The 134743-nt window shown below is 35.3% G+C and overlaps 19 protein-coding genes, 1 long non-coding RNA gene and 1 other non-coding gene across 30 annotated transcripts; 11 read left to right on the forward strand and 10 right to left on the reverse strand.

Annotated features, from left to right (window-relative positions):
* The first annotated feature begins 5728 nt into the window (after nt 1–5728).
* Nucleotides 5729–6578, forward strand: LOC120253194 (transcription repressor OFP14). The gene has a single exon (XM_039261519.1). It carries the CDS (start codon nt 5793–5795, stop codon nt 6480–6482), a length of 690 nt encoding a protein of 229 aa, XP_039117453.1. The 5' UTR covers nt 5729–5792; the 3' UTR covers nt 6483–6578.
* Nucleotides 6579–7568: 990 nt separating this feature from the next.
* Nucleotides 7569–18523, reverse strand: LOC120253230 (regulator of telomere elongation helicase 1 homolog). Of its 4 annotated transcripts, none has more exons than XM_039261557.1 (25): nt 18361–18523; nt 17916–18175; nt 17676–17815; nt 17394–17475; nt 17144–17294; nt 16735–16897; nt 16311–16487; nt 16017–16141; nt 15890–15935; nt 15570–15711; nt 15313–15467; nt 15137–15228; nt 14873–14980; nt 14642–14710; nt 14296–14382; nt 12649–12708; nt 12321–12436; nt 11761–11818; nt 11578–11683; nt 10295–10369; nt 10086–10141; nt 9357–9986; nt 8929–9074; nt 8022–8104; nt 7569–7854 (listed from the first exon to the last, which is right to left on the reverse strand). In XM_039261557.1, the coding sequence occupies exons 1-24, from the start codon at nt 18460–18462 to the stop codon at nt 8023–8025; spliced, it is 3228 nt and encodes a 1075-aa protein (XP_039117491.1). In that variant the 5' UTR covers nt 18463–18523; the 3' UTR covers nt 7569–7854; nt 8022. The 4 variants fall into 4 exon arrangements, 3 of the variants coding, with proteins under 3 accessions (XP_039117491.1, XP_039117490.1, XP_039117492.1); XM_039261556.1 differs by having other exon boundaries at nt 10295–10378; XR_005534217.1 differs by lacking the exon at nt 7569–7854 and having other exon boundaries at nt 8929–9081; nt 10295–10378.
* A 1082-nt stretch (nt 18524–19605) lies between these two features.
* Nucleotides 19606–22711, forward strand: LOC120253149 (potassium channel KAT3). 2 transcript variants are annotated; one of them, XM_039261452.1, is made up of 13 exons: nt 19606–19780; nt 19892–20107; nt 20223–20384; nt 20480–20537; nt 20620–20937; nt 21047–21286; nt 21354–21452; nt 21530–21562; nt 21668–21853; nt 21954–22031; nt 22114–22189; nt 22284–22418; nt 22490–22711. In XM_039261452.1, the coding sequence occupies exons 1-13, from the start codon at nt 19617–19619 to the stop codon at nt 22591–22593; spliced, it is 1869 nt and encodes a 622-aa protein (XP_039117386.1). In that variant the 5' UTR covers nt 19606–19616; the 3' UTR covers nt 22594–22711. The 2 variants fall into 2 exon arrangements, 1 of the variants encoding a protein (XP_039117386.1); XR_005534209.1 differs by lacking the exons at nt 22284–22418; nt 22490–22711 and having other exon boundaries at nt 21937–22031; nt 22114–22181.
* LOC120253150 (trihelix transcription factor ASIL1) lies at nt 22684–25730 on the reverse strand. Of its 2 annotated transcripts, XR_005534210.1 has the most exons (3): nt 24498–25730; nt 23854–23927; nt 22684–22979 (listed from the first exon to the last, which is right to left on the reverse strand). XR_005534210.1 is itself a non-coding variant. In XM_039261453.1 (2 exons), the coding sequence occupies exon 1, from the start codon at nt 25585–25587 to the stop codon at nt 24499–24501; it is 1089 nt and encodes a 362-aa protein (XP_039117387.1). In that variant the 5' UTR covers nt 25588–25726; the 3' UTR covers nt 22684–22979; nt 24498. The 2 variants fall into 2 exon arrangements, 1 of the variants encoding a protein (XP_039117387.1); XM_039261453.1 differs by lacking the exon at nt 23854–23927 and having other exon boundaries at nt 24498–25726.
* Nucleotides 25731–26263: 533 nt separating this feature from the next.
* Nucleotides 26264–26337, reverse strand: TRNAR-UCG. Its single transcript has one exon. It is a non-coding gene; the product is annotated as a tRNA-Arg (tRNA).
* LOC120253231 (probable E3 ubiquitin-protein ligase RZFP34) lies at nt 26329–32749 on the reverse strand. 5 transcript variants are annotated; one of them, XM_039261561.1, is made up of 12 exons: nt 32588–32746; nt 30672–30933; nt 30291–30378; nt 29903–29965; nt 29782–29814; nt 28858–28935; nt 28672–28715; nt 28494–28534; nt 27277–27359; nt 27066–27157; nt 26858–26969; nt 26329–26758 (listed from the first exon to the last, which is right to left on the reverse strand). In XM_039261561.1, the coding sequence occupies exons 2-12, from the start codon at nt 30869–30871 to the stop codon at nt 26654–26656; spliced, it is 939 nt and encodes a 312-aa protein (XP_039117495.1). In that variant the 5' UTR covers nt 30872–30933; nt 32588–32746; the 3' UTR covers nt 26329–26653. The 5 variants fall into 5 exon arrangements, 4 of the variants coding, with proteins under 4 accessions (XP_039117495.1, XP_039117494.1, XP_039117493.1 ...); XM_039261560.1 differs by having other exon boundaries at nt 32532–32746; XM_039261559.1 differs by having other exon boundaries at nt 30672–31618; nt 32532–32745.
* Nucleotides 32750–33880: 1131 nt separating this feature from the next.
* On the forward strand, nt 33881–36824 carry LOC120253035 (protein SYS1 homolog). The gene is made up of 3 exons (XM_039261278.1): nt 33881–34314; nt 34774–35000; nt 36400–36824. Exons 1-3 carry the CDS (start codon nt 34091–34093, stop codon nt 36405–36407), a joined length of 459 nt encoding a protein of 152 aa, XP_039117212.1. The 5' UTR covers nt 33881–34090; the 3' UTR covers nt 36408–36824.
* Nucleotides 36825–37796: 972 nt separating this feature from the next.
* On the forward strand, nt 37797–40886 carry LOC120253207 (probable sulfate transporter 3.5). The gene is made up of 12 exons (XM_039261533.1): nt 37797–38109; nt 38193–38400; nt 38506–38677; nt 38794–38859; nt 38963–39076; nt 39169–39285; nt 39400–39526; nt 39646–39932; nt 40052–40242; nt 40339–40421; nt 40563–40639; nt 40722–40886. Exons 1-12 carry the CDS (start codon nt 37797–37799, stop codon nt 40884–40886), a joined length of 1920 nt encoding a protein of 639 aa, XP_039117467.1.
* Nucleotides 40887–42070: 1184 nt separating this feature from the next.
* LOC120253192 (UDP-galactose/UDP-glucose transporter 3-like) lies at nt 42071–45298 on the forward strand. Its single transcript, XM_039261514.1, has 7 exons — nt 42071–42258; nt 42353–42450; nt 42551–42684; nt 42830–42860; nt 44085–44188; nt 44363–44484; nt 44582–45298. The coding sequence occupies exons 1-7, from the start codon at nt 42158–42160 to the stop codon at nt 44994–44996; spliced, it is 1005 nt and encodes a 334-aa protein (XP_039117448.1). The 5' UTR covers nt 42071–42157; the 3' UTR covers nt 44997–45298.
* Nucleotides 45299–45754: 456 nt separating this feature from the next.
* Nucleotides 45755–51982, forward strand: LOC120253089 (protein MLN51 homolog). Its single transcript, XM_039261362.1, has 12 exons — nt 45755–46541; nt 47829–47922; nt 48067–48278; nt 48480–49315; nt 49577–49685; nt 50170–50289; nt 50639–50691; nt 50854–50902; nt 51024–51088; nt 51170–51248; nt 51545–51636; nt 51729–51982. The coding sequence occupies exons 1-9, from the start codon at nt 46000–46002 to the stop codon at nt 51049–51051; spliced, it is 2043 nt and encodes a 680-aa protein (XP_039117296.1). The 5' UTR covers nt 45755–45999; the 3' UTR covers nt 51052–51088; nt 51170–51248; nt 51545–51636; nt 51729–51982.
* Nucleotides 51983–52970: 988 nt separating this feature from the next.
* On the forward strand, nt 52971–58345 carry LOC120253090 (fe-S cluster assembly factor HCF101, chloroplastic). The gene is made up of 15 exons (XM_039261363.1): nt 52971–53160; nt 53233–53358; nt 53452–53594; nt 53673–53723; nt 54106–54261; nt 54465–54608; nt 54685–54827; nt 55208–55277; nt 55373–55468; nt 55808–55897; nt 55984–56037; nt 56391–56514; nt 57157–57281; nt 57886–58008; nt 58120–58345. Exons 1-15 carry the CDS (start codon nt 53094–53096, stop codon nt 58201–58203), a joined length of 1596 nt encoding a protein of 531 aa, XP_039117297.1. The 5' UTR covers nt 52971–53093; the 3' UTR covers nt 58204–58345.
* On the reverse strand, nt 58303–60115 carry LOC120253091 (myricetin 3-O-glucosyl 1,2-rhamnoside 6'-O-caffeoyltransferase AT2-like). The gene is made up of 3 exons (XM_039261364.1): nt 59464–60115; nt 58886–59330; nt 58303–58801 (listed from the first exon to the last, which is right to left on the reverse strand). Exons 1-3 carry the CDS (start codon nt 59902–59904, stop codon nt 58398–58400), a joined length of 1290 nt encoding a protein of 429 aa, XP_039117298.1. The 5' UTR covers nt 59905–60115; the 3' UTR covers nt 58303–58397.
* A 566-nt stretch (nt 60116–60681) lies between these two features.
* On the reverse strand, nt 60682–61573 carry LOC120253208 (acyl transferase 7-like). The gene is made up of 2 exons (XM_039261534.1): nt 61534–61573; nt 60682–61472 (listed from the first exon to the last, which is right to left on the reverse strand). Exons 1-2 carry the CDS (start codon nt 61571–61573, stop codon nt 60682–60684), a joined length of 831 nt encoding a protein of 276 aa, XP_039117468.1.
* Nucleotides 61574–62067: 494 nt separating this feature from the next.
* On the reverse strand, nt 62068–65577 carry LOC120253209 (bifunctional abietadiene synthase, chloroplastic-like). The gene is made up of 12 exons (XM_039261535.1): nt 65494–65577; nt 64873–65363; nt 64531–64748; nt 64317–64437; nt 64121–64233; nt 63820–64049; nt 63608–63720; nt 63406–63504; nt 63095–63310; nt 62881–63019; nt 62514–62771; nt 62068–62439 (listed from the first exon to the last, which is right to left on the reverse strand). The coding sequence occupies exons 1-12, from the start codon at nt 65575–65577 to the stop codon at nt 62131–62133; spliced, it is 2391 nt and encodes a 796-aa protein (XP_039117469.1). The 3' UTR covers nt 62068–62130.
* Nucleotides 65578–69567: 3990 nt separating this feature from the next.
* LOC120253210 lies at nt 69568–71238 on the forward strand. Its single transcript, XM_039261536.1, has 3 exons — nt 69568–70024; nt 70854–70966; nt 71068–71238. The coding sequence occupies exons 1-3, from the start codon at nt 69568–69570 to the stop codon at nt 71080–71082; spliced, it is 585 nt and encodes a 194-aa protein (XP_039117470.1). The 3' UTR covers nt 71083–71238.
* A 2064-nt stretch (nt 71239–73302) lies between these two features.
* On the reverse strand, nt 73303–74667 carry LOC120253211. The gene is made up of 4 exons (XM_039261537.1): nt 74146–74667; nt 73839–74064; nt 73683–73752; nt 73303–73471 (listed from the first exon to the last, which is right to left on the reverse strand). The coding sequence occupies exons 1-4, from the start codon at nt 74665–74667 to the stop codon at nt 73303–73305; spliced, it is 987 nt and encodes a 328-aa protein (XP_039117471.1).
* Nucleotides 74668–82306: 7639 nt separating this feature from the next.
* On the reverse strand, nt 82307–84415 carry LOC120253212 (myricetin 3-O-glucosyl 1,2-rhamnoside 6'-O-caffeoyltransferase AT2-like; the record flags this gene model as incomplete). Its single annotated transcript, XM_039261538.1, has 3 exons — nt 82307–83367; nt 83622–83842; nt 84222–84415. Coding segments are annotated over 3 exons (1314 nt in total), but the record flags the coding sequence as incomplete, so codon positions are not given.
* Nucleotides 84416–85571: 1156 nt separating this feature from the next.
* On the forward strand, nt 85572–90352 carry LOC120253134. Its single transcript, XR_005534208.1, has 3 exons — nt 85572–86142; nt 86663–86762; nt 89926–90352. It is a non-coding gene; the product is annotated as an uncharacterized LOC120253134 (long non-coding RNA).
* A 1800-nt stretch (nt 90353–92152) lies between these two features.
* On the reverse strand, nt 92153–93819 carry LOC120253235 (myricetin 3-O-glucosyl 1,2-rhamnoside 6'-O-caffeoyltransferase AT2-like). Its single transcript, XM_039261566.1, has 2 exons — nt 93257–93819; nt 92153–93141 (listed from the first exon to the last, which is right to left on the reverse strand). Exons 1-2 carry the CDS (start codon nt 93644–93646, stop codon nt 92284–92286), a joined length of 1248 nt encoding a protein of 415 aa, XP_039117500.1. The 5' UTR covers nt 93647–93819; the 3' UTR covers nt 92153–92283.
* A 13842-nt stretch (nt 93820–107661) lies between these two features.
* On the forward strand, nt 107662–112226 carry LOC120253213 (ent-copalyl diphosphate synthase AN2, chloroplastic-like). The gene is made up of 4 exons (XM_039261539.1): nt 107662–107745; nt 107876–108172; nt 110484–110955; nt 111996–112226. The coding sequence occupies exons 1-4, from the start codon at nt 107662–107664 to the stop codon at nt 112031–112033; spliced, it is 891 nt and encodes a 296-aa protein (XP_039117473.1). The 3' UTR covers nt 112034–112226.
* A 350-nt stretch (nt 112227–112576) lies between these two features.
* LOC120253215 (bifunctional abietadiene synthase, chloroplastic-like) lies at nt 112577–115278 on the forward strand. Its single transcript, XM_039261540.1, has 11 exons — nt 112577–112632; nt 112770–112895; nt 112986–113203; nt 113297–113417; nt 113501–113613; nt 113685–113914; nt 114014–114126; nt 114226–114324; nt 114440–114655; nt 114731–114869; nt 114979–115278. The coding sequence occupies exons 1-11, from the start codon at nt 112577–112579 to the stop codon at nt 115276–115278; spliced, it is 1731 nt and encodes a 576-aa protein (XP_039117474.1).
* The last annotated feature ends 19465 nt before the right edge of the window (nt 115279–134743 follow it).

Here is a 134743-nt window from a genome sequence, read left to right on the forward strand (position 1 = left end):
TTTATTATTACTTTTTGTTTTAATAAATTTGTGGTTTATCTACATTATTTTAAAAAAAAAATAATGTTGTTATTACACTCATCATAAAATCATTCTCAAAAGGGCTTTTAAATTTCTGGTATTCCTTGAATGAAAAAATGCATGATTCATTTACTTATTTCAAAGAGAAAAAAAGAAAAACTTATTAGAACTTCGTGATCAATATCTTTATTTGTGGCATGAACCACAAGGGTAGGTCCGAGCTTAATAAGGTATTCATAATGTGAACGTGGTTGAGCATTAATATGCAGAAAAAATTTATAGGAGAATACCTCTGGCAACTCTTTAAATTATAAGACAAGATGGACTTTGTGTTTTATGATTCATTACACATAATCAAAGGCTATATTTTCTTTTAAAGTGCTCATATAAATATTAATCAAGAATAATTATTTCTTAATTCTATTTTCATTTTTGTTTAATGCAGCAGTGCTAGTTTATAATACACACATACAAATTAACTCGCTTCTAAAAAATAAACATTAAAATAAAAAAATATTGCAAGCGTTTGGAGAGAGCGAAATTGAAACTTTCACTGCCCTCAAGGCATCTCACAAACCTAGTCAAGTTATGGTTTTGACTTGGTAAATCAATATTTTGCTAATCATAAAGATCAGCCAAACAAGACTTGGTTCAGTCAAAGCACTTATATACATTATAATTCTTGAATAAACTAGTAATATATATATATATATTTCATTCTTAAACCAAACTAGCTGAGAAAATGAGTTCCATTAGCGTCTATGCTTTATTCCTGGTTACTTAATTTATTCTTATGAGGGTTCATGCAATTAACTCACGGCCAAGTGACAACCAAGTACAACAAACTCTACAGCGAATTTTGATGGCAAGAGTATTGATCAAGGGATTGCTTATATATATATTCTTATGCTTCTCGAACTATTAGTCACACTTATATATATATATATATAATTTGGTCAAAGGAACTACAAGAAGCTAGTTAACTAGACTCAAAGGTTTAAAAAAAAATCTGGCCTTCTCAGCAACCTCATCCAACCATCTCGGGAGATCCAAGCCCCGGTGGAAGTGGAACACACTAATATTCATCATTTGCTCTCCCCTCTTAATTATAGCACAACCTATCAGACCCAGTTCTTCGGCATTGTATCTCATATTTTGTAGATTATATCTAAGGATAAGTATGTAAACTGTATATGTAATGCATTTGTTGCACATTTGATTACTGATATAATCATTCTTTTCTTTCAATATATATATATGAACCTCGACTTAATTATGCTCATCATTCCTTGTAGTTTCAGTTCATTTTGTGTTTCTTCTAATTTTGAAGAACTAGTAAATTAATAATAAGGTTTGAGAAATATGATGGAAAAATATTGGCGTAATTGTCAAAGGTTTATTGTCCAACAACATTAGCCTCACTACGAAATAGCGTTGGTGGGAGACATTCAAAAGGTTCGAAATTCAAGTCATGTTACATACAGTGATGGTAATGGGTCTCTAGCTGTGAGTTCGGACTTGTAACCCAAACCCACATCATCAGGTGAGGAGAGGCAAGAATTAAACGTTTAATTCCCAGTTTGCATACACGCTTTTGTCAATATTTATCGCATTTGACAGAAAAAAAAAATGTTGGCACAATCTAGTGGGGATTAAATTTGAATTGTTTCATATGTTAATTACAATTTCATAGGATTGGATCACTTTTAATATTTTTAATTAATATATATTTTCATCAATATGGCTGAAAACATATATATATATATATATATATATATATATATATATATATATATATATATATGTTATTAGTCTTACTAGGCAAATTCTCTTGCTTCGCTTTGGTTTTTTTTTTCTTTACAATTTTGATGGTTGTAAGACAATATTATAAATAACCATAATTTGAAATAAAATAGTTTAATTAATGAAATTATAACATCATGCAAAGAGTTTTTAAGAGAAAATAAATAAAGCAAATGCAAATGAAGTAATACCTAGCAAAAAATTATTAAAAAATAAAAATAGAATAGAAATGAAAAGGTAAAAAATTAATTACACAATAATAGGTATCACAACCTCTTATATACCTTATTATAAAAATTAAATCAAAGATCATATTTTAAAAATACATCTAGTTTCTGGAGTTTCAATATCTTTCATCATTTAATTATATTCTGTATTTTGATATCTTTAATTTTTTCTAATTTACTTAGATATAATCCAAGATAAATGGCGGGTTTCAATTATGACTTGCAAATTGACCAAAAAAATTTATGATTTGATAACTCCCTAGCATACATCTATCAGAAAACAAATATTTTTCAATCACTATAATTGGTTATGAAAGGTTTTATGGAGTATTTAATACAAAATTAATGAAAGCAATTAAACTTTTATATTAATAATTTCATAATTAATGCAAACAAATATTTAAGTGCAATAATATTTAAAAAAAATCATAATTACTCCTTGAAATGCTCTCAAGTCAGATTATGCATAGATTATTTGTTAGAAAAGTAGAGAATCCACAAGGAAAATTAAGAGAGCAATAAGATAATGCAAACACACAAGATTTACGATGTTTGGCAATATGCCAACGTCCTCGGAAGCGGAGCAGCTGTATTCCTCTTATTAATTCGTCTCACTCTATATAGACAAAAAAATCAGTGTTATATGAATTTATAGGTAAAACCTAAGCTTATTTGGATACAAACCCAATCTAAATCCTAAACCTATCCGGATACAATTTACAAGATTACTAAATCATAATCTTAACCAAATACAAATTAACTTTGTATCATATATATCGCAGGCCGTTACCCCCACAACCCAAAGGACAGATGATGTCGCTCCACTCCACTCTATTCTCGCATTTACTCGTTTACTTATGTATATGATCCATACACAACATCATTCATGATTTGGTGCCTCATAGTTTTTATAACCTTGCAAAATTTGTTTTGGTGAATGGTGATTTATTTGCTTTTATATAAAAATAATAATAATAAATGTATTTTTAAAATATATTATATGAAGTTTATGGCTTGAACTATTGGATCAACCTAGTTCATGACTGAACCTTGTGCAAATCTTATAATAACATACAAAAATTAAAGTTTGTACTTGTATATGATGGTTTGGACACTAACCTATGGATCCATTTAATTTTGAGCCCATAATTATGGTTGAAGCATGTACATAGCATGTCTCTTTCTTGTGAAGATTAACAAATCTTTTTCAACGCTTACTACATCAATTACCATGGAATTTAATTTACAATTTGTTTTATAGCAAACATTATCTAAATGAACACCGAATTTTATCTCTGATGACTGCTACTTTGTGTTTGTTTTCAGTTGTTTCTTTGTCTGTCTCATTTATTTGTGTTTTATTTTGGATTTTCTTGTTTTGGGTTTGTTTGTCTATTTTTTTTAAATAAATTTATGATTTGTTTATTTTATTTTAAAAAAAACATCGATGTAAGTTATAACTAATTTATCTTAGTATATTAAATCTTAAACAGGAGAAGTATTCTGTGAATAACCCAATCTAATTAACGGAATAGTTTCATGAGTATATAATATTTCATTATATGGCAACCTTAACCTATTGTATTAAATAAAATGACATTTAAATTATAAGTAATTTGTTTAAAAATATTATAATATAATTATTTTAATAAATATTCAATTGGGGAGGTTGTCACACATAAGGCGACAAGCGGCGCCCCATAAAAAAATATCAAATAACAGATATTTATGATGATGCACTAGTTATAGTAGTTTAACAATTCTATTGAATATTACATATGGTTTTTTATGACAAAAGCTATATAAGCCGCTCTACAAGGTATGAAAATTTCAAAAAAAAAATTCTATAAAATTATTGTGAGAAGAAAGTTATGATTAGAAAACTAAGTGATAGATTAGCAACATTATATGAATCTGTTGGGGTCTTATACAGACCAGTTTAATGTTTAATTAGATTAGGAATTGGTCAATTAGTTACTGAGACTAAACACAATTTTTGTTTTAATTAGCCAAGACCTTCATTTAATTTGTTCCTTTCTAACATTTCATTTGTCCAAATGTTTGTCTCACATATTGGTTCACACATCACATGAACTCTTACGTTCATTCACATTCATTCAAAATATTCATCAGCAATAAATTAAAATTTTAAAAGAATTATAGAATTAAATTGTCTCAGCCAATTAAGGCCGCTCCATATCACTTCCATCCAAACAAAGCGAAACAAGTTGGCTAAGTCAACCAGATAAAGTCCAAGAGCAAAGCCGCACATCAACAACACTAATATATACTTTAACCAAGTCAAACAAACACAGCTTTGAACTAACAGAGCCCTCTGATTTTCAGTTACTATATATACATCCACAAACATTCATCACTTCCATCTCAAGCTAATTATTAGAATACAAGCTCTTCTTCAATTGCTACTATACATAAATATATATATCTCTATATAATTATGATGAGTTCATCCATGAGAGTTCATGTTTTGGTATTCCTAACTTTCTTCTTCTTGTCTGGGCTGATGCAAATGGCTCATGGGCAATCAACAACAACTTGTTGGAAGGTTGATAACAAGTCAATTACTGATCAAGGGATAGCTTATGTTCTAATGCTTGTGGCTTTGCTTGTCACTTATATTCTTCATTAGAGTTGAGTCATGTTAATTTAAATTCTCAAGTACCAATTGCATGAACTAGCTAGCTTGTGCACTTTGTCAATTCATTCATTAATTGTTGTATCTCATGAGACGTTTATATATATATAGCTAATTAAGAAATTGAGATTGTGATCTTGCAAGTGAGGTACTGTTGAAAATTAATGGTTTGTAGTTGAACCACAAAGATCAAGTGAAGCAAGAAAAAAGCAAAAACAAATGTCTTCACAGAAAGTATCCCTGTGAATTAATTTGATTACCAAGATGATGGAGAAAGTATGGGTCATATATTCATGTGCTTGATAATGTGCTAAAATTCATAACTTATTATAGATCCAAAGACTAATTAATGAGAACCTATTGACCTAATCAGGCATTTGCCATGCAATGCAAGTTAGGAAATTGTCAAACATTTGCTGCGTTTACTTAAAGTTAAAGGCACACTTCATATGGACCTCAACAAGTCATGATCTTTGTCTTTAAGCTTTTCAGAAAAAGGAATTAGGTCATCATAAAAAGATATTGTAATACATGAGTTTGATTCACTGCAAATTAATGCAATAACTCTCACTGAAGAATCAACTTGAAGAAACTGAATCTGTTCGCTTTAAATACAAAATTATATTAATCAAATTACAATTAAATAGATTAGCTGGAAAAGTACCCAAAAAAAAAAAAAAATTCAGATATCCATAAATACAATTTATATATGACATTACTCCAGGGATATCTCCACACATCACACATGCATTGCAAACACCCCTAATAAAGTTATATATAAACCCTCCACCATTAATCCCTTGCCAATGCAACATATCTCCACATTAAATCACCATTAATTATATATCTCTCTCTCCATAAAATTTTATAATATAAATAATATATACACACAGAGAGAGAGAGAGAGAGAGAGAAGAAGATTTCTCTTTCCTTTTCTACCCTTCTCATCTCCTTCATTTCTCAAACTCCTTTCTTTCTCTCTTTCTCTCTTTCACTATAAAACAAATATATTCAACTCCCTCTTGTACACACTGACACAACCTCTCCCATCTTTCTTTCTGAAAAGCAAAAAAGAAGAAGAGATCATGGGAAGGAACAAGAGTCTTAAAAAGTCCATAAGGATCTATTTCTCCAAACTAAAGAAACCAATTCCCAACTCCAGCGGAGCCAGCAAACTCCTCTCCGTTTGTAAGTACCCAAAGACGCCGTCTTTCGCCGTGGACCGTGACCTCTCCGAAGAACGAGATCAGGCGGCCACTCTCTCAGACATAGATCGTTTCCTCTACGAGAATTTTCACTCACTCTACGCCGGTGGAGGAGCATCGGAGTCCAGCTCCGAGTCACCGAGATTCACTGACCCGTTGCCGGACTCCATACGCTCCTCTGGCAGGTTCTTCGTGTTCCCCGGCGCTTCAAACTCGTTGGTGGAGGAGGCGAGGCTGAGCGCGGCGTCGTCGTTGTCGGAGCAGGGGCCGGTAGTGCCCGGTGGTGGGGTGGCGGTGATGACGTTCTCTAAGGACCCTTACGATGACTTCCGGAGATCCATGCAAGACATGGTGAACGCTCGACACGTGGACCCGGATCAACCGTTGGATTGGGACTTCATGGAGGAGCTGTTGTTCTGCTTCTTGGAGCTCAATGATCGAACGGTGCATAAGTACATACTTAGAGCCTTCACTGATCTGACGGTTAGTTTTCGCCGGAAGGCTCCGGCTAGCCGGCGTGAGGTTCCGGCAGCAAGAAGGAGGACGGTTAGAGAGAGGGAGGGGATGTGACGTCACTTTCCAGGCTGGATTGTGTTACTTTATTTGTTTTTTGTTTTTTTTTGAAAAAATGCTTTATTTGTATATATATATATATATATAACATATATTTAGAAGAAGAAATAGTATGAAACTTGATGCGATATATGAAAATAACGACAAAATTAACGTGAATCTCGCATGAATAAAATATAATATATATAATTTTCATTATTAATTAATATATTATTTGTGTTGGAAAATTTTTCATGAATGAGCGAGCCGAAACAGCACTCATTAATTGTTCTGGCGTTTTTATAGCTATTTGATTAAATCAAAAGGATAGAAGAGTCTAGGGGTGGTATGTGTGATATACTAATAAGATAATAAAGTTGATAAAATTAATTGGAAAGAAGTTTCTTGAGATGTGGAGTCACATGCAGAGCACTTGCCTCAAGAGAAGTTCATAATGGGCTTCGGTTTCAGAGGTTGGGATCTGTTTACCGGAATCATTGACAATAACAATGAAGTTCATAAGTTCAATTTGGAACAAGATAATTTTTTCATAGTTTGAATCCACTGTGTAATATTATAATAATAAAGCTTTTTTGCCTCTGAACAATGTCCCACACTAAGGTCCAATCCAGTGGTGAGGATAATCATAATTTGTTTCATAAGATTAAATAGGACAACAGGATCTGTTTAATGCATGTAAGCAATAAGCCTTGTCCAAAAAGTGAATGTTTTCTTAGTATAGATGTAGAACACGAATATTTTTTAAAAAAATCATATATATATATATTTATTTATATATATATTTATATATCTGCTGATCTAAATCAATCCAATGAAAAAACAAATGAGTCATGAAACTTGCCTTCTGTTGGCAGATAAAACAATTGCCTCTAAATTCTGTATTTTTTTATGACGCCAGATAAACAATAATTGCATGTATGAACTCTTAAGATCTCACACACATACATACACACGTATATAAATGTTAACATGAATCAATCGATGAAAAAGCAAATGAGTCATGAAACTTGCCTTATGCTGGCAAGTAAAATAATTGCCTTTAAATTCTGCATTTTCAATGACACCAGATAAATATTGACTACATGTATGAACTCTTGAGATATCATTCCTTGATATTAAACTTGCCCATGACCATGCCTTGAATTTTGGGCAAAAAATGAAATTGACACAGAATGGGACTCCTGCAGTTGGGTCACAGGATCATCTGCACAAGAACAAGCTTATTCGAATGATAAGAATAAAAAATACAATGTACACCAAACAAGGAAAATAAGAAAATGGCTCTATCTTCAACTCCTTTATGCTTTGCTGTGCTGAATATAATGAACAGGATGATATAGTAGGTTATATCACCGACAACCTCATTGATCTGTCATGACAGGATAATAACTCAAATTGGTAAGTTGAGATATCCAATAAGTTCAAGAAAAAAGAGTCACAGAAGCAGAGATTGTATATACAAAGAACAAAAAAACGTTCTGCAGAACAGTAAAATTCAATGGATAACATGCTATGCTAAAGGCAGTAGTTCCTTACTTCATTTGGCATCTGCTGCACAATTGGATCTGATATGTTGTTCATATAAAGGACGATATTTAGGTGGGACGAAGTCCTTGAACCTGTCACAACCACTATGATGTTAACATATTTAATAGTGCCCTAAACCAGTCTTGAAACAATAATTATAAGAAATTTAGATTGAGAATCAAGTTTTTATAATTGAATAAGTAAATGATTGCCCAAGCCCTCAGTCCACAAAAACCAGAAGTCTTGCAAGATACCAACGTTTACGATCAGAGGGAAAAGGCAACTAATGATCGGATATGAAAAAGAAAAGAACAGAAGAAAAAAAATGAATAATGATGGAGAGAAAAATAAAATAAAATAATATAAGAAAAAGAAGACACTGTTGTATTTTCCCATATGGTTGTACAATTTATAAACTTGATCACCCAACAAGGCAGTTTTCCCTCTTATTTTCTTTCTTTCACCAACAGTTACCTAATCTCCATATACAGCCTAAAGCAGAACTTAGAGGTAAACAGAAGAGGGGACGCAATCAACTAGGCTGCACATTATTTAGACCAAAATTATTGGCAGACCTGGTTGCGCCCAAATATTCTGACAATGATTTTGGTCAATTAAACATGTACAACTTTAGGTTTCACTATCAATACTCTTGTGCTAGTTTAGATTTCTCTTTTTTTTTTTTTTTAATAGAAATGTGAACAAGCTCACATATTCGAACTCTCGACCTTTTATTTGGGAGGGGAATGAAATATTAACTCTAATATTGTAGCGATGGTGCACATGTTCAATTGCATTTTAAAATTTTTTTACAAAATGTCAACGTCAGAGAAAAGAACTCATAGGTGATACTAATTTGCTTGGCTAACAAAGAAAATTGTTTTACAGGCATATAGCATGCATGAAAGAAGCATACCTTTCAAGAAGAAAAAACCTCCCAGGGGCAGAGAACAATCTAGCAATCGACTCCAATACCGGCATAACCTTCATGGTCTTGGATTTCAATGCCTTCATTAAATCTACAAACTCCGTGTATTCCTCAACAGAAAGTTTTTGTTGAACCTGTAAACTTGTGAGAGACCAAAGATACATTCTCAATAAAGACTGGTCACAAGGCAATCCCAAATCAAATATAACCAGGCAATGCTAGTAAGGAACATTCGGTTAAACCTATCCTTTATTGTTCCTGTATTATCAGTAACAAGTGGGAGGATATTATTGACTTCCTCAGAGGATGAATTCCTCCCATAGTAATCATCTAAGCTTATAATTAAAATCAATAGCCATAATTCTAGCATTCAGCATAACAAAAAACTTAATAATTAACTCAGGTTAAAATATCACCTGCACTAGGAAAGCAGCACCTCTGGCGTCCTCGCGGCCACAAGGTGCTGAAGTACATGACTCCTTATTGCTCTTGTCTGAAGAATGCTTCCCAACTATTTCAACATTGGATATCCCTGAAGAACCAGCTTGAGCATGTAGTGTTTTTCGTTCCTTGTCATAAGTTCCGACTTCTGCAGGTCGACATGATGGAAGTTTTAAGATTGGTTTACTGTGGATACTTGCGCTGCCTACGCAAGAATTCTGAGGCAGACTGCTTAGGTTAGTTTTGTATAAGCTCTTCAAAGATGCATCATCTTCATATCTGGTTGCATCAACCCCAGTTTCAGATAGCTTAGCCTTTTTAAAAGAAACAGGTGCAGCGTCACCACTACGAAGCTGACATGGTAAATCATTGCTCAAAGCAACCATCTCACTATCCTGCTTACAAAGGTATTTCACATGGCCAACTTCTGGTCGGTTCTCATTGAAAGCCTGTTCTTTTGTTTGGCCTGACATCAAATCTTTCTTACAAGAAAGATGTGAGCGATTAGCGGGAACAAACTTATCTGTCTGACAATGAGTGCTGCCCCTACTCAGAGCAAGTACAGATGACAACGGCTTTCTTGAGGAATGATCAACTGTTGATGTCTGCAAATAACCAAAAGGAGAACGTGACTTCTAAAACACAAATAACAAAAATTATATCCAAGAACAATGGAGGGACTATGCATGTTCATGATATTGTACCAAAGAATGGGGGAGTTTTGGTAAGAGCAGTTTGTCAAGAGGTAGTGTAACCTTATCTGCAACGTAAATAATTAGAAAACCTCGATCGCAAAAAAATGTAAATTTGCTTAGATGAAATTTGTAAGTGAAGATAATAGGGTAGTTGACAATTTGTAAGTAACAATCATAGGGTAGTTGACATTAAAAAAAATGTAAGAACAAAGATATACCTTGAACTTCGGTTTGCAACTTTGGTTGATCCGATACACATATTAGATCATCATCTGAAGACTCAGTTATTTCCACTGCATTGACTGAAGTGACATAAGGAAAGAATAGGAAAAATGGGTTGACAGGTAAGAATTATTTTCTTCATAAATAATATATTAGGTGTATATTTTTACATATAGGCTTCACATGGACAAGTGAAATGCCTAACATGCCCATTTTTGTTTTCTCATTGTTTACTACAAAATTTTTAAAGGTTGTACATACATACCCAAAAGGGTCATTTAACATACCTTCTGTTTTTATTCTTACCCTATTAGCTCAATCTTAACCATGAGATATATATATATAAGTAAAAAAATGTATCTAAATAAATTATTTACAGAGATATATATAATTTTCACCTTTCAAGGGAATATCAAAATGTTCCTTGTTAAAAAGAAATTCAATAAATTGTTAGAGTTAGTCTGAAAGTCAATAATGAAGCTGAAATATGAATGTCTTATGAAAAGCAAGTCCTTCAAATTTATAAAGAGGAGATGTGAAACCAATAAATTGTAAACTTGAATCTTTAATATCAACATGCGCCAAACCTAACAAATAGACTCTTCTAATATATCTGATGATTCTAAAATTAAACATCATTAAAGTATTTATTAAAATGGCTAAGGTAACTAATGGTAACCAAATTGTCCAAAATGTTGTCTGACAACTCAAATACTAGCCTGAGAAGAGCTATATGGAACTTGATGCAGGTGGGTCATAGATTAATAATTTATTCAGCCCATCACTGCATAGATGGCTGTTCTCACGTCACCTACCCTCCATTTAACTTTTTGACAGAATTGTGGCTAGTAGAAATGCTTCATTTCTAATAGCACAGAGGCCATCAAGCTCGAAAACAAAACAACAGTGACAGGCTGCACTATCCTTTTTCATGATCACATAATTCTGGAATTCAGCAATCTAAATTTCTAAAGAAAAAAAGACTCAGAGCTATATGGAATTCAACAAGTATGCTGAATTTTTAGGGCATACTAATGGCATCTAAATTATTACTAGTTTGTAAGAAATCAAGCCAACTCAGATGATAAATACAAACCTTTCTCTGGCTATAATTTACAGTATTTCTATCTAGACTATAGGCATGGAAAACAATAATAGCCTTCAAAATGATTAAGTAGTGAACTAAAGAAACCACTATAAATAAGCAAAAACAACAATCAGATAGATATGGAATTGAAGTGCAAGAACTTCAGCAGTTGAATAATAAAAATGTTCTTACAAGCGCTTATTCTATCAGTTGTTTTTGGTTTCACAAGACTGGAAGAGACTTTATCTCGAAAGAATTTAGTCAACCCAAAAGCTACATCACCAAACTTGTTGTAGCACTGAATGAGAAAAACGAAACTATTAAAAGAGCAAAGCATATTAGAAATGAAAACTTATGAAAGAGATAAGACATTACTTGAACATAGGGTCGTAGCCAATATGACATTTGGCATTGATGACTTTGTCGTGTGAACCTAATGAAAAAATTCAAAAGATAAAAGCAGCATACCTTAAGCAGAGGAGAAAATATTGGTAATACAAGACGAATAAATTAAGGTCTTTATGGATAATATATATATACACATACGAAGAGAACCATCCACCCTCACATTGATTAAACCATAGGTGCTGCCATAAGACAGTCAACACTGAGCACATAATATGAATAAAAAAGGACAAAGAAAGAAAACAGTAATCCGGATGACACAGCCACCACTATGTTCAAGTTATAAACAACAGCAATAGCAAGTTGGATGCTTTTTGTTCCATACATAGTGATTTTTTTTATTATTATTTAAAAAAAGGGGACACACCACATGCTTTAATAGTTCAAGAATTTCTACTGACTCAATTTTCCCAGAATCAATTTTACTGTCATTATAAAAAAAAAAGGCGTCCGATGTTAAGAGAACAAAATCATGTGACTTTCTCAAGTTGACCATTGATAATATCTTAAGCAATATGCTAAATACAAACCTCTCATCACAGAAAATTATTGCACCATAATCATGACGGTGTCTAATAACCCGCCCGACAGCCTGATTCACAGCCCTTGTAGCTTGCTGGACATACCACTCCTCACCAGTCAGCACCTGGTGAAACCATTAAAATTACTTAGTACAATAAACATCTCATCTTCAACAAAATAAATACTCTCAATTTCACGATTTTCTATGAGTTAAAAGTAACAGCAAATTAATTTTGATCTTATATGTTTCTCTTGGGAGATTCAGTAAAAAATAAAACATTGCAGAATTTTGTCACTCCTCTCACAGTGACTCAAATTTGTATCTTATATATTTACCTTAGAATGTCCTTTCTGGGATAGGGCATGCTGATCCAAGTAATCACGTTTGAGACGAATCTGCAAGATAATAAGCACATTTAAAGGTCAAAAGTATATGCCAAAGAAATATATCTAGCACTGTGAATTACATCGCAAAATCAGAAAGTACAAAAGAATATCTTATGAGCAGTGGCGAACAAGCAACATAAATAGGATGCTTAGTGATTGTATTCTTGACTAAATGGTTTCTGTGAAAGAAATGACAATGTTTATGCGTTTTATTCTATCTTCCAGCATGATATTCTTCGGATGAAGAAAGGATGCTGTCACCTAAATTTGGGTTTGATGAAAAAAACATGGTTTATATTTAGAAAGAATAAAATGTTAGGATTTTTGACATAATTATACCATGTATTTTTATAGCAGAAACTTAATGAACATAAGCAAGACTGATGTTTCAAAAACAACCATGAGTTAACATCATATTCACCATGTACTTACCATCTATAAGAAAGTAAACTCACAAGTTATTATTATACAAGACTGAATGAGAAGGGGTGAAGCATCTGGCAGAGTTTGTTATTCTTATTCTAATAAAATAATTTGTCAATACTGAACTGTACCACAGAAGGCAGTATAGAAAACATTACGCACCAGATCAGGCAAAGACCTTGAAAGCATGAGAAAAGAGGATCACTCGTTTGGAAAAAATAGTCTTTCTAAAGTTGTATTAAAGTACAGACTTGAGATTGTCAAAACTAATAAGAGGCCTCTGCATGCATATGAACAAAGATAACAACAAAAGAGAAATAAATCACGAACTTAAAAGAGGGTCAAAAAGTTTTGGGCTTAACACGTTCACATACTACAAAATATCCTTTAAAAACCTAGTATTTAAAAACTAAGGAAGAGACAGATATAGGCTCACAACAGATAAGACTATCTTGACGCATTTACAACAAACACAATTGGCTTTCTGAATTATCATAAAGTTGTCAGTCTTGAAGTCGTAGGTTTCTCTAAGAATAAAGTACTAGACTTGAATGTGTACTCAGCATGTATTAGGCTGCAATCTCCATCTACTGGAGATTTCAAGATATTTATACATGAAACCGACGTGAGAAGCAAGTCATACAAATCTTATCATTATTTTGCATTTTAAGATCACTTATCCGGTATTGCCAATTATTGTACGGTCACTTATCCAAGATAGCAAGATTCTTAAAAATCTTTAGAGAGCAATTAGATCAATATCATCAGTAGAATTTTTCTGTTAACCAGAAACTACATGATGATGAATTACAATCAAATTGAAAATCAACTGAATAGCATGTGTACACGAATCTTACGAAATATTACACCAGTCACGTCACTGGCATTTCTCTTTTGAAACAAGCACTCAATTTACTCTCCCTGCTTACTCTGTCATGAGTACCTCTTCGCCAGGAAGCCTATAGTGGGCTCAACTTAATGAAAAAGTGGATAAACCATGTTCATCTGAACAAAGTAGGAACAAAAGACATGTCGCAGGTTCACTCATCTCTCATGTTTCGACAACGTTTCAAACTAACATTCAACAAACTAGAGCTGCTTTATTCTGCCTATTTCAACAGCTCAAATAATTTCAGGCATGAATTACACAGCGATGGAATAAGGGAAACAAACCTTGGGATCAGTCTTCATAGAAAATGGCATGCCAGTAATGACCACCGCTCTCCCAGCATGGTCAGCAAAATCCAAACCTTCACTTACCTGAAAAACCAAACAATGTTAAACTTGTGAGGTAATGACAGCTAGTGCAAAAACATTTTAAACATGTTAGGTAATGACACCTATTACAGAAACAAACTTCAAAGAAAAAGGTCATGCCAACACTCACCTCATTAAAATTGCATCTTTTACTAAATTTCCAAATATAAAAGAAAATTGAAGTTTAAGAAACTTGGCATTATGGATAACCATCCATGTAGCCATACTGTTCACAAAAGCCTCTTGTTGACTAAGAACTAACCTTGCCACGACAAACAGCAAAAAAGATTGCCCCAGAATTGGAACGATCACGCAGCTTTGCTTCAAAATCCTGAATGACAAGAGAAATTGTGTACAAAGTCAACAGACAAAATAACATGATCAACCTAAACACATATGTAGTACCAAAGAAACAGCCTTGTTATAGTATCAACTCCCAGATCACATAAAATCAGAACTAGGATAAAGATTTGAATCTGTTAACTGTCAGTACCTCAATAGCATGTTGAAAAAGTGCTGATTGCTTAGGCTCTATGACAGGTTTTTTATTCTTGCAAATCCTTTCCCAGATTGTTTTGAAATCTGTTGAGCTGGCATGATTCTGAAAAGGAACATGTGCAGTTGTTCATGTGATAAAAAATCATCATGTATCAAGCTTTGGCCCCAAACTAATTACAGCGACAGAAATAGATAAGTTGACCAGAAGAAAATGTCAAAAAGATAACAGCCTACTTGGTTATATAAAAAATTTGCATACCATATTTTTCCAGCAATCAAGGCACTGATCCATAAGATAGTATGACGGGAAGAAAACAAGTAATCCATCAGGTACAATTCGAGCAAAATTAACTGCAGAATCATAGGGAAAGTTTTCAAATTCCAGAAAGTAGATGTCATTCAGATTTCAATGTTTGCCTCATTATTCACACCTACCAATAGCATTCCCAAGTTCTTGTTTGTAATCCAGAGAGTCACGATTCCTGTAAGACGAATTAAATGTATAGCTAGAAGGTCCGCTAGGCACAACTCCTACCCATATTTGACTGGGAGATATGACATGAGGGTTCTCCAACCTGACTGGAAATTCTCTGAGTCCAACATACCAAAGAACTAAGAAATGGAATAACTGTCTCGAGCAACACTTAATGTGGCATGACATGAGATGGAGGTTGCAAGATGAGCGTGCTTACAGGTTTAGTTCCAGTGCAAATGTGTCCAAGGGAGATAAAGTGCCAGATGTCAATATGATAGAACGCACACCCATTCTTACAAACTCTTCCATAGCAAGACCAGGGTTAAAACACCACCAATTAAGTGTTCTAGACATTTTACCTGCATAAAATATGTATCGTTAGCAGACACACAGACAATTACTTGAGCATAAAACAATCATTTTCTCAAGCAGAGAAATAAGATTGCAATTTTTAACAAAAACTTCACCGAAGGAGTATAAACTACAGAAAAACAAATGCATTGATAGTCAAAACTATAGATAATTATGTCTCACTACCTTTTGAGGAATCACTGATACTTGGCAGGCTTTCCTGTACATGAAACTTTGAATAACAACACTTTGGGATCAGTGCAAATTCAGATTTGCAAACAAGAGAAGCATGTAAAAAGAATAAATGACTTACTCGATAGTACTTTGCATGACTTTTTCCACCATCTCTAAAGATAATATTAAGAATATCTCTAATGCTCTCTAATCTGCACACTGTGCCCTTTGTTTCTTTTGCTGTTACATTTTCTCCAGTATTTCCTAGTTCATCAAATTAGCAGAAACTAAATCCATCCCTTTATGGAAGGTAACAGAACTCCATTAAATGGGGAAGAATAGGAATTAATTTTCTAAGCAAGTATATACAAAATATAATATATAGTAGAAAATGTCCTGGAGAAGAATGGAGCTTCTGATGCTGATGATGTACCTTCCTCAAGAAGTGTAGTAGCATCATCAATTGTAAGAATAAGCATACTAGCTGTTTCATATGTGATGTTCAGCTCTTCTAGGAACTCATATATATAATGCCCAGGACGTGTAAAACCCAACTCTTTAGATGTAATAGGAACTTCATAGATCCTCTTCTCAAGCTTCAGCAGAAGGGCTGCCAGAATATCATCACTCATGAAGAATAAATAAATAAACAAACAAAGGCATGACAAAATATAATCATGAGATAAGGCTTCAAAAATTTAGGTTAAGGAATGGAATGTGTCTTTTATTTATTTATTTATTTTTATTTTTATTTTTATTTTGGGTGCTCAAACAGAACAAAAGACAAACAATCACAAGAAAATGATTTATTCACATACAGATTTCCTTTAGGAAGGCAATAAAAAGATATTGAGTACCTTTAAGAATAGCATAATTATCTGGATCAGATTCTTTATCAGCTGATTGGTAAATTTCCCTTTTTCTAATACAAAGGTCAACACATTGTTTTGCTTCAGAAATGCAAGCTGTCAGATAACCAGTGGGCAATTCGAACGATGCAGCATCCGCACAGATACTCTCCTGCATATGTCATCACAAGGCCACATCCTTGAAAGGATCAAATATAAATGTTTATGTAAAACCAGGCGAGCTTGTAGTGACAATATGTTAACCGTTAACAAGGATAATGCAGACTGTTAGAATCAAAAGTAAAAGCTGAAAAGAAAATGCCCAAGTGAAAAGGATGTTTCTCCGATACTCATCACCAAAATGTTTCAGAGATATGTCAATATGAAGTCTAAGCAGGAATTGTTTCATGGCCATTACCAGGTTGTGTGCTTCATCAAATATTAGCACAGTGTTACGCCAGTCAATGCCTGTAAGAGACCTCCGGTTTCCAGGATCAATAAGATAATTGTATGGCGCAAACAAAATATCAACCATCTTGTGAAGGTCTCGTGATACATAATACGGGCATCTGCAAGGAAAATTAATTTGCTCTTATGACAGAAATAATAATTCATTACAGCTAAGGGTAAACAATTATGCAAAAGGAAAGGTGCTCCTGGAAACATACACTCTCTTTGTCCTTCCAATATTGACCAAATCTTCAATGTCAAAAGGCTCATTTCCAAGCTCCGGATGGTTCTTCATGTAGTCTACATAAATATGGTACATAAGCAGCAAAAAGGAAATGTTCTAAAGAGGCGGTTTCTTAAGATATTGGGAATCCTAGAAGAAAAATATACTACAGCTGAATAGATAGATTCAAATAACTAAACATCCTTGCTTAAAGTTGTAAATATTACTGACTGCATATATTTTAAAAAAAAAAGTAACATCAGTCTGAAGGAATTACCAGAGACACGATTATGATGTTGGCATCTACGTTTCTTGCACAGGTAATGGCACGCATTATTTTGTGCCCTGCCTCTTAACAAATGCACTTCATCATGAATGCACATTTGCTCCCGAGAACCTAAAACTGCCATTTTGGGCCTAGAATTGACAATCATTAAGAAAAATAACCAAAAAAAAAATATGAAGCAGGCTAGTTCACTTTCCAACAACCACGAACAATGGGGGCAATGACAAGAACCTGTAATTGCTTGCTTTCAGCTCCCGGATGACTTGCTTCAGCTGGCTGTGAGTGCGAGATGTATAAACAATGACAGGAAGGTGTGATCTTGGCCTTTCCATCGATTGGCTTCCAGAACGCTGGCTCTCTGAAGAACAACCCTTCTCTTCACTCACTGTAGTTGAGAACTCACCCAAACTTCTCCTCCAAGCCAATGAGGCGCACAATAAGCACAGGGTTTTCCCCGTTCCGGTAGGACTCTCCAATAAAGCATTGCAATTCTAACCAAATTCCAAAAAAACCAAAACAAATCAGCAAGAAAACATTAGATTATGCATCAAAATCATACAAATTACGAAGAGACAAAAAGGAGGAAGATCAGAGCAGTATAATTTCTTGTTAAAAAACTAAAGAAAAAAAACTATTCTTCAAAAAAGGGAGTTTTGGTGATGGATTGAAAGCGGACCTCTTGCAAAGATTGGATGACCTTCTCCATGTAAACGATCTGGCAATCGTAGGCCTCGAAGGGGAATTCAACATCGATCCCCCTTATCTTGTAGATCGGCATCGCTGTTGAACCGAAGAGATACCTCAGTGAAACCCTAGAATTGGCTTCTCGAGAAAGCAGATGGACAGCAAGGGCGGGGGAAACATCATTCCCGCCAAACAAGGGTATTTTCGGTATTCTGTTCAATTGGTATAAATGGGCTGAGCCCATGGACCGATTTACATCTGGGCTTGCCCTCAAACTCAGCGGCCCAAATGCTTGAGACTTTTGCATAATCACCCTGAGAAAATATGAAAATTATTCATTAACTTTGTAAAATCTTCCCTCCTGTCTCTCTCTCTGTACTTTATCTTTTTTATTTAATTTATTGGTTTATCTACCTTTTCAAAAACAAAATATTAAAATATTAAAAATATAATAATTATTTTACAATTATGGTTATCATTTCAATGTAAGTTTATTTCGATAAAAAAAATACTATTATCATGTTCGAATTAGACTTGATCTATATTTTTTTTTATTTATAAAATACAAATATAGAGATAAGAGAAGAGCGATGGTGACCTTTGAATGAGTTTGACAATTAAGTAATTTTGTATTGCAATTCTAAAATAAACTTTTTAATTGAAGTGTGGAAAAAATTTTATGTAAGACTTCCCCTTTCATGTAAAATTTTATTTTTATTTTTAATATATAATCAATATTTATTCTATATATATTGCATGACGTGAGCGTCAGAGATGTTTTTTTAATTATATTATGGTGTCATGTTGTTTTTAGGGAGATTTGATATATGTGTGTGTGTACAGTCCGATCACTCATAATCTTCAATATTATACAACACAACAAAAGTCTCATTCCATTAATCTTTAAACAATTCAGAGTAGACAATCTCAATGTTATGGTTCATTTCATCTTAATATTTAAACAAACAATTAATAATAATTTGTCGGCAGATGAGATAATTTCTTAGACTAATAACTAATATATATATATATACTGAATGAGATATATACACACAAGAACAAAAGGACGAAGTCAACATTCAAGAAGACTTTTGGCTCAATTATTGAGTTAAAAACAATTAGCGCACTTAAACAAAAACTAGCAGTTAGTATTCTAATCTAATCACTTATCCAAATTAATCTATATTAATTATTGTTTCATTATCAAAATATAGGACATCAAAATTAACTAATTCAGAAGCAGTTCAAATGGCTGGTGATCAATTACTGGTTCGGCGAGCTTCAAGTGGTGATCAGATAAGAAACTTTGCTACTGTTTCCAGTAGTCTCTTGCCAACTTTAGGAATAACCATTGATGATTCTTATCCTCGTCTTAAGAAATACATCATCGCACCATATGATCGTAGATACAGGTAATTAAAAAAATATAAATCATATAAACGTTTGTATATGATTAATGGATGAAATTAATATCATTTTGGTACTCTCAAGTCTCAACCATATATTTGATGATGGTGGTGCAGGTGGTGGCAAGTGTTTTTAGTTGTGCTTGTGATATACTCTGCATGGGCATCTCCATTTGAGTTAGCCTTTGAAAAAGTTGAGTTTGGACCTCTACTAGTTATTGATCTGATAATCGATGCATTCTTCGTCATCGACATCATCGTCACGTTCTTCGTAGCTTACCTTGATAGCTCTAGTTACCTTCTTGTTGATGATCATAAGAAGATTGCTACAAGGCATGCACGTTCATATACATATACATATATATATATATAGACTTATATATAATGTTTATTTTTAATTAATCCTTGATTTTTATGTAAGTGTAATTATGATGATGATGATGATCAGGTATCTGACAAGGCCATGGTTTGTAATGGACGTAGCATCAACTGTTCCTTTCCAGATCATATATAGAATTGTAACAGGGAAATCAAATGGAGGTTCTATCTTTGGATTCATTAACCTTCTCAGATTATGGCGTCTCAGACGTGTTAGCGATCTTTTTTCCAGGTATATATTTATAAGCATTTAATTTTACTGTTTCATTAATTTTAACATAACTGAAGACATATATAAATTCAAGGTTATTATATGTACTACTGCAGGCTAGAGAAAGACATTAGATTCAGTTACTTTTGGACAAGATATTTGAAGCTTATCTGTGTAAGTGAATGATTTATAGAGAAATTGCAAGTTGTAACACATGATTAGTGAAAATTAATTAATTGATTGAAAAGCAATGCAGGTGACACTATTTGCAGTGCATTCAGCTGGATGTATGTATTACTGGATAGCAGTGCACTACAAGATCAAGAAGCAGACATGGATAGGAAGTCAGGTAGCAGACTTTGAAGATAGAAGCATTTGGCTGGGATACACTTATGCGATGTATTGGTCGATAACGACATTGACCACAGTCGGTTACGGGGATCTACATGCAGAGAACAACTATGAGAAATTGTTCAATATCTTCTTCATGCTGTTTAACATTGGTCTGACTTCTTACCTCATTGGCAACATGACTAACCTCATTGTTCATGGGGCTACAAGGACATTCATCATGGTAATTAATTAATTGATCTTGTTTAATTTGCTTTTAGAATTGTTTAATTTTGGTGTGTTTATATAGAGATCATATATATATATATATATATATATATAATGTATTGCAGAGGGATACCATTCATGAGGCTTCGAGGTATTCAAGCAAAAACCGTCTTCCAGAAGGCATAAAAGAACAGATGATGGCTCATTTTCAGCTCAAGTTCAAGACAGTGGAGTTGCAGCAGGATCAAGTGCTTGCAGACTTGCCAAAAGCTATAAGATCAAGCATTGCACAACATCTCTTTCAGAGGACTGTTGAATTAGCCTATCTTTTCAGAGAAGTCTCTCATGATTTCATTATTCAGCTGGTAAAAATGCAAACAAACATAGATTTTATATACAAATGTTTTCATACTCAATTAATTAATTGAACAGGTATCTGAAATGAAAGCTGAGTATTTTCCACCAAAAGTGGAAATCATCTTACAGAATGAAATTCCAACAGATTTTTATATCATTGTATCCGGAGAAGTGGTAATTTTCATGCAATTTATAACTGTTCATGTCTCAATGAGTGTTGCTATAATTATTATTATTATTTTTTCTGGCAGGATGTGATCACGTACAAAAATGGAACAGAAAAGGTATGAATTGGGTTTTTCTTTTTTTATTTATAAATAATAAGTTATCTGAAAGTTCTTTTGGGGAAACATATATTAATTAGGAGAATTAATTAAAAATGCATGCAGTTTCTGTCAAAATTAGGAGCTGCAGACATGGCTGGAGAAATTGGGGTGATTTTCAACATCCCACAGCCTTTCACAGTACGTACAAAGAGGCTTTCTCAGGTTGTGAGAATCAGTCATCGGCATTTCACTCAAATTGTTCAACCTAGCATTACAGATGGCCAAACTATTGTCTCCAATTTTGTTCAGGTTCTTCTTGTGCTAATTTCTCAATATATATATATATATATATAATTAATTGAACAAATGCTGATCAAAGATTAATAATGTAGAAGGTTTTGATTTGCAGTTTCTCAAAGGTCTGAAAGAAGAAATTCTTGAAGAAATACCATTTGTTGCAGAATTGCTGGAAGACATGAATAACATGGTAATTATTATTATTAATATTATTTTTGTATCTTGATGTCTGTGAACACTTGAGTTAATTAGTAATATGATTGTCTAATCAGAATCATAAAGAACCTGGAGAAGCAGAAGAACATGAGGCAATAAATCCAAACATGAATGGTGATGCCCAAACAGAAGGTTCAGACTTTATATACACAATACTCATTGGAGCATATTGTTATATAATTCATGCAGATAATTATTACATTAATCAATGCGAATCTATTATCAGGTTTGGCAAGAACTATTTCTCCTGCTTCATTTTCAAATAATCTTCTCAAGAGAGTGATCATTCATGGTCCAGGACAAATTTCAGGAAAACTAGTACATTTACCTGATTCATTTGGAGATCTTCTTAATTTGGCTGGTAATAAAATTTCCATTATACATTTAAACTGCAAAGTATACAAATGAAGTGTATGAATTTTGTGAACACAGAGAAAAGTTTTGGGAAACCAGCAACCAAAATCTTGATGGCTGATGGTGCAGAGGTTGAAGACCTGGAAACTTTGAGAGATGATGATCACTTGTATTTTCATTAACAATGTTGAAGAAAATACACAGCAACCTGTATAATAAAACCAAGAAACTTAAAAGTATATCTAGAATTCAAGGATATGTACCGGCATACATGGGCAGAATAAGAATTATTTGTTTTAACATAGAATGTCTGGATTGCGAACACCAGCATCTTGTTCATGTCTTCAAGGGAAAAATACAATAAAACTACATTTCTCTAACAGTGGGCGAAATAGCCAATAGCATTAGAGATATTAAAGGGCAGACGTATTTATGTGCCTGCATCACAACTCTGCCTAGGTAGATTATACAACATTTGAACAAAGGTTTCTAACACGAACTATTTATGTGACAAACACAGCACTCAGATGGCCAACCTTCTCATTGTCCTTGACTCACCGCCGGGATTCTGCATGTGAAAAATAGAATGGATTACAATTTTTGAGGCAAACAAATAAGATTGAAGTTGTAATACCTGAATGAAAGAAACCCTAAAGTAAGAAAATACTTGCTGATAGTACTGCTACACCAATCACAATTTTGGGGTAATCAATATAAGCATTCAAGCGAACGTTGCATGCACCTGTTAAATGGCTAAAGTAAATATAAAAAAGATTATGCATATCATCTAGTTTAAATTTGTTTCAATAAGCACACATAATAAATTACTTTGGTCATGCTGTACATATTTATGGACACACATTTGCATCGAATGCCTGCCTGAAAAATTCATCTAAATAAATTAAGATGTACTTGGAAGTTCTTCCAAAACATTTATTTCTAAAAACTCACTACACAACCTTGTGAAGTCGTCATTTTCTTGAAGTTTAAAAGGTCCAAATGACAGCACCACCATAAATAAAGTGTAAACTATTCAAAAGAGGGAGGAAGACAGTCATACAATTTAAGATCTCCCCAGAGCTTAACAAGGTTACTTTCGAGTGTAAAGAGTGTAGATCACTGGTAACATAACTCGAGAAGAAGAAGCATGCACTTGTCCAACAGTAAAACAAAAGAGATTTAAGATTGATGGAAAAAAGCAAAAGGTATGATATTGAAGAACTCAAACAGAACCCTGGCTTCAATGTGATCTAGCTATGTCCACAAAAAAAAAAAAAAATATATATATATATATCACAAAGCACAAAGCACAACTGTAAAGATAAATCTTGAAGGCTTTCTATAGTTATATGCTTATATGCGCTTTAATGGAGGCATGCCTATAATAATGCTCAAGATTCCAAAATAGTTACATAAGTTCGACCCATGATAGAAAGAACTACCTTACATTCCTTGAGTGCGCAATCTCCATGAATACAGAACTGATTGATTTAACATAAAAGATGCAAGGGACAGGCTGTTACAAGGCAATCCAGCAGAAGGCCAATTAGCAAAAGAAGCAGAGGACTTGTTTGAAGCATCGACCAACCTATTAGGTTAGTTTTATTTAAAATATGTTAACTAAAAAAGAGTCACAAACAACATCCGTCACATTCTCGAAGTAAACTAAAATTAGCACCCGCACAACTTTTGAAGTTGCACTAGAACTAAAGATGGATTCTTCCATGATACGAGCAATTTTAGCAACTACAACACTGGACAGTCAAGGCTAACAAAGCTCATACCAGTCCATCAAAGAAGACAATTTGTCTAGAAAAAGAAAGAAATACCAACAAAGGAATAAGTAGATCAACAAATTCCATTAGCATCATAGTAATCACTATTGCTCATCATATATCAACTGCAATTCTCATGCATTAAAATGGCAACAAAAAGACATCGACTTTATCCAGTTCTTATATAGATTGCGAGAATATTAGATCAATTATAAGTTTCTAAGATACATGACAGTTAACAATGGCAACACAAGAACGAAAAACAGAAACAAATCTATAAAGGAACAAAAAGGAAAGGAAAGTTGAGCAACCTCATCGAGCAGAAGCATCGATATCCTCTTCATCCTCCTCATCTTCTTCTTCCTCCTCAGTTTGCCTGAGCTTTGCGAGCTCCACCTGTGCTCTCTCCAAAATCTGCCTTTTATGGATCTCCAAATCCCTCTGAAACTCCTTCCTCATTCGGTCCAATTCTGCCAGCTGCTGCCGCTTATTATTCTCCATCCTCTCATAAATCTCTCCAAACCTCTTAATGGAGTCTGCGAGCATCCTAAACGAAGCGGGCCCTGGAACACCCAAACCCTTTGTCATCTTTGGCGGAAGCCCATCAGAGTCGTCATCATCGTCCTCATCGTTGTCCGTCCCAGTCTCACCAGGGCTATCCCTCATTTCATCCCGCCCATTAGATCGGTTGAGATAAGGACTCGGCCTGGGTGGCGCCGGTGGCTGCCAGGAAGGCTGCGGCTGCAGCTGGGGCGGAAGAGGGGGAGGTGGCGAAGGCGCCGACATCAAAAAGTCCATCTTTTTGAAATAAACCCATTTACTATTGGGATTCATCGATTCCGCCATGCTGGCCTTCTCCTTCTTGTACTTCTTCTTCAAGGTATCCACCCGATTGCGGCACTGGGTGTCGGATCGGGCGGTCCTCGAGGACTGCGAGACCTTCTTCGCAACCTCGCTCCACTCCTCGGAACGAAGGCTTTTCCGGCCGTTCTGGACGTAAAGCTCTCCCCATGCATCAAGCAGGGCAAACGTTGATTCCTCTGACCAATCTGCCGGTGAATTCCTCGCCGGAGGGGGCGGCGGTGGTCGGGCGGCTGCTGCCGCAGCGGCAGCTCGGGGGGCAAATTCGAAACCTAAAGCAAGCTTATCGAGCCTGCGACGCTTTCCACGGCTCTCCGACGAGGAGCTATCCTCGTCGTCGCCGCGCATCCGACGGTATCCGCGATCACCGTCGGAATCGGATTCGGAGTCTTCGATGGCTCGATCGGGTTCGTCATCGTCGTAGGCGGCGGGAGGGGGAGAGGGGGGATTGCGGAAGGGGATTTTGGGCCGGTGGGAGGAGGGGGGAAAGGAGCGACGAGGGTTGGGAGGGTACCTGGCGTCGTCCTCGGTGTCGTCCATGGCGGAGCGAAGGAGGCGATCGAGAAGAGGGGCAAACCCTAGACGCGTCTCTCTGGCTCTGATCGTGTGGCTTCGAGAATTCCGGTTTTGGGGATGCGATGATGGCGATCAGGGATGGGTGACTCGGTCCCCGTAACTCGTCCGACCCGGCGAGTAACTCTTTTTATTCTGTATAATTTTCTTCCCGCTTTTTCCTCCAATAGAAAAATTGTATTTAAATATTGAAAATGGATGGTATTTTGAACAGATGATATTTTATAATTAAAAAGGTTACATTTACTTTTTTTTTATTTTTCTCCTCATGCAGAAAATATATTAAATTATATTTTACAAATATTATGAAGGTTGGTACAATACAGTTTCAGGGTGTACGACGGCTGATAAGAACTTTCAAAATAGTGAAAATTATTAATATATCATTTAAGATTATATAAAAACTATTTTATTTTTGTTGTTTCTCCATTAAAAAATCTATGTAAATTTTATCTTATAAATTTCTGGTAGAAATCAATTTTAAGTATATAAAAAAGTTATTTTTATTTCTTTAAATATCTAATTTTCGCCAGACTTGTTTATACTGTGTAGATAATTAGTTAAAAAAAAAAATTCAATATCAAGTTGGTTAGCAAAATGTCCTTTCAATAATACAACATTATCATTTAAAAGTTAACCAGGTCGACCACAGTGGGAGTCGAACCCACGACCTTTTGATCCGAAGTCAAACGCGCTAATCCACTGCGCTATGCGGTCACAACTGTTATATTAAATCCTCATAGAAGAACATATCAATACACCACAATTGCAAGCCTCAACACTTTTATCATCAACTTATAACATGACCATTCATCATGGCAAGCCTTATAACATAGATGAACACTGAACAAATTTTATGAAGGAGCCCAGTGTGAATGAGAATATTCCATTGCAAAATGCACAATGACCACAAGACTGATAAATATTTTCCTCATAAAAGTTAAAGAGTGATCACTTTGGGCAAGGGCAGAGATGTGGTGGTCCTCTTGCTGTCTGGAAAGACTGGCCTGATGGTAGAAAAGTAGAAATGACTCTACATCTGGCGAGTATTGTATGATCTGCAATTCAGGCATTTCTGGGCAACCACATGAAACTGGACTTCTGAAACCGTGGCACAGTCATTGCACAGTATTCGAACCTGCATATATGCCTGAAAATTAGGCAATGTCCGTGCATGACAATTGAAAATGGTAAAAAGGTGAACATGGTTGGCAGGGGGCGTATGGTAAACACTGACCATTTTGTTTTGGTATAGTTCAGGCATTGGTGTGGCTGCGATTTCAATGTCTAGTTTCTCCCATACTTTTGACATGTCGCAGACAGACTTGGAGCAAAGAGGGCATGCATATCTAGAATAAGTTCTTGTTATTATTTGGTAAAAATGTATGTATAGGTTTTCAGGGATGAGAGAGGAACGTGTAACAGCAAATGAGGGAGAAACTTACTGGAAATGCTGCTGCATTTCTTTCAAACACTTCACGTGAATAGTGTGGCCACATGGCAAGACACTCACATCATTGGTGGATTCAAAGAGATACTGTAGAAAATAAGATATTAATTAATGGATCTTGGTATTGAGAAGAAGGCTTGTTTTATGCTTCTAAAATTATAGCTTTGCATTTATAGAAAGAATGAACGTGAAAAATAAGGTCTCACCTCAAAGCAAACTGGACAATCATGATGCATCGCTCCTTCAACACAAGCATGACTATTCTTCAATAGCACTGAGTAGCAACATCCTAAAATTTGATGACAAAAGAAGAGGTTAGCACCAACCTACAATGTGTAAATAAACCTTCTTGGAGAATAAAAACAACGTGATAAGAAGCAGAGCTCCCAAAAAGATCATGCAGTGGATCAGTATTTCAATTGTAAAGAGGCCTCCTATTAAATCCTAAATACAACAATACAAGTCTTGATCATCTGCTCAAAACTTCTGTGAACCAAAATATTTTGATTGCAAGAAACAAATATATCATGCAGCAGTCATCCAGACGGCATGTCTCGCAATGAACACACATCAAAAATAAATGTTCTAACATTAGTCATATTCACATAGCATATTGGCAGCTTATAGAATTCGGAGGTGCAATACTGAGTGAACTGTGCAAGTAGTGACTGCTGCTATGGGGTTTGCATTTGATGCAATGACAGGAGCGGAGTTGAAGATGGATAGAATGTTCTGTGACTGTACCAGCTTAGTTGATGTGGTTCAACATTATGATGATCAAACTACTTGGGGATACACAGAGGTGGTTAGATGCATGGACAGCCTTTTGAGCAGGTCCCTTGGAGTGAAACCTGAATCTATTTGCAGATAAGATAATTACTTGCAGATCACTTTGCTGTTTCTGGTAGAAGTAGCCCTCAATCATCCCTATACTTAAAAGGATCCTTCAAATGATTATATCTTCCTCGATGGCTACTAGAAGCCAGCAAAGGGATGGGTTTTAATTTCTAAGTCGTTGCATCTCTTCTTAGCCTGTTTCTCTTTCTTATGTATCTAGCTACTTGGTAGCTCTTAGGGTTAAAAAATGCGGACACTGCCGCTAAAAGAATATAATCAGATATCTTGACTTTTAAATTGTCATTCTACAATCAAAATGTAATGGGTATATTAATGGAAAAAAAAAATCATGAAATCAATTTAAACATCTACCTGATCATAACAGATTGGACAAGGTCAGATATAGCATTATACAAGATAGAATTCCTACCCGAAACAAAAACTAGGGTTTGAAGGGAAATAGTTAGTTGAGGAAAAGAAGTGATTTGATCAGAAAGCATACCAAACCTTAACAGCATTACTAGCATAGAGCATGTAAAATCATAACAGAAAGCACTCAAATAGAATCACAAATTCAGGGCATTACCGCATCTGAAGCAATGAAAGAAGTTCTCCCTGCCACCTATTCTGTTAAAAAAAATAAAAAGGAAAGAAAAAAGACTCCCCGTCAGAGTTTAGATACATTTCACTTCCTAAATAATCGGGAAAAAAACTACCAACTGAAATTACTACAAATAAGATAAGTAAACAATCAAAGTTCAAACCTGCAGATTCCGCAACCATTGCAGTGATACTGCTGCTTTGAGGTCTGAAAGTAGCAAATAGATATTCTTTTTAGTACAAAAGAAAATAAAAAAACATTCTAATAATCTGTACAAATGCCAGAAATAGAAGTTGTGGATTGCAAAAGGATATGAACATAAGCTTGCAAAGGAGGGAAATCAACTCACATCATCATCGAACAACTTGCATGTTGCACAGAAGTATTTTCCCATGCATACACCGCAATTAATGCACACCTGGCGGACCTGTTGGGTAGCAATTTCAACCCAAAAAATGACATAAGAATCTAAACAGACGATAGAATCAGTTGTGCAAAAGACTAGTCAAGACTTATGGTCACAACCAGTCATGCTACTGATATTTACTTGCATAGTATTTGGATTCAAAAATAAAAGTCTAATATTTTCTTTGATAACTGCAACTAATTTTAGAATAGTGTATAGGAAAAGTACAAAGAGGCCATTTCAAGTACGTTCTATTGTCTCTCATATCAGTTAATCCGGTGGCTAGTAGTATCACATCTCTCCAAGGATAGTTGGCAAAATATTAAGGTCAGAAACTAAATGTTGGCATAGACAATCACTTCAAAGTAAGTGAACACCTCACAACAGTGATGTGTGCACATAGCAAATAATTAAGTATACAAAAAGTAAAGAAAGAGAGGAATTAGCTGCCTGAAGGTCTCTGAGCTAATGCCATCTAAGATGATCTTGACACCATAACTAGCAAATCTGACCTAAATATCAAGGGTGGGTGAGCCATACATTACCAACAGAGACCAATATTCAAATAATAGAGAGGAAAATTGAATAAAGGAGATCAAATGACAATCATGCAAAGCAAACTAAACCCACCGTGCGCTGCCATAAACAATTCTGATCAGAAGCACAGAACTCCTGTTCTTTTTGATAAAAGTGTTAAAAGCTGATTTTATTGAAAAGAAACAGAGAATAAAAGGTCCAGGAATAACACAAGCAGAACAAAGAAACCAAGTCGAGAAACAAAAGAACAAACTAGAAAAACAAACGCACACTAGAAATTACAAGTTAAAGAAAATGTTGGGACAACACGTGATGTAGTTTAATACCAACCTCTTGTTGGGTGCCACAAAGCGAACAAATCACCTGAAATAGACAGAGCAAATCATGAAAAAGGCAAATTTAAGCATAAGAATACATGTCAATAACTGAATATATAAGTAACAGATCTTGCCTGCTGCACTTGATGGCGTGGAAGGTCATGCCGATGCACTTTGTCAACATTAATTGAATTCTGCTAAGCAAATCAATGGCCTTGTTAGTTTTAATGTAGCAGTGAAGAATAGATTGTCTTTTGTTTGATTACAAGATTAGGATGATTGAAAAAGGAGTAGAAATGCACGTCAAAGGTAAAAATGACTAAATTCTACCAGATAGCATGCACATTAGAAGCTCTGAAATTAGACATGGATCCAGTATCAGTAGAAACACATATAAGGATCTGCCAATAAAATTTATTGGCCATGCAGAAATGCAATAAAGTTGCATAGGCATTATTTCCATCAAAGTAAATAAAACTGTTATTGTTTTCATAAACTGGAATGAGATGGAAATAGACTAACCATTGCCTCATTATGACAATGTCGACAATCAAAAATTTGATTGCAGCAAGGAGCTCGAATGTGGCATCTTCTTCTATAGTGTGGACATCTGTTAAAATTCAAAATGAAAATCAGTCGAATGACGACCATTCACAAAATTGACAAGCTATCAAGTTTAAAACATACTGGCTTGCACCGGAATTGATTTCACCTAGTCAGTTAGTATAACAATTTTATTAATCTTAAAATCCAGTCTTCCAGGCTATTTATCCAGGACTTGGAATAGAACACTGAGTTATACTCAGAGAACAACCACAAAAGCAAGGCCGAATGGAAAATAAAGAAATAAAATGAAAATAACAATGACAATAATAATAACAAAAAACAACAACACCAACATACCCATATTCCATTAGACCTCTTTCCTCATTTGAGTTGCCATTTGTATCACATTCATTTTCTTCAGAAGAGAAGCACAGTTGATCAGATGGCAAGGAGGACTCTGTGACCAACTTCATATCATTTTCTTGTTCATCTGGATAATGCATCTGTTTGGGCTCCCCAGAATCATGAGTCCCACAGAGATCGATTGAGAGTCCCATCTCTTGACCAATGTTTCTCTGCCCAAATACCTATCGCAAAGCACCTGAAAGAGCTGGCAAACCTGCAGACATGAAGGCATCCAACGATGTAGAAATCATTTATGCCGGATCAAACCAGCTTATAACACTGCAGTAAATTGCTTGTTGAGATTCCAAGCACAAAATCCAAGTAATGTTGGGCTGCTCCAAATTCATCAAAGGCGGAGCAATAAGAACTCCATGAGACATAAACTATCCTGCATAAAATAATTCATCCGTCTCCTGCTGTGAATAGTGACCAAACAATATCTGATCGCTTGAATTTGAATAAAAGTGTGCCTCAGGAACAGATGCGCCATAGATTCTGGTAAGAACAACACACCACAACATCAATTCCTAAAAAATGAAAAATTGAGAAAAGAAAGGGATGAGACGTTGGGTTACTTCCGTCATCTGATGATCCCAAGAAGATAGGACCTTTTGGTAGGCCTACCTTGGTCGCTATCACTTCTTCCCATCCAATGAGAATTTTCTGACATTGAATGGATATTGTCTCACTTGCACCAGCTACAAGAAGTTATCATCGATATCTAGCTTCATTTTATGTTCTTTTCTACTACAGGGGAATGTTCCTCTGACTCTGTTATATACCAGGAAACCTACCCAACTAAAACTAACTAGCAAATCAATTGCCACAACCATGCTCCCTGCCAACATGTCTTAACTGGCAAACCTGCAAGCGAGATTCTGCTTCCTACCTTCCTTCGCCTTAAAAGACGAACAAAGTGGTAGTAGCACAAGGCATACTTGTTGAGATGTTTGTTTCAGCTGCATGATCTCATAACACAAGGTACACGAGACACAAGAAAGCATATCATTTGATAAAGAAAAATATACAAGCCAACAAATGGCTGAACGTGACTAATGCAGTTGAGCAAAATGGGAAAAGTGCCTTCAATTCTGATGCTAATTCTATTTTAAAAATTGCCACTCACTGAAGTTTTTGAGTTGCAGAAAACTGAATATAAGGCTTGTTTAAAGTCTTAAATTTTCATTAAGAAAATAAATGAATTTGTACTATTTAGGAATACAGAGAATTGTTCAGCACTGAAGGGAAGTTAAAATTTTCCTCAGCAGGTTAAAAGGTCTGTCAGCATAGGACTTATGACACACAGTGTCAAAACAAATGGAATAATCCAATCTATTGTCATTATCAACTGCTATCTAGAACAAGCATAGCATCAGAACAGTTCACTGGTGTACCCAAATACAATCATCAATAACAATAACAATAACAATCACTCATGAAGTTCTTGACAATACAATCGGTTTCAAGATGCCAATACAATTCCCAGGTCACACTGTGCAATCCTAGCTAAACAAGTTCACAGAGCACATCTTCTCATCAAATTTACAAATAAAACTGAGCAAATCAACTAATGACACTAAAATTCCCAAATATTGCAAGCAAATTTTCAAAACAATACACAAAATCGAAGCTCATCCACAGGCATAAAACAAATAGCAAACAAAATAAAAAACATCAGTATAATTATCAAAACCTCTAATTCCTTCCAAGAAGCTCAACATCTCAACCACTCAAACAATCAAAATAGAAGAAAATCAAGCAGATATTATTCTTAGGAAAAATTAAAAACGATCAAGGGATCTCACGCATTACCTAAACTAAATGAAATTAGAGGAAATCGAAGAGCTAATTCAGGAAAAGATGTATACGAATAGCAAAAACGAGATCAAACTCCTTAAAATCAAGCGGAATGGCCGATCACGAGCACAAGGATTCCGATGAACTTCGCCGACTCCAACTTCGTCAGCGACGATTTATAGATCGAAGAAGATGAGTGGATGAAGACGAATTTGGGGCGGAGAAAATGACCGACAACTTCGAGAGAGTTCGAGGCCGGTGGAAAGACGTGGCCTTTGGACGTTTGCTCGTCACATGAGGCAATTTTTGTCGTTTTGTTAGAAAAGAAAAAAAATCTTTTTAGGTGATGACGTGGCTCGCCGGACAAGGATGGATGGTGCATGCGTGTCGGACTAGCCCGGCTTATGTGGACACGTGGGACTTCCCGATTGGCTGAGTACTTGATTTGGCCTACGTGGCATTTCCTGGCTTACAAGCTTTTTTTTATTTTTAGATTTTTCAATAGTTTTTTTTAATAAATAATAATAATAATAATAATTTTTTGGTTTTAGTGTTGTGCACACTAACTCACTAACTAGTTTGTGGTGGGGAATGAAATGATTATTCCGGATTAGCACTTTGGTTTTTTTATTGGATTAATCATTCCGTATGGATGAGTGCTGAGTTGAATTGAAGGTTGCAAGTTTTTTTTTTATAATAAATTATATTGATTAAGACAAAACACTGAAACAGAGTTATAAAAAAAATTTAAAAATAAAAATAAAAATTAGAGCCTAGCGTAAATCAAAATACGTAAAACTAACCGCATTAGTAAAATTATTTAGCTGTGTCATTGAAATTTGCCAAAGCCCAGCTCTCCAAGATTACAAGATAAAGTAGATAGTTTGGGAGAATGTTCACCAATTTTTTTTTAATATAATTATTTATTTTTATTTGTCTATAAGAGTTTTTATTTATTTATTTTTAATTATTTTAAATTTGTCACTCATTCAATTACTAAAATTTAAATAAAAAATTTTTATATTGTTGTTTTGAGCTCTTTCTGCTCTTAAACTATTTTTTTGGTCTGTTTGTTGCTTTGAGCTCTCTACTCTTCTTAAATTGTTGTTCATTATTTCTGTTTTAATAAATTATGATTTATTAATTTTATAAAAAATAAAAAATAAAAAACAAAAAATTATGAATGAAGCTGAAATACAAGTAGTTCTCACTTCTCACTCAATTTTTATAATTTTTAAAAAATATAATTTTATGAAAATTGGAAATAATTGAACTAAAATATTTTTTATAATAAATTATTTTAAAATTATTCAATGTATATATATCTAAAATATATAAATTTCACCACAAAACCACTACGCGAAGCTATTCGGGCTTCCAGTTCTTCTTGTGAGGACGACGGCAACGATATCATCCTCTTCGACGACTAGGGTTTCCATTTCAGAGCATTGGATTGGATCGATGGTGATGGGGAGAAGGGCTTCAATTTCTCTCCCATTTGGAATAGAGATCGAAAGGGGAGAAAGCTAGGGTTCCTGTGGGATGGTCATTTTGGGGGATTAACAAGAGGAACCATGTTCTATGGATCTATTGTGTGGGATCCGTGGCTCATCTTGTCCCAGATCGTCTGTCTCCAGTGCTTGTATTATCTCACCCTTGGATTCCTCATGTTCATTTTCGTTGGCTTCCGGGTTTCTCGCTTGAGCCTGGTGTATTTGTTTGATTTCTCAATTCTCACTGCTTCCTCGGCTACCGGATGGTGCGCAATCGCCGCGTTTCTTCTCAGTTCTCTTGCCGGGTAATTCTTTTTATTTCGCATTGTTTACTCACTTGTTTGTGTAATCCTTGCGGGCGCCTAGGAGATGATTATATTAATATATTTGTTGTTATTCTGTGATTCACTGGCTTGTATGAATTTACACTTGCGAGATCATCTTCACAGATTGTTGGCATTGCTGGATAGAAGAAATGAAAAGTTTGCTTTTTTTAATATTCGGTGTAATGATGCATTGTTTATTCACTTGTCAGTTGTCAGTTAAATGTTTATACAAGATGATAATTTACTGTTATTTTGTGATTTGTGGCGTCTGAGATGAGTTACTTTTTATTTTTTTTCTTTTACTTTTTTTTTTTTTATGTTTGGTTGAATATAGTAATTTAAAATGGATATGAAAACCAGTTGCTTTTGATGTTGTGCATCAAACTTGCCATCTCAGTTAAGCTAATTTTTCTGATATTCATTTTATTGTTTGAGCAGGTCAGTGTACATGTTTTATCTGAATGAGCGAGCCAAAAAGTGCTTGGATTTTTCTGCCACACTCTACATCATCCACCTCTTTATTTGCATTGTATATGGTGGATGGCCTGCCTCCGTAACATGGTGGGTTGTAAATGGTACCGGACTGGCATTGATGTCATTGCTGGGAGAGTGGTTGTGCATTAGACGGGAAATGCGTGAAATACCCATGTCACGACTACGTTCAAGTAAGTGGTATTTTTCTCACTGGGGCTTATATCCCTCACCTAAGATTCTTGCACACGCCATAGATTCTTTCTGACTCGTCTCAAATTGGTCTTAGTCGATGTTAATTTATTCTTCTCTTTTGGCTCTGTTATTTACCTTTTTTTTCCTTCATAAAATTCAGAGTCAATTGTTTTACTTGTATTTCTGTTTTTTTATTTTATTTTTTAACTAACATCATATATTACAAAGCAAAGGGAAATCATGAACTGGATCTGTGATATGTGCTTATTGAGATAACATGCATTTCAGTTAATCCTCTGTTAACTGTCCAACTCATGAAATTATATGGCACTTGAACTAGTAGACAACACTAGCTTTTTGGTGGATTTCATTCACCTACATTGTGAGGAGCAATATGGTCTGATTACTTTGCACTGTTTCTTTGTGGGAGTACATGGGGCTGTATATGTTTTCTTGTTTTTTGATGCTCTGTATTTACTAGTTATATTGCATTTCAGATCCTTTTCACTGCTCTGAATTTATCCAAAATATTTCAAAGGAGATATTAGATATAAATAGAATAAGAGGGATTTTCAAATGGCAAAGAAGGAAACACACGTTTGAGTTTAACATTTCATTTTTCTCATGGCATGGCTGGTGTACTTCTTTTCTTTGTTGTGATTTTCAAGCAAATATTTCTCTCAAAACCCATCAGTTATGAGTCATAACCTTCCCTGTTGAAGACTAAAGGGTAATATTTCTCAATGCATGTGCAGGTCTGTTTCCCCTTCAAGCTTCTTTCTGCTTCTTACTAATATTTCCAATCACACTAGCCATGTGAATCAAGCATTTCTCTTTATGTAGAAACTAGAAAAACATCGATTAGCCTCACAAAATGACTCCTATGGTCAAGGAAAAACCAAATACATGTCATTCCCTAAATACATATGCCTTAAAATTATGATAGCATGCAGTACTAATGTCCACTTCCTACCATCTGCTTTTTAGGGCAAATCTCAACCTCTGATGTTATCCATCCTCACCACAGAGCTTGTAATTTAACTTCCCATTGGCAGTCCAATTTTTATGCTCTGCTCAAAAGTTGATACCAGTTTGTGATTTTATCAGATGTCTGGCACAATCTGAGAACAACACCAACTCCATCTATTTTTTGTTTATATAGTTGAAACAGAAGTCGGGAGTTCCTTTTGAGCTAATGCATTGCGTTAGATTTATTTTATTTTATTTGGAGAAATATGGACAAGTCATGGATTTGAATCCTCGATCTTTTGAGTTGGGAAGTGAATAAAATGGCAATTCTTCTATTGTAGGGATTGGAATTGCATTAGAATTTCAGTGTCTGCTGTCTTCTCCCTAAGTTCTCCAAATTTTTTTGGTCATACATATTTTTGTTTGCAGATGTTTGACTGCAGATGTTATCATGTTTGCCAAATCTCCATCTCATACAATCTGTGGGAGTGCATTCAGTTCCGGATCAGAAGAAAATGTTCTTCAAATTGTTTAGGGTTTTCAACCTCCAAATTAGAAGAAATATATCAATGCTATCAGCTCCTGTGGATCTGTGCTTCTTTTGCCGGGAATTCTTAATGTATATTAAAATAAGACCGTCCTGTTTTCATATTGAGAATGAGTTCTATTCACATGTTAAAAGGTGGCAGTTGATGCAATCGCCTCCAGGAAAATTTTGCACCTTTGTTGGGTGACTTCTGACTTGGTCCACTCTCATCAAATAAGAGAGTTGTGTTAAGGTTCAATTAAACGAGTACGATGCGCAATAACAGTGTTTAATTATTTGACTTATATTTTTATCCCTTATTTAGACATGTATGATATGTGTATCTATAATGAAAAAGAACTAGGTGAGTTGTTAACTAGCATCCATAAAGCCTTGTTAGTGAACAATAATATATAATGTTTATAATGTTATATGGCCTTCAGTTTTATAAAGTAAAATATAAATTACATAACTGATCATACAAATAATAATTATTTTTTTTTCTAAATCCAGTTATAAAGAATTATTCCCTATTTTTTTTTAAAAAAAATCACTATATACTGTTAAACTATTTTACGACACCCTCCCACTATTTTGACCTGTCCTTATTTTTTTTAAAAAATTATAAAACATTAAATATTTTATTTTCAAAATTATTCTTTATATTTAATGCATTTTAATAATTTTTAATAAATTATATATATTTTTATTTATTTATTAAAAAAAGATAAATCATTTATTCATTGCACAGCATACAAGGAGAGAAAGAAGACAGACAAACAAGAAAGAAAGCCCGGGTCATCAGAGGTGAAACACTAGGTAAAGAAAAAAAAATAATAAATTATATTCAACTACACATTATTTAAAATATATTTTAAATAATAATAAATTTGAAAAATTAATACAAATGTTTGAAACTTTGAACATCATACCCGGATCCAAAGCACCGTTTTACATCTTATCCAACCCGTAACATCCGTTTTGTTTCTCAATGATAGTTCCAATATTTAAGGAAATAATAGAGCCATTGAAATCGACCCACATGGCGAAAGTTCCACTCGTGCACATAAACCATTCACAAACATCCTCCTAATTATAAAATATTAAATTATTCATAACAAAGATGAGATATACTCCAGATATAAGGACTCTAAAATAATTGAGAACTGGAGAGGGACTATTTGTTACTTTCCTCATTTTCCCTACAAACATAACACGTAATAACGATGAAGCAACCATTCTCGTCTTTCTCTTCTCTTGCTCTTTCTCATCTCGATCTTGGGGCAAAACCCTAACACCGATGAGCACGTCGGAGGAGGTACGCTACGAGGTGAACTTCGCCGGAACCCAGACGTTTGCAGTCACACTCCGATCTAGATTGAAGGAGATCTTCATCCCCGACGATCCTTTCCGCCATTTACAAGACCTTCCACCACGCACCAAGGCTCACAGAATTCTCAAGTACTTCGTCCCCATCTTAGAATGGGGACCAAGGTATACATTCAACGAGTTTCGCTACGATTTGCTCGCCGGAATCACCGTCGCCAGCTTAGCCATTCCTCAGGGAATCAGCTATGCCCGCCTCGCCGAGATCCCCCCAATCATCGGCCTCTGTGAGTCTCAATCGATCTCTTCTTCGATTTTAATCTCGGATCCCAAGTATTCTAAATCGATTAACTGTTGATTGATTGAAAAGATTCGAGCTTTGTGCCGCCATTGGTGTATGCCATCTTTGGTAGCTCGAAGAACTTGGCTGTTGGGACGGTGGCGGCCTCGTCGTTGTTACTGAATTCGATTATCCGGCAAGTCATCTTGCCGGAGAAGGACATGAAGCTTTACATTGGCATCGTCATGACGGCCGCCTTTTTCACAGGAATTATTCAAATGACACTAGGAGTATTCAGGTATATATACATCATATATATATATATATATATGGTTGATCCATTTTGGGGACTTTCACGTTGTGAATTGTTAATTAAACTGTTTGTATTTGAGATTGTGTTCAGATTAGGGTTTGTAGTGGACTTCTTGTCAAGATCCACAATTACTGGATTCATGGGAGGCACAGCGATCCTTATTATTATGCAGCAGTTGAAAGGAATGCTTGGGATGACGAGATTCACCACCAAAACAGATGTCATTTCAGTTCTTCATGCTGTCTTTGAATACAGAGATGATGTTGGTTATCACATTATAATTATTAATTAGCCTCCTTGAAAGTTTTTAAAAAGGAAAATATAATAAGTTTTTCAGTGATAATTTGCTTTGCTTGTTCTTCTTGTTTAATTTTTCAGTGGCAATGGCAAAGCTTTGTTATGGGGATCTGTTTCCTTGCCTTTTTACTTGGTACTAGGTACTTGGTAAGTGAGAATTATTTTTCTTCTCTCTTTTTATTTTATTTTATTTTTTTATAGATGAATATATAGGTTACTGTTACTAAATATTTGTCATTCACGTTGATAGAAATTCAAAGTTCCCAGACTGTTCTGGGTCTCAGCTATTTCTCCTTTAGTGGTGGTGATAGTGGGAGGTTTAGTGGCTTTTTTCTTGCATGGAGCGACCCATGGAATCCCAATAGTAAGTATATATATATATATGTTTTACTTTCCTAGCTGCGAATAGAATATCATTGTTAATTAATGATATTGCAAACTATTTATGGGCTGCAGGTAGGACCATTGAAGAAAGGACTCAATCCCATCTCCATTGGAAACTTGGTTTTCACTCCTCCTTACCTGCAGTATGCAGTTAAAGCTGGCTCAGTAACTGGATTCATTGCTCTAGCAGTAAATACATTACTATACTACTGTTTGGTCTTATTAGATCTCTCATTTATTCATTTTATCCAAAACAATTATACTTGTATGATTTTCTATGGTTTCTGTCATTTAAATTATCAGGAAGGTATAGCAGTTGGCAGGAGCCTTGCTTTAATGAAAAATCATCACGTTGATGGTAACAAAGAGATGATTGCTTTTGGTTTGATGAACATTGCTGGCTCTTTCACTTCTTGTTATCTTACTACAGGTAAAGCCTTGAATTTGTACGTTGGTATATAATTTAAAACACTATTAATGCAGGTCATTGATATTTACTCTTTCTCTCTCTCTCTCTCTCTCTCGATATATATATATATATATATTCAGCCCCATTTTCCAAATCGGCGGTAAACTCCCACGCCGGAAGCAAGACTGCAATGTCAAATATAGTGCAAGCTATATGCATGATGTTAGTGCTGTTGTTCCTGGCTCCTCTCTTCAAGTACACTCCTCTGGTTGCTCTGGCTACCATTATCATTGTCGCCATGATTGGGCTTCTTGAGTTTAAAGAGATGGTGCATCTCTTCAAGGTGGATAAGTTTGACTTTTGTGTTTGCATGGCTGCTTTTCTTGGTGTTGCCTTCCTCTCTATGCTCCAAGGCCTTATGATCTCAGTAAGCATATATATATATATATATATATATATATATTAATTTCTGCTGCATTGCAATTCAGTCTATATATACTAGATATATATATACTTAATTAATTATCACCTCTATCTTCACTGTAGGTTGGCTTGTCAATAATCAGAGCTCTTTTATGTGTGGCCAGACCGATAACCTGCAAACTTGGAAGGTTACAAGGAACCAATATGTATCGAGATATTGAGCATTATCCCGATGCATCTACCATCCCTGGCATTCTAATTCTGAATGTAGGCTCTCCTGTTTATTTTGCCAGTGCAAACTACCTTAGAGAGAGGTAATTTTTAACATTTACATGCATGCATCTATATATGGTTTTCTTGTTTTCTTAAATTTTAAGTATATATCTCCTGGTACGTACTTATTGTACCAGGATCACAAGATGGGTGCAAAATGAAGAGAGATCTTTCAGTGAAACCCAAGGCGATATACACTACGTTATACTAGATATGGGTGGTAAGTATAAATAATATACGCCACTGATTCAACCTTGAAATGAGATCCTAGCTACTCTTTTATATATCATAATTATGAATTTAAATTAAGGTTGATTTCCACCTTTATTTGATTTGATTTGATTTCATTTCATATATACAGGAGCCACCGCCATTGACAAATCAGGCATTGGAATGCTTGAAGAAGTTCATAAATACCTGAAGAAAAGAGGAACCAAGGTAAATGAAACTTAACGTCTTTTTTTTTTTAATTAGTATGAAAATTTTGATGATTTATATTAAAAAAAAAAATGTTTTGCAGATGGTTCTGTGTAATCCGAGGTTGGAGATCATTAAAAAGTTAATTACGGGGAACATTATTGATTTAATTGGAGCAGATTGGATTTTTCTCACAATAAAAGATGCAGTTAAAGCCTGTGAATTTGCTTTGCAGGAGCACAGAAGGCAGCAACAAGATGCAGTATAATTAATTATACTGATTTTGTGTGAAAAACATTAGTGATGATTTTTCTCTTTTAAGTATTCTACCATTTATTTATTGCGCTTTGAGAAATTCAACAAATTGTTGTTGTTATGTAAAAGATTCATTAATTATAGCCGATAAGAACTTTGAATATTTTTTTTAAAAAGGTGGATAAACCACATGCATTAATGAAAAATCACCAAAGATAGAAAAGCCCGGGTCTCCTCCTAACCCAAAAAAACATAATCTATTCCTCGCCGCCGCTTTGGTCAACTTATGGGGTTGAACATATGTTTTTAAAATCATTATCTTTAATGGTTTGGTTTCTGTACTATATTGCATGTATGGCCGGATGGCCCATATATTTACAATGATTTTTTTTTTAAAAAAAATTTATAAAGGATAAGCTTTGTGTGGTAAATCTATTGTCGTTGTCAATTACGGTGCATGTTCAAATATCATTTATTATTGTTGGTGTTTTTTTTAATTATTATTTATCTTTTTGAGTTCATCCTTGTATATTTTTTTTTATTTTTTTATTTTCGGTTGGTTTAGTTATGGCTATTTTGTGTGTCATTTTAATTTGTATAGCTTTAATATAATCATGCCTTTTTTATTATTATTATTTTATTTTTAATAAAATTTATAGATCTAAATTGATCATCACCCATAATAACTAATAACTCATTATAGTAAGTCTTAAATTTAAGACATTTGAATATTTTATTTCTATTTTTTACATAGGGTTAATTACCGTTAGGTCATGAGTTATTTGGTTTATTTTTTATTTTATAATAATATCTTTTGAATTATATTTATTTTAGTCTGTTTTATAACTTTTATTCATTTTTAATATATATATATCTCTATACATGGGCTTGGTTCAGTCTCCCAAACACGTGGACGACCAAGTCCAAGTCCATTGGAATTTCAATCAAATCGGATCCGGGCGCCTTGTCGGATCGGATTCGGATCCAGATCCGGATTCGAGTTCGGGTTCGAGTTCATCTTCAATCTTATTCTCACCCCATATTAGCAACCCACTACGTCCTTCCAACCAATAGAAATCCACGAAACACGACTCATCCAATACCACACTGCCACGCGTCAAGTGTTACGTTTCTCCTCCCGAATCCAATTCCTACAAACCGTTTCCCAAGACTAAATTTATTCCGCGTCTTCGAAGCTTTCCCTCAAATCCATTCCCCGCCCTTCTTCTCTCTATCTCGCCGGTGATCGCCGGAGCTAGTATTTCTCCGGCGGAGTCCATCGGAATGGAGTATCGCGGCGGCGTTGGCCGGGTCCTCGTCCTTTCCTTCTGCATAGCCGGCATCTGGTCCGCCTACATCACCCAGGGCGTCCTCCAGGAAACAGTGTGAGTTTTCTCTTCTGATTTCTCGATCTCTTCTTTTCTAGCCTCGCTCCCGATTTTCTCATTGTTTTTGATCTTTTTTTATCCTTTTCTTCAGGTCCACGAAGAGATTCGGGCCGGATGGCAAGCGGTTCGAGCATTTAGCTTTCCTGAATCTCGCGCAGAACTTGGTTTGTTTCGTCTGGTCGTTGATTAGTAAGTTTGGTGAATAGAAACTGCTTAAATTTGAGAAAAATTTCGGGTTTTTATGTTTTCTGACAATGTTCTTTTTTGGTGTGATTTTGATTGGGACCAGTGCTGAAGCTTTGGTCAAGGGGATCGTCATCGGGGGTAGCTCCGTGGTGGAGCTATTGGAGCGCGAGCATCACCAACACGATTGGTCCCGCGATGGGAATCGAAGCTTTGAAGTATATTAGCTATCCTGCTCAGGCATTGCCCTATCTCTATCTATTCATTCGATCCGATCAAATGTTCATATCCATTGCTTGAACATTGATGCATGACTGTGAAATGATCAGTTTGCACATCAGTTTTACTGATTCTTTTTTTCGCTTTGCTCATTCTGTGCATGCAGGTTCTTGCGAAATCATCAAAAATGATTCCTGGTGAGTCTTCTTCTTCTTTATAATTTAAATTATTGAATAAAAGTGTTGTCCTTTGTGAATCAGCTTGTTGTTTCCAATTATGTTCTTTGGAAGCCAAAGTTTTCTCTTTTACCTTTCGCTGGTTTTATTTACCATAGTATTGTTTTGTGGAGTTCAATCAGAGTTTTTGTGACAAACTTGAGATATTTATCATAGCAGGTGTTGCATCTAGTTTTAGTATGAACACAATCTGTTTTAAACTCCATTTATTAGACCCTGATTCTATTCAAAATGCATCCGCTCCTCTGTTTGATCTTTTGAATGCTTATTCGATTGCTCATACAATTGTCTGTTTGTGATCAATTTATGATTTTGCATTCCTTTAATATATGTCTTATTTTAAGAAAAAAATGTTTTTTTTAGCTTTTTTTGGCAAGCTGCTGTAAGATGTGGAAGAGTTCTTTAGTACTTATTTACCATGTTTGTTTTCATTGCCTACTGCGTTTGGGCCTTTCCCATTTTCCATATCTCGTTGTTGCTTCCAAGCAGTTTAGGCCTCCCTATTAATGTTTCATCATCATGAGGGGTGACTGTCATGTTAATCCGTTACTTAGTCTATTTAATCACATAACGCAACAGAAGTAGCTTTACACTTCTTTTGTAGTACCACCATCACATTTTATGCAGGACATATTTTTTGTATAATTTTTTTTTGCTTTTCTTAAACTTGTCTTCTCTCCCCTCTAAATGTTTTTATCCCTAACGCATGGCAATTGAATCTCAGCTTGATACTTCCTCATGTAAATGGTGATTAAGAAAATTTTTAGCTTTTGCTGATATATATCAATTAGCTTGTGAAATATGTAGTCTTGTCAATGTGGGGTCAGGATGGCCTTCATTGTTTAATATACAAACTGTGCTTTTCCTTCTGGAGTTCATTACCACCATTTACATAATGTCAAGCTGCCAACAATATCTGCCCTTTGTAATATTTTCCCAGTCAGTTGCTCTGAATTTGGTATTAATTCTCCATCAGTGGCTAGGATGTTGGCACTATCTCAGAATAAATGCTCGACTTAAGTGATTTACTTTCAGCTAACATGCATTGCCTATTTCATAAAAATATGAAGTTTAGATTTTTATTCATGCTGTATATGAATAGAATCACTTGTGCTTCATTGTTTAGGGAAGTGATTAGATTGATAGTCACCCTGACAAATTCATGAATACTTGATCTTTTTGCAGTTATGCTGATGGGTGCACTTGTTTATGGTATTAAATACACCTTTTCTGAGTATTTATGCACTTTCCTGGTTGCGGGAGGAGTCTCAGTCTTTGCACTGTCAAAGGTAAATAGCTCTCATCAATTTTGGATATTTAAAGAGGGTCTGCAGTGACACTTTCATTGCTGATAGAAACTGTACTTTGCTATTAGATACCCTTAGTTGCAATCTAGTTTTTAAATGCTAGATTGATTGCTTTAGTAATAAGCTCTTACTGAAATGTTTAACCTAATTTTGTAGACAAGCTCAAAAACCATTAGCAAGCTTGCTCATCCAAATGCTCCCCTTGGTTACGGGCTGTGCTTCCTGAACTTGGCGTTTGATGGTTTCACAAATGCAACTCAGGATTCTATATCAGCACGGTAATGTCAAGTTTTAAACCACCCGAATAATGTCAAACCGAACAGAAATAACAAAATCTGAAAAAAAAAAAAAACTCTCTTGAATTCTTCTACACAGGTATCCAAAGACAAGTGCCTGGGACATAATGCTGGGAATGAACCTATGGGGAACCATCTACAACGTTCTCTTCATGTTTGGTTGGCCTAATGCAAGTGGTTATGAGGCTGTGAGTTTCTGCAAAGAACATCCAGAAGCAGCATGGGACATCCTCATGTTCTGCCTGTGTGGTGCAGTTGGACAGAATTTCATATTTTTGACCATCAGCAGATTTGGTTCCCTTGCAAACACTACCATCACTACCACCAGAAAGTTCGTCAGCATTGTGGTGTCCAGCCTTCTAAGTGGTAATCCCCTCTCCTTTGTTCAGTGGGGTAGTGTGTTCATGGTTTTCTCTGGTCTTTCATATCAAATTCTTCTCAAGTGGAGGAAACTCAAGTCTTCTGAGCAGAAGAAGAAGAAAAAGGGTGTATGAAATGAAAGGCAGCTTAATTTGTTCTATCTTTTTTGTTGAAGCTCTTTATTGCAATGTAATTCTAATTATTCCCCCCCTCCATTTGTTTAAGAAACAAAGGAGAGTGGTCAGCTATTCCGGCTTTCATATGTAGGTAAATTTACTACAATACTGATTAGTGTAATTGAAATATACTGTCTTACAACTCACAAGCATTTGTTCATAGCTTTGAGCTATGAGCTTGTGATGAGAGAAGAGATTGTACCAGGGTAAACTCTTTTGGGATAAAATTAATCACATGCTCTGTGTTGTGGTGTTTTTTATTTTATTTTATTTTATTTTTATATGCTAATCATCGTGCTTTACGTTTAAAATTTTTGTCAACAAGTACAATAATTTACTCCATAATGTTGTCATTATTATTTCATAATAATATTAATCATTATTCTGTCGGGCTAATAAATAAATTTTAAAATTTCAAAATTTAATTAAATAAAACTATATAATACTTATCCAGTTATCCTTGTCAAAAGATAATAATTCAAAAAAAAAAATCTAATCGTCATTAATTCAAAATCCAGTCAAATCCTTGTAATTTTCACTCCAAAAAAGTAAATTCAATCAATCATTTAAAGTATGATTTATACGCGAGAATCGAGTTAGAATAGGAATAAAATTTTAATATTTTTAAAACAAATATAAATAAATAAATAAATAATAAAAGGCAGAGAAGGGTCTGGTGTTTTGATAATAAGGATTACGAAGGGGGGGGAGTGCAAAGTTGCAAACTGAGTAATAATAAAAAAACGTACGAGTGCAGGGATTCCGCTCGCCATCTCATTATCAGCGCGCCCCGATTTTTCTCTCGCTACCAAAATATCTCTCAATCTCCGACACTGGCGATCCATAGATCGCTTCTACATCTCTGTTGGTAACCCTAGATCTTGAATTATCCTTCGATTTTGTCTGGTATTCGGGATTAGGGTTTGAGTTTTTGGTGGAATTGGGGTGTTTGGGCTTGGGTATGGCGGTAGAGGGAGAGGAATCGGATTATGAGAGTGATCCGGAAGAGACGTTGCGTCCAGTGGCGATGCGGCGGCGGGAGGCGAGCGATGATGAGGAGGGTGAAGGATCGGATGCGGGGGAGCGGGTGACTAGGAGGGTGGTTGGATCTGATGGTGAGTCGGATGGAGAGGGTGGGGCTCCGGTCTACGAGGATGATGATGAGGGTGAGTTTGGGTCTGAGGAGGAGGAGGAGGAGGAGGAGGAGCTAGAAGGTGCAGGAGAGGAAGAACTTGGAGAGGAAGCCGGGGTTGAAGATGGCGCCAATGGTGTTGTTGGGGAAGGAAGGAGCAGTGCTGAGACGGCGCAGGAGACTGGAGGGGAATCATTAGAGTATCGGAGAAACGATCAGGTGGAAGGGGAAGAAGGAGGAGAAGGGGAGGAAGGGGAGGCAGAAGGGGGCGAAGACGAGAAGAAGGCTAGCGAGCCGTTTGCCGTCCCAAAGGCTGGGGCTTTCTATATGCACGATGACCGGTTTCAGGAGAATGGCCGCGGGCGCCACAGGTGATTTTCATGTTCTTTATTCTTTCCATGGTGTTGGAGTCGCTCATTGCTGTATTTTTGGGCCCTAGAATGAGTTCTCAATTGTTCTCCTTTATGTGGTTTTATTTTTTGTGGAAATTGAGCACTTTTGCATCTTCTTAGATGATTAGATGAATGGTCTTGAGGTTTCGTACAAGCTTGTCTAGTCTCGGTTATAAATTTATTCACTTTATGATATGTTATTGGATTCTTAATTACTCTCTGTGATATACCTAGGGGTTTCCAATGTGGTTGTTGTGGAATTCGAGCAGTTATGCATATGATAAAGTGCTTAGGTGAATCTCTTTGAGGTTATCAACTAGTCTGTCTAGTCTCAATTGTTATAAATTTATCCACTTTATGATATTGAGTTTTCAACAGGGCTCTGGTCAGAACCATCAGCTGGAATAACATTCCTTACAATTATGATATAGCTGTAGTTAGTTGTATGGGCTTGAAGGTCATCAAGTTATGTGACACTAGCACTTGCCCTTGCGTTTGTTGTTTACCTTGTAGGTCAGGCAGTGGGTGTTTTAACCATTAGAAGTAGAGTTATGGATGCTAAGTCGCTTTAGTTCCTCTTTACCCTGTGATGCGGTGAAATAGAACTGGTGTTGATGTGGTTTTCAGTTGCATTATTCTTTGAGGAATGGTTTGTCATTGGACTGAGTTGGCTTCCTAGTCTGAAGCGGGTAGCCCTGTCTGTTATTGATTTGAATTGGTCATTTGATTGATGTCTCAATTGCCTAATCTAGGATATCACTTGATCAAATGGGGAACTAAGCTGTGTATAGTGCAGGCCTCTCTCTCTCTCTCTCTCTCTCTCTCTCTCTCTCTCTCTCCCTCTCTCTCCTCTTCTCTTCTCTTGTTTGTTTTCTTCTCAAGTGATCACATATTGGCTAGCGTAGGTTGATGATGTTGTATATTGTTCTTCTTCAGTTTCATTCAATGCTGTTGGTGGTTTGTTATTATCCTGTAGAGTGCTATAGGTATGGTTTATCTAGGAAGCAGCAGCTTCCACATTTTTTGTGATGGTAGTTGTGTAGTCTTCCATCTCCCTTAGATCGGTAATGTGCAATAAACATCCTCATGTTTAATCTTATAATTTTTTTCTGAATCATGTAGTTCATATGCTTGTTATTTTATCTTTTCTTGCATTAATATTCATTATTAATTTGAACTGTTGCTAACTTGAGTTATGGTTTGTCTATGATTTTTATTTACTTATTTGAGAACTAATTTTCTACACTTATAACACTCTTCATTCAGGAGACTATATGCTGGGCGGAAGCTGTGGGAATCGAAAGATGAGCGGGCCTGGGTGCATGATAGATTTGAAGAGATGAATTTGCAAGATGATGAGGTGAGTTCTGGTGAACTTTTATCCTTTTATAGTCCTTACTGCTTACCCATTAGTCCATACCTCTGTTTTGCTGTTATGTGGTGTATTTGGTTGTTCTTTATCAAACCCATAGTTTTAAAATGTGCATTCTTACTTGAATGTTAGGAAAAGAGAATGCCTAGAGGGCGTTTTAGAGGTCGTGGCAGCAGAAGAACAAGAGGTGCTGGTCGTGGTTATGTTCGGGAAAAAAAGCCTCAGGCTTTCAATGATGAAAACAACCAAAATCGAGCATTCAGAACTGTAAGGGGAAGAGGGCCAAGACGATATGATACACTCTTGAAGAGTGACAGTACGAATCACAGAATTCAATACAAGCAGTGAGTTATCCATTTCTTGCTCACAATGCATAATTTCGAGTAACTATTTTTCTTCCCAAGAATGTTAATACTTTGGTTAAGAGGGGACTTGGATGTCCTTTATGTTGGACTTGGACTGTGGGACTTTTTTTGCTGTATGTTTTTTTTTCTTATACCCTCACTCCACAAAATATTGATTTTATTATTATTTGCCTTTTGCAGAGCTGCAAAGCCTCAAGAGCAGACAGTGAAGACTGGCGCAGGGAGACAAATGTTACATTCATCAAACGCACAATCTGAACCAGTCATTCCCAACAAGCAAGTGTTTGCCTCCAGCTTAAGTTCTGCCTCACCACCATTTTATCCCTCGGGCTCTTCCAGTCAAGACATCCCTATTGCTCATAAAAGGGACGGACAACTCGGAACTAGCAGCAAAACTCTTTCATCTCCTATGCATCTGCATGAGAACTTTTCAGCCCCACAACCTGGTTCAATACCAAGAGGAAAAGCGACCATGGAGTCTCTTAACCATGATAGGTTGTATATGGATGACTCTAACCGCCTTGTTGGTAAACCATTGGCCAATTCTCATTTATCAGGGTCTTCACTACCACTGATCAGTGCTGCTCAATCTTCACATTCTGTTGTTCAAGGGAGGGGTCTAACCATTAGTGCACCACTTAATAAACATCCAATGTCATCGATTAACCAAGCTGCTAGGGTTGCTACACAGACACAATCCTCTAATTTTTTGCAGCGTCCTGGTTCTATGCCAGATCAGCCTGCATTAAGAGTTTCAACTCAGCAGCTGGGGTCACGACCCAGCAGTGGATCTCAAACTTCATCTGTCAGTCAAACATTGCCAGGTTTATCTGAAGTTGGAGAGACCGAGTCTCCTCTTGGAGCAAGTAAATCCAAAACTGCACTGGTTGCTAAGGGAAAAACCGGAAACCAAGGAGCGTTACTGTATAATGGAAATCAGGTTATAGGAGGAAGTGGAGCTATGGGTCTTGTCCATGGTGATCAAGGCTTCCCTGGCACTCCAGCACTATTGCCAGGTCTGGTGTTGTTTATTTCTTCTTCTTCTTCTCTTTTTGGAACCTACTTTCTTTTTATTCATGTCTTGAATTATGAGAGTTGGTGAATGTGGAAACTAATTTTCAAACCGGATTTCCTCTTCAAGTTTGAAATCTTCCACTTGAAGTTCTAGACTTAAGTGTTGCCAATAGCTGGTTCCTTTATGTATTATTTCAATTTTAAAACATGAGTGTTTATGTGCTAATAACATTTTTTTTCTTAAATTTTGGTTGCTTTTGCAGTTATGCAATTTGGTAGCCAGCACCATGGTGGCATTCCTGCTGTTGGTATGGCACTTCCAGGATATGTGGCCCAACCTCAGCTTGGGTTTGGGAATTCAGAGATGACTTGGTAAGCTAGTTTCCTTCTTCATTATGTTTAGTTGATTATTGATCTCTCATAGTTGTTGGTGGTTGAGCACACAACTTGTAGAAGAGAAACACATACATTTAGTGCAATGACAATAAACATAGTTTGTCCATAAAATCAATCATGAAGAGACTTTTTCCCTATGGAGTTCTAGGATTTCAGCTGTGTTTTCTCTGCAACTGGCTATTATCTTTAATTAGCTAATTGCTGTATTAATGTGGAAAGTGATTACTTTTGTTTTTAACCCAAACTTGAATTAAATTATTTGTTTATAATAATGTTTTCCACTTTGTGCATTGAAATGTGTAAGAGTGAAAGTATCTTCATATCTTCATAAAACAATGGGAGGAAACAGTTTTCAATCACTAACAGATCCTTTTAATTTTTTCCCCCTTTTGCTCATTTTTTTTCTTTAGCATTGTTGGACATGTTTTGATGGTTGACTGTTTTCCCTTGTTAATTCTAGGGTCCCACTACTTGCTGGTGCTTCTGGGGCTTTAGGAGCATCCTATGGTTCACCTTACATTGCTCTGGATAGTACTTACTTTACCCGCTCTTCTGGACAGTCTTCTTCTGTTGCTTCTCGGTAAGTTGGACTCTGCTGCTATTATTAATGCAGCTTATTGTCTTTTTAACTTTATCAGATTTTTAGCTCATAGATTTGTTTTGCGATGTAATGTTTGTTGCTTCATCAACTATCAAATAAATGTTAATTTGAAGTTGATTTTTACATCTTTCTTGGTCTTTGATGGAGTAAGTTATTGAATTAGTTCTGTGTGTGTGTGTGTGTGTGTGTGTGTTTGTTTCTATGCTTATTCTTAAAATGATTTTGTGTCTTCTTTTGAAATTAAGGGTCTCTCTCTCTCTGTCTCTCTGTCTCTGTCTCTCTGTCTCTCTCTCACTCACTCTCACTTGGCCAATTTTTGTCTGAGCAGGGAGTCTAGTGTGAACAAACCTGCTGACACATGGAAGCAACCTGAAGGATCTGGTATTGTTAATGCCTTCCTGTTCTTTTAAGATGTGAACAAACTTTTGCTTTTTCCTTGTTTCTTGAATTTATTTGGCATGGTATATATATGTATATATTATGTGCATATATGTATGTATATTTGCATGTATATATTAATATATTTGATCATTTATTGTACAGAAACTGTAAGTGATGAATATGGGCAGCGCCAAAAGAATAAGCCTCGCAGGTATGTGAACTTTTAACATCAGCACTAGTTTGTTTGCATGATTTTTGATTTCACGCATGTTGCAATTGATTAATTTTTCTATGTACTGATTCACATTTGTTGCCTTTTTGCATTGTGATAGATACTCAGAGATGAGCTTTGGCCAATGAAATACATGAAGATGGAGTTTATGAACTAGTGCTTAAGGTCAGTGGGTTGAAGATTATCTACTCTAGTGACAGAGCTGTCATATGCTAGAACTTACAAGGGCACTTATTCTTTATTCAGGCCCATGACCTAGCCCTTTGTGATAATTCAGCTTCCAATCTGGAACACTCTGGGTTGTTTTCGCTCCAAGATATTCTAGGTATATGCAAATTATGTCTTTTTTTCCCAAGAAGCATTTCTTCTTTCCTTTTTTATTGCCGAGTTTCATCTTATTGTCTTCATTATGTTTACTGTTTTGAAAGTTAAAGTTAAAACAGAAAGCACTGCCTGTGTTATTATGGAAATGACATGAGAACTGGTTTTTTGGTTTAGTTCCTTGATGTTCCATCTTTTTGTTCGTTTAATCTTCTGGTCTCTGTGCTCATCGCATGGCTATTATGGAACAACACCTAGTGATTAACATTCATCTTTTATTATGATTTCAACTTGTACCAGTTATGTGTAACGCCTTCTCTTGCTGTGATCGATGCGGGATCCATAACCATCTTGACAGCTGGGGTTGGTGGCATTCTGTTGTTTGATTTTCGGTGGGTGTTCAACTCATCATTTTGTTTCAATATACAATTTTAATGATACAATTCAAACAGATGCATATGATTTGCCATTGTTCATCTTGCAGTTTTCATCTAGTTGTGGTGGAAGCTTGTGACGGATAGAACCTGGATAGGAGAACTAAGAAGTGTTTTTCCAAAGAAAACACATGCCAGTGCATGTGTTTTTTTTTTTCCTCTCATTTTCCCCAATTGTGGATGTGTTTGTTTGTTTGCAGTAAGACTGCTTTGTGGTTCAGAAATCATATATAATGTTGTCTAGTATTTTGGCTTTTATGAGTAAAGACTATAATGCAGTGAGTGGTGCTCTCTCAGTTTGTTATTTGCGCCCCGGTTTTTCTCCTAATGTTCAAGTGCTAATTGCGGCCCAGTTCAGTTGTTCAATAAATCAAGTGCAGTGGATATGATCATATAAGCAGCATTAATGTTCAAGGAGCTCCTATTTAAAACCCATACAAAATTGAACATTTATTCCCCATAATATTATATTATTATTAGTTAATTATTATTATTATTTTTTTGTCTAACAAAAAATGAATATACATGACGTGCGAATAAATAAAAAAAACTTTCACTATTCCTAAATTTCATGTTTGGTTTCGAATTAGAAGTGTTTTCGATTCCTTTTTCTCCCAACCAAAAAATAAAAAATAAAAAATATTGCGAGATGGAATTTGAATTTATAACTTGAAGGGTATGAATCTTGTAATCTATCGACTATTGAACTACTTTACTCTATGCTAAAGGTAACCTTGCAAACTACCGAACTGGTCTATTTCACACCGAAGAATTGAGATAAGGTGGTGGAGGGTTTGAATTATCTTTCAACATAATGGTATTGTGTTGAAATATATATATATTTTTTAAACTAAGTTAAGTGTGTCGAAGCAAGTGAGGTAGGGCAAGTATACACAATGGAGTTGAGATCATTCATATATATAATTATTACTTGCACTTTAAAAAATATGTCATCATTAATTATTTGAACTATAGAGTTTTAATAGATATTCGGTTATCAATAAACTACTGGATTGTTGGTATTGCGTTGATAATTTTTAAAAATTATTGATCTGTCAACATTTACTTAACAATCAGAAAAGATCAAAGTGGCACAAAAAGAAAAAGAAAAAAATATATATATATATATAGAAAATGTAATTTTTTTTAAAAAAATCGAGAAATAATGTAGATTAATAAACAATATTATCCACTTTATCAAAAAATAAAATAAAATAAAAAAATAAAATAAAAAATAAACAATAAACAAAAGCTAGCAAAGAATGCTTATTGGATATAGTATAGATATGGGAAACAATGAAATCTATGGCTCCTAACATCCCTCGCCTCGTTCCATCATCATCATCGATTCATCATCATCTTCTTCTTCTTCTTCTTCTCTCTTTCTCTCTGTCTCTCGGTCTCTCTTTGTGGAAATGCAGCTTCTTCGTAGTCCTCCCGATTTCCCACTTCCAATATCGAGCAGATCTCCATCCTTCGAAGGTACTCTAATCTCTCTTATCAACTCTTAATGGTGGCCTTCTTCTTCTCTCACTATTCTTTCCATGAATTCAGTTACAAAGAAACCTTCATTTCTATCTACTGGTTCTGCTCGTTTCACTAAAACTCATCCCAATGAGCAATTCACTCGGCCACTGACTTCAAGGAGCTCGGTCTTCACCAGACCTGCTTCTCTTCAAGGTTTTCCATTTCATATATCCTTTTTCTTCTCTTTTTTCCTCAAACTTATGGAGAATAAAAAGAAAAGTTTTGTTTCTCATGTTTGTTTTGCAGCTGGAACTCCAGTACTGTCAGTTGATACAGCAAAGAATGATGTTTTGAATGCTCTGTCCCAGATTATTGACCCGGATTTTGGAACTGATATTGTTTCCTGTGGCTTTGTCAAGGACCTGAACATTGATGAAAGTTTACAAGAGGTAACTGAGATTCTACATGTGTGTGTGCGTGTGTATAAAGTTTAGCCCAATTCTAAATGTTTCCTTTCTCCGTGTCAGGTTTCGTTCCGCTTGGAGCTTACAACACCGGCATGCCCAATCAAGGATGAGGTAATTGGTGCTGGGTTTTGGTTTTTAGTTTTTATGTTTCTATCTCTAGATTGTCTTCAGCTATTGTGTGGTTCATAAACCAACCCAGAAAAAGAAAAAGAAGGAGGTTATTGAACTGCAACATTTTTTTTGGGTGAAAACAAGGTGAAACACTTTGTTTCAAGATATGAACTTTTTTCTCTCTTGACAACGATAGATGCACCACAATTGGTGGTTTGTATATGAATTTGATGCCAGATTATTAAAACAGGGGAAATGTCTCGAAAAGAAATTTCTTTTTCCGAAATTTTGATCTGTAGAATGAGGTGCAGAATAACACCAGTTTGTTCTGCCTCTGATTTCATTGTCTAAAATGTGTTTCTAATCTTGTGTTTCCCTCCAGTTTGAAAAGAAGGCAAACAAAGTTGTGGCTGCACTCCCGTGGGTTAAAAATGTCAATGTGACAATGTCTGCGCAACCTGCAAGAACAGCTTATGCGGGGGAGCTTCCAATGGGATTACAGTCTATTTCAAATATCATAGCAGTTTCAAGTTGCAAGGTGAAACCCCATCAAATTTTCTCACGTTTTAGAGCATAAAAATGCTAAAATAATCTTTAAGTAATAATTTGTTCTGAATATTGATGAATGAGTTTCATGACAAATTAGATTATGCTGTTACTTTTCTTGTTACTTACCAAGAAATCTATCCATTTTTTTTATGGTTACATTTTTAAGACCTTAATTTGATATAAAATACGCAGGGAGGTGTTGGAAAATCTACAGTTGCTGTAAACCTTGCATACACTTTAGCTGGAATGGGTGCTAGAGTTGGCATATTTGATGCTGATGTATATGGTCCAAGTTTGCCAACAATGGTTTCCCCTGAAAACCGATTGTTGGAAATGGTATGTTTTTAGCTAAAACTCATTTCTTGTTTGTCGCAAATTTTGTTCTAATGATCTTGAAGCAGTTGCCCTTTAGAACCCAGCTACAAAGACTATTATCCCAACTGAGTACTTGGGTGTCAAATTAGTTTCTTTTGGATTCGCTGGACAAGGGCGTGCTATAATGCGAGGTCCAATGGTTTCAGGAGTAATCAATCAACTACTCACTACTACTGAGTGGTATGTCTAATTTAAAGTTCTCTTGAAAAGTGCTTTCTACACCGTGTAAATCTTAATAATTCACAACGTATACAAATATGTCGTAAGTTCTAAAAGGAAACAAGGCGCTGATCATCAAGTTGGATTTTTAAAATTTTCCTCGTGCTTACCATTTTATTTATATGAACGTCATCCCATGTTTTATACCATTTGGGTCCTGTTCTAAAGTGCACAAACAAAATTGATAAAATTGATCTGTGTGGCCTACTCTTCAAAACTGTGGGACAGATCATGGAAGTAACATGAATCTTTTCCGGAGGTTTTCATGTAGTGGGTTAAAAGTTGTATGCAAAGAAATCATGGCCCTCTGATGGTAAAGTCCATGCTTCTGCACCATACAGGGGAGAGCTAGACTATCTTCTTATTGATATGCCTCCAGGGACGGGTGACATCCAGCTTACATTATGCCAGGTTTAGCTTTTCCTATCATTTTCGATTGATATCTATCATGTGAGCCTGTTCAGTGTCATCTTCTCTTGAATGATGAATATATAATCAAATTTCAGATAGCTCCCTTGACTGCAGCTGTGATTGTGACCACTCCTCAAAAGCTAGCGTTCATTGATGTTGCGAAAGGAGTTCGTATGTTTTCAAAGCTTAAGGTTTGTTCTTCAGTAGATGGTAGATGCATGATATAGCATTCAATATTTATTGAAGTTACTTTTAATAAAACCACTACCTTGTGTAAACATAAATACTTACTGGTAGTTCTCCATTCTGTGTCAACTTGATGGATATGGTTGCTCTTGCTTGTTTACGTAACAAATTAGGTTTAAAAGCATTATAGCCTTGTACCCTAGTTATTAGTGGCCTGTCCATATTCCAGATCAATGTATGGGTGACTGTGTTTGAATAACTTAATTTATATTTTTTGTTTGAGTTGTATTGATACAAACATCTGGGACAAGTGTTGATCATTTTGATCATTTGTCTGTCTATAGGTTCCTTGTGTGGCTGTAGTGGAGAACATGTGCTATTTTGATGGTGATGGTAAACGGTATTACCCCTTTGGTAAAGGTTCTGGTGCTCAGGCATGTGAATGGCTAAATGTTTAGACTTTCATTTCCGATCTGATTTTCTATAGTTCCATAATCAGAATTTGTTCCAATTTATGCAGGTCGTGAAGCAGTTTGGGATACCAAATCTCTTTGATCTTCCAATCAAACCAACTGTATGTTCCACCTTATGTTCTATGATGTACATCCTTATTCTGTAGTCTGCCATTTGATTTCGACATGTATAAATTGATTTAGCTCATGGACAGTAACTCACTTCTCTACTACAATGGATTAAAAAAGCCCTAATTATCTATTTTTGAATTCTAATTCTATTTTAGATTCATCTTTTAATGTTTATAAGGGCTCTGATTTTGAAATAAAAAATAAAAAAATAAAGATGGCACTGTGTTCTACTGTGTGCATTTTGAAGTATCTTATATTGAATTTCTTGAATTATTATGTTAGATTATCAAATAATTTTCTGCAGGAAATTATAACTCATATGAAAGTGATTGTTTTGTGACAGTTATCAGCATCAGGAGATTCTGGAATGCCTGAAGTGGTTGCTGATCCTCTCAGTGAAGTAGCCAAAACATTTCAAAATCTTGGTGTTTGTGTCGTTCAACAATGTGCTAAAATTCGCCAACAAGGTGATCAATATTTTGCCTGGAATTTCGTTCCCTAAAGTATAGTTTCCTCATTGAATTTGCTGCATGTTATTCTTTGCAATGAAATTGTAGTTGTATATTTTATTTTAAAATTTTAATATCTTTATTACTGGACTTGTTTTGAACTTTTGAATTCGATGATAGAAGGTTTTATTACACTTTTTATAGTGATTTTGTAGCCATTGATCATTCCTTTACTGCTTTATTATTTTCATGGACGTTATAGATAATGGCGTGAATTGCTTGATTTTAGTGAAAGTCTAGAACTCCATTGACTTGAATATTACTTTTCTTTTTTTCTTTTGGAAGCCATCATTTCGATTTGCTATCTATTCTGTAAGTTGCTCCTTAATGCCCAACTCCACTGTGACACTGACTTGTGAGACATGTAGGTCTTCATTCAATAAAGGAACTTCTTGCTTTGTTGTTTTCCTAGAAAATAACCAGTCAGCTGGACTTTTCTTTCATTTGGCTGTTAGAGAATGTCTTATCTTTAACTGCTATCAGTGAACCATCTTCCAGAGGTCCATGCTGTGCAGGAAATATTTGGACCGCTGCATGTGAACTCTTAATGATCTTCCCATTTACATATAAATCTTTTTTTTTTTCCCTTCAAATTTTCAGTGTCGACAGCTGTAACCTATGATAAAACTATAAGAGCAATCAGAGTGAAAGTTCCTGATTCAGATGAGGAATTCTTACTTCACCCTGCAACGGTGAGAAGGAATGATCGGTCTGCTCAGAGTGTGGTGAGTATAGCATCTTGTAAGAAGTTCTCTGTTTTAGTTGAGAGTATCTTTCAGCTTAAATCAGGACCTATTTATAGAAAGGCATAAAAAGCTCATAGTTTTATATATAAATGTATTCTCAATGGGTGCCAAGAACATTATTCTGTAAAAATCATTATTCTCTGTTGCATCTTGTTGGCAAAAAAATACCTGTATCCATGCACATACTTTCTAGTGACGAAGTATTAAATGACACAGTTTTCTTGTTAAGCTATGCTGTTATAGTTGCTATAACTACGCCTTTCAATCTGCAAGTTGCATAGTGATTTTGTCAGAAACATAAAGATCATTCTAGAAGAGAAGCCATATATAGAAGTAGCCACCAACTAGATGCATTTTGTTCTCCAATAAATTATGAGGCCTTTTGGCGCCGTCTCTGTACATAGAGGTGTCCATGTCATCTGTTTTGTTCTTTTTTTTTTTCCTATATATTTTCTTAACTGTGTTATGAGTACCCACTCCAAAACAAGATGAATGGCCTGGTGAGGTGTCCATGTCCTCTGTTTTTCTCTATATATATTTTGTCTAAGCATGTAATGAATATCCAATATCCACTTCAAAACAGGATGAATGGACTGGTGAGCAAAAACTACAATATGGCGATGTTCCAGAAGACATCGAGCCAGAAGATATAAGACCAATGGGAAACTATGCAGTTTCAATCACTTGGCCAGATGGGTTTAGCCAGGTGAACTCAATCGTCTTACCATCTATATATCAAGCACTATCATTATGCTTTTAGAACACAACTTGAATATATAGGAATTAATTATTAATCATGCACAATAATGTCATGCAGATAGCACCTTATGATCAGCTACAAACCATAGAGCGGCTTATCGATATCCAATCACCGATGTCCGTTAACCTGGATGTTTCCTGAACATTGTGGATATCTGTCTAGGAATATTACTGACTGCTGTGAAGTGTGTTCTGATTAGCTCTTGTTTGCAAATATATATATATCTATTTGACAGACAGGAAAAAAATTAAGTTGTTCAATATATATAACGTACGTACTCCAATACATTAATGAATCATGGTTCATGACCGTGGATTATAATTTATAACTAAGAATTAGAAACTCATCATCTCATCATGAAACGCAGCAAGATGCTCCTTCATAACAAAGCGCGCAGTGACGCGCGCGCCACTTGAACTCGCAGGTGGTCGAGTCAAGAAACCAATGACCACATAGTCAATCATAGTGCCAACTCCACTGTGCATTTCCGAGCCCCAACCAAAATCCACATCCGAGAAGCCAACGTTCCTCCAATCCGTGACATGCATCAGGGCGTACGTGTTTCTCACCTCATATGGGTCCTGCTCAAGCTCACCCTTCGTCCATTTCATGAACTCAACTCGTAGGTTCTCTTTCTTGTCTTGGATCAAGCTCACAAGCTCGCTTATCGGCGCTCGCTTCACCCTTTCGCTGCTCACCGTGACATACGGCATGTACACGCAGTTGCCGTAGTAGCCACCTGTTGTTGTACACTAGTACTAATTAAAGGTCCATAAAAAATAAGATATACATATATATATATATATATATAAAAGATCATCACCTTGTTTAAGGGCGTGCAACAATGGACGTATGTTTGCTGTGAAGCTGAAAATAACTGGAACCTGTGGATCAAAGTTGATGGCTCTTGTTCGGCTTTGCCATAGTTTAGCTGCTAGCACATCAAACGTTGTACATTTTATTCCTGTTTCCTTTGTAACTTGGTTTATTAAATGGTCAATGTGGTCTTGGGGAATGTCTAGGATGGTATCCTCAAGGTTGAAGTTAAGGCGTGTGAAAGGTGGTGGTGACACCTGGGAATGGTGTTGTGGGGTTTTGGTTGGGATTGGGATGACATCACGTTGCCAAATTGGGTCAATTGTTGGTCGAGTCAGACCTCTTGCCATCTCACCCACCGCTTGTAGGATTTGGCCTAACCCAACACCGTCAGTGATCATGTGGTTGTATCTGGTACCCACAGCAAATCCACCGCATTTAAACTCCGTCACCTAATCACTTATTATCATATAATTAATGAAACATCAAAGGCTAATTGATGTGTGACCACAAATTAATATATATATATATATATATATATAATTAAGAGAAACAAAAGAATAGTGGTGTTTAGTTCTATATAACCTGAATCATGAACAATGGGGGAGCTGGTTCTTGAGGATGAGGAAGATAAGGAAGGAGGTCATCTATGGGAATCATCAGAGGACGCTGAAGGAAGTTGACGTCTTCTAGTTTACATTTAGCTTGAGCTTCAACAAAGTAGACACCATCCCCAGTGCAAGCAATCCTCAGGTCATCATCGCCGGAGTGAACAAGCCTTCCGGCGAGAGGGTAGTAGAAGACTAGAGCTCTAGAAATGGCTCTTCTTATCACCTTTGCTGGCTCACGGCCATGCATGAAGACGTGCAGGGTGTCAGTGTAGTACCTGAATGGTGGAAGTGTGTCGATTGATGACAAAAGAAGGATGTGGGATGGTGTTGGTTCGCTGGGTCTCACCAGCTGCCCGGCCGCTGGTGCTGCAGGTTTGGTCACTAAAGGTGTTGTTATTTCGCCGGGTTTCATCATGTTTGTGAATTAATGTTTTTTTTGTTTTTTGTTTTGTTTTGCTGCATATATGATATATATGCTTGAAAATCAAGGTTGGGGTACATTGAATGTGGGGTCCAGGTGCTTGCTTTATGTGCTGGATGCCACTTACTTCAACCCATCCATCGTACCCACTTGTTGTGATTTTGATAAGAATTTTTTTATTTTATCTTTCTCAATCAGCATTGTTAATTATTTTGTGTTCCTTTAGTTACTGCTGAAGAATGATCATGCGAGTTCCTTGAAATAAATAATCTACTGTCATCTCAGCTACCGTGCTCTGCATTAATATGATTATAAACAACACCAAAAAGAATAATTAAAAATAAAAAAAAAACTCTCTTTGTACTGCACTTTTCCCCACATCTTGTTGGGCATATTGTTTTTTTTTTCCACCCATGTCTATCGTTTGATTTAGCTTGTACATTTTTAATAAATATATTTATTCACCTCAAATAAAAATAAAAATAAAAATAAAAATAATAATAATAAAAAGCTGAAAACTGATTTGTAGAGCATTAATTTTGTCCACATTAATGGTTTGTGCCTAAGCCCATCAACTGCAAAAGCTTTAGAAAAATTTTGTAATAAATATTTATGTATTTGATTTGTAGAACTAAATATAAATATATAAATATAGGAGGTTGTGCTCTAGCCTCTAGGGTATGGTATATACCCTAGAGCGAACTATCAATTTTAAGGTACACATATCAATTTTAAGCGAACTATCAACCACACAGAAAGCCTTCAAATGCGCTAATTACAAACTTTATTAATCTCATCACGGAAAGCCTGCAAATGCTCCTCTCTAACAAGTCTTCCAGAAATTCTAACACCACCCTCAATCTTAAGCGAACTATCAACCACACAGAAAACCATGTGGTCACTATATCTCAGCATCCCACTTTGAACAGGTGGACCCCATCCATAGTTCACATCTTTACTCCCCAACTTGTCCATATCAGTTACCACAATGGTTTTATAGTTAGAGGCACTTGCAATGATGCTCTTATCTGAATGTTCTCCATCTAACCATTTCCAAAATTTTTCAGAAATCTTCTCCTTAGCATCAAGAATCCACCCAACAATGTCAGTCACTGATGCCTGCATGATCTTGGAAGCCGGAGCTGTAACTAGTGCGCGGTAAGTGCAGTTACCATAGTAACCTTCATAGCCAGGAATCAGCTCATGCAGTAATGGTCTTGCATTAGAAGGACAAATAAGATGGAAATCTAGTGTTTCTGCATGGTCTGGATTAATAGCTCTTGTCCTGCACTGCAATAATACAGCCACAGTAACATCAAAGTCGGAGCATGTTCTGCCGGTCTCTTTCAAGAATTCCTCCTTCATTTTGTCAAGCTGGACGTCCAACGTGGAAAATTCAAGGTGAAGGTTGGGAATGGCAGATGAAAATTCAAGGTGAAGGATGGTTGTAAGAGATAGGCCATAAAAGAGCTGGAGAAGATAGTCGCAAGCCTTACGGGAACGCTTACGGCAGTAAGTCTCATTCGTAAAGTCTTCTGAATATGTTACTGTCCAGCTTACGACTGTAAGCACTGAACAGTAAGTTTCGTTGTCTACTTATTGTGACTTCCCTTACAGACGTACATTGTGATTGTAAACTCCTCTGGATGGTCCTTACAGGCATCCTTACGGGAGAAAGCCTTGCCCGTAAGATCCTTTGAATTGACTCTAAATCCTCCTTACGGGCATAAATATGCCCACAAGGTCTTCTGGACTATACTTACAGCCGTAATTAAAACCAACCATAAGTTGCCCGTAAGCCATCCAGTTTGCTTTTTTCTAGTTTTAATGATGCCGAGAAAGCTCCAACTTTATCGTTTTCGGTATAAATTGTTTCTTTTGGATCTCTCTCGCCTTTAAGCACTACCCTAAGTCTATTAATGCAAAACACACAATATTTAGAATTGAATTCCACACTATGGTTCTAATGTATGCCAATGAGTATACAAATAGATATAAAATAAATGAACAATATACACTCATCACTTTCTATCCACAGAAGAAGCAACAAAGCAAAAAGTTAATGAAACAAAGCAATAACAAGAGCACAAAAATTAAAATAAACCGGAACTGAGTAGACAAAGACTACCCATCCACCGGAGAGGTGGATGGGAAAAATAAAAAGTATTATTAATTTATTTGAATAATTGCACACTCATTGTCATTTGTGTGCGCTTGTGTTCAAACTGGAGTCTCCATTGCCGTGGTAAGCATCTGATTTGCAGTTGTTGCTGCTGCAGAACAAGTCTCAGTGATAAATCCATTGAAGTTAGTGATCTTGGCGTGCTCGAACATGAGCCTGCGAAAACGGCGAGGCACTTTACTTGGCTTCAGATACTCGTGTACCAACTCCTCAACCATCTCCTTCATCATCTCTTCTATATTGCCCACTGCCTCTGCTTCATTGCATTTCTTTCCCTTCATGTAGTACTCTACTGCAAGTCCTACTCTTCTCCTTGTCATCATCTCTTCATCATCATTCTTTTTATTCTAAAATAATTAACATTATTAAGATCAGAAAAACTATTTGTAATGATAATCACAGTTAACGATATAATATACACCTTGTGTTTTGTGACATCATCCAACAGGCTTAAGAACAGGGCCATCTTGTCATGGAACTTGGAGCGGCTGTCCAGGCATTGAAGAGTATGATCCTGAAGTTGCTTCCCCATGAGAAACATGGCAGGAACAACTCTCATGCCCACACCACTCACTTCTTTCTTGTGTTCCATGTATTCCTCGAAGCTCATTGACTGCATCAGCTTATCGTCCTCTCTCAATTCCCTGTTCCTCATGTATGCCTCAGCCTGCTTCACTCTCTGTGCGCCACACCAATGATAAAATTAAACCCCTTAAATATCATAACCGTGTTGAAGGGAAGGGAACGGAAGGCTTTTCATTTCGGTATTTTGTCTCAGTATTACTTACCATGTCATGTAAGTATGGAAAAATGTCCCTTCCTTGTGCATTGCTAGCCTGGATTGCCAGGTCATTCAACGTGTCATGCATTGCCATGAATAATCCCTTCAGTTTAAATGGGAGACTACACGCAAGCGATTGATTCCATCTGCAAAAACAGTACTAAAGCTTATTCTAATATTGTATAATTATTTATTTTTAGCGGAAATTTGAAGTTGCTTACTGTTCAACTGCTTGACAAAATAGTCTCAATTCGTGAAGGTATTCATGTCTCTCAAAAAGATCTCTCAGGATGTTCTCAATACAGTTGATCTTTGCATAGGCTGATCTACACGCGGCATATTCTGGCTCGTAAACTGCTGCGGCGATAGCATAATACACCTTCTTAGGAAATACAGACGACACTAAAGATTCATCAAAGTCACAATTTTCCCGCCATCTGCTAATACAGACATTGTATTACAAGATGCATATGGTGTAAAATCACTGACATATAGGAAGAACTCTGTTGTTCTCAAAGAGAACAACACTCACCGAAGAATAAAATTCATCTCTTTGTGGTACATTCTCTGCAGCATGTTGTAGTCTAACTTGGCAAGTTCCATATAAATGGGATTATTGACATTGGAAATTCTGATAAGAACATGTTTATTTAGTTTGTCAGAGGTGTAACTATGATTTGCATATATTACTGCTTATTAGTTCCATTGGAATGCATGCACTCTAAGCTAATTACCGGTATACAGACTTGCCCAACCATACATCATTCTCACCATAGTGCTTAATGTACTCTCTTACATCAAGTCTCTGAAGGCTCTTTATCCACGGATTTTGCATAACATGGTTAATCTTTTATTAATGAACAAGTAGAAAACATTAGATTGAGGAAATTAAGTTAAGGTCTGTATATATATAAATATACATATAGTAATATAGATATAAATTCACCTCTTCCTTTAAGGATTTCCTTAAAGACCACTTATCTTCCACTAGGTTGTGTTGTGCACAAGATTTGAGATAGTCCTCTGCAAAGGCCTTGGCCTCTCTTAAAATTCTCTCTCCAGGGAATGAAATCTGAGACAATCTACACAAGTTAAACATATCTGAAACCCCTTGATGTGTCTCTCCAGGGAAGCATATGAAATTTCCATTGTCATCTTTGAAGAGCTCCAGGACATCTGTTTATGCATAAGATGTAACTAATTAAGACATGATTGATTATTGTGTCATTGCAAAGAAAAAAGTTTACCTGGAGAAATGGGATAACCATGCATTCTCATTAACCGAAGGGCCATGCATGTGTCATCGATATCAGGGAGTGTAATGTCTCTTCCCCAGGGCACGCCTCGTTTGCCATTGTTCCTGCATTAGTTGCAAATACCAACATCCCAAACAAATGTTAATCCTAATCCATTCCATCAGTTGAACAGTACATGTGGCCAAACCTGTACACATAATCAAGAACATCAGAAATTTCTTCACTGAAATGGCGATCAATGCCCAGTCTCTGAATTGTATCAACCATCCAAATGCGATCAAAAATGTCAATAGGATATACGCAAGGAGCTGGTGGTAAGAACAGAATCATGACTTCAGGATTGTATAAATTAACAGTACTGTTTGAGATAGGTGAATAATTTTTTTAGTCAGTTGAATTACCGTGATCACCAAAATGGTTGACAATAAATGTCAGGAACTCTAAACACTTGGTGTCACCAGTCATCATGTAAGCTGCAGCAGTGGCTGAGGGTGAATTAAGGAAACTCCCATTTCCACACTGCAGCTTCATAATCTTATCCCATTGGACCACGTCTTGCAGTGCTTCCAGGGAGTGTAGCAATGTAGTATGAACTGAATGCAACACGTCCAAAGGGATCCTGCCAATGCAAGTGCTCCATTACATACAATTAACACCACAAATATATAGATATGTGTGTGTGTGTGTGTGTGTGTGTGTGTGTGTGTGTGTGTGTGTGTGTGTGTGTGGATTAAATAACTTGCCTTTTAATTTTCTTCTCCCTCATAATGTGAATCTTCTCAAGACAAAGGAGGTCATAAGGAAGTGCAAGTCTGATGTTCTTAGCTTCATTGAGCATTGAAGGGAAGATGATTTCAAAACCAGCTGTCATGAGATTAGCTGTTTCCTTGTCAAGATCTAAAACACAAAGCCTTAAGAAGTGAAGTCCTTTGGCAACCTGCTCTTCTCCTGCTTCCCATTTCTTGAGTGCAAGAACACATGCAAGAGTGCACACAAGCCTGTCATAGAGCAAGAAAAAACTGGGTTCTCCCCATGAGCCATCTTTGTTCTGGTTCTCAATAATCCACTTCAGAGTCATTGGATACTGGGGCTTCTTTGGGTTATCTAATGATGGTATCCTGGCAATCCATGCTGTGTCATAAGCTGATGGGCTTATCTCCCCATCATTCATCAGTTCAAACTTTTCTTTGATTTTCATTATCAATGTGCCCATCCTTTCTTCACTGCTGTTTGGCTGCAACAATATAATTACAATTACGTGTGGTCTCATAGTTTATATATGTACGCATGAATTTATCGTAAGCTTCCTTGTGAATATAATACAGTTGTGGCTTGGGTTTTTGGAAGCAGCTAGTAAAGTTTACCTTGCTGGGGTTGTTACATTCTGGTAGTTCAAATTTCTCAGATGTTAAGAATTCTTGTGCTTCCCTTGTATATTTAGGGACCATATTACCTACACGTGCAACTTGAGTTACAATAAATAATAAAATAGACTTCCATGTAAATCTTGAGGAAAGCATATATATATATATATATATATATATATATATATATAGGAAAACAAATAAATGTGAGATCATTTATTAAATGCTTATTTGATGCCTACTCCTTTGTGTTGATGTAATCATTTTGTTTGTACAGGTAGAGCAAAAATGGCAAAATAAAAGCATAATTCAATTCCAGGTACAGTAAGAATGTAATTTTTTTACGAATATGGATAAGCCATGTCAAAAATGTGTACATGTAAGGAGTTAATATCTTAATTAATCATCTGTGCCATCACCCCACATGCAGAGACTAAGATTCGAATATATTTTCTCAATAAGAACACGAACACTCCTCTTAGATGACTAATATTAATGGACCAAAAATTTATTGGTAAAATGAAAAAAATTAAAAGAGACATCAATATATTGACAACCTGTAAGTATAAAATAAGAAAACAAAAGTCTGCTAAAGAAAAAACCAAAATGGAAAAACTCTGAAGCATGCACATGCTAAATGATAATTTTTTAGCAAGAAAACAAGGTAATATATATATATATATATATAATAGATTCATGCCTAAAGCTCTATTAGAGCTTAATGAGAGGCTTCCAACAAGATTGTTGGACTTGCTGGAGCTGCCACTCCTTGAGAAAAGCAAAGAGGATGATGTGTGATAATCCCCAATACGTTTAAAGCAGGAGAAGCCAAGCCGGGAAGAAACCAGGCATGTGAGGCTATCCATAACTCAATGGAAAGCAACGAATATAAGCACTGCATGTAGCTTAATGAGCTCATGTCTCCCACTATATATACAAAGATCACGAAGAATTGTATGCTTGATTTGTTTTAACTATATTTTGATTTGATCTACCAATTATTACTCTTCTCACGCCATGTACTTTTTTTCTATTTTAAATTATTTTGGTGTAACCACTATCTGGGTAGAGGAATGTACAGTTTGTAGACTAAAATAAACTTTATTTATTGTCACAGAGTACTCCTTTGAAATTTCTAAAAAAATAGCATACGCAACAAAGACATTTGGTATTAATTTCTGGCTATATATATATATATATATATATATATATTGCAAAAAAATGGATAAATAACTATATATCTTTCTCCGAAGTTTCAAAAGAGAGCAAAAACCTCAAGATCGAACACAATAGTCTTATATATCCGTGGTTCCAGGTCCTTAAGATTTTGTTTAATTAAATAATAAATATGTTCTATTTGAGAAAAAAAAAAAATATTATAGGAAATTATAAACCTGAAAGGAGAAGGATTGGTACAACTCAATTAAAATAAAAATGGCATTAACAAAAGAATACGTTGAACTATATTTAGGTGTAACCACTAAGTTTTTGTTGACATATAGAACTCCAAAAAGGTCCTAAAAACAATTAAAACCATTAAACAGGACAATAAAGAAAAACAACAAAACTTCAGCAAAAAAAAGCCCGGCTTGCAAGGCACCTTCTTCCAAATATCTAGGCAACTCATCCAAGCCTGAATAGAGCAATAAACTTGCTGCTCTAAGGCTTTTATGCCATTTTCAGTATTCCTGCTGTCCACATCTAAAGGAGAAAGATTAGAACTTTTTCAGAAATAAGATTTTGCTTAGTACGAGAAACTAAATGGGCAAAGTCATGCATAGGGGCAAGAAAGAGAACGAGCATTCCAAGTCTTAGCAACAGTAATCACTATAAGAAACTGCTGAATTAGAAACAGAAATTTAGCAACGGAATTATTCTGTTACTAATTCGCAACGAATCAACAACGGATTACTTATCCGTTTCAATTTTGGAAACAAACTTTACATCTGTTTCAAAGGTTGAAACGTGAGTTTTGTCCGTCGCTAATTTGTTACTAATTTACAAACGGATTACAAATCCGTTTGTAAATTAGTAACGGATAACAAATCCGTTTGTAAATTAGTAACGGATTACAAATCTGTTTCTAATATTAGCAACAGAATATAATTCTGTTGGTAATTTAGAAACGGAAAGAAATTCCGTTGCTAAATTTATATTTTTATTAAAAAATATTTTTTTTTCTTTAAGATGATTTAGATAAAATGATAAATAACATTTATGTATATGTGTATGTATAATATCTATTTAAAAAATATATAATAGAGATATTTATTTATATAGGATTAGTATTTAATGATAATATCTATTTAAAAATTATTTGAGAGTTTTTTAAATGGCTTAGATATATAAATTAGACCAATAATTTTCTTAAAAGAATTAATATATATAATTCGAATGAATACAATAAGAACTTACAATATAGAAATTTTCTAAATATACTGATTATTTCTAGGTAAAATGAGTTTTAAAAAATAAAAATTATATAAAAATAAAATTGCAAACGGATCCAAGGATTTGTTGGTAATTTTACATCCCTTGGTAATTTTACATCCCTTGGTAATTTTACTAACGGATCGTTCATCCATTGGTAATTTTACAAACGAATCCCTGTCCGTTTCTAAAATTACAAACAGATCTTCGGATCCGTTTGTAAAAGTACCAATGGATGAACGATCCGTTAGTAAAATTATTTTTTGGAATAAATTTTGTTACTTATGTAAATCATAAAATATTATTTTTTAATTATTAACAATAAATTAAGAAAGTTATTATTGTTGAGAAACAATTGATTTGAAATATTAATTGAGAACAAATTATTATTACCATTTATGAAAAAAAGTTATTATTATAAATTCATTAGAAAGTTAATTTTTATGAGAAACAATTATTATTACCATTTATTTATTTATGTTATTATTTTATCTCTCTTGATTTTTATAAATATATTAGCTTTTTAAATTATTGATATATATATATATATATATATATATATAAGTCATTTAAAAAAATTTCCAAATAATTTTTAACATAAAAAAATATATTTATAAAAATCATGAAATATACCACTACATATAATTGTATTTTTTTAATTATTTTTCATGATTTAAAAATTAACATTGCATGACTTATAAATTTATAATTACCAAAATTTACTTTTACAAACGGATATAAGGATCCGCTTTTGTAAAAGTATAACGGATCCCGGGATCGGTTGGTAATTTACAAACCGATCGGGGATCCGTTAGTAATTTTACAAACCGATCGGGGATCCGCTGGCAATTTTACCAATGCATAAGGATCTCGTTAGTAATTTTACAAACCGATCGGGATCCGTTGGTAATTTTACCAATGACAAGGATCTGCTTTCTAATTTTTACAAACCAATCGGAATCCGTTGGTAATTTTACCAATGACAAGGATCTGTTTGTAATTTACAAAACGTATCCTTGTCTGCTGTAAAATTGCCAACGGATCCTCGATCGGGTTTGTAAAAATTACCAACCGATCCCTCGGATCCGCTTTATATTTTTTTACAAATGTATCCCCGTCCGCTGGTAAACTTAAGAACGGATTGTAGAAATTATAAACGGATTCCCCGGATCCGCTTTGCAATTTTATTTTTTTAATTATATTTTTTTATTAATCATTTTATTTCAAAATAATCAATACATTTAAAAAATTTATATATTTTATGTTTTTTTTGGAAAATTATTATGATTTTTTTAATATTTAAGTTATTATCATATCTATTTAAATTATGTATATATATTAATTCTTTTAAAAAAAATTATTGGTCTTGTTTATATATCTGAGTCATTTCAAAAGTTCTCAAATAATTTATAAACATTATATATTTTAATATTTTAAGTAATATGAGTACAGTTAAGAAAATTGATAAATAAATATGAATTTACATAATAATATTAGAAACTGATTTATTACTTCGTTTTCGAATTTATTAATATTATAAAAATAATTAGTTTTGAGACGAATTTAATATTAGTATTTAATTTTTAAACGGATTAAAAATCCGTTACTAAATTTAGTATATATATATTAAAAACCCTAAACGCGATGCCCCTCTCGCCTCCATCACATCCCTCCGCCTCCCGCCGTCACTTCGTGCTCATCTTCTTCTCTTCTCCGGCGATAGGCGGCGCCTCAAAGCTTTTCATGCTCCTCTTCAACCCCATACCTCGCCTCTACCACTTTGCCCCCTCCCCCCTCCGCCCTCCGCCCTCCGCCATCCTCGTTCCGGACCACTCTCCACCTCCGCCGGCCGTCGCCTTCTCCATCCACTCTCTCTCCATCTCACCTCGATTTCGCCATGGATGTAGAATACGATGTCATACATCGGCGAGTGCATTCTCAGCGTCCTTCTCTCCTGTGAAGTGGCTTGAGAAGGACAACGTTAGGCTGTTCTCGCATCAAATTCCAGCTAGAAAGCTCACAGATATGGAGGGAGTGGACTTTCCGGGGGAGTGTTGGGAGCTAGATCCTGCATCACTCCCCGCTGATTTGCTTCGCCTAGGTCAGTGTAGATGAACCAAGCCTGCCTTTTTTGTCTGTTGGAATCTGAAAAAAACTGTTTTTTGCGGGCTATAGTTTAAATCTCATGGGTTGTGCTTTACTTGGTTGTTCTATTAATAGACATTTGATAATATTTTCACTATTTATACTTATTCGAGTTTTAACTTCAAGATATGTTCTTTTCTTGTTTGTTCATTTTTATTGTGTTATATCATAGCATATTGAAGATCATGTTCTGTTGTTCTGGCTATTCATCCTGAAATTTATTAACATGTCATCATATCAACGTTACACATGAACATTTTTGCTAATTGGCAGAGAGCTTGTGTTTTCAGTGATCGTAATATTGAGCATATAATGGATGCTTGTTGAATGTCAGAACTTACACCAATTCCATTGACAAGCAGATTGCCATAGTGCATTTACTTACTCCGTGTGCTTCATAGAATAATTCATAGTGTTGCCCATGCTCAGGGTAACTCAGATCCCAGTAAGTTCTAAGTATTGATGCGAATTTGTTATATGCTAAATGGAAGGCTTGCTACATTTGATATGTAACTGAGTAATTCCACTTCATTGTAAAGATGCAATGCTTGATTTGGTGATCAGAATTTAAAGACAATGCATTCTTTGGTTATCGTTTTTATGGCACTTTTATATGATCATGAATTAATTGCTGAAGATTATATCTTGGAGCTTTTATGGAATGGGTAATCTTTTTTATAGTGCTTTCTTGGGCATTTAATGGAGTAATTATTTGTTTTTCTTCAATGAATTTTGGTTCAGGTTATTAGCCTTCGTATGATTTAAAATGCCACTTTCTATGTAAGATCATTTGGAGACAAAGGTGGTGCTCAATTATATGTTCCCAAAGATGGTGGCTGACAGGAAGTTTTGGTTGCAAAGAAAAAAAAATTTGATCATATTGTTATTCAGACCACAGGTAAAAGACTGTTTGCTTGTCTGCACATAATCCAACTGTACCTATTTAACTAATTTGAAATGGTATTCATGCTAAGTTTAAAGAATGTGTAACATTTGCAGAGATTGGTGAAATAAAACCGCAGAATGTTGCAGAATGATGAAAACTCATCTTGTGGAAAGAAGGAAGAACACAAAATCAAAAGTAGACTCAAACTAGTATTTAGAGGTGTAAATTAACAAGAGATACTTGTATTTAGGGCCCTGTTTGGTTAGAGGGAATGAGAATATGGGGATGGGGAAGGGGAAGGGATGGGGATGGGGATGGGGATAGGAATAGGGAAAGGGGATTGGAGATGGGGATAAAAGTAATGTTTGGTTGAAGGGAATGAGGATAGGAATATGAGAGGGGATAGGGGAAAATTTAAGTAAATTTACTTTTTGTATCCTTTGAGTATTTTTAATTAAATAATGTATCTTAATTGTAAAAAGAAACAATTATTAAATGCCTCCAATTTTTTTATAAATAATATTTAAATGAGTTATTGATGTATTTATTTTTTTAAATAAAATTTTTAAATTAATAATTGACAAATACAATTTAATTATTGTTAATTAAAAATAAATAAATGTCCAAATTTAGTTATTTTTTTAAATCACCAAAAATTTTTAATAAATCTAATATTTAAAAAAAAATACACACCATAACAATACTTTTTCGTTTCCACCCAAAACATTATTCAAAAATCAACATGGCTTCTCCTCATTTTTAAAAAAATCACAACAACATTCCTAACAAATTTTGAGATATTATGCACTAATAAAAAAAACACATTATAGGAATGCTCCAAATTAAGAAAAACATAAAATCCAAATGACACTAGCCATATTACATGAAAGTTTAAAGTTTGAGTTTGACATAATATGATGGATACATTACATAGCCAAGCATTAAAACAAGAAACATAACACCATTACATATAATTTATAAAGCATTAAAATGAGGAACATAACACCATTAATATGCATACTTCATAGATTAGGTGGTATATATCCCAATCTTGCTAGAAGTACATGACAAAATGGTAGTTTCATGCTGCCCGGTAACTCAACAAATGTTTTGAGTTCATCTTCATGTTTTGGCAAAACCTGCAAGATAAACATCACTTCATGAATAGAGAGACCTTCAACCAATGGAAGTATTTGACGTAGCAATTTCCTCCTTTCTTCATGCTCTTCACGATTAGCATCTTTTTTAGCAGCTACATCGGCCATCGACCTAAATCCCGGTCCAACTGTCTCCACAAAGTTGCGGAAATTTTCATTCAGTGTGTCCATGGAAGGGTCCTGACCAATACTTTTTCGTTTTCGGCGGGATTTGGCGGTACTAGTACCTTCTGAAGCCACGGGTGATTCTTTCGTGATGCGGGGTTCTTGCATAGGCGTGGAAAACTCATCAGTTGGTAACTGAGAGAAACCCATGTCCTCATCCAAACTAATATTTTTCCCGAGCATATTGTTCGCATCATCTCCAATGTCACCCCTTGCGCTCCCTCAGTGCTCTATCTTTTGTGAACACTGGAGCAAGATCATTGAAAAAAATGAAAAAAACACTTCCCATAAAGACCAGCTCGCTTCTTTATGGTTCTACATTGCATCAAATAAGAAAAATGAATGATATCAATAAAATATATCCATTAAATTATCAATTAACCATGAAATGTAGTGATACATACCTTAACATATTCATCATATGCGCTTTTCTCACACTCAATAGTGCACCTTTCATAGTTCCAAACGAACCCACTAATTTGTAAGATATCACTTATTGCGATGAGTTTGTTTTCCTTAAAAGCTTCACCCTAGACTCGATATTAGGTGAAGCTTTTTATCATGCTTTGATGGAAGTTTTTTTCTTTTATCATTCTCTCTAATTGAACGAGGTAGCCATTGCGAAATCCATTCTCCGCCCGCCACATTGGATTTGTTGATAGCTCTATTAAGGCATCAATAAGTGCCTTATCCTCATCTGTTGTCCAATAGTGTTTGCTTTGTACTCTACGGCCTACTTGTGAATCCGAATCCATACTAAATAAAAAAATAACCATAAGTCAAATTTAAATCAAGACATGGAAAAACAACCATTTCAAAAGGGTTACATTCTTTTGAGAATTCACATAACACCAAGAAATTTAAATAACAAAGATATACATAGAAGACAATCAAATAACACACCACACATCATAATATGATAAGGAAAGTGCTTGCACATATCATCCTTCAAATAGGACCACAAAAAAACAAACTAAGATAAACACATGTTCTCAACACTCACATGCCTAACAAACTATCTATTAATTAGTTTGATCTCCAACTATTAAACATATTTGTAGCCATGTCAACTCTAAATTGGGTCCACTCATCTGTTGGATCAACAACTGTAATATTCTCAGTATCATCTTGCATGTCCTCCTCCGAATGCAGAAGCTCAAGTTCATTTTCTGCAGGATCTTCAGTCATCTCTTTTCTAATAAAGTTATGCAATAAGCAACATGCATTAATGATACGTCGCTGGGTTGCTATATTATAAAAAGCTTGGGCTTGATAGAATTTTCCAGCGAATTTTTAGAAGACCGAAGGTCCGCTCAATTACATTCCTAGCACTTGCATGTTTCATATTAAAGAACTCTTGAGGTGTACGTGGTTGGCGTCCATCATCCCAAGAACTCAAATGATACCGTTGTCCTCGAAAAGGCGCAAGAAATCCAGGGCAATTTGCATATCCAGCATCCACCAAATAGTAAAATCCTAACAAACAAACAATTACTATTAGAAATTTGTATTAAGGACTAACTATTAGTATCTAAATGACAATGTAATTATAATTTATTTACCATTTGGAACCATTAATCCATTGTGCTTTGTTATTGCATCCCTAAGAACTCGGCCATCATGAGCTGAACCCTCCCAGCCAGATAAGACATATATAAATTGCATATCTTGACTACAGACACCGAGTACATTAGTAGTTATTTCAGATTTTCTTGATCGATATCTTGCTCGATCGACTTTTGGCACATTCACTCTAATATGAGTTCCATCCAATGCTCCAAGGCAATTCTATATTAAATATAAATAAAATGTTATTATCTTAAAAAATAATTATTATGTATTTAAAAAAATAATGGAAGTCAATAATACCTTAAACCACTTCCATGTATAATCAGTTGAATTTTCTAGGATGGGTTCTGGTTTTTTCAACAAGACACTATGGCAGAGTATGGTTGACTTTAAGACGGCATGAAAATGTCTGCTAACTGTCTCACCAGATCTGATGAAATCAAATTTGATTATCCTATTTTTTACATGGTGTGCTAGAATGTTCAGAAACATCGCAACCATTTCTTCAACCATGACATTTTTCGTGCCTCGTAGCCCACCAGTCGTACTTAATAGTTGACATAATCGATAAAAACTACGTCGGTCCATGCGTAGTTTATCAATGCATTTTACATCACTTTCATAAATTACACGTTGGAGATAGTCAAGTTGTTTGTGTCGCCTAGTAGATGTTGAGTCAATCGCATGTTCAATGACACCATTTCTAAGAGCACGGTGCCTTATCGCACATGCCATGATTATAACATTCACTACAAAAAAGTAGCACATATACATTGCATATAGTTGAAGCTCTTCCAACTCGTCCATTTCATTGATGTCCATTTCTAAAATAAAATTTAACAATGCATTAAATTGGGCAATAATAAACACTATACAAAAGCATGACTAATTCATAATATAAGAAAAACAAGAAAAAACAATGCATTGGGCATTTCTGAATATTTCAACTATGGTTATATTAAAAATCTTTATTTCTCAAAGTGGTTTGGTATCCACTATTTTTCAATTAATATCTCTTATTCTTATAGTTTTTCTACAACTTCAATCATAACAACTATATATTTTGAAAAACGTCAAAATCATAAACCACTTTTTTTAAAAAAATTTTTCAAAAAGAAAAAAAGTTTCAAATGAATACATCACCTCTAATTTTTTTATTTATAGTTTCTTTTTAAGACCCACGCATCACCCAAATATTCAACACTTTATCTTTCTTTTTTTATTTACATAATAATAAATCAATTACAACACTGAAATATATGAGTTAATTCAAAGTTTCTTTTAAGACCCTGATCACCTCCTGGCATAACAAACAAAAAAACTAAAAATTCAAAAAAAGAAAAGTACAACAATAATTAACACACCAATCAAAAACCAAAACCAACTCTGAATCAATATATGAGTTAATTCAAGTCTCAATGATTCAATCGAAACAAAACTCTAACCATTTTCGGGAAACCAACTCTACCTCATATTTCCCTTAGATCGAGATCAAAAAGAAACCCAACTGCAGATATCCAGGTGTATAAATGAATGAGTGATCGAGTAGTGAGCCTTGAAAGCCTAGCTAGATTTTTGACACTTGCCAAGAAACACTCGCAAAATCAATATATATATATATATATATATAAATGTATGGAGAGATAAACGTATATAGTATCAACATTGGATTCACACCATCTAAAGGCATGATTAATTCACAATACCCATCCCTATCTAAAGACATGACTAATTCACAATACCCATGAGAGAAAGTAAATCCAAAGAGTTGCCTAAAAAAACCAAGAAACATTACCCTTTGTTTCAAATAAAAATAATTCAGTAAAATATGAGTTTTCAAACTTAGGTTCCAATTTAGAAGCCATTCACTAAAATTGCTTTTGATCCCTTGTAATTGAGAATCTCAGTGGATAACGTCAAATCCACTCTTCCAAATCATCAAAACAAATTCGCAAAAATGGTTAAGTGTTCATATCAAAGTAGTTAAAAACCAAATCTCCTCCGATGTCATCATCACCCGAAAGAAACCAACAAACATTAAAAGCGTCCCCAACATAATAAACAAAAGCGACATTGTTTCTCGTCATCAAAATCAAGAAAATATAAATGAACAAAAAAACCAAGTAAAAATCCAAACATGATACTCCATGATTCAAACACCCACCCGAACAACACAGATCTGACAACAATTCAAACATTCAAATGCAAATATAAAGACTATATTACACAAAAGAGGAGGGACAAACCGGACTTGATCCTCTGGTGGTGACTGTGGCGGCAGCGGCAGGTGGTGACTGTGGTGGCAGTGGTAGCGGCCGGTGGCGATAGTGGTAGTGACCGGTGGTGACAACGGCAGCAATAAGATGAAGATGATTGTAGTGGAGGTAGGGTTCAGAAGGAAGGTAAGTGGGAGAGAGGAATTGATGACATATAGCATGTCATTTTCTAACTTGTAGAGGGTAAAAAAGACATTAGTATACCCAGGCATGCTCAATCCCCCCAAAATGAGGGGGATGAGTATGAAGGGGTTGAGGGGTATACAACCCCCCCTCAATCCCTTCCCATGTCCCTAGGTGCATGCCCAAACATGGGCATGCACATGCCACAAGGATTGATCCCCAATCCTTGGGGATCAATCCTTGTAACCAAACGGGCCCTTAGAGCTTTGTTCTCATTGTAATTTTTTTTTTGATGTTATATAAATTCTTCTCTTTTTTTGAGCTATAATGGAGTTTGATTCATGATTAAAAGATCATAATTGTTGATCATAACAGAAAAAGATGGATGATGTTTACATTAATGTCCATGGATTTAATTTTTTTAATGTAAAAAAATAGATTGCAAATATTTTTAATATTTTTTAAAAAAATAATTTTTTTAAAATTTAAATTTGTTAAAAATACATTTTCGAATTTAAAAAGCAGTTAGCAACGGAATTAAATCTGTTTTTGAACTTTGTAACGGAATTAATTGTGTTGCAAATATTAAAAAGCGGATTTAATTCCATTGCAAAATGTTAGCAACGGATGTGTAATTCGTTTTTAATATTAGCAACGGATGCAATCCCTGCTACAAATATTATCAACGGATTTAATGCGATTGCAAATATTAGAAATGACTTTAATTCCGTTTCTAAATCCGTTTCTGAATTTTGAAACGGAATTAAATCCGTTGTTACAAAATTAGCAACAAGCTTTTTTTAGAAACAGGAAAAATTCCGTTGCTAACTGCTTTCTAAAAATGAATTAGCAACGGATTAGAAACGAAAACCTGTTGTTTGTAAATTACAATTTTTCTTGTAGTGTATTCTCGGGGACAGCTGGTTTTGAAATCATCTTCCCTTCAATGCTCAATGAAGCTAAGAACATCAGACTTGCACTTCCTTATGACCTCCCTTGTATTGAGAAGATTCACATTATGAGGGAGAAGAAAATTAAAAAGGCAAGTTATTTAATCCACACACACATGCACACACACATATCTATATATTTGTGGTGTTAATTGTATGTAATGGAGCACTTGAATTGGCGGGATCCCTTTGGACGTGATGCATTCGAGTTCATACTACATTGCTATACTCCCCGGAAGCACTGCAAGACGTGGTCCAATGGGATAAGATTATGAAGTCTGCAGGTGGAAATGGGAGTTTCTTAATTCTCCTCACCCATCGCTGCAGTCTTTACATGATGATCTGGTGACACCAAGTGTTTAGAGTTCTCGACATTTATTGTCAATCATTTTTGGTGATCACGGTAATTCAACCGATTAAAAAAATTATTCACCTATCTCAAACAAGATCTGTTAATTTATACAATCCTCGAAGCCATGATTCTCGTTCTTACCACCAGCTCCGTGCGTATATCCTATTGACATTTTTTTGATCGCATTTTGGATGGTTGATACAATTCACTGATCGGGCATTGATCGCCATTTCGGTGAAGAAATTTCGATGTTCTTGATTATGTGTACAGGGTTTGGCCACATGTACTGCTCAACCGATGGAATGGATTAGGATTAACATTTGTTTGGGATGTTGGTATTTGCAACTAATGCGGGGAACAATGGCAAACGAGGAGTGTCCTGGGGAAGAGACATTACACTCCCCGATATCGATGACACATGCATGGCCCTTCGGTTAATGAGAATGCATGGTTATCCCATTTCTCCGGTAAACTTTTTTTCTTTGCAATGACACAATAATCAATCATGTCTTAATTAGTTACATCTTATGCATAAACAGATGTCCCGGAGCTCTTCAAAGATGACAATGGAAATTTCATATGCTTCCTCGGAGAGACACATCAAGGGGTTTTCGAGATATGTTTAACTTGTGTAGATTGTCTCGATTTCATTCCCCTGAGAGAGAATTTTAAGAGAGGCCAAGGCCTTTGCAGAGGACTATCTCAAATCTTGTGCACAACACAACCTAGTGGAAGATAAGTGGTCTTTAAAGAAATCCTTAAAGGAAGAGGTGAATTTATATCTATATTACTATATGTATATTTATATATATACTGGACCTTAACTTAATTTCCTCAATCTAATGTTTTCTACTTGTTCATTAATAATAGATTAACCATGTTATGCAAAATCCGTGGATAAAAAGCCTTCAGAGACTTGATGTAAGAGAGTACATTAAGCACTATGGTGAGAATGATGTATGGATGGGCAAGATCGTATCACCGGTAATTAGCTTAGCATGCATTCCCATGGAACTAATAAGCAGAATATATGCAAATCACGGTTACATCTCTCGACAAACTAAATAAACATGTTCTTATCGGAGTTTCCAATGTCAATAATCCCATTTTTATGGAACTTGCCAAGTTAGACTACAACATGCTCTGCAGAGTATGTACCACAAAGAGATGAATTTTTATTCTTTCGGTGAGTGTTGTTCTCTTTGAGAACAACAGAGTTCTTCCTATATGTGTATATATATATATATATATATATATTAGTGATTTTACACCTTATGCATCTTGTAATACAATGTCTGTCTTAGCAGATGGTGGGAAAATTGCGACTTTGATGAATCTTTAGTGTCGTCTGTATTTCCTAAGAAGGTGTATTATGCTATCGCCGCAGCAGTTTATGAGCCAGAATCTAGGGGAGACCCAATCCTGGCATACCCAAGAGAGAACGCCAATGAGTTCTCTGCTGGGTAACTAATTAAGGATTGTGCACAACTGTAAGAATCCACTCCTCTGCCTTCTGAGCAGAGATCACCAGGTTCAGCGCATGTCTAGACTGAACAACTGGAGTAATAGCTCCAACTTCAAACCTCCAAAGCACTATAATGCCACCAGGCATCCCAAGAGTTGGAACAATTGCCCATTCCCACTTCTTGTGAAAGCTCCTACAAAACCTGGCTAGAACTCCGGAGTTTGTTAACTTTAGTTTCAACCAAACAAACAAACTGTGGGTTATGATTAGCAATAAACTCTTTAATCCTGTGAACAGTATCAAGCACTAAAAACACCCCTGCAATTCCAATATATCAAATTCATATTAATAGTCAGAAAACCTAAAAGTAAAGAAAAAAAAACCTAGAGCAAAGGATATAGTTAGGGTTGGAAAAGATCTCTCCGTCCTTTCTTTAACCAAAATCCTCCTTTAATCGCCTCACTGCAGGCAATAGCTTCCATCTCCACGTCGCTCTGGAATTGACCCAGGGTCATATTATCATCAGAATCCAAGGTACCACTTTTCGATCCTTCTATCATCTCATCGTCATTTGGGGGTTATCGACTGGTTCTGGGTTACTAGCAGACACCACATGATCTACCAGCATTTGGTGTGAGCCTCGATCCGGGGCTTAAGAGCTTCCTTCTAAAGGCCGACAACTAGAAGGATGGTCCTTGTCCCTAGAAGAGATGACCAAAGGAACTGAACCATCCTCCAACGAGACACCAACCCTTTTGGTCACAATCAAATCACCATCTATTCGGTTCACCATATCCCTAGTGTAACAATCATTAATACCTACATAGTCTAGATCACGAACGGTCAGAACGGATGGCTCGGGAGGTATACAAGGCACGCAACCACCTACAACAGGTGAGAGAAGTCCATCACAGCCAATCAAATCACTGTCCATATCACCCATTTTTTCTCCTCCTTTGCTGGCCTCATCATAGTAACTGTTGGAATGCAGAGAACCGTGAGAGAAGAATCCTTCCCTGCCCCCACACCTTCCAATCCCTCCATATGTCGGAACAAGAACTACAAGAGCCTCCACTTGTCCACCATCTCGATGCAATCGGGCCACGTATCACATTTTAGCTCATCCTCGCCACGGAATCCTCGTTTCACCGAACCTCTGCCACGACCCCGGCCGTGATGATGCTATATGATCATCCACAGCCCGGAAATATAGGATGCTCTTCTTGAGCATTCACAGCCTAACCAACTCCTTTAGGTCCATCTCCTTCAACATGTTCAACCTCATCCGCAAAAATCGGCTGCTTACCCATTACTCATGCACTAGGCACTCCGTGACCTTGGTTAGCCTCGTTGCTCGATGGACTACTAGATGAAGTCGGACATTTGGCAACACCATGGCCAACAAAACCACAATTATAGCAATAACACCGGGAGCCTTTCATAGAGGATAACAACCATGACTCTTTTATCCCCATTATCGACCTAGAATCCCCTTCTCAACAGTTTAGACAAATCAATCTCAACACAGACTCTCACAAACTTCACCCATAAACATTCCCAGGATGAAATTATCTACCTTAAGAAGCCTTCGAAGTAAGAAGAAATATGTCCTAGCATATCCCCCTCCCACAGCTCAATAGGTTTGTGATGCGATTGCAACCAAACCATAGCCTTGCTGAGCTTCTCGAATGCTGGTTGAAAGTTCTCCCTCTAAGGAGACAGCTAAAAAATCATCCCAGCTAAGTTCCAAGGCCTTTCCCAAAGTTATTTAGATTGCATTTCCACAGATTCACATTGGATGAAGAAAAAACCATTTGGCATTTCAGCCACACTTAAGGAACCAAAGTTTCTCCACAAATAACTCAAAGCAAGCTTAACTTGCTCTAGAGGAAAAGCTTTGCCCAGAAATTTTTTGAACAAAGCTGCTTGCATATGTTCCTAAGCTCGGAGACGGAAATCTCTCTCCGTTGAGATGACTTCATGGATTGATATTTTTGAGTTTATCGAGAGATTCCTTTTGAAAGAGAGGGTTACCTCCAGAGAGTTCACGATCAGTCCTAGTTCCTACCACTCTTGCCCATGATCTCACAAGTTGGTGACTCGAATCAGGAGGTCTTGGCCGGCCCCAGCTCACCATAGTAAGAGGGGATGAGGCTAGGGGAGACTAGAGAATAGAAGCAACTACATTCCCTTTATAATAGGCACAATGCCCTTCTTTCTCAAAATTTTGTTCGGTGGACTCAAAGTGCTAAATTACTTTGGGTTAAAAAGGGTGATTTGAATACAGGTTTCTTCCATAATTTTGCCAATATCTGCAAACATAAGAATAGAATTTCTGCTATCTTAGACAGCCAGGGAAGACTTTGTCCTACTCAAAGTGATATTGAAATTTATTTTAATGATTTTTATTCTAAGTTATGGTATGTCTCTAGCTCTGACTATAACCTTCATATTCTTGAGAGCCTTTCCCCAGACCTTTCAGTGTTATCTCCTAAAGATAAGGATTAATGGTTACTCTCCGCAAGTGCATGGATCATAACAAGTAATAGAGTGGTACCTCGTGAGGGGTAGAGTTGTTGAACCACAGGGACGGGGGCTCCTAGTACTGATTATTCTTCTAATTTCTAACCGATCAACAATGGATTGGGGAGAAATTAAACTAAAACAAGATAAGACGGAAAGGTGGGAATGATAGGTGGATAAAAGTTGAGTTGTTGCACAGTGAGAACTATTGCCCCGGACTAATTCCCAGGTGCATTAGTGTACTGACTTATTTTCAATGACTATTAGGTACATTTTAAGGGTCTTACGTGTGCTCACAAGCAATGTCATATCTATGGCTTTCAGATACGTCGAGTTTTATAATTGTAAGTATGAGTCTCATACATGTCAAGTTTTGTAATTGCATCAAACAATTACAACTACAACAATCGACACACGTCAAGTTTTACAACTACAACTATGCAAATCAAACATATCAAGTTATATGACACAATATTTAACATAAGAACTCATAAAACTCTATAGCCATAGAAAACAAGTAAATCAAAGCACACTAAGAAACATGGCTCATAAGCCCGGGGCACCGTAGAACGGTTAGCCCCTCATAGGTTCATACAAATGAGAAAATAAAAGAGATACAAAACAATAAAAATCCATGACTCCCTCTTTCAATCAAAATCTTCTCAAATGTACTCCAAATAAAAATAAAAACTGATTTGTAGAGCATTAATTTTGTCCGCATTAATGGTTTGTGCCTAAGCCCATCAACTGCAAAAGCTTTAGAAAAATTTTGTAATAAATATTTATGTATTTGATTTGTAAAACTAAATATAAATATATATAGAAGGTTGTGCTCTAGCCACTAGGGTATGGTATATACGAAGGGTAGTCGTTTTTAAGGTACACATATCAATTTTAAGCGAACTATCAACCACACAGAAAGCCTTCAAATGCGCTAATTACAAACTTTATTAATCTCATCACGGAAAGCCTGCAAGTGCTCCTCTCTAACAAGTCTTCCAGTAATTCTAACACCACCCTCAATCTTAAGCGAACTATCAACCACACAGAAAACCATGTGGTCACTATATCTCAGCATCCCACTTTGAACAGGTGGACCCCATCCATAGTTCACATCTTTACTCCCCAACTTGTCCATATCAGTTACCACAATGGTTTCATAGTTAGAGGCACTTGCAATGATGCTCTTATCTGAATGTTCTCCATCTAACCATTTCCAAAATTTTTCAGAAATCTCCTCCTTAGCATCGAGAATCCACCCAACAATGTCAGTCACTGATGCCCGCATGATCTTGGAAGCCGGAGCTGTGACTAGTGCGCGGTAAGTGCAGTTACCATAGTAACCTTCATAGCCAGGAATCAGCTCATGCAGTAATGGTCTTGCATTAGAAGGACAAATAAGATGGAAATCTAGTGTTTCTGCATGGTCTGGATTAATAGCTCTTGTCCTGCACTGCAATAATGCAGCCACAGTAACATCAAAGTCAGAGCATGTTCTGCCGGTCTCTTTCAAGAATTCCTCCTTCATTTTGTCAAGCTGGACGTCCAACGTGGAAAATTCAAGGTGAAGGTTGGGAATGGCAGATGAAAAGGATGGTTGTGCTACTGGTTTTGGTGGTGGTGGTGGTCCGGGAATGATTTCTCTGCACCAGATTGGCTCAATCACTGGCTTTTCTAAGCCTCTTGCTATCTCTCCACTGCTCTGAAGCAGTTCATTATTCCAAAGACCATCAACCCGATCCGGATGGTTGTAGCGAGAGCTACACCATCCCGCACCAGCGAGCACTCTGTAAACCTGGATGTCATTCGTGTAAACATATGTCGTATCACCATCTGCATGGGTCGAAAGTGATGATGAGAGCGTAACCAGCTGACCTCTTTGTCTCAATAGGGTGACGCGTCCATTTCCCATACATGCTATGCTGATCATGCTAGTAGTGGCGACGTCCACTCCCAGGACCATATGTGGATGTGCATACAAGTACCGGATAGGAAGCAGGTACATTGCGTATTATTAGGTCTGAGCAAGTCAATACTGAGGTCGCTTCAAGGAGCAGTTGAGCAGTGGCTTCTGAGCTTACATTTACCCGCTTGCGCTTCAAGTGCATGCAGACATGATTCCCAGCGCAGGCGTCGCGACTGGATCATGCGATCACGAGTGCCATGGCGAGGAAGCCTGCTCGCGCAGGCAGCAGGTGAGTGGCCGGCGTGGAGTCTCGAACATGCTCCAGCGTAGTTTCTGCATCCCGCAGCGCTGTGTCGATTGGAGGAGAGAGGAAGGATGTGGGATGGTGTTGGTTCGCTGCCACTATTGTAAAAAATCATTACATACCGACACTTATCTATAGTGACTGGCCAATTGTTACTAGCTAGTATCTCTCTCTCTCGATCTCTGTATATATATATATGTATATATATATATATATAGCTGCTACTGCTGAATAATGAATCAATATATAGTATTACTTGTGGTTTTTATGAAGAAATTAATATGAGTTGATCAGTGATCATCTGTAGCAGTGGCCCAGTATGATGATGAGAGCTGGTAACCAGCTGGCTTTTGTCTCAAATGCCTAGTGGTCACGTCCACTTCCCAACAACACCGCTTTTGTCTGAAATATGCTTTAGTGGCCACGTCCACTCCCACCATTTCCATGTGCAAAAACAAGTACTGGATAAACCACTACATTGCGGGTGTATTATTATCTATGGGAATCATCAGAGGACGCTTAAGGAAGTTGACGTCTTCTAGTTTACATTTAGCTTGAGCTTCAACAAAGTAGACACCATCCCCAGTGCAAGAGATCCTCAGGTCATCATCACCAGAATGAACAAGCCTGCCGGCAAGAGGGTAGTAGAAGGCTAGAGCTCTAGAAATGTGTCAGCGTAGAACCTGAATGATGGAAGTGTGTCGATTGATGACAAAGGAAGGATGTGGGATGGTGTTGGTTCGCTGGCACTACAAAAAAATTGCCATATACCGACACTTATCTATAGTGACGGTCAAATTTTTATAAATTTATAAAACTGCTTTTTTACAAACAATACTTTTAGAACTCGTCGGAATAGATAAGATATCTCATCGACTGAATTTCTCTCGTTAGATATAGTATTATCAGATTCGACTTTTTATCTATAGTGATCATCAAATTTCGTAGTTTATAGATTATTTTTTTACCAATAATACTAGATATTTACTCGACGGATTTAGTTCATCAAGATAGCTATTATTATATTATGCCTATTACCTATAATGATCGATCAAATTCCATAACTATATATATCTATAAAGTGATGATCAAATTCAGTAGTATAGACTTTTTACCAATAATAATTTAAAAATTGCTATGAGTAGAAAAATATTTATCGACTGAATTTTTATACCAACACAACTTTTTTTGACTATCGAATAAATCAAATATTTACAAATGCATATTCTTCCATTAGTATAGCTAATATCAATGCTTATCTATAATGACGGTCAAATTTTGTAGGTATAGACTATTTATACTAACGAAATTTTATAATTGTTAGAAGAAATTAAGCATTTAATGACACCTATTTTTCCTATTGAGTATAAATATCTATATATCGATTATTATATATAGTGACTGATCAAATCATAGAACTATAAAATGGTTCATCCTAATAAAATTTTATAAATATCGAATAAATTGGACATTTGCTAATAGTTATGTTTAAAAATATATGTAGTTATATTAAAAAAATATTTTTATTAAAATATATGAAAAATAAACATTTATAAAAAAATAATTTTTTTAATTATTATTTTTACTAATAATATTAATTATTATAAAAAGTTATGTTTTTAGACAATATATATTATATTTGTTTTTAAAAAAATTGAATGTGTTACATGTACAATTATTTTTAATAATTCATTAAAATTTATAAATCTAGTTATTTAACATCGAAATTTACCCTAATCTTTTACTGGTTTAACATATTAAAAAAATGTCTAAATAATTCTTCAACGGTTCACTGTATATTAACAAATTTATATATATATAAAAAAATCATCGTTGTCTTTCTCTCAACGGCTCACCCTTCAGTCTCTTTCTCTGAACGCTTCCATCCATCACCGGAACCCTTCCATTCATCGTACCATCCATCGCAATGCTTCCATTGATCGTACCATACCGTCGGAATCAAGCGCGAACGAAGGTCTTCGGAAAACTCCGTCACGGCCGGACAATCAAAATCTAGGTATAAATCCTCATACTCCATTAGCTAGGGCATTTCTATCCGGTGAGAGTAGTGGTTTAGGGCAGTGAAGATGGAGATGAGGAGGCCGGTAGTGATGGTGGTTGAGGGATGGAGTGAGGAAGCCGGTAGTGATGGTTGTTGAGGGATGGAGAGAGAGAGAGAGCGAGAGAAAGATGGAGATGAGGAGGCCGGTAGTGATGGTGGTTGAGGGATGGAGTGAGGAGGCCGGTAGTGATGGTGGTTGAGAGAGAGAGAGAGAGAGAGTGAGTGATGAGCGGTAGTGGGAAGACTGAGAGGACTTGGTTCGTTCTCGACCCCTGGTTCTTCCCGGCGCTCTCGGCTCTCTTGCTCCGCCCTCACCGCCCTCACGATCCCGCCAATGTAAGCCCTAAATCCCTGATCTCCTGATTGCTCTATCGGTGTTGATTCTCGATGTGTTTCTAGCCCTAGATCAACCGGTCTCGTCTTATCGATCCCCTTTTTTTTATAGGCTATGAATAGTGATGTTTCTTGCTGGATTTTTATTTTTTTGGGTTTTTTTAGGTTGAATTTGTTGTTTTTGATTTTGGATCTTGATTTTTTTCTTTTTCGGGGTTTTTTTATCTTTTGCCCTTCTTGGAGATTTTTCATGTGTTGCATAGGGGTTCTGTTCTCTAAAGATTGATTTTTAGTAATTTTGAAGATCTTGTAGCCTGGGGACTGGATTGTTTGGATTTGTTGAAAAATGGAAATTTTTTAGGGCGTTTGGGATGGATTTTGTTGTTGTGCTTGAAAATTTAGGGTTTCTGTTCGCTCCGGGTCATGGAGTGTCCTATGAATTGGTTGAGTTGTAGGCGCGGAACTGTTGTAGTGGTTTTCGTGCATTATGCGTTTAGACTTTGAAATTTAAACTGTATTGAAGGACGACCATGAGTGATGATGGAGAGAGGACGTGCCCCCTCTGTGCGGAGGAGATGGACATCACTGACCAGCAACTGAAACCTTGCAAATGTGGATATGAGGTGTGTAACTTGAACAGAACTTTGTTTTTGTTGTTTGGATAAAAATATCATACTCAGCCGAGTTAAATGCTGCCCCTCTTTTGTTATATTGACATTTAGTGTTTTGCAGTATGTGCTGAATCTTATTGTATAGGTGATTAAAGAAAAATTATCAAGGTTATTTTTCCTAATCTCTTGAGGTTACTGATTTCTATCAAGCTATCTAGTGATTTGAAGAATGTGGTAAGGATTATGACCAATTTGTGAATTGACTTTTTGCTAATATGGTAATGATATGTTGATTTTTCTTAGATTTATTCTCTTCTTCTGTATTTTTCTTAAGATTAAAATCTGTTGATACTGATGCTAGAAATGATGAACTTGTTTCATGCTTGATTGCATGTAAATTCAATTGTTGCAGTGATTTGATGTCCAGAGTCCTGGTTGACCTAACTACTTAGTTGAACCTTTGGTTTACTCAAACCCACTTTATAAGATCTGGCAGATGTATTTAACCCTTTGGTAAACTATGAGCAATTATGGAGATGATTGTGTGATACAGATAGGCCAGCAACATGATAAGGCACTGTGCTGATGATAGAGATAGATAGAGATAGATAGAGCCAGCTAAAGAACACAGCGTGATGGTGTGTAGTAGTGTTAAGAAGCAATGCCTTTTGAGCTGGTTGAGTGCACTTGTTTATTTTGTTACAACTGCCTTTTTTTTTTCCTTCAGGCCTTGTCTCCTGCTTTTCTCATCCCTGTTTTTTTTTAAAAAAAAATATTTTTATAACCCATTTTGCATCTAATCCTTCATTGTTTGCTTTGTCATCATGTTCAACAAATAGAATCATAGCACCTCAGTGAATGTATATATTATGAATAACTAGACATCCTAGATATGAATTATTATATTGTTTTGAGGTTTCATCAATAGCACTGCATATTCTTTGAATTTAGCTGGAGAGACAAAGGGACAAGAAGTTGATACTTGACAGTAAGGATTAAGGAACTAGTAAGTAAGACTTCTATTTTTGTGGTTCTTAAATCATCACATTCCCTTTGATTCTTTCCACTGTTTTCATTTTTCTTAAATTATCAAGCTCTCTTCTTTTTATGTGGTCTTGGAGGCACCAGTGGTGGTGGCATGGGAGACTCCTCTAAATATTTCTTGTTGGAAAGCATGCATTGAAAAGCACTTTTCATGATAAAAAGGGATTCAAAAATATCACAACTTGTCTCTTTCTTACTTCTATTAATTTTTCTTTTATTTTTAGATTCAAGTCCATAAAAGGCATAGTAAAACAGAACTTAGGCATGGTTACACTAATTATAAGTGTGTGCTAAAGGACAATCAATAAGTCATAAATTTGAACCAGAGTTGGTCAAGTGAGAAAGTTAAGTTTGTAGCTTCTGGTGAAATTAAAGGGACACAATGATCAACTCTGAAGGAAAACTCCAGCTTTTGTCTCCTGTTGCCTTTTTCCAACTTTATTTTCCTTTAGATCTGATTTGAAAGAGCAAGGTACAATTAGAAGATCACACTAGATGGCAAGTTAATTAATTCTGAAGCTTTACATATTAATTTTTTTTTAATTGTCAATTAAATCATAAATAACATCTCTGGTTTTATTTCTGCTGCACTTATCTCAGTGATAGCTCTGTTTCATCCTTCAGTCCTTCAACCACTCATTTCTTCTTAAGAGTCCCTTTCTTTTAAGATTCAGTGAAGTCATGTTTCAAATTCTTTTTGAGATGTTGATCAATCTCAACTTTCTTTAGGTGATCCTAAGCCAAGAAAGCAAGTAAGCATGCCTTGCTGTCCTTTTATGGATCAGAAGAGAATTGATGAACAAAGTTACCTGTTCTGGCATTATCTGTTTAGCAAGGCTCTCTCTGTATTTTTAGTGGCTAGTGTTATTACAAATGTCATAGTTTGAGCCTAAAGAGTGAGGGTGAGGCACTGAGGGTAATTCACTCCCACTTCTGAGTAGAGATCAGTAAAACTAGTTGTCCATCTGAACAAGTAATTGTTCATTTTCACACTGATCATGGAACAGGAACCATCAGCATCACCATCCTCCCCCACCTAAGCAATTAATGTGGCTTAATGTTCAGCAATCTTTCCATTTCTCTGACCCATACTAAGTTGTTCAGACACATATCATTCAGACAGGGCTGGTACTGCTTACATTATCTATTTGCATACACAAAGCTTAGGGTGACTTTGTGAATTTTATTATAGTATTAATTTTTTTTTGTTTTTTGCTATAAGTAATTGTCAAAGTTCTTGCTACTAAAGAGTTCATAAGGTTTAGAATTTATGGTTGAATTTTATCAATATTGTTTTTATATTGGAGGAAATATACTTAATATCTAGCTCGGTTCTCTCTAATTCAACGAATTTCATTGCCAAGCTTTTGCACATTGCCAGCATTTATAAGTTTTATTGCTCAATTTATTTAATTTTTTATTGAAGTTAATATCTACCTTTTGTTGATTATGATGGTGAAATCAATTTTGATGATAAATCTTTGTATTTAATTTAGGTTACTTATTTCATGGACAAAAGTTGGATAAATCTTTCAACTAGGGCAAATGATGAATATATAAATGGGGTTGTTAGTTTTTTAGACTTTGCATTTTAAGTGTTTAGATTTGATTATAAAATATAAATAATTCATTATATTAAATACAAGCTGAGTGTAACATCTAATGATATCATTATTTCAAACTAAGTTGAGAATTAATTTTATTAAAACTAGTTGATCCAAACTTGTAAGATAAACTATCTAAACAAACATAGTTTTACAATTTTTAGGTTCAATGCTTATCGATCGTTCCTTCATGATCTATTGTCCTTTTGGTTGTTTGCTAGTTTTTCTTCTGTTTTGATTGTATTGATCCTGTTGGTGCATGTCTGCAATGTTTCTGCATTCTGGGGGATGTACATGAACCAAAACAGAAAAGACTGATGTTGTTTGTTAATTCCTTGTTGTTCACAAGTGATGTTGTTGTCTGGATGTGTACAATGAATTATAGTTGCTCTCACTGTTAGCAATTTTACTATATAATAATTGTCAGGTGATGGGTTGTCTTGTCTTTGTGGAATTGGCTTCTTTTGCAATGGATGAGTTTTTGGGAGATGGAGCACTAATAAGACTAATGTCAATGCTTCTTTCAGGTGGATGGGATGATGTTTTGACGATCAAAATGATGAATTCAGAAGACATGGATCATTTGAATCTGACACAGCAACAAAAGTTTTAGAGTTTTCATTTCCGAGTTTTCGTTTCTCCAATTGTATGCTTAAGAATGGTTTCTATTAGTATTGCCTACAAAGTTGTTGTGCTAGAGTGGAGAAATAGTGTTATTTTGGTAAATTACCTCCCTCTAATGCTTGTCTGAGTTTTTTTTTTTCCACATGATTACTAGGATGTTATGAAAAATGCCTACATAGATTCTTCTTTTATGGATTAGAGTGTTTATGTTCCTTTGATAGCTGACTTTGGATGCCTGTGAGCTTTTCTATAGAAGTGTATGGTTTTGTGTTTTGTTTTATCACTAGTCTTTTTGTAACTCTTTGGTAAATTGACCAGACTTTTTTGATCTATATGCCTACTGCCTTTTGATATCTGTCCGTCAGAATGTTTCATTATTTAATTGTTTTGGAGGTCGCTAATGGTGTTAGAACTGTGAAGATGTGGTTTTATTTTTGTCTCTCCTGTATAAGTGCTTATTTTATAAATTAAATAATTGTATGAATTTAATGATGATATTATGTGTCAGTAAAAAGACCATCATATCCATCACTAAAAGCTTTGAAAATTTATATTAAAATAGAGATATAGTGACGGTATTATCCGTCAGTAAAAATTTATAAAAAAATCATCCCATAGATGTATTGACGGTATTATCCGTCAGTAAAAACTTCTAAAATTTTTTTCACTAAAGCTATACTAACGGTATTATCCATCAATAAAAATTTTTAAAAATTTCAACATTATAGATATACTGACGGTATTATCCGTCACTAAAAACTTTTAAAAATTTCATCCCGATAGCTATACTGACGATATTATCCGTCAGTAAAAACTTTTAGAATTATTTAAGAATAAGGATAAAGTGACGGACATTTCTGTCAGTATAAGTTATAGCAACATATTCTATGATGTTAGTATATGCCAAAGGGATATTGCAACAGACTTAATTTTTGTCAATATAAACCTATAGCGTCGAGGGATAATTTGACGAAAATTTTACTGTTGCAATAGGGTTTATAGCTGTCGCTATAGCATGAAAATGGCTATAGTGACAGAAACTGAGGTTTTCGTGACGGATTTTTGACTGTCACTATATAACAATTTTTTTGTAGTGTGGATATCATCATGTTTGTGAATTAATGTTTATTTTTATTTTTATTTTTTGTTTTGCTGCATATATATATATATAGAATGTTGGGGTTGCTTTATGTGCTGGATGCCACTTACTTCAACCCATCCATCGTACCTACTAGCTGTGATTTTGTGAGAATTTTTTATTTAGGGTCTTCATAAAAAGCCCACTTCACCCTCCAGACTCCAGTCACTCTCCATCGTTCTTTTTGGTGTTGTCCCTTGTTTTTTATGCTTGTATGTTTTTTAAATCCCATCCCCACATCTACTAGTAAGGACTTCCCTTCTTCTGTTATGTTTTTGTGTTTTTACACATGCTTTTTCTTTTTCTACTTTTTGTGTTCCTACACTCTATAGCGGAGGACCTCCTCTGGTTTATTAATTTTTTTAAAATTATTTTATTATTCTCAATGAGCATTGTTAATTATTTTGTATTCTTTTCGTTAGTGCTCAAGAATGATCATTTACATTCCTTGAAATAAACAATCTGCTGTGATCTCCGCTACAGTGCTCTGCATTAAATCTTTTGTTTAATATGATTATAAGCAATACCTAAAAAGAATGATTAAAAATAAAAAAAAAACTGAAACTGATCATGAGTGTTGTAGAGAATTAATTTTGCTCATAGTAATGGTTTGTGCCCAATTCTATCACCTGCAAAAGCTTAGAAAGATTTTGTAATAAAAATTTATGTATTTGGTTTGTAGAATTAAATATAGAAGGTTATGCTACTGCTAGCTCTAGAGTAAGGTATATATGAAGGCTAGCTAGTAATTTTGTATGTGACCAAGAAAACTTAATTAGCGCACAAAGTCTCTTAAACACATCATTTCACTCTCATAATCTTGCTTGAAAGACAAATGATTTTTATGTCTCCCTATTGCATTTTTAATGATATCTTTTTTATCTGCTAAACTGTTTTCTTAATTTGGTCATTAACTTTTCAATTTAACTAAGTTGTAACCCCAGTTTGAACCTTAACAAGCTTTAATTAAAGCACACTCAAAACAGAAGTAATTAATGTGAAGGGAGAAAAACTTGTCATGACTTGACAGAACAAATTAACATCTCCGGTCTGCATGCTTATTAGTTACTTGAGATATAAGCACAGGAGAATATTATAAGAAACACACACCCAACTACACTAATTAGTAATTACAAGCTTTATCCATCTCATCATGGAAAGCCTGCAAATGCTCCTCTCTAACAAGTCTTCCAGTAATTCTAACACCACCCTCAATCTTAAGCGAACCATCAACCATACAGAAAACCATATGGTCACTATAACTCAGCTTCCCACTTTGAACAGGTGCACCCCAGCCATAGTTCACATCTTTACTCCCCAAATTTTCCATATCAGTCACCACAATGGTTTCATAGTTACAGACACTTGTAATGCGCTTATCTGAATGTTCTCCCCTTAACCATTTCCAAAATTCATCAGAAACCCTCTCCTTAGCATCAAGAATCCACCCAACAACGTCAGTCACTGTTGCCTGCATGATCTTGGAAGCCGGAGCTGTGACTAGTGCGTGGGAAGTGCAGTTACCATAGTAACCTTCATAGCCAGGAATCAGCTCATGCAGTAATGGTCTTGCATCAGAAGTACAAACAAGATGGAAATCTAGTGTTTCTGCGTGTTCTGGATTAATAGCTCTTGTCCTGCACTGCAATAGTGCAGCCACAGCAACATCAAATTCGGAGCATGTTCTGCCGGTCTCTTTCAAGAATTTCTCCTTCATTATGTCAAGCTGGACGTCCAACGTGGAAAATTCAAGGTGGAGGTTGGGAATGGCAGATGAAAAGGATGGTTGTGCTGCTGGTTTTGTTGTTGGTGGTGGTCCGGGAATGATTTCTCTGCACCAGATTGGCTCAATCACTGGCTTTTCTAAGCCTCTTGCTATCTCTCCCACTGCTCTGAAGAAGTTCATTATTCCAAAACCATCAAAGACCGCATGGTTGTAGCCAAAGCAAACCACAAATCCCCCACAAGTGAACTCTGTAACCTGGATTCATTCATTAATAAACATATGTCTATATATATCATGCATTCTAATTAATTTATCAAGCCAGATCAGGAATATGTCTATGATGACGGGTTTAAATAAATTAATTAATTACCTGGATCATGAGTATGAGATCTTGTGGAGCATCAATGATAGGAAGGAGGTCATTGACGGGGATTAAAAAGGGTTGGGATAAGTCAATACTGAGGTCCTTTAAGGAGCAGTTAGCAGTGGCTTCTGAGAACAAAACCCCTTCGCCGGTGCATGCAACATGATTCTCAGCGAGGCGGCCAGCGACTGGGTAGTAAGGTACGAGTGCCATGGCCAGAGCTTGCCTTATGAGCTTTGCTGGGTGATGGCCGGTGTGGAACACTTGGAACAGCTCCATCATGCTTCTCATGTACAGTGCTTTGTCTACGAGGGAGAGAGGGAGGTCGCCGTTGGGCGTTGGCTTGCTGGGGAGCACCATGGCCTGGGATGATCTTGTCATGATGAAGTCACTCATGATGATGATCAATATTGTTTGTAGCTAGTATATATCTATCTATCTCTCTCTCTGCTGAAGAGTGAAGACCAGAGGATGAATGATGAATCAATATATATATAATATTTCTTGTGATTTTTATGAAGAAATTAAGATGAGTTGATCAGTGATCGACTGTGGCAGTGGCACGGAATGATGATGAGAGCTGGTAGCCAGCTGGTTTTTGTCTGAAATGTTTTAGTGGTCACGTCCACTCCCACCACTTTTGTCTGAAATATGCTTTAGTGGCTCCCACACTGCTTTGTCTGAAATATGCTTTTATTTATATAACCTCCGTTAGGTATAACGGAGCAGAGAATGAAAACTATTGCTAATTCATTAGAAATGCGAAAACTAAATAAATAATTTATTAAAAAAAAATTAGTGAGTAATTATGTTTGTGCTATTAATATTTAAAAAAAAATATTAAATAATATACTGAGTTTTTGTTTAATAATAAATAATTTTTATTTATAACAATATTTTGTATTATTCATGTTTTTTTTATAATTAACTAATTAAATTAATCAATTTTTTTAAGTTATAAAATATTTAATTATTTTTAAATATTTAATTAAATTTCTCATTTTATGATTTAATTATTATAATTAATTGTTAATTAATTAATTTTATTTAATTATAAATATTTTAAATGCCATTTATTAATTTTAATATTTAAATTAAATATTTAAATAATATATCTTCATTTAATAATTATTAGAATTAATTATTCTAATTACTAATTAAATTAATATTTTTTAATAAAAATAAATTGGATTAGGGTAAAATGAAAAATTTTCCTTGAAAAATGACCATTGTCCCCAAATATTTATTTATTTAATATAGAATTATTATCTAATTGTTATAAATTAATTATTTTAATATTAATATTAATATTATATATATACATTGGGAGAGAGTAAAATGGATATTTCATGCCCATTACCCCCTCCCTCCCCCCTCATTCCCCCCCAAAATTGGGGTGAATGATGATCACCCATCACCCCATGGAGGATAATTATAGCATCCAATGCATACCCAAATATAGATGTGCATTGGGATTAATAAACATCCTCCTCTAGAGGGGGATGATTACCTCCATCCAAACAGAAGGTAAATGATGAGCTACTTGGGGTTATTGGGTTTGTTGGCATTTTTTTAATGCAGAACCAAAAGCCTGTCTCTTACTCACAATATATATAATTAATTAACATCTTAATTGCCAGAAATAATAAAAAAAAAATGGGACAAATGGCAGGAAGTTTTCTTTCTGGTTTTTGACCTGTGGTGTGATGGGAGGTCTATTATGGATTTATTCACATGGATTATTATGAAAGGGACCAAGTTGTCTAAGAAAGCAAGTGTTAGTGACTTTTGGAGGGATGATGGTTGGCATCTGCCAATCACTGGATATCCTGCATTGGTTCAAGTTTTGGATTTTCTGCAAGGGTATTTTTCTGTTAACTCAGATGAGGAGAGAGATCGTATTTTGTGGAAGTTTAATAAGAAGGGTGAATATAATATTGGGAGTATTTGGAGAAATTTGATTCCTATAGTGCAGGATGTTTCTTGGGCTAAGTTGGTGTGGTCTAAGTGCATTGTGCCTAGGCATGCTTTCATCTGCTGGTTGGCATTACACAAGAAGCTGCTGGCAAGGGACAGATTATTTGCTTGAAAAGCTATTGATTCAGAAAATTTTGTTTTGTGTAATAATGCCAAGGAGGATGTATCCCATTTATTCTTTTGTTGTGATTTCTCTAAAGCAGTGTGGGTGAGAGTATTACAAGCTGTGAATATTCATAGAGAACCTTTAAATTGGCAGAGAGAAGTTAGTCAGTTTAAAAAAAAAAAGCTACTAGTAAGTCCCTACTTGCTAAGATGAGGAGAACTATCTTTGCTGCTACTGTATATCAGATTTGGAAGGCAAGAAATGTGTTGATTTTTCAGCAAAAGTTATTCAATGTGGATCAGATTTTTGAACATATTAGAGAGGTGATTTTGATGAAATTTGTTGTGCAGAGCCACAACTTTTCTGATTGTGTTTGTATGAGCAGCTGGATGCATTGAGTATTGCAGTTGGTTTATTTCTCTTCAAGATACTTTGATTTGAAGATTTGGCAATTTGCTATTAATTTGGAATGCTATTATGAATGGGAGTTGGTTTGGCACTTTAGCCTTTTGTATTGGTGATTGAGTTAGGGGAGCTTGATTTAATTTGTACTGCTTCTTATGCAGCTTGTGGATTGACGGATATAATTTGTTTTTACTAGGCCTCCAGATTGTGCTAATTAGTTGACATTGATTAGTTCATTTAGTGGATTGAGTAATGGATGATGATTGGTGAAGACCTTGGTAGTAGATTGGTGGTTGTTGAGAAAGGAAATGTATTGGTTGTGAATTGGTGATGGTTTTTTGGAGAGAATGAGATCTCATTGTTGTTTTGGCTGTATAGCTCAGTGGAGTAGTTTGTGTTCTTTGTTTGGCATTAATTTGTGGTTAGTTTGTATTATATTTGTTTGAGCTAATAAATTTTTTTTCACTTTGGCTAGCTTGACCCCCCCTCCCCTCTCAAAAAAAAAAGTGTGTCCCAAGTTTTTAGATGATGATCTTATGGTATTTAAAGTGTGTCTATAAATTAAACATATGTGGACATCCTGATGATTGTTCCTAACATATAATTTAATAAACTATATAATATATACATGATATAATAAACTTTATAAACATATTTTTACTCACAGTAGGGTTAGGTTGGGCTAGACTCAAAAGAATAGTCCATGTATTCAAGTTAGGTTGGACCACAATCAGGTTAAATTATTTTAGGCCAAGCCTGGCTCTATCTGAATTTTATTAGGCCCAAACCCAATCTATTCTCACCCAAAAAATAAATAAAATTTTATTTTATTTACAAAATAATACAAATAGATAAATAAAACTATTTGTACAACAATAATATTTTGTCATATAATTAAATAGATACAAGTAAAATAAAAAGGACAAACTAAAGTGAAAAAAAACACAAATCCTTACATTATATATATATATATATATATATATATATATATATATATAATTTATTTATTTAGTTATTCAGGTCGGGCTGGCTAAAATTTATCTACCTTTGAAATCTATGCCAAAAGGCAAAAGTCTTGGCCTCGACAGTCTTAATGTGGAGTTTTATCTCTATTTCTGGGATTTGATAAAAAAATCTTTATTTGATGCAACTAAGCATTTCTTTCAAACTACTTCCTTTCCTGCTTCTTGGGGCAAAACCTATGTGATTTTGATTCCAAAAAAGAGTGTCCCAGTCGTGGCAAGGATTTTAGATTAATTTCTCTTTGTAATGTCTACTATAAATTATTGTCTAAAATTCTTGATAATAGACTCAAGAATGCTATCCTCAATCTCATTAGTCAAGAACATAGTGGCTTCCTTCCTAGTCGTTTAACTTTTGATAACATTATTGCTGTTCAGGAAATAACTCACTCCCTAGAAAATGATTCCCATAGCCTTTCTAGGATGTTACTTAAAATTGACATAGAAAAGGCATATGTTTGCAGATATTGGCAAAATTAAGGAAGAAACCTGTATTCAAATCACCCTTTTTAACCTAAAGTAATTTAGCACTTTGAGTCCACCGAACAAAATTTTGAGAAAGAAGGGCATTGTGCTTATTATAAAGGGAATGTAGTTGCTTCTATTCTCTAGTCTCCCTAGCCTCATCCCCTCTTGCTATGGTGAGCTGGGGCCGGCCAAGACCTCCTGATTCGAGTCACCAACTTGTGAGATCATGGGCAAGAGTGGTAGGAACTAGGACTGATCGTGAATTCTTTGGAGGTAACCCTCTTTTTCAAAAGGAATCTCTCGATAAACTCAAAAATATCGATCCATGAAGTCATCTCAACGGGGAGAGATTTCCGTCTCCGAGCTTAGGAGCATATGCAAGCAGCTTTGTTCAGAAAATTTCTGTTGGAGAAGTTAAGATTAAAGAAAAGAAAAAATGAGGAGAAGATTGCTGAATTGAAGATGGAAAACATCAATTCACTTCATTGAATTTAATTCATACAAAGGTCACGTCACATGAGAAGCACATGTCAACAGAATCAAAGCTGAGGAATTAGTTTTGCTGAGCTGGCCGACTTATGCCATGTCAGCACAGTTAGTTATAACTATTTTAACTGAATCAGTTTCCCAAAACTTTGTAAACAAAACAGAGAGCATGTATAAATAGCTCATCATCCTTGTATTCCAAGTTTCTTTTGAATCAATGAAATCAAAAGCAATCTTCTCCTCTAGGTTTACTTCTCCTCTTCTTTGATGCTTGTTTGCTTGCAGATTGAGCTTCGATTTGGAGAATTTGGTTTGTCCATGAAGTAGAACCAGAGATTGTGAAGATTCCTCTTTCTCATTTGCAGCAGTGAATCAATGGTGTTTTGTGAGTTTTTCTCTGAACTTTGATCTTTTCTACATGGTATCAGAGAAGGTTTTGAGATAGTTTTCATCATTTCACTATGAAATTGGAGTTCCTTTCCTGTTGCTCTTGAGATCTTTGCTGATTTTTCTTGGTTCTGAGTTCTAAGTTCTGAGATTTAAGATTTGATCCGATCTGAGCTCGATTTCTCTTGGTTTTGCATGCTGGTGTTTTCTTCTTGAATCTTAGAAGAATTGAGAAATCTTGTTGTGTTCTTTGAGGCTCAGGATCATGTCTGAAACTTTCTTGAATACTGGGAGTGCATCTATGGATTCTTCAGATGTATTGTTTCTACATGCTTCTGATAATCCAGGGATGCAGTTGGTGTCTAAGCCTTTTAGTGGCATGGGATATGGCTCTTGGAGAAGAGCAATGGAGATTGCCCTCACTGCCAAGAATAAATATGGTTTTGTGGATGGTACTTGTAAGAGGCCAGAACCAAATTCCATTGATCTACAAGGTTGGAATAGATGTAACAGTATGGTAATATCTTGGCTATTGAATGGTCTATCTGCAGAAATATCTGAGAGTGTTGTGTACTTGAAGACAGCTAGTGACATTTGGAAGGAGTTAGAAGAGAGATTTGGTCAATTGAATGGACCACAGTTGTTTCAGTTACAGAAAGAGCTCAATCAGGTTTCTCAAGGTTCTAGTTCGATTACTACTTACTTCACTAGAATCAGGAGACTTTGGGATGAGATTCAATGTCTGACCAAAACATTTCCATGCACATGTGGTTCAGCTTTGGAGCAACAGAAACAAGAGGAAAATAACAAATTACTGCAGCTTTTGATGGGTTTGAATGAGAGTTACAATGCAGTAAGGAGTAACATTTTGATGATGAAACCTCTACCTTCAATTAGAGAGGCTTACTCTTTGCTGATACAAGAAGAGACACAAAGAGGAATATCATCAGGTGTCCAATTCTCATCTGAAGGAGTTTCCATGAATGCAGGTCTATCTGGGAATTCAACAAATTATCTTAACAAGAACATGTCTCAGTTAACACTCAGAAACAAGCAAGACTATAGGAAGGTGATGTGTGACTACTGTAAAAAAATAGGGCATTCAAAGGACAGATGTTTCAAGCTACATGGATTTCCTAATTCTCGCAAAAGTAATAGAGATTCTGGAAAGAGAATAGCAGCTCCTGTTCAAGGAAATAATATTGATCCTTGTGTCACTTCACAGAATTCTCATATCCCCGAATTAACTACTGCACAGTTCAACAAGCTGATGGATATGTTGAATGATACCCCAAATAATTCAGTTCAGCAATTGGATGGGAGTGGAAATGCAAATTTAGCATCTTCGTCAATTTCCATGGCAGGTATAACTTCTGAATTTCTCCCAAATTTAATCAGCTCATATACTTTTAATAGTAGCAAGCAATCTCCTTTTAGAAAAACTTGGATCATAGACACAGGTGCTTCAGATCATATGTGTCATGATATAACTTGTTTTGATTCCTTTCATGCTCTACCCAAACCATTTCAAATTACACTTCCCACAGGATCTGAAATCACTGTTTCCTATATTGGTACAATTGCTCTTGCAGATAACTTGAGCATAACCCATGTTTTGTTTGTTCCTCAATTCCATTTCAACCTTTTATCTGTAACCAAATTGATTCAACAGCTTAGCTGTAAAGTTATATTCACCTCTGAATTTTGTTTTCTACAGGGCCCTTCATTGAAGAGGCCACTGGTTCTTGGTAAAGCATGCAAAGGACTCTTCTTTCTTCATTCTCAAAGTAGAGGAGCAAATCCAACATCAAAATTTGTTTTGAATTCCACTTCTGATGTTCTGCAGAAAAGTTCTCAGTTTACATGTTCTTTGTTTCCAAACAATTTTATTACTTCTTGTAATAACAATGAATTTGAATTGTGGCATTCCCGGTTAGGACATCTACCTTTACACAAAATAAAATTGTTGTCTTTGTTAAGCTCTAGTCAAAAATCTGATTCTTTAGTCATTTGCAATGTTTGTCCACAAGCTAAGCAACACAGGTTACCTTTTCCTCATAGTTATATTCATACTTCTTCAATCTTTGAATTAATTCATGTTGATAGCTGGGGTCCCTATAATACAGAAACTCATCAAGGCTATAGATTTTTTCTCACTATTGTGGATGATTTTAGTAGAGCTACTTGGACTTTTCTTTTAAAGACTAAGAGAGATGCTTCTTTTGTTTTGAAAAATTTCATTCAAATGGTAGATACACAATTTGAAGTAAGGATCAAGAAAATTAGGACTGATAATGCCTTTGAGTTGGGAAGTTCAGAAGAATTAAAGTCATTCTTTGCAGTAAAGGGAATTATACATCAAACATCTTGTAGTTATACTCCACAACAAAATGGAGTAGTAGAAAGAAAGCATAAACACATTTTAGAGACAGCCCGTGCCCTTTTGTTTCAATCCAAAGTACCAATTAAATATTGGGGTGAGTGCATTCTTACTGCAACTTACTTGATCAACAGATTTCCAAGTAAGCTTTTGAAAAACAAAACTCCTTTTGAAAGGTTATTTGGGGTTTTACCTGATTACACTCATCTTAGAGTCTTTGGTTGCTTATGCTTTGTGACAAACAATGAAAGATTCAAAGACAAATTTTACTCTAGAGCAAAACCTGGTGTATTTCTTGGATATCCATTTGGTAAGAAAGGTTATAAGGTTCTTCTTCTTGATACACTAGAAATCATTGTTTCCAGGAATATAACCTTCCATGAAACTGTCTTTCCTTTTAGTAAAATTAGTGACAATGACACTGTTGTTTCTTCTTTTTCACCAGTACCTCTACAGGATAATTTTCATCACACATTTTCACAAAATTTTTCCAATCTCAATATGAATCCAGTCACAAATCCAAATTCTAGTCTTCATTATCCATCAATTTCTGAATCCAATATGAAAAATTCTCAGCCTCTCCGAAAATCTACTAGGACCCACAATGCTCCACTCTACTTAAATGACTATATTTGCAATGCTGCCAAAGTCAATAATTCACAAAATTCATTACCTTGTTCTCTTGATTGTGATCATACTCTTACCAATTCTTGTTTTACTCCTAAACATATTTGTTTTTCTTCTCTTTCACATTGTAATCCTAATATGCTTGCTCTATTATCAAACACAACTGAGCCACAAACATATGAAGAGGCAATAAGTAATCCTGTTTGGAAGGAAGCTATGCAACAAGAATTCAAGGCCCTTGAAGATAATGAAACATGGGACCTAGTACCCTTACCAAAAGGAAAAAAACCCATTAGTTGCAAATGGGTTTACAAGATTAAGCATAAATCAGATGGAAGTGTAGAGCGATTCAAAGCAAGATTGGTGATTAGAGGCTTTACTCAAAAATATGGTGTTGATTACACTGAGACATTTTCACCTGTTGTTAAAATGACCACAGTGAGAAGCTTAATAGCAGTTGCAGTTAAAAAGCATTGGCAACTTTTCCAATTGGATGTAAATAATGCTTTTTTGCATGGTGATTTACATGAAGAGGTTTATATGAAGAGACCACCGGGACTTAATACTGAAGCTCAGAATTTAGTTTGTAGATTGAAGAAGTCATTATATGGCCTTAAACAAGCTTCAAGGCAGTGGTATTCAAAACTTTCTGAAGCATTAAAGGATAGAGGATACCAAAATTCTAAGAATGACTATTCTCTATTTCTTAAAAAAAGCAATGGGAAGAATGTGTTTCTTGCAGTGTATGTAGATGACATTCTAATGACTGGAGATGATTTAGATGAAATGCAGAAATTGAAGGAATGTCTTGATCAACAATTCAAAATCAAGGATCTTGGGATCTTGCACTATTTTCTCGGAATTGAGGCAGTATATCATGAGAATGGCCTTATTTTGACTCAAAAGAAGTTTACTTTAGATTTGCTTAAAGAATTCAATTGTGAGAATTGTTCATCAGTTTCCAGTCCTTTAGTGCCAGGTTTGAAATTAATTCCTGTTATGGATGAACCTATGGCTGATCCTTCAATATACAGAAGGTTAATTGGAAAATTGAATTATCTCACAAATACCAGGCCTGATCTAGCTTTCTCAGTACAGCATCTCAGTCAGTTTATGGCCACACCTTGTTCAGCACATTTTGATGCAGCTATACATGTTCTCAAGTATCTGAAGACAAACCCAAATCAGGGTATATACATGAATTCTACTGCCACATTTCAATTACAAGCCTTCTGTGACTCTGATTGGGCTTCATGCCCACAAACTAGAAGATCAGTTAGTGGTTTTTACATCATTCTTGGCCAGTCTCCTTTATCATGGAAGTCTAAAAAGCAAACAACAGTGGCACTGTCATCTGCTGAAGCTGAGTACCGGTCCATGCGCCGAGTTTGTGCTGAACTTTCATGGCTCACTAGATTGTTGAGTGAGCTCACAGTGGATTCAATTACTCCAATATCTTTGAAATGTGATAATCAAGCAGCTATTCACATAGCAAGGAATCCTGTTTTCCATGAGCGCACTAAGCACATCGAATTGGACTGCCATTTTGTCCGAGAACAGGTTCAAGCAGGTTTAATTTCATTGCATCATGTTCCTTCACAACTTCAATTAGCAGACATTTTTACTAAATCTCTATCAGGACCTCAACATCAAAAGTTACTTTCCAAGTTGGGAGTGTGCTAATTATTTACACCCTTCCAACTTGAGGGGGGGTGTTGGAGAAGTTAAGATTAAAGAAAAGAAAAAATGAGGAGAAGATTGCTGAATTGAAGATGGAAAACATCAATTCACTTCATTGAATTTAATTCATACAAAGGTCACGTCACATGAGAAGCACATGTCAACAGAATCAAAGCTGAGGAATTAGTTTTGCTGAGCTGGCCGACTTATGCCATGTCAGCACAGTTAGTTATAACTATTTTAACTGAATCAGTTTCCCAAAACTTTGTAAACAAAACAGAGAGCATGTATAAATAGCTCATCATCCTTGTATTCCAAGTTTCTTTTGAATCAATGAAATCAAAAGCAATCTTCTCCTCTAGGTTTACTTCTCCTCTTCTTTGATGCTTGTTTGCTTGCAGATTGAGCTTCGATTTGGAGAATTTGGTTTGTCCATGAAGTAGAACCAGAGATTGTGAAGATTCCTCTTTCTCATTTGCAGCAGTGAATCAATGGTGTTTTGTGAGTTTTTCTCTGAACTTTGATCTTTTCTACAATTTCTGGGCAAAGCTCCTCCTCTCGAGCAAGTTAAGCTTGGTTTGAGTTATTTGTGGAGAAACTTTGGTTCCTTAAGTGTGGCTGAAATGCCAAATGGTTTTTTCTTCATCCAATGTGAATCTGTGGAAATGCAATCTAAATTACTTTGGGAAAGGCCTTGGACCTTAGTTGGGATGATTTTTTAGCTGTCTCCTTAGAGGGAGGACTTTCAACCAGCATTCGAGAAGCTCAGCAAGGCTATGGTTTGGTTGTAATCGCATCACAAACCTATTGAGCTGTGGGAGGGAGATATGCTAGGACATATTTCTTCTTACTTCAAAGGCTTCTTATGGTAGATAATTTCACCCTGGGCATGTTTAGGGGTGAAGTTTGTGAGAGTCTATGTTGAGATTGATTTGTCTAAACTGTTGAGAAGGGGAATCTAGGTCGATAATGGGGATAAAACTGTCCTGGTTGTTATCCTCTATGAAAGGCTCCCGGTGTTTTTGCTATAATTGTGGTTTTGTTGGCCATGGTGTTGCCAAATGTCCGACTTCATCTAGTAGTCCATCGAGCGACGAGGCTAACCAAGGTCACGGAATGCCTAGTGCATGAGTAACGGGTAAGCAGCCGATTTTGGCGGATGAGGTGAACATGTTGAAGGGAGTTGGTTAGGCTGTGAATGCTCAAGAAGAGCATCCTGTATTTTTGGGCTGTGGATGATCGTATAACATCATCGCAGCCGGGGTCGTGGCAGAGGTTCAGTGAACCTTGGATTCCGTGGTGAGGGTGAGCTGAAATGTGATAAGTGGGCCGGTTGCATCGAGATGGTGGACAAGTGGAGGCGCTTGTAGATCTTGTTCCGACATGTGGAGGGATTGGAAGGTGTGAGGCAGGGAAGGATTCTTCTCTCACGGTTCTCTGTATTCCAACAGTTACTATGATGAGGTCAGCAAAGGAGGAGAAAAGGTGGGTGATATGGACAGTGATTTGATTTGCTGTGATGGACTTCTCTCACCTGTTGTAGGTGGTTTCGTGCCTTGCATGCCTCCCGAGCCATCCGTTCTGACCGTTCGTGATCTAGACTATATAGGTATTAATGATAGTTACACTAGGGATATGGTGAACCGAATAGATGTTGATTTGATTGTGACCAGAAGGGCTGGTGTCTCTTTGGAGGATGGTTCAGTTCCTTTGGTCATCTCTTCTAGGGACAAGGACCATCCTTCTAGTTGTCGGCCTTTAGAAGGAAGCTCTTAAGCCCCGGATCGAGGCTCACACCAAATGCTGGTAGATCATGTGGTGTCTGCTAGTAACCTAGAACCAGTCGATAACCCCCAAATGACGATGAGATGATAGAAGGATCGAAAAGTGGTATCTTGGATTCTGATGATAATATGACCCTGGGTCAATTCCAGAGCGACGTGGAGATGGAAGCTATTGCCCGCAGTGAGGCGATTAAAGGAGGATTTTGGTTAAAGAAAGGACGGAGAGATCTTTTCCAACCCTAACTGTATCCTTTGCTCTAGGTTTTTTTTTTTTTTTTACTTTTAGGTTTTATGACTATTAATATGAATTTGATATATTGGAATTGCAGGGGTGTTTTTAGTGCTTGATACTGTTCACAGGATTAAAGAGTTTATTGCTAATCATAACCCGCCGTTTGTTTGTTTGGTTGAAACTAAAGTTAATAAACTCCGGAGTTCTAGCCAAGTTTTGTAGGAGCTTTCACAAGAAGTGGGAATGGGCAATTGTTCCAACTCTTGGGATGCCTGGTGGCATTATAGTGCTTTGGAGGTTTGAAGTTGGAGTTGTTACTCCAGTTGTTCAGTCTAGACATGAGCTGAACCTGGTGATCTCTGCTCATAAGGCAAAGGAGTGAATTCTTACAATTGTGCACAATCCTTAATTAGTTACCCAGCAGAGAACTCATTGGCGTTCTCTCTTGGGTATGCCAGGATTGGGTCTCCCCTAGATTTTGGTGGATGATTCTAATGCCATAACTTCTACCGCAGAACACAAAGAGGGGAGAGAGAGAGAGAAAAGGGTCAATTCCTTAGTTACTCTGTTAAATTGAGATTTTTTTTAAAACCATTTCATTGCTCAAAATGGAAATGGTTTACTGGACCTGGGATACATTGAATTGGATTTTACTTGGTGTAAGGAGCAACAAGGTTTTGCTTGGCTTTGGGTAATGTTGGATCAGTTTCTTGCCAATGTGTCTTGGGTCTCGCATTTTAGTTCTTATTTTAATAATCATTTGGTCCGTACTAATTCTGATCACTTGCTTCTTCATCTTACTGCTTTCATGCATAGTTTTTGTTATCGTAGCATTTTTTGTTTTGATAATTACTGATTAGAGTATAAAAATTGTCATATTACTGTTGCTAAGACTTGGAATGCTCGTTCTCTTTCTTCCCCCTATGCATGACTTTGCCCATTTAGTTTCTCGTACTATGCAAAATCTTATTCCTGAAAAAGGTATAATCTTTCTCCTTTAGATATGGACAGCAGGAATACTGAAAATGGCATAAAAGCCTTAGAGCAGCAAGTTTATTGCTCTATTCAGGCTTGGATGAGTTGCCTAGATAGTTGGAAGAAGGTGCCATGCAAGCCGGGCTTTTTTTTGCTTAAATTTTGTTGTTTTTCTTTATTGTCATGTTTAATGGTTTTAATTGTTTTTAGGACCTTTTTGGAGTTCTATATGTCAACGAAAACTTAGTGGTTACACCTAAATATAGTTCAACGTATTCTTTTGTTAATGCTATTTTTATTTTAATTGAGTTGTACCAATCCTTCTCCTTTTCAGGTTTATAATTTCCTATAATATTTTTTTTCTCAAATAGAACATATTTATTATTTAATTAAACAAAATCTTAAGGACCTGGAACCACGGATATATAAGACAATTGTGTTTGACCTTGAGGTTTTGCTCTCTTTTGAAACTTCGGAGAAAGATATATAGTTATTTATCCATTTTTTTGCAATATATATATATATATATAGCCAGAAATTAATACCAAATGTCTTTGTTGTGTATGCTATTTTTTAGAAATTTTAAAGGAGTACTCTCTGACAATAAATAAAGTTTATTTTAGTCTTCAAACTGTACATTCCTCTACCCAGATAGTGGTTACACCAAAATAATTTAAAATAGAAAAAAAGTACATGGCATAGGAAGAGTAATAATTGGTAGATCAAATCAAAATATAGTTAAAACAAATCAAGCATACAATTCTTCGTGATCTTTGTATATATAGTGGGAGACATGAGCTAATTAAGCTACATGCAGTGCTTATATTCGTTGTTTTCCATTGAATTATGGATAGCCTCACATGCCTGGTTTCTTCCCGGCTTGGCTTCTCCTGCTTTAAACGTATTGGGGATTATCACACATCATGCTCTTTGCTTTTCTCAAGGAGTGGCAGCTCCAGCAAGTCCAACAATCTTGTTGGAAGCCTCTCATTAAGCTCTAATAGAGCTTTAGGCATGAATTTATTTTATATATATATATATATATATATATATATATTACCTTGTTTTCTTGCTAAAAAATTATCATTTAGCATGTGCATGCTTCAGAGTTTTCTTTTTTGGTTTTTTCTTTAGCAAACTTTTGTTTTCTTATTTTATACTTACGGGTTGTCTATTGGTGTCTCTTTTAATTTTTTTCCATTTTACCAATAAATTTTTGGTCCATTAATATTAGTCATCTAAGAGGAGTGTCCGTGTTCTTATTGAGAAAATATATTCGAATCTTAGTTTCTGCATGTGGGGTGATGGCACAGATGAATTAAGATATTAACTCCTCACATGTATACATCTTTGACATGGCTTATCCATATTCGTAAAAAAAAATTAAAAAAAACATTCTTACTGTGCCTGAAATTGGATGATGTTTTTATTTTGCCATTTTTAGAGATATTAACCCCTCACATGTACACATCTTTGACACATCTTTAACGTGGCTTATCTATATTCATAAAAAATAATTAAAAAAAAAAAATTCTTGTTGTGCTTAGAATTGAATTATGCTTTTATTTTGCCATTTTTGCTCTACCTGTACAAACAAAATGATTACATCAACACAAAGGAGTAGGCATCAGATAAGCATTTAATAAATGATCTCACATTTAGGGCCCGTTTGGTATGATGTAAAGTTGTTACTTTCCCTGCAAAGTAAGAGAGGTGAATCTATTTCAAGCGTTTGGTTCTTAAAAATAATATGGTCTCCTTGTAATCATTTTTCACTTGATTAGTTGTTTTCCTATATGTATATATATATATGCTTTCCTCAAGATTTATATGGAAGTCTATTTTATTATTTATTGCAACTCAAGTTGCACGTGTAGGTAATATGGTCCCTAAATATACAAGGGAAGCACATGAATTCTTAACATCTGAGAAATTTGAACTACCAGAATGTAACAACACCAGCAAGGTAAACTTTACTAGCTGCTTCCAAAAACCCAACCCACAACTGTATTATATTCACAAGGAAGCTTACGATAAATTCATGTGTACATATATAAACTATGAGACCACACGTAATTGTAATTATATTGTTGCAGCCAAACAGCAGTGAAGAAAGGATGGGCACATTGATAATGAAAATCAAAGAAAAGTTTGAACTGATGAATGATGGGGAGATAAGCCCATCAGCTTATGACACAGCATGGATTGCCAGGATATCATCATTAGATAACCCAAAGAAGCCCCAGTATCCAATGACTCTGAAGTGGATTATTGAGAACCAGAACAAAGATGGCTCATGGGGAGAACCCAGTTCTTTCTTGCTCTATGACAGGCTTGTGTGCACTCTTGCATGTGTTCTTGCACTCAAGAAATGGGAAGCAGGAGAAGAGCAGGTTGCCAAAGGACTTCACTTCTTAAGGCTTTGTGTTTTAGATCTTGACAAGGAAACAACTATATCACTACAAGAAACTGCTGAATTAGAAACAGAAATTTAGCAACGGAATTATTCTGTTACTAATTCGCAACGAATCAACAACGGATTACTTATCCGTTTCAATTTTGAAAACAAACTTTACATCCGTTTCAAAGGTTGAAAGCGTGAGTTTTTGTCCGTCGTTAATTTGTTACTAATTTACAAACGGATTACAAATCCGCTTTGTAAATTAAGTAATGATAACAAATCCGTTTGTAAAATTAGTAACGGATTACAAATCATGTTTCTAATATTAGCAAGAATATAATTACATTGGTAATTTAGAAACGGAAAGAAATTCGTTGCTAAATTTATATTTTTATTAAAAAATATTTTTTTTTCTTTAAGATGATTTAGATAAAATGATAAATAACATTTATGTATATGTGTATGTATAATATCTATTTAAAAAATATATAATAGAGATATTTATTTATATAGGATTAGTATTTAATGATAATATCTATTTAAAAATTATTTGAGAGTTTTTTAAATGGCTTAGATATATAAATTAGACCAATAATTTTCTTAAAAGAATTAATATATATAATTCGAATGAATACAATAAGAACTTACAATATAGAAATTTTCTAAATATACTGATTATTTCTAGGTAAAATGAGTTTTAAAAAATAAAAATTATATAAAAATAAAATTGCAAACGGATCCAAGGATTTGTTGGTAATTTTACATCCCTTGGTAATTTTACTAACGGATCGTTCATCCATTGGTAATTTTACAAACGAATCCCTGTCCGTTTCTAAAATTACAAACAGATCTTCGGATCCGTTTGTAAAAGTACCAATGGATGAACGATCCGTTAGTAAAATTATTTTTTGGAATAAATTTTGTTACTTATGTAAATCATAAAATATTATTTTTTAATTATTAACAATAAATTAAGAAAGTTATTATTGTTGAGAAACAATTGATTTGAAATATTAATTGAGAACAAATTATTATTACCATTTATGAAAAAGTTATTATTATAAATTCATTAGAAAGTTAATTTTATGAGAAACAATTATTATTACCATTTATGAAAAAGTTATTATTATAAATTCATTAGAAAGTTAATTTTATGAGAAACAATTATTATTACCATTTATTTATTTATGTTATTATTTTATCTCTCTTGATTTTATAAATATATTAGCTTTTTTTAAATTATTGTACATATATATATATATAAGTCATTTAAAAAATTTCCAAATAATTTTAACATAAAAATATATATTTATAAAATCATGAAATATACCACTACATATAATTGTATTTTTAATTATTTTCATGATTTAAAATTAACATTGCATGACTTATAAATTTATAATTACCAAAATTTACTTTTACAAACGGATATAAGGATTTGTTTGTAAAAGTATAAACGGATCCGGGGATCGGTTGGTAATTTACAAACCGATCGGGGATCCGTTAGTAATTTTACAAACCGATCGGGGATCCGTTGGCAATTTTACCAACAGACAAGGATCTGTTAGTAATTTTACAAACCGATCGGGCGATCCGTTGGTAATTTTACCAACAGACAAGGATCTGTTTCTAATTTTACAAACCAATCGGGAATCCGTTGGTAATTTTACCAACAGACAAGGATCTGTTTGTAATTTACAAACAGATCCTTGTCTGTTGGTAAAATTGCCAACGGATCCCCGATCGGTTTGTAAAATTACCAACCGATCCCTGGATCCGTTTATATTTTTACAAACAGATCCCTGTCCGTTGGTAAACTTAAGAACGGATTGTAAAATTATAAACGGATTCCTGGATCCGTTTGCAATTTTATTTTTAATTATATTTTTTATTAATCATTTTATTTCAAAATAATCAATACATTTAAAAAAATTTATATATTTTTATGTTTTTTGGAAAAATTATTATGATTTTTTAATATTTAAGTTATTATCATATCTATTTAAATTATGTATATATATTAATTCTTTTTAAAAATTATTGGTCTTGTTTATATATCTGAGTCATTTCAAAAAGTTCTCAAATAATTTATAAACATTATATATTTTTAATATTTTAAGTAATATGAGTACAGTTAAGAAAATTGATAAATAAATATGAATTTACATAATAATATTAGAAACTGATTTATTACTTCGTTTTCGAATTTATTAATATTATAAAAAAATAATTAGTTTTTGAGACGAATTTAATATTAGTATTTAATTTTTTTAAACGGATTAAAAATCCGTTACTAAATTTAGTATATATATATTAAAAACCCTAAACGCGATGCCCCTCTCGCCTCCATCACATCCCTCCGCCTCCCGCCGTCACTTCGTGCTCATCTTCTTCTCTTCTCCGGCGATAGGCGGCGCCTCCAAGCTTTTCATGCTCCTCTTCAACCCCATACCTCGCCTCTACCACTTTGCCCCCTCCGCCCTCTGCCATCCTCGTTCCGGACCACTCTCCACCTCCGCCGGCCGTCGCCTTCTCCATCCACTCTCTCTCTCCATCTCACTCGATTTCGCCATGGATGTAGAATACGATGTCATACATCGGCGAGTGCATTCTCAGCGTCCTTCTCTCCTGTGAAGTGGCTTGAGAAGGACAACGTTAGGCTGTTCTCGCATCAAATTCCAGCTAGAAAGCTCACAGATATGGAGGGAGTGGACTTTCCGGGGGAGTGTTGGGAGCTAGATCCTGCATCACTCCCCGCTGATTTGCTTCGCCTAGGTCAGTGTAGATGAACCAAGCCTGCCTTTTTTGTCTGTTGGAATCTGAAAAAAACTGTTTTTTGCGGGCTATAGTTTAAATCTCATGGGTTGTGCTTTACTTGGTTGTTCTATTAATAGACATTTGATAATATTTTCACTATTTATACTTATTCGAGTTTTAACTTCAAGATATGTTCTTTTCTTGTTTGTTCATTTTTATTGTGTTATATCATAGCATATTGAAGATCATGTTCTGTTGTTCTGGCTATTCATCCTGAAATTTATTAACATGTCATCATATCAACGTTACACATGAACATTTTTGCTAATTGGCAGAGAGCTTGTGTTTTCAGTGATCGTAATATTGAGCATATAATGGATGCTTGTTGAATGTCAGAACTTACACCAATTCCATTGACAAGCAGATTGCCATAGTGCATTTCCTTACTCCGTGTGCTTCATAGAATAATTCATAGTGTTGCCCATGCTCAGGGTAACTCAGATCCCAGTAAGTTCTAAGTATTGATGCGAATTTGTTATATGCTAAATGGAAGGCTTGCTACATTTGATATGTAACTGAGTAATTCCACTTCATTGTAAAGATGCAATGCTTGATTTGGTGATCAGAATTTAAAGACAATGCATTCTTTGGTTATCGTTTTTATGGCACTTTTATATGATCATGAATTAATTGCTGAAGATTATATCTTGGAGCTTTTATGGAATGGGTAATCTTTTTTATAGTGCTTTCTTGGGCATTTAATGGAGTAATTATTTGTTTTTCTTCAATGAATTTTGGTTCAGGTTATTAGCCTTCGTATGATTTAAAATGCCACTTTCTATGTAAGATCATTTGGAGACAAAGGTGGTGCTCAATTATATGTTCCCAAAGATGGTGGCTGACAGGAAGTTTTTGGTTGCAAAGAAAAATTTGATCATATTGTTATTCAGACCACAGGTAAAAGACTGTTTGCTTGTCTGCACATAATCCAACTGTACCTATTTAACTGATTTGAAATGGTATTCATGCTAAGTCTAAAGAATGTGTAACATTTGCAGAGATTGGTGAAATAAAACCGCAGAATGTTGCAGAATGATGAAAACTCATCTTGTGGAAAGAAGGAAGAACACAAAATCAAAAGTAGACTCAAACTAGTATTTAGAGGTGTAAATTAACAAGAGATACTTGTATTTAGAGCTTTGTTCTCATTGTAATTTTTTTTTTGATGTTATATAAATTCTTCTCTTTTTTTGAGCTATAATGGAATTTGATTCATGATTAAAAGATCATAATTGTTGATCATAACAGAAAAAGATGGATGATGTTTACATTAATGTCCATGGATTTAATTTTTTTTTTAATGTAAAAATAGATTGCAAATATTTTAATATTTTTAAAAAATAATTTTTAAAATTTAAATTTGTTAAAATACATTTCAGAATTTAAAACAGATTAGCAACGGAATTAAATCTGTTTTTGAACTTTGTAACGGAATTAATTGTGTTGCAAATATTAAAAACGGATTTAATTCCATTGCAAATGTTAGCAACGGATGTGTAATTCGTTTTTAATATTAGCAACGGATGCAATCCCGTTACAAATATTATCAACGGATTTAATGCAGTTGCAAATATTAGAAATGACTTTAATTCCGTTTCTAAATCCGTTTCTGAATTTTGAAACGGAATTAAATCCGTTGTTACAAAATTAGCAACAAGCTTTTTAGAAACAGGAAAATTCCGTTGCTAATCTGTTTCTAAAATGAATTAGCAACGGATTAGAAACGAAAACTGTTGTTTGTAAATTACAATTTTCTTGTAGTGTATTCTCAGGACAGCTGGTTTTGAAATCATCTTCCCTTCAATGCTCAATGAAGCTAAGAACATCAGACTTGCACTTCCTTATGACCTCCCTTGTATTGAGAAGATTCACATTATGAGGGAGAAGAAAATTAAAAGGCAAGTTATTTAATCCACACACACATGCACACACACATATCTATATATTTGTGGTGTTAATTGTATGTAATGGAGCACTTGAATTGGCAGGATCCCTTTGGACGTGATGCATTCAGTTCATACTACATTGCTATACTCCCTGGAAGCACTGCAAGACGTGGTCCAATGGGATAAGATTATGAAGCTGCAGTGTGGAAATGGGAGTTTCCTTAATTCTCCCTCAGCCACTGCTGCAGCTTACATGATGACTGGTGACACCAAGTGTTTAGAGTTCCTGACATTTATTGTCAATCATTTTGGTGATCACGGTAATTCAACTGATTAAAAAAATTATTCACCTATCTCAAACAGTACTGTTAATTTATACAATCCTGAAGCCATGATTCTGTTCTTACCACCAGCTCCGTGCGTATATCCTATTGACATTTTTGATCGCATTTGGATGGTTGATACAATTCACAGACTGGGCATTGATCGCCATTTCAGTGAAGAAATTTCTGATGTTCTTGATTATGTGTACAGGTTTGGCCACATGTACTGTTCAACTGATGGAATGGATTAGGATTAACATTTGTTTGGGATGTTGGTATTTGCAACTAATGCAGGAACAATGGCAAACGAGGAGTGTCCTGGGGAAGAGACATTACACTCCCTGATATCGATGACACATGCATGGCCCTTCGGTTAATGAGAATGCATGGTTATCCCATTTCTCCAGGTAAACTTTTTTCTTTGCAATGACACAATAATCAATCATGTCTTAATTAGTTACATCTTATGCATAAACAGATGTCCTGGAGCTCTTCAAAGATGACAATGGAAATTTCATATGCTTCCCTGGAGAGACACATCAAGGGGTTTCAGATATGTTTAACTTGTGTAGATTGTCTCAGATTTCATTCCCTGGAGAGAGAATTTTAAGAGAGGCCAAGGCCTTTGCAGAGGACTATCTCAAATCTTGTGCACAACACAACCTAGTGGAAGATAAGTGGTCTTTAAAGAAATCCTTAAAGGAAGAGGTGAATTTATATCTATATTACTATATGTATATTTATATATATACAGACCTTAACTTAATTTCCTCAATCTAATGTTTTCTACTTGTTCATTAATAATAGATTAACCATGTTATGCAAAATCCGTGGATAAAAAGCCTTCAGAGACTTGATGTAAGAGAGTACATTAAGCACTATGGTGAGAATGATGTATGGATGGGCAAGACTGTATACCAGTAATTAGCTTAGCATGCATTCCCATGGAACTAATAAACAGTAATATATGCAAATCACAGTTACATCTCTGACAAACTAAATAAACATGTTCTTATCAGAGTTTCCAATGTCAATAATCCCATTTTTATGGAACTTGCCAAGTTAGACTACAACATGCTGCAGAGTATGTACCACAAAGAGATGAATTTTATTCTTCGGTGAGTGTTGTTCTCTTTGAGAACAACAGAGTTCTTCCTATATGTGTATATATATATATATATATTAGTGATTTTACACCTTATGCATCTTGTAATACAATGTCTGTCTTAGCAGATGGTGGGAAAATTGCGACTTTGATGAATCTTTAGTGTCGTCTGTATTTCCTAAGAAGGTGTATTATGCTATCGCCGCAGCAGTTTATGAGCCAGAATATGCAGCGTGTAGATCAGCCTATGCAAAGATCAACTGTATTGAGAACATCCTGAGAGATCTTTTTGAGAGACATGAATACCTTCACGAATTGAGACTATTTTGTCAAGCAGTTGAACAGTAAGCAACTTCAAATTTCCGCTAAAACTAAATAATTATACAATATCAGAATAAGCATTAGTACTGTTTTTGCAGATGGAATCAATCGCTTGCGTGTAGTCTCCCATTTAAACTGAAGGGATTATTCATGGCAATGCATGACACGTTGAATGACCTGGCAATCCAGGCTAGCAATGCACAAGGAAGGGACATTTTTCCATACTTACATGACATCGTAAGTAATACTGAGACAAAATACCGAAATGAAAAGCCTTCCGTTCCCTTCCCTTCAACACGGTTATGATATTTAAGGGGTTTAATTTTATCATTGGTATGGCGCACAGAGAGTGAAGCAGGCTGAGGCATACATGAGGAACAGGGAATTGAGAGAGGATGATAAGCTGATGGAGTCAATGAGCTTCGAGGAATACATGGAACACAAGAAAGAAGTGAGTGGTGTGAGCATGAGAGTTGTTCCTGCCATGTTTCTCATGGGGAAGCAACTTCAGGATCATACTCTTCAATGCCTGGACAGCCGCTCCAAGTTCCATGACAAGATGGCCCTGTTCTTAAGCCTGTTGGATGATGTCACAAAACACAAGGTGTATATTATATCGTTTAACTGTGATTATCATTACAAATAGTTTTTCTGATCTTAATAATGTTAATTATTTTAGAATAAAAATAATGATGATGAAGAGATGATGACAAGGAGAAGAGTAGGACTTGCAGTGGAGTACTACATGAAGGGAAAGAAATGCAATGAAGCAGAGGCAGTGGGCAATATAGAAGAGATGATGAAGGAGATGGTTGAGGAGTTGGTACACGAGTATCTGAAGCCAAGTAGAGTGCCTCGCCGTTTTCGCAGGCTCATGCTCGAGCACGCCAAGATCACTAACTTCAATGGATTTATCACTGAGACTTGTTCTGCAGCAGCAACAACTGCAAATCAGATGCTTACCACGGCAATGGAGACTCCAGTTTAAACACAAGCGCACACAAATGACAATGAGTGTGCAATTATTCAAATAAATTAATAATACTTTTATTTTTCCCATCCACCTCTTCGGTGGATGGGAAGTGTTTGGCTACTTAGTTCCGGTTTATTTTAATTTTTGTGCTCTTGTTATTGCTATGTTTCATTAACTTTTTGCTTTGTTGCTTTTTATGTGGATAGGAAATGATGAGTGTATATTGTTCATGTATTTTATATCTATTTGTATACTCATTTGGCATGCATTATAACGATAATGTGGAATTCAATACTAAATATCGTGTGTTTTGCATTAACAGACTTAGGGCAGTGCTTAAAGGCAAGAAAGATCTAAAAGAAGCAATTTAGACCGAAAACGATGAAGTTGAAGCTTTCTCGACATCATTAGAATAAGAAAAAGGTAAATTGGGTGGCTTACGGGCAACTTACGATTGACCTTCATTACGGCCATAAGTATAGTCCAGAAGACCTTGTGGGTATGTTTATGCCCGTAAGGAGGATTCAGAGTCAATTCAAAGGATCTTACAAGCAAGGCTTATGCCCGAAAGGATGATAGCTTGTAAGGATCATCCAGAGGAGTTTACGATCACAATGTACGTCTGTAAGGGAAGTCACAATAAGCAGACAACGAAACTTACGGTTCAGCGCTTACAGCCGTAAGTTGGACAGTAATATATTCAGAAGACCTTACAGATGAGGCTTACGGCCGTAAGCGTTCTCGTAAGGCTTGCAACTATCTTCTCCAGCTCTTTTATGCCTATCCTTTACGCCCGTAAGAAACCCATAAGTAATTGAGTATAAGTAGAACTTAAGAGGATTTCTAGGGCATCTATTCTATCTCTTTATTCTTTGGGAGCGATTCTTGGAGGCGAGATTGAGGAAGAAAATGGTCGAATCTCCAAGACCTTAGGCAAGATTTGGAGAGGGATTTGGCCTGGCATTCAAAGGGATTGGAGATCGTAGCCGTCAAGCTCATCTTAGCACCGCGCGTGGAGTCTACCTAGGCCACTCTCCATCTTAGGAATTAACAAGGGGGTTTTCATGGATCCTATGTTTACCTTTATTTTTTGTATCTTAAATGCTTACCCTCCATTAATCGAGGGCTAATTTGTAGGTGTTTGGGCATAGTTGAACTCTAGGGTTTATATTTTGTGACTTTGGTTGTTGGATCTCTTATGGTTTAATTAATTTCTCCTTTGTAATCATATCTATTTGAGTTTAATTGTGTGAATGGATGCTTGATTGCTATCGAGACGAAAGCTCTAGCTCTCATATCTTGTATTGCTACATGACGAGAAGAAATTCCCACTTAGCATAAACTTACCGTGATTCGAAATTAAGGATAATGGGTGCCCTCTAGTTAGGGTATCTAGGAGACTTTGTCTCCCACAATCCTTCTGAGTGGGTTGATGATAATCTTCGTTCTCTTTCCAATCATGTGCAGTAAATTTTAGGAGAAATCATATTTCTACTCTGTATTCGGATTAGGGACAATCTCTCTTTAAGGGGAGATTGTTTAATTAAGAGATTGTCATTAGCCCGCAATAAGGTTTCATAGAGTGTTAATGCGATTGTGTGGATGTTTGTATCAGTTCTGCACCGATTCAGTCACACTTCGCCTGAGAAATTAGGGTTTTGTATGCTTTTAGAAATTTTTCGGTTCAAATAGGATTACATTCTTAGACAACTGTTGTCCTGTACTTCATAATCCTAGATAGATGCTATGCTCGGATATCATTCTCTTCCTTGAATTCTCTACTGTGATTTTTCTGTATTTTCTAGTTCTTTTTTGTTTTTGTTTTCACACACTTCACATACTTCATTATAATAATTTTCAGATTTAGAGTTATTACTAGTATTCACTTCTTTCCCTGTGAACCGACACTTTGCACTTCAAGCACATTTTAATAAGCAATCGGCACATACACTTGCGTGCGTCCCTATCAAGAAGTCTTTATGCTCTTGTTACCATTTCTTTTTCTCTAAATAAATTATAATTTATTAACCGTCGTCAAAATAATAATAATAATAATAATAATAATAATAATAATAATAATAATTTTTAAAAGAATAGTAGACTACAAGTAGAATTCAAACCATCTACCTCTCTACCGGTAAAAATTGGAATTAATAAAGTACCAACTACCTTATTTATTTATTTTTTAATTATAAATTCTTATTGTTTATAAAAATTGTAAATCATATTCATTAAATAAAAACGGTAATATAAAATATAAATCCAGCTTAATATTTATATTCACTTGGTGAGTGTGCATGAGTTGGATGATCAATTTCTGGTGGTGCGCATGCTCTTAACGTGTGTTTTATCCACTTTATCAATAAAAATAAAATAAAATAAATAACTTTTTGAAAAACGGGAGTTTGCATGGAAAAAACAGACAAAAAATTAGTATAAACATCATGAAGGATCTACTTCATCCTTTGCACAAGTAAATCTTATTGTTCATATCTCATTGTTTACTAACAAATATATATATATATATATATATATATTTATACTTAATGATAAGAAATAGTTGATAAATAGTATTTATCATGTTTTATATAAAAAATATATATATTTTTTAACTTAAGTCTGAACAGAACAAGAAAGTGGAGAGGAAATTTTTTTTGAAAAGAAAAAGAAAAAAAATTAAGAAAGTACCTAGGAAAATAGTGAAGATAGAGAAAAATGTGATAAATATGATTTATCCAATTTTATAAAAAAATGATAATTACGCTATCATGGAAGAGATGATCCATCATGCTGGAGTCTCCTTTCTCTTTGTTCCTCTTTTGTTGTTTAGCCACCTATATTAAGTCGATCTCTTGTTTCACATTATTTTGTTCCAACTTTCATCTTTTTATAGAATTAGTGGTTTATCCATAAACTCCTGCACCCTTAATTAATTTTATTTTAGTCAAGGATATTTTTGCAAATTTAATTCTTATCTTTATCTCATTTATTTCTCCATTGTAGGTGCAACCTGTGCCTATCAAGTAATATAATGTTCTTAAAAGCAATGTTGTCAATTTCAAGACGAACTAGAGAATACTAGTACTAACGTTCGTCCTATTATCTAGGCTAAAGTAATAGTCGATGAACAAAGTCAAACAAAGGCAAGGATACTAAAGTAAAACTAATCACAGAATTGAATAAGGGGCAAATCAAGCATAAGACAAAAGTGTCTGGGCATAGACTTTTTTTAGGATTACAATGAGGTACTAGACAAGGTGTATCGAATGAATGCAAAATCAATTAGACCAAGAGAGTTCCTAATACATACTAGCACTTTCTCAAGGTAAATAGTAACTAGTCTTATACTGCTCTGATACAGACTAACTCATGATGGTAATACACTCTATGAACTCTTTCTAGAGAAAACACAAGTTCAGAGGACTAGGCAATCTTTCTCTCAAAGCGATTGCCCCTAATCCTATATGAAGTAAAATTATAATCTTGTCCAGCAACTTACTCCCTACAATTGCATTATGCACAGAATCCTAATGTTAACTCACTTAGAAAAAACAGCAGGAGTGGAATCTCAATCCTAAAGTGTCTTATCTTTAAGCTAACTAGTGTTTTCTTCCAATTGCGGTATGTCTACACATGGTGAATCTCTCAATTTCTCACTCTCGTACAACAAACATAAAACTCTTGACTTTCTCTACAATAGCGTACAAGACAAGAAAAACACACAATTGAATCTAAATAGAGATAATGCATTATAAAAGTCGATGAAAGATTGAAAGTTCACAACCAAGTCTCAAACAAGTAATCCTAGAGTTCATCTACAACCCCAAACATTATGAAAATTAGTTCTCGATTATTGGAGAACAAAAATCCAATCCAAAGGAAATAAAGTACATAAAGAGAATAATAAAACTTTCTCAAAGCTCTCAATCTCCACGAATAGCTCCCTTGAAGCATTAAACATTCGTCTAATCTCTCACTTTTGCATTTTTTCCCTGAGAAGATATGCAGTAGAAGCAGCCCAAAGGGAGGCCAAAAAGTAGAGAAGAAGAGGTCCTTATGGTCTAGTGCTTACGGTAGTAACGGTATCCAAAATAGTGCCCATAATCTTCTTGGGTTGGGTGTTACTCCCGTAAAAGTATTGTAGATAGTGCACTACAGTAGTACTCCTTGTGATAGCACCCGTTAGTCTAACTGTAAGTCACTCAAAAAACTTTGTGCTTCTTCTAAAATTGGCTCAAATCACCTCGAACTTGTTCCTCTTGATCTATATATCCTCATTCTAGCCTAAATACGAAATAGAAGCGAATTAAGCACCAAATCCAATCATATATTTAACAATTACATGCAAAGTGATAATAGTAGTAGTAATAATAATAATAATAATAATAATAATAATAATAATAATAATAATAATAATAATAATCAAATACATTCATTCAAGCACTTATTACTTCTATATGGAAGTATGGGTTGCACGAGATGTTGTCTTAGTTCCCACCTGTAATGTTATAAATATCTCCATCTTAAGGATGTCTTTATCTTTGTCAGTATGTGTGTTCCTTGAAATCTTTGCTGTGATACGTCAGCATTAGACCCACAATAATAATAATGAGATAAATGTTAATTTGGCTTCTTTTGTATCTATGCCCGTTATAAATCATAATTTCAATTACTTTTGGAAGAACGTGGCTATTATCAGGTGAAAACATGGAAAATTTTTCTCTTACACCCCTGAAATTTTTAAAATTTTGTTGATTAGAGAAACTAATAGGTTATTACCAATTTTAAGGCATAATTGAGAAACTTAATTTAGCTTAGAAGTTAGGTTATTTTGGGCATTAATCAGGTAAGGAATACCATACATAAATGCATATATATATATATATATATATATATATATATATATATAACTTTCAATTACATGCAATTATGAATTTATTCATTTGTTTATTTAATTTTTTGTAATTTTGCTTATATAATATTTAATTTTTTCTTTGGCTTTGATTCATTTTCAATTATAATATACTTATTAAAATTTTCTAAATTATTATTATTTCGTTAAAACATTGACTCCTAAATTTTGATCATATTTGTTAATCTTTGAAATATTATATAACTGAATTATTTTTATTACAATAAGATGGAATCATGTGTATGTTAGTGTGTCTACTCGGTGAATTATTTTGCAAATTATGGTCTCAAATATGATATTTTGTTTGGTTTTCGAAGAGCAATGTTATTTTGTCATAAATACTTTTAGTCTCTAATTAACTATGCGCTAACTTTATTATCGGTGATTAAACACTAACCATGTTGACATGAAACTTTAAATAAAAACTATAGTTTCGCACTGTGCCATCGATGAAAAAATAATGGTTTTTGACAGTCTAGCTCTGGTCACCGATAGTAAACAAATGAGCTCTGAAAAATCTTATTTGGGTCACCAAATTTATTTTGGCTATAATAATTAAGAGACGTATATTTTTGAATGTCTTGTAATTTGTAGTATGTTAACTCACTCTGATTTCTTGAATTATGTTTTTGTTATCATTATATTATGTTTTTATGATTTGTATTCAATTCTGAATTTTTGATTTGTACATGATCCCAACATATTTTTAGTGTGTTACTTGCTGTGTTGTGCATGTCAAAGTGCTGGGCTCGGTAGACCGGGTGTTTTCATCAAATTTTCTCCAATTATTAATGATGCTATATTAATACTTTGTTCTCACATCCATACCTACTTAGTAGATGTCCATTTTCAAACCATTAATCTGGGTCCTCGAGGCGATTGACTGCATCTATTTAGACTTTCTTTGGTCTAAGCTTAAGATTGAAAAGCTTGATTGTCGACTTGTTAGCTGGAGCTGACTGTGTAAATCTATAGAGCAAGAAGGGTGGGGTATCCTGAACTTCAAAAACTCTAACAATGCCCTTTTGGGGAATGGTGGCAGAAGCTTATGTTCGGTATGAAATAGTGTGGATGCTAGGTGTTTCAATTTAATTATTTTCTTCATTCCTCTTCTTTGAATCTTTTTCTTAGTCTATCCTCAAGGATTTCGTTCTTTTGGAACAATACTATAAGTTGTCTCTTGCCATTCAAGGCCTACACCAATCCTATTATCAATGATGGCAGCACCAATACATTGTTTTCGTTTGATCACTGGATTAATGGGTGTGTGCCTAGATATCTTTGGACTAAGGTATTTAGTTGTTCTCAGAGCCCTCAGAGACTAGAGTCAAGGAAATTATTTCCACCGTCTTACCTTTGGATTATATATATATATATATCTTTGGCCTAAGGTATTTAGTTGATATTCTCACTAGGACTTTTGCTTTGTCATCGGCCAACAGGGGCACCAAGTGGTTGGTGGAGCCTCACTCTCCTAGTGGTTGCTTGACAGTCAAATCTCTTTATGACTTCCTTAATTGAGGCACTCGAATCCTTTGTTATTTGGAAAGGATCCTATCTATGGAACGTAAACACCTTCATCTGGCTAGCCTAGGACAACAAAATCTTCACACTTGAAAACTTGTCTATTAGAAGAATGCAAAACCTCCCAACTACTACTTGTGTGTTTTACCATACCACTATGGAGTCTGTAGATTGCCTATTTATCATGTGCCTGTTTATTGTCCAGGTATGAAACCACTTCAACTAAATTTTTAGACTTGCTCATTTCCCTTCCTCTTTTTAGGACCTATAATGTCCCCGGAGACTTCACTTGAGCAGCCTGGTTAAAGAAACCTTTGATATACAGTCTAGAGCAATCACCTGGAACCTTTGGTTGGATAGACATCTGAGCATTTTTAACTCAAAGTCTTTTCCATTTGTTACAACAATTATCAAAATTGTTCATATGTTTATCATGTGGGTGTCTGTAGCTCCTTAGACCAAAAAAACATAAATTAGAGGATTCAACTAGTACAGTCAAGTGAAGCCTTGAGTTCTTGGGGGTCCTATGTGAATGATGGAAGCGACTCTCCACTAGCAGAGGCCCTAACTAATCATTTACTTGTAGCCGGATGCTATTCGGGGGATTAGCGTGTTCAGTTTCTTTGTATTGGTTTTCTTGTTACTCCACAACTAGCGGATACTATTTGTTTCTTCTCGGTGTATCTTTTCCCTTCTTTAATGACAAGTTAGTTTATAAAAGCGATAAAATCACATTCACTAATAAAAATTATTTCCCCTTCTTTAATAACATATTATTTTATAAGAAAGATAAATCACATTCAGTAATAAAAATTCTTTTCCTTCTTTAATAACATATTATCCTAAAAAAACATTAATCATATTTACTAATAAAAAATCCTTCCTATGCACATTCATTTCTATATTAACTCAAAAATAGAGTTTAGGAATACGTGCCCTATACAAATTTCTCAAAATAAAAAAATAAAAAATAAAAAATAAAAAGATAAATGTGCCACCATTAATAGATGAGCATAATCTTGACTAACAATACAACTTAGTTAATCCACTTTATCAAAATAAAAATAAAGAAAATAATAATAATAATAAAAATCATCATCATCATCGTCATCCTAGCCAATCCCATCTCACACATTGATCTAATTTCACTGCAATTTCCTTCTATTTAAATAATACATAACTAAAATCAAGTTACAAAGATCTGTCTGCTCAATCATTTGCAAGTTCCACAATAATGTCATATTCCAACTAATTAATCTCCAATGATCATCTGCCCAACATGCTGAGACCATGGATTAATCTGTCCTTCCTTTCTCCTGGTCATCTATGCTCTGCATTTCTTTCTCCTTTCTTCTTTTTCCCTTGGACCGATCCTTCTCTCTTTTGATTTTCAATCTAGCCTCATTTGCCGCTTGTATGATCATTAAGGCTCTTTTTAACAAATGCCCATCATCTTCAACCACCTTGGCAGAACAAGAGTCCAACCAACTTCAATGCATCTGTTTCCTTTGTCATCACACATATGTAGCATCAATCTGAGGATCCATGAACATGCCAGCACAAGAGCATGGACACACACCTTCCCAAGATATAGAACCTTGTCTTCTGCTGCTTCACCATCATCAAACACCTCCGGCGAAGACCAGACTTCCGGCAAGTTCGCCGTGGAGTTTGGAAGCTCTCATACTGGTTATAGGAAGAGGCAGCCATTACCATATGATCAAAGAGAGCTTGTGAATAGTTTGGTATGCTTAGACGAGATGACCTACACAAGAGGTGTTTATAAAGACTCCAATGGGAGGTTTCAGGTTTGGTAAGGCAGTCCATGTGACAATGGTGTCTCTATGTCTCAATTAACTACAGGTGGCAACTTGCAGAAAATTTTCTAACTTTTATTAATTTTAAGAACTTGATTCTTCATTAGGAGCGAGTAGTGTGGATATAGTCAAATGCAAGACTCCAGTGAGCAGGGATGGGGTTAGCTAAACCACAGACAAGAAGATGATTAGAGATTATAAAACAGGGATAAGCCACTTAAGAAGACAAGTGAAGAGGAGAGATGGGGAATCTTAATCACGTGTGTACCAGCCGACAAGCATCCGGCAAGGAGCAATCTTATCTGATTGGTTGAGTGGACGAGCTTTGGTCGCTCTGTGAACGTGGTTGACGAACACGCTGTCCGGTTTGTATTTATATGCCAATCATTGGATGCTTGAGACGAGCTTTGCAGAGAGTTGTGGATCATGAAACACTAATAAGCTTCTAATTTAAAAACTCTCGTGTTGTTTGGCTAAGAACCAGACAAAATCCATTAGTTTGATCATTCAGGAGAACAAAGAGGCAAGTCGCTCAGTGTGGGGGACAATGTGGTAGTTGTGCTTCTCGTGCTCTGCGATCTTGGTTGAAGAAAAATGTTAAAAGGTTTTTCTTTTTGAAAAACAAAAAATAAATCATATTTATTAAAAAAATATTATAAAATACAAGGGTCAAAAACCGCCTTGTCACATGAAAACTTCAAAATATCTCTCAAAGGAAGAATGATGTTTATCAATTCAGCGGTATCCACTATCTCAATTTATTGGATGTCAGTGTTGTGGAAAAATAAATAGAAATATGTAAAAATAAAATGAAAATACACAAGAACACAGGAATTTAACGTGGTTCGGCTTTCAATCAAGCCTACATCCACGGAGCAGCAAGAAAACCCTCTTAATTCTCAATGACGAGCAATACACACATACTAAGGGGGAAAAACAAGAAAAAGTTTCATATAACCCCCTAAGTTATTCCAAAATTGACCAATGGGTTCACAAATAAGTAAAATGACAAATCAACCCATATAAAATAGTATAGGGTTGAAAATGCAAAACGAGTCATCCAACTTAAGCCCCAAATCAACAATCTCCACCTTTGAGAGATTTGCAAGCCACATCACAAACCATCTCATCATCGACATCCACCTTAGTATGAAATCTCACACCAATCTCATAAGTTCCTTGCTGCATCTCCAACAATTCAAACAATCACAATGTTGACTAAGTTCAAGCAATGATTGAACTTGGCACCACCAATGACCTTAGTCATCATATCAGCAGGATTATCCCTTGTATGAATTTTCTGAAGCAAAATAACCCCACCATTCACAATATCATGAACAAAATGAAAACGAATATCTATATGTTTAGTCCGAGCATGGTGAACCTGGTTCTTTGCTAAGTGAATAGCACTGGTTATCACTAAATACCTCCACCTGTTTTTGGTTAAACCCCAAGTCTGCAATCAGTCCATGTATCCAAATGGCCTCCTTTAAAGCTTCTGTTGTTGCCATATACTCTGCTTCTGTAGTAGATAATGCTATAGTAGACTGCAATGTAGACTTCCAACTGATAGGCCCACTAGCCAAAGTAAACAAATACCACCGTAGTAGACCTCCTATTGTCCGGATCACCCAAGCAAAATCAGATCCACATAGCCAATGAGAAACTCATCATCATTCTCTTGATTTCTCTCAAATTTTCGAACCAACCTCCATAGTGCCTTTAATGTACCTCAATACCCACTTTGCAGCTTCCCAGTGCTTTTTACCTGGATCATGCATATATCTACACACCATACTAACAACCTGGGAAATATCAGGTCTTGTACATACCATAGCATACATAAGACATCCAATTAAACTAGCATAAGGTACCTTCTTCATATAATCTCTTTCGACATCGATTTTTGGGGATTGATCAAGACTCAATTTAAAAATGAGGAGCAAGAGGAGTACTAACTGGTTTAGTGTGTTCATCCATGCCAAACCGTTGTATTATCTTCTTCAAGTATTGGTTTTGACTCAGATGCACTGTGCCCTTTACTCGTCTCTACTAATCTCCATGCCCAATATCTTCTTGGCCTCTCCTAATTCCTTCATTTCAAATTCGAGTTCAACTGGTTCTTCAACTTATCAACCTCGAGAATATTTCTTGCAGAGAATTAACATGTCATCCACATATAACAATAAGTAAATGAAAGTCCCATCCAACAACTTCTTAAAAGTAAACACAAGGATCATAAAGACTTCTTGTGAATTTACAATTTTCATAAATTGATCAAACCTCTTGTACCATTGCCTTGGAGACTGTTTCAAACCATATAATGACTTGTTCAACCTGCAAACCAAGTCTTCCTTGCCAACTGCCTTGAAACCTTCTAGTTGTGACATGTAAATCTCCTCTTCCAAGTCCCCATGCAGAAATACAGTCTTCACATCAAATTGCACCAAATTCAAGTCAAACTGAGCAACCAAAGCCAAAAGAATCCGAATAGATGAATGCTTTACTATTGGAGAAAAAACCTCATTGTAGTTAAGTCCTTCTCTCTGTGCATAACCTTTGGCCACCAATCTTGCCTTGAACCTCACACTATCTTTTCCCTGAGTACCTTCCTTTTTTGCATACACCCATTTGCAACCAAATCTCTTTTCTTCCCTTTGGTAGCTTCACAAGCTCCCAAGTGTTATTCTTCTGAAGAGATTGCATTTCTTCATCCATAGCCTTATTCCAATCCATTTTTTCTGAACTTCTAATGGCTTCTTTATAGGTGGCTGGAATGTCATCTTCTAAAACAAGCAACGCATAAGCAACCATGTCAGCAAATCGGGGTGGCTTTCTGATTTCTCTCCTTGTCCTAGTTGCAGCTATACTATTATCATTGCTGCTGTTTAGGTTCATGCTGAGAACCTCCATCAATATTATCTATAAAATCATTTGTAGGTGTAGGGCTTGCATCCATCTGAGGACTAGCTGCATTATGCTCAAACTCCACCTGTTGCACAATCCTGCTTTGCACAATTTTCTTACTAGGTTGTATTTCACTTTTGAGAAATCTGCCTTCATCAAATGTAACATCTCTGCTTAATATCAACTTCTTCAACTCTGGGCACCATAACCTGTATCCTTTGACACCACCTGCAACGACCCAAAAATACACCTTTCTTTGCTCTCGGATCAAGTTTACTACGTGACATGAAAGTAAGCGATACAACCAAAAAAATATGCAAAGAATCATAATCGATGAGTGTGTTTTCGATCCACACCTCATAAGGTGTTTTACCTTCAAGTGCAGTTGATGGTAATCTATTGAAGAGGTGGCATGTATATGTAACTACCTCTGCCCAAAACATCTTGCCCAAAGCAGTGTTGGACAACATACACCTCACCTTTTCCAACAAGGTCCTGTTCATCCTCTCTGCTACCCCATTCTGTTGTGGATTTCCCCTGCTGTGAAATGCCTCATAATACCTTCATCTTCACAAAAATTTCGGAATGAATTAGACTTATACTCACCTCCGTTGTCGGGACCTCAAGCACTTTTATTTTTCCTTCCGATCGATTCTCAACCATTTTCTTCCAAACCAAAAAAGTGTTGAAAACCTCATCTTTAGTCTTCATTGTGTAGACCCAAACTCTTCTGGAAAAGTCATCTACAAATGTAACAAACCAAAACTTTCCTCCTAAAGATGCAACCTGTGTTGGCCCCCAAACATCTGTATGCACATAATCAAGAATTCCTTCAGTTTAATGTACTGAGGTTCCAAATTTCACCTTGGTCTGTTTTCCCAATACACAATGCTCACAAAAATCAATCTTGCATGTCTTTGCACCCTTTAACAAGCCTTGCTTGACCAGCCCTTGTAGTGCCTTCTCACCAACATGTCCAAGCCTCATATGCCACAACCTAGAAGCATCAGAAACACCTTCACTCTGCTTGGCAACAATCGTAGCAGCTCCACCTACAATTGTTTTTCCTTGTAGAAAATACAAATTCTTCTATCTGGCTCCTCTCATCACAACCATAGCACCCTTGGACACTTTCAGCTCACCTGCCTCCATTGTGACTTTGAAACCTCTAGATTCCAAAGCACCCAAAGATATCAGATTTTTCTTCAGATCTGGTACATACCAAACATTTGTCAACTTCCTGATAGTTCCATCATGAAGTTTCAAACAGATTGAGCCTACTCCTTTCTTTTCACATGCATAATCATTTCCCATGAGGACTGTCCTATTATCAGATAACTCCAAACTGGTAAAATGATCCTTATTCGGACACATATGGTATGAGCAACCAGAATCTATGATCCAACTATTTGAAATACTATCAGAAGTGGATACCAAAGCAAACTCAGAGTCATCATCCCCCTGGGCCACATTAGCATTCTCAGTTTTTCTTCTCTTTTCCCTTCTCCTTTTGCTTCAATTTTGGATAGTCTTTCTTCAAATGGCCTTTATTATGGCAGAATGAACACTCATCTTTTGCTGGAATTTTTCTACCATCTGCTGAAGTTCCTCCCAAAGCTCCTTTAGACTTGGACCGAAACTTGTTCTTCTTATCTAATTGTCATTGCTCTGTTCGTCCCCTTACTGCTAATGCTTTTGAATTCTCAAACTGGGCCTGCTTATCTCTCCTACGAAACTCATTATTCATCAAAGCATCAGAAACATCCTTAAATGTTATTGAATCTTTACCATAAATTAGTGTGGTGGCAAAATGATCAAACGAATCAGGTAATGAACTCAATAACAATAAGGCTTTATCTTTATCTTCAACTTCTTCATCCAGATTTAACAAATCAGCAATCAATTTATTGAAAGAGTAAATATGCTCCATCATTGGCGTACCTTCTTTGTATGAAAAATGGAAAACTTGCCTTTTCAAATACAAACGATTTTGAATGCTCTTCATCATGTATTTATCTTCCAGTGTCTGCCACAAATCCTTCGCCATAGTCTCTTTCATCACGAAATACTTCATCTCCTTTGCAAGACAGAGACGAATGGTGCCACACGCCAATCTATTCATCTTCACCCACTCATTTTGTTCCATATCATCCGGCTTATCTTCTAGGGTTACATCTAACCCTTGTTGCACAAGAACATCCACCACTTCACACTGCTACATCCCAAAATTCGTGTTCCCATCGAATTTTTCAATTTCAAATTTTGCATTTGAAACAGCCATCTGTGCCGTGCGAGATCCAATTGCTACCTGTGTTCCAGATCCAGATCCGGGCATTCTCTCACAGGATCGAATCTCTCTGATACCACTTTGTTGTGGAAAAACAAATAGAAATATGCAAAAATAAAATGAAAATGCACAAGAACACAGGAATTTAACATGGTTTGGCTTTCAATCAAGCCTACGTCCACGGAGCAGCAAAAAAACCCTCTTAATTCTCAATGACGAGCAATACACACATACTAAGGGGGAAAACAAGGAAAAGTTTCATATAACCCCCTAAGTTATTCCAAAATTGGCCAATGGGTTCACAGATAAGTAAAATGACAAATCAACCCATATAAAATAGTATAGGGTTGAAAATGCAAAACGAGTCATCCAACTTAAGCCCCAAATCAACAGTCAGTGTTCAAACTTCTAAAATTGGTCAATCAGGAGAACAACATACTTGACAGTGATTTTTTGTGGAAAGCCAAAAACCTTGCTTGATCAAATTAAATGCTAACTTGTATAGCACCGCCCAATATCTGTAAATCTAAAGATTAAGGAGATCGGGGAATTTTAATCCTATAGGACTTCAACCATGCACTTCTTGGAAAATGGTGGTGGAAGTTCTCTAATAATAATATATCCTGTTGAACACTAATGATTTCTTTTAACTACAACAAACTTGCTAGCTACGTGAACTGCTTTTCCATACAACACCACATAGGTGATCATTCTTCTAGAAAGGTATTCTAAATTGCCAGCTTCATTCCTCCAAGGTATTGACACAATCCTAAAGGATGGCAGAGGTACTCTCTTCTAGTTTGACAAGTGGCTCAATGGTCAAGCTCCCAAAGATGTGTGGCCCAATCTATTCATAGAATAGCCAAACACATATCTCATGGTGTCTAATTTCCAACTACTACCTACTACCACCATTCCTATTAACCTCCTTGAAACCCATAACTAGCTAACCACTATACTATCCAAAGGAGAAGATCGCAAAATTTAGCTCTGGGACAAATTCCTAAATGATGGTGGACTTTGATGGCCCCAACAAATCCATATGGAAGGGGGTTTGCCCACTCAAAGTTAAAATCTTTACCTACCTTCTTTGGACAACAAGATTTTAATTAACTATGGACAACCTAGCAAAATGTGGACAAATTTTTCAATAGGTCACTAAACTTTGGCTCATTTTCACTTTGATCACTGAACTTTAATTTACATCAATTTGGTCACTTAACATTAATTTGATTTCATTTAGTAGTAAATCAAGGGAGTTTTGCCCCCAAATGAATGATATTACTTTTTTTTATGACATGGGCACCTCTAATAGACTTAATAATATGTTATGGAGAGGATTGACATGAATTTTCATACAACCATGTTATCAATTGGAGGTTGAAATCCTTGATTTATTACCAGTTGAAATCAAATTAAAGTTTAGTGACTAAATTGATACAAATTAGAGTTTGGTGATCAAAGTGAAAATGAATCAATGTTCATTGGCCTACTAAAAAATTTACCCAACAAAATATAGATGCAACAAAATCTCCACGCTGACTTGTGTGCTTTGTCTCGCTGCGACGGAGACAATGGACCATCTATTCATCGAATGCCCTTTCACTTCTAGGATTTGGGAGCAATATTTTGCCTTTTTGAATGTCCCAAACATCTTAATTTCGCTTAGGGAAGTCCGAACCTTCTTGGGGACTAGCTGTAAAGGCATAGGGAACCTTGTTTCACTACACCATTTTTCATTTTTAGAAGCTCTTTAATAGAGAGGTTTTTAAAAACCGCCTCAAGAATTATGTATTTAATGAGCTAATAGAGCCAGTTAAACCCCCAAAAAAATAAAAACAACATTCACTCTCTCTCTCTCTCTCACACACACACACACACACACACACGCACGCACACTCTCTTGTTGTTAGATTGCTTATTTGCAAGATTTCAGGGCCTTAACCTTAGAATATTATTCTTGATTCAAGTATTTTTAACTTTGGACTCTATAGCCATTCATTATTATATTTACAGGTATCGACCAAGGCCTAACTTTGAATTATATTGCTATATTTGGCCATTTGTTTAGATATCTGATATGACTTAATATTAATGTAATATTTACGGGGTGTGTTTTTGAGAGTTTATATATATATATATTACTGCATTGGCAGTTGGCATACATTTTTCATAAATAAGAAATACCTTGATGTATATTTTGAAGGAAATGTCTTCATGTGAACATAAATCTTGCTTTGACACACACACACACACACACACAAAAAGCTTTCGAATTCGGTTGTTTTAATCAGTTTTGGACTTGTTATTGTTAGTTTGCGAACTCTTACTAAAAGGTTGAGTGTAAAATATGGCAAAGCCAAATCATTAGAATTGAACTGCTAATGTTCTTTGGTCTTCAGTTTTTTCCTAGATTCATATATGAATGATTGTATCACTGTTGGCAACTTACCTCTAGAGTGAAGCATTCAACCCCTGAAAAACAAGTGTACTCTATGGTTGTGTTTCAGGTCTCAGTGGTTGTTTGATTTACTTAAGCTAAAGCCAGGATTTTTAATTTAATAAATGAAGTGATTTTAATGGTGAGTTGTATCATTTCGGTGTTGGCTCGCTCATGCTAGGTTTTTGTGCACTCTTAATTGTAAATGAGGGCTAAATACAATTGAACATGTTAGTACTATTTTATAAATGACTTCTTTCGTTATTGGCTTGTTTGAACATTACTAAACCTGCGCAGCATTTGATTTTCCTTATTTTTCAATTTTTTAAGGAGGTATAATCTTCTTGATGTACACAACTGAGTTTTATGCTTGCATGATCTCACTTTTCTTGTTCACTACAAAAAAATTGCCATATAGCGACACTTATCTATAGTGACGGCTAAATTTCGTAGCTATAAACTGTTTTTACCAACAGTACTTTAAAACTGTCAGAACAGACAAGATATTTACTGACGAATTTCGTTTCGTCAGTATAGCTATTATTGTATTCTGACTTTTATCTATAGTGACGGTCAAATTCCGTTGCTATAGACTATTTTTACCAACAATACTTTAAAATTGTTAGAATAGACAAGATATTTACTGATGGATTTTATTCCTTTAGTATAGCTATTATTTTATTCTGACTTGTATCTATAGTGACGGCCAAATTTCGTTGCTATAGACTATTTTTACTGACAATACTTTCAAACTGTCAGAATAGACAAGATATTTACTGACGAACTTCATTTCGTCAGTATAGCTATTATTGTATTTTGACTTTTATTTATAGTGACAGTCAAATTCCGTAGCTATAGATTATTTTTACCAACAATACTTTAAAATCGTTAGAAAAGACAAGATATTTATTGATGGATTTTATTCCGTTAGTATAGCTATTATTTTATTCTGACTTTTATCTATAGTGATAGTCAAATTCTGTAGCTATAGATTGTTTTTACCAATTATACATTAAAACTGTCAGAATAGACAAGATATTTACTGAAGGATTTCATACCAACACACCTCTATGACTGTCAGAAGAAATTAAATATTTATTGATGCATATTCTTCCGTTAGCATAGTTATTGTCATATACCGACGCTTATCTATAGTGAAGGTCAAATTTTGTAGGTATAGACTATTTATACTGACAAAATTTCAAGAATAAATCAAGCATATAATGACACCTATTTTTCTATTGGTATAAATATTACTATATATTGATTCTTATCTATAGTGACGGTCAAATTGTGTAACTACAAATAGTTTATACTAATGAAATTTTATAATTATTAGAATAAATTGGACATTTGCTGATGTTTATGTTTTCGTTGGTATAAATATACAAAATATATTTTAATAAAATGTTATATATATATGTATATTATATTTAATTATTAAAATGATCCAACCTCGCTGGATGAAACCAGTTGACGTTGTAAGCAACCAAATTGAATTAAAATAAACACAAATTGAAGAAGTCTTCTTAATATCAAATTGAAGAAGTTTACTAGAAAAATAAACACAAATTGAAAAAAAAACATATATTATCAACAACCATAATTTCTAGTAAACTTACAAAAATAAATAAATAAATATTTAAGATTATATATATATATATATATATTAAAAACCACCACCCTAGTAATAAAATAAAATTATAAAATTTTGTAAAAATTTTTACTAGTAATAAAAATTCAAATTATTTAAACAAGTAATTTTGAATCTACTCAGAATAAGAGTGGTCTCCTCCTCTATAAAGCTTGCTCTAAATATTTACACTTTTTTGTTTGAGTAAATATAGTTACATTTGTTTAAGTGTATAACAAAATATATATAAACACACTCTAAATAAATGTTAAAATATGAAAAAATAAATACAGAAAAAAAAATCTCCAAAAATAAGAAACAAAGAAGAGAGAGAGAGAGATGAAAAGAAAGAGGAGAAAGAAGAAGCTCGTTCAAGAAGCGAACGTTATCCATCTCAGTGACCTTGAAAACCCTATCAATGATCCATGTTGCAGAGAAATCGCCAGACGACACCGCCATCAGCTCGGATCCGTGGATGGATTTCTCAACTCGACCACCGAAATCGGCGAGATTCGAAGCCCTAACCTCATCCAACCTTATCAACTCACCTCCAGTAGTGAAAGCGGGAGATCCAGCGCCATCCTTGTCGGTCGTCTCAGAAGGCATGTCTTCAGCCCTAAGGCTTTGCTTGGGAGAAGTGAAGGAGGGGTTCATAATGGAAGGTAAGGTAAGGTAAAGTAAGGGAAATGGAGTTTTTAAGTTATACCTTGTTTGGGACAAAGGTAAGGTAAATGAAGGTTACCAAACCTTGTAATGTTTGGATTGAAGGTAATAGAGGGTAAGGTTTTATGGTAATATTACTAAAATACCCTTATAAGAAAAAAAGACACATATGACATATAATTATGTAAAACTATCTACTCATTATATTTATCTATTAATACACAAAAGACACAAGACATAATAACAACAATAATACTAATATTAATACTAATATTAATATGAATACTAATATACTAAAACTAATATACTAATAGTAATAATAATAATACTAATATACTAATAATATTAATAATAACACCCGTACTAATATGTTAACACTAATATACTAATATACTAATACTCATAATAATAATAGTAATAATAGTACAAATATATTAATATACTAATACTAATACTAATAATACTAATAATAATATACAAATATAAATACTAATAGTAATAATAATAATAATAATAATAATAATTAATAATACAAATATATCCATATACTAATAGAAATACTACTAATACTAATACTAATAATAATATACTAATATACTAATACTAATATACAAATATGAATACTAATATAATAATAATAATAATAATAATAATAATAAAACGAGTACAAATATACTAATATTAATACTAATAATAATACATACATGTAATTATTTGGAAAGGTTGAGGGTATTTTGGTCAAGATGAAAATCAAAACCTCCTCAACCCCCCAATTTGGAGGGTTGAGAAAATGGGGTAAATGGAGGTTTCTCAACCCTCCATTTAACCCCCTAAAACCTTACCCTCTAGATAACCCTTGATCCAAACAAGGGATGGACCATAACCTTACCTTACAATACCCTCACTAACCCCCTCCCAAGCAAGGCCTAATACGCTGCGAGACCCGATGAAGCCC

The sequence above is a fragment of the Dioscorea cayenensis genome, chromosome 26 (genome assembly GCF_009730915.1).
Source record: "Dioscorea cayenensis subsp. rotundata cultivar TDr96_F1 chromosome 26, TDr96_F1_v2_PseudoChromosome.rev07_lg8_w22 25.fasta, whole genome shotgun sequence".
NCBI classification, from domain to species: domain Eukaryota; kingdom Viridiplantae; phylum Streptophyta; class Magnoliopsida; order Dioscoreales; family Dioscoreaceae; genus Dioscorea; species Dioscorea cayenensis.

What these genes read in the sequence shown, in the direction of transcription:
- LOC120253230 (XM_039261556.1), bottom strand. Translation starts at nt 18,462, where the DNA reads ATGCCGATCTACAAGATAAGGGGGATCGATGTTGAATTCCCCTTCGAG. An exon ending in TATCAGTGATTCCTCAAAAG is followed by an intron (nt 15,712 to 15,889) that starts GTAGTGAGACAT and finishes TATTTTATGCAG; the next exon opens with GTAAAATGTCTAGAACACTT. An exon ending in AGAACTTGGGAATGCTATTG is followed by an intron (nt 15,229 to 15,312) that starts GTAGGTGTGAAT and finishes ATGATTCTGCAG; the next exon opens with TTAATTTTGCTCGAATTGTA.
- LOC120253192 (XM_039261514.1), top strand. Translation starts at nt 42,158, where the DNA reads ATGGAGTATCGCGGCGGCGTTGGCCGGGTCCTCGTCCTTTCCTTCTGC. An exon ending in GGCGTCCTCCAGGAAACAGT is followed by an intron (nt 42,259 to 42,352) that starts GTGAGTTTTCTC and finishes CCTTTTCTTCAG; the next exon opens with GTCCACGAAGAGATTCGGGC. An exon ending in TTTCGTCTGGTCGTTGATTA is followed by an intron (nt 42,451 to 42,550) that starts GTAAGTTTGGTG and finishes GATTGGGACCAG; the next exon opens with TGCTGAAGCTTTGGTCAAGG.
- LOC120253194 (XM_039261519.1), top strand. Translation starts at nt 5,793, where the DNA reads ATGGGAAGGAACAAGAGTCTTAAAAAGTCCATAAGGATCTATTTCTCC.
- LOC120253210 (XM_039261536.1), top strand. Translation starts at nt 69,568, where the DNA reads ATGCCCCTCTCGCCTCCATCACATCCCTCCGCCTCCCGCCGTCACTTC. An exon ending in CGCTGATTTGCTTCGCCTAG is followed by an intron (nt 70,025 to 70,853) that starts GTCAGTGTAGAT and finishes TTTCTATGTAAG; the next exon opens with ATCATTTGGAGACAAAGGTG.
- LOC120253215 (XM_039261540.1), top strand. Translation starts at nt 112,577, where the DNA reads ATGACTTTAATTCCGTTTCTAAATCCGTTTCTGAATTTTGAAACGGAA. An exon ending in GTTCTTGATTATGTGTACAG is followed by an intron (nt 113,418 to 113,500) that starts GTTTGGCCACAT and finishes CAACTAATGCAG; the next exon opens with GAACAATGGCAAACGAGGAG. An exon ending in TTTTGTCAAGCAGTTGAACA is followed by an intron (nt 114,656 to 114,730) that starts GTAAGCAACTTC and finishes CTGTTTTTGCAG; the next exon opens with ATGGAATCAATCGCTTGCGT.
- LOC120253235 (XM_039261566.1), bottom strand. Translation starts at nt 93,646, where the DNA reads ATGAGTGACTTCATCATGACAAGATCATCCCAGGCCATGGTGCTCCCC. An exon ending in ATCTCATACTCATGATCCAG is followed by an intron (nt 93,142 to 93,256) that starts GTAATTAATTAA and finishes GAATGAATCCAG; the next exon opens with GTTACAGAGTTCACTTGTGG.
- LOC120253208 (XM_039261534.1), bottom strand. Translation starts at nt 61,573, where the DNA reads ATGCCTGTAAGGACCATCCAGAGGAGTTTACAATCACAAT. An exon ending in GAGGAGTTTACAATCACAAT is followed by an intron (nt 61,473 to 61,533) that starts GTACGTCTGTAA and finishes CAGTGCTTACAG; the next exon opens with TCGTAAGCTGGACAGTAACA.
- LOC120253213 (XM_039261539.1), top strand. Translation starts at nt 107,662, where the DNA reads ATGGTCCCTAAATATACAAGGGAAGCACATGAATTCTTAACATCTGAG. An exon ending in AATGTAACAACACCAGCAAG is followed by an intron (nt 107,746 to 107,875) that starts GTAAACTTTACT and finishes ATATTGTTGCAG; the next exon opens with CCAAACAGCAGTGAAGAAAG. An exon ending in GGGAAGCAGGAGAAGAGCAG is followed by an intron (nt 108,173 to 110,483) that starts GTTGCCAAAGGA and finishes TACTAAATTTAG; the next exon opens with TATATATATATTAAAAACCC.
- LOC120253150 (XM_039261453.1), bottom strand. Translation starts at nt 25,587, where the DNA reads ATGGACGACACCGAGGACGACGCCAGGTACCCTCCCAACCCTCGTCGC.
- LOC120253090 (XM_039261363.1), top strand. Translation starts at nt 53,094, where the DNA reads ATGCAGCTTCTTCGTAGTCCTCCCGATTTCCCACTTCCAATATCGAGC. An exon ending in TTGATGAAAGTTTACAAGAG is followed by an intron (nt 53,595 to 53,672) that starts GTAACTGAGATT and finishes TCTCCGTGTCAG; the next exon opens with GTTTCGTTCCGCTTGGAGCT. An exon ending in CATGCCCAATCAAGGATGAG is followed by an intron (nt 53,724 to 54,105) that starts GTAATTGGTGCT and finishes GTTTCCCTCCAG; the next exon opens with TTTGAAAAGAAGGCAAACAA.
- LOC120253231 (XM_039261561.1), bottom strand. Translation starts at nt 30,871, where the DNA reads ATGGGACTCTCAATCGATCTCTGTGGGACTCATGATTCTGGGGAGCCC. An exon ending in ATTGTCCAGTTTGCTTTGAG is followed by an intron (nt 27,158 to 27,276) that starts GTGAGACCTTAT and finishes TATTTTCTACAG; the next exon opens with TATCTCTTTGAATCCACCAA. An exon ending in GAAATGCAGCAGCATTTCCA is followed by an intron (nt 26,970 to 27,065) that starts GTAAGTTTCTCC and finishes AACTTATTCTAG; the next exon opens with ATATGCATGCCCTCTTTGCT.
- LOC120253089 (XM_039261362.1), top strand. Translation starts at nt 46,000, where the DNA reads ATGGCGGTAGAGGGAGAGGAATCGGATTATGAGAGTGATCCGGAAGAG. An exon ending in CACAGAATTCAATACAAGCA is followed by an intron (nt 48,279 to 48,479) that starts GTGAGTTATCCA and finishes TGCCTTTTGCAG; the next exon opens with AGCTGCAAAGCCTCAAGAGC. An exon ending in GGGAATTCAGAGATGACTTG is followed by an intron (nt 49,686 to 50,169) that starts GTAAGCTAGTTT and finishes TGTTAATTCTAG; the next exon opens with GGTCCCACTACTTGCTGGTG.
- LOC120253211 (XM_039261537.1), bottom strand. Translation starts at nt 74,667, where the DNA reads ATGGACATCAATGAAATGGACGAGTTGGAAGAGCTTCAACTATATGCA. An exon ending in TGGATTAATGGTTCCAAATG is followed by an intron (nt 73,753 to 73,838) that starts GTAAATAAATTA and finishes TTTGTTTGTTAG; the next exon opens with GATTTTACTATTTGGTGGAT. An exon ending in GCGCCTTTTCGAGGACAACG is followed by an intron (nt 73,472 to 73,682) that starts GTATCATTTGAG and finishes TAACTTTATTAG; the next exon opens with AAAAGAGATGACTGAAGATC.
- LOC120253207 (XM_039261533.1), top strand. Translation starts at nt 37,797, where the DNA reads ATGAGCACGTCGGAGGAGGTACGCTACGAGGTGAACTTCGCCGGAACC. An exon ending in ATGACACTAGGAGTATTCAG is followed by an intron (nt 38,401 to 38,505) that starts GTATATATACAT and finishes GATTGTGTTCAG; the next exon opens with ATTAGGGTTTGTAGTGGACT. An exon ending in TGAAGAAAAGAGGAACCAAG is followed by an intron (nt 40,640 to 40,721) that starts GTAAATGAAACT and finishes AATGTTTTGCAG; the next exon opens with ATGGTTCTGTGTAATCCGAG.
- LOC120253035 (XM_039261278.1), top strand. Translation starts at nt 34,091, where the DNA reads ATGTTCTATGGATCTATTGTGTGGGATCCGTGGCTCATCTTGTCCCAG. An exon ending in CTTCTCAGTTCTCTTGCCGG is followed by an intron (nt 34,315 to 34,773) that starts GTAATTCTTTTT and finishes TTGTTTGAGCAG; the next exon opens with GTCAGTGTACATGTTTTATC.
- LOC120253091 (XM_039261364.1), bottom strand. Translation starts at nt 59,904, where the DNA reads ATGATGAAACCCGGCGAAATAACAACACCTTTAGTGACCAAACCTGCA. An exon ending in CCCCATTGTTCATGATTCAG is followed by an intron (nt 59,331 to 59,463) that starts GTTATATAGAAC and finishes ATAAGTGATTAG; the next exon opens with GTGACGGAGTTTAAATGCGG. An exon ending in GTTGCACGCCCTTAAACAAG is followed by an intron (nt 58,802 to 58,885) that starts GTGATGATCTTT and finishes GTACAACAACAG; the next exon opens with GTGGCTACTACGGCAACTGC.
- LOC120253209 (XM_039261535.1), bottom strand. Translation starts at nt 65,577, where the DNA reads ATGGTCCCTAAATATACAAGGGAAGCACAAGAATTCTTAACATCTGAG. An exon ending in GTTCTTGATTATGTGTACAG is followed by an intron (nt 64,234 to 64,316) that starts GTTTGGCCACAT and finishes CAACTAATGCAG; the next exon opens with GAACAATGGCAAACGAGGCG. An exon ending in TTGGGCAAGTCTGTATACCG is followed by an intron (nt 63,505 to 63,607) that starts GTAATTAGCTTA and finishes TGTTCTTATCAG; the next exon opens with AATTTCCAATGTCAATAATC.
- LOC120253149 (XM_039261452.1), top strand. Translation starts at nt 19,617, where the DNA reads ATGGCTGGTGATCAATTACTGGTTCGGCGAGCTTCAAGTGGTGATCAG. An exon ending in CCATATGATCGTAGATACAG is followed by an intron (nt 19,781 to 19,891) that starts GTAATTAAAAAA and finishes ATGGTGGTGCAG; the next exon opens with GTGGTGGCAAGTGTTTTTAG. An exon ending in AGATCTTCTTAATTTGGCTG is followed by an intron (nt 22,419 to 22,489) that starts GTAATAAAATTT and finishes TTGTGAACACAG; the next exon opens with AGAAAAGTTTTGGGAAACCA.